Source organism: Trachypithecus francoisi, unplaced genomic scaffold (genome assembly GCF_009764315.1).
Source record: "Trachypithecus francoisi isolate TF-2019V2 unplaced genomic scaffold, Tfra_2.0 Lachesis_group2, whole genome shotgun sequence".
Lineage (NCBI taxonomy): Eukaryota > Metazoa > Chordata > Mammalia > Primates > Cercopithecidae > Trachypithecus > Trachypithecus francoisi.
This window is the reverse complement of record NW_022681465.1, coordinates 70,774,584-70,918,762: the sequence shown is the minus strand read 5'-3', so window position 1 is coordinate 70,918,762 and position 144,179 is coordinate 70,774,584. Positions and strand designations below refer to the sequence as shown.

Genomic DNA, 144,179 nt, shown 5'->3' with positions numbered 1-144,179 from the left:
AGAGATTTGGTCTGCCTCCTTCAATGTGTGCCACATTACCAGGCTTGTGCTGCCTCCTAAGTCCTTAGATATTTTTTGAGCAAGACACAATAGTTAGTGAAATATCCTTTACCTGGGCCTGTATGGGCCTTGGCAAGATGTCCTTGGGGATTCTGAAACTGAACCTTTTCACCTTCCTTAGCTAGTTTTCTTTCAATCAATGGTTTAGAAACTAACAAGGGGCCGGGTGTGGTGGCTCACGTCTGTAGTCCCAGAATTTTGGTAGGCCAAGGCAGGCAGATCACCTGAGGTCAGGAACTCAAGACCAGCCTGGGCAACATGGTGAAACCCCATCTCTACTAAAAATACAAAAATTAGCCAGGCATGGTGGCACATGCCTGTAATCCCAGCTCCTGGGGAGGTTGAGGCAGGAGAACCACTTGAACCTCAGGAGGTGGAGGTTGCAGTGAGCCAAGATTGCACCATTGCACTCCAGCCTGGGCGACAGAGCAAGACTCTGTCTGAAAAAAAAAAAAAAAAAAAAAAGAAAGAAAGAAACTAACAAGGGATACTTGGTTTGAGGAGAAGAAAATGGCTATTTAGTGTCTCATGTTATTCCCAAGTCACAACTGGTTTCTTGTTGACTAGAAATGATTTGGCATAGTCCTGACTGGAGGCAGGGGGAGGAACAGGATTACCTTTGATCTCCGAAATTCTGAGCAGGCAGGTGGGCTGTGCAAGGTGTAGATTCTCTCCAATACTTGGCACACTGTGTGAATTGGATACTTAAATAATCCAAATAGATTTTGGTGCTCAGAGCAGACTTTGAAGGAGGGGGCCATAGTTCTCTGGGTCAGTTGTTCCTCTGGGAAATACTCACAAAGATGTTCTCTGTCTTAGGCAGAATGATTACTCCAGAGACCTTAGGAGTTTTAAGACAGCTGAATGCAAGATAAGAAAGGATATCTTGGAGAAGATAGACTGTTCATCCCCACTGGGACTCTTGGGTATAGCACATTATTGACTTCAAGGCAAGAGGCCATGAAAGTGCCTTTCCTTAAGACAGTAAACTCTCTGTTTTCTGAAGTGAATGGAAAAAAGGGATGTATTTGTTCCCTATATCAGTTTCCAGAAATGAGTATATTGCACAGTGTGCTTCAAACTGTGATGCTACCAAATATAATTTACTGTTACTTAGATGATTCAGAAGCCCCTCTGGGATCCTGTCAACAGTCAGAAAAAAAGGCTTTCTTGTGATAACATATTCTAAACCAATCATGAAATCAATTGGAAGTTACAATTTACATATAACTGTCAAGGGGTTGTACCAGTTACATGGGGAATATAAAGAGATATAAGCTGTGGACACATTGATTGTAAACAGAGTTACATCTACGTGGGTTCTTTGTTGGAGCTTAAGACCAGAACTCAGTATTTGGCACTTGTCATGGGTTTAGTAGATCTGCCCCACTTCACCTGCCTTCTAATATGCCTTCCTGTACTGCCAAGGCTGGAGAACCAAACACCACATTTCCTGCACACCCCTGCCCTCAAGATTCTGGATGTGATTGAAATCCAGCCATTATGGTGCACTGGTGCAAGACGAGGAAGGCAGAAATCAGGCAGAGGCCATGCTTTTGCTGTGCCTGCTTTTTCTTTTGGAATTGCTTGTGAAGGCATTTGCATTTTCTATGGGAGTGTTAGCAGAAGTTTGTGGGTGTCAAGAGGTGAGTCACAGAGATCTCCTTCTGCAAGCGAGGATTAAAGCATCTCTGCTATGACGTGGAGACAGCTTCTGTCCATGAAAGCTTCCACACTGTGGTGGATTCCTGACTTTGGCAGTCTATGGTTTAGGACGTGGTAGTTTCCTAATCTTGGGTGACCCAAGAGCTTCCTTGGTGACCCAATTCTATGACGTGACATTGGGAGCCACTTCTGAAATTTCACACTTAGTCTGTTTTCTTGGATCTCCCAATAATTCAGTGAGCTTTTTAATGCTCTATAATCCCTTCATGCTTAAACTTGCTAGAATGGCTTAAGTTCTCTGCAATAGGACCCTGACTATGACTGTTACTGGTGCCAGGAGGGTTACAGACAAGAGGGTTACAGACAACATACTCTAAAGAAACTGGAAACCTGGATTTGTGTTTTCTGACCTGATTAGATTTGAAAGGAACTATGATTAGGTTAGCATTAGAATATGGGATGCTTGCAGTGCTTGACATGCAGTGGCAAAATAGTTACTTAAAATATCACCCACTGGTCACTTGGAATGAAATGCCCAGTGAAGAAAAGGCTTTAGTGGACTGAGTGCCTGCTAATCATTATGGAGAAAATGAGGAAAACAAAGACTAGATTTGGATGGCTGTCTCTGCCTACACTGGAGAGCTTTAAGAAAGAAAACTATATGCTAAGGATTTTAAAGTTTTTAGTATGAGGTATGATCTGAGGACTGAGGAACTTCTATGACTTTCTAGAATAATCAATTATTTCATGTAGCCACAGGACTGATGCATTCTATCATCACATGCAGTTTGATCCTGTGGGTTGAAAGATGGTCTGAACTCACAGCATCACTAGGTCACTTACATGAAAGTTTGGGTATTGATTGGGAAGAGGTGAGACCCTGAGAAGTGAAATGGAGCCATTTGGGTGAGTTCAACTGAACCTGAGTATGCGAGTCCTCCAAACTCCATCGAACTTCCGTTGTCAGTAGACACGTCTTCTCCTCCTCTGTGTGATGAGGCTGGTCTATCCTTCCTTAGAGACTCTGGAATGGTCTTGCTGAAGTGGTTTCCATGTAAGGGGCTGCCAGATTTCTTCCTGTTCTCATCAATGGTGATTCATTGCTCTAGACCTATAATTAGAGTCAAACCCCAGCACACCCCAAAAGGACAATGCCTATCTTAAGAAGCAAGAGTTTACACACTCAAAGAACTGCAAGATTTTGCCCATTTTATATCGGCAAAAACCTGGGGAATAGGTGTGGGAGTGGATTAGAAGAATTTAGGCCACAGAGGAAGATGCAAACCTTTAAATCTGGCTTGATTTACTGGTATAAGTTCATTGTTCTCGTTGATACAGATGGGAATGGTTGTAACTTAGTCTGCCTGATTGACTGGAAACAGGACCCTATGGTGGCAAGTGGAAATTGAGCTGTCAAAAATTCATGGTATAGGATACAGGGAGGGATCCAAACATTTAGGAGGAAGAACTATTGGAATGGATGTTTCATGTATGACCCAGTTACACGCCAAGGATGCTTATTTCACCAAGGCATTGAGAATACAATTGTGAGAAACACATTCTTGAAAAGTATTGCAGTGAAGTCCTCTGCAGGCCAGGAGTGAAGGTAGAAAATGCTGCTATTGAAATGGGCATTTTGATATTAATGGGTGTGTTGAGATGCTGGAGTGGCAGAAGCCAAGTAACAGTTCTTGAATGCCAGAAGCATGGTGGAAACAGCTACTGGCAGCAGGATTGGAGTGGCAAGTTGATCTTTGTTTTAAGTTAATTGGTCATTGAGTTTCTAGGAATGAGTAGATGGCCAGTCTATCAGGATCAATTTAATTAAAAAAATGCTGTAGATCTGGAAAACATAGGCCCAACTTCACTCAATTTCTAGACTAAGCGGTTTATAAATCTATGGCCATTGAATGAAGAGGAAGCCAGGATCATGAGATCTTACTAAGAGAATGTGCTGTAAATCTTCCTCCTAACCTTCCTCAAATAAACTTGTAGCAATTTAACAACTTAACTCTGCATAGGGAAAAGGGAAAAACCAAGACTTTTGAGGGCTTATTGAATTCTAATTTTTATTAACATTAATCCCCTGAGACCAAACATGTCATTGTGGTTCTCTAGAGGTTCCAAGTAGAATTCCTGTCCGATTTTTATCTCTCAGTGATGTTATCCTAGAGGGTTTGTGAAGCCATCTTGTGATTATTTTCTGAACTTCTGAATGCATAGTTGGAGCACACATTTCAGCACCTGGAGAATGGTTTTGAGGAGTAAAGGTTATTAACTGTCAAGGGTCCAGTGGAAGCTGCAACTACCTCACCTGTCAAAATAGTGACACCATCCCCTCCAAGAAAAAATACTACAACCTCAAGGAAATAACAGAGAAAGGCAGGGATGATGATTCTCCTCATATATATATTAAACTCACATATTTGATCTTTACAGAAAAACTATGGGTCTTGGAGATTGGCAGTAGATTACTGTAAACTTTCTCAGGTGGTAACTCCAATTTTGCTGCTTCACATGTGAAATTAATGTATAGTTTTTGAACCTGGTATAGAGCCGTAAATTTGGCAAATACTGTTTTTCCTGTTCTAGTTAGTACAGATACCAGAATCAGTTGTCTTTTACTTTACAGAAATGTAGTACATTATCCCTATCTTATCTCTGAGCTGTGTCAGCTGTCAGGTTCTCAGTCACATTTTAGTTTGCAGGGACATTGATCATCACACCATGCTGTAGAACATCATGCGGGTTCACTACATTAATGACATCATTCTGTTGGGCCTGGTGAAAGAAGCAGCATATGCTCTTGGTAAGATGTGTACATGACGGAGGATATTTAAAAAATCATAGGAACATAGGAACCATCACCTGTAAAGTTGATAGAAGGCTAGTGGCCTGGAGCATTTTGGGATACCCCATCCAAAGTGAAAGACTAGGGTGAAACCCCATCTCTACTAAAAATACACAAATTAGCTGGGCATGGTAGTGCGCACCTGTAGTCCCAGCTACTCAGGAGGCTGAGGCAGGAGAATTACTTGAACCCAGGAGGCGGAGGTTGCAGTAAGCTGAGATTGCGCCACTGCACTCCAGCTTGGTGACAGAGAGAGACTCCCCCACTCCCCCTGCCACAAAAAAAAAAAAAAAAAAAAAAAAAAAGAAAAAGAAAAAGAAAAAAAAAAAGACTAGTTGCTGCACCTTCCACTGTACAAGCCTGGCAGATCTCTTTTGGCTTTTGGAGACAGTATATATGCCACATTTAGATGTGCTACTTGGACCCATTTACTGAGCTACCTGTATGGCTACCAACTTTGAGTAGGGCCCAGAGTATTAAAAGGCTTTTCAGATGGTCCAGACTGCAGAGCAAGCAGTGCTACCACTTGGCCCTAATAACCCATCTGATCTAATAGTGGCTGAAGTGTCTGTATCAGATATGGATGGTGCATGGAACCTGTAGCAAACCCCTCTAGGAGAATTACAGTGTAGTTCCTTGGGGTTATGGAGCAAAGCCATGCCTTATTTGTCAGTTGACTGTTCTCCCTTTGAGAAACAGTCCTGGTTTGCTTTTCATGAGCTGGGTGTTAATTGGTTAACTGTGCTATAAGAATGGGTCTTCTCGATCCTTGAGGAATCGCCATACTGTTTTCCATAATGGTTGAACTAGTTTACAATCCCACCAACAGTGTAAAAGTGTTCCTATTTCTCCACATCCTCTCCAACACCTGTTGTTTCCTGACTTCTTAATGATTGCCATTCTAACTGGTGTGAGATGGTATCTCATTGTGGTTTTGATTTGCATTTCTCTGATGGCGAGTGATGATGAGCATTTTTTCATGTGTCTGTTGGCTGTATGGATGTCTTCTTTTGAGAAATGTCTGTTCATATCCTTTGCCCACTTTTTGATGGGGTTGTTTGTTTTTTTCTTGTATATTTGTTTGAGTTCTTTGTAGATTCTGGATATTAGCCCTTTGTCAGATGAGTAGGTTGCAAAAATTTTCTCCCATTCTGTAGGTTGCCTGTTCACTCTGATGGTAGTTTCTTTTGCTGTGCAAAAGCTCTTTAGTTTAATTAGATCCCATGTGTCAATTTTTGCTTTTGCTGCCGTTGCTTTTGGTGTTTTAGACATGAAGTCCTTGCCCATGCCTATGTCCTGAATGGTACTACCTAGATTTTCTTCTAGGGTTTTTATGGTATTAGGTCTAACATTTAAGTCTCTGATCCATCTTGAATTAATTTTCGTATAAGGGGTAAGGAAAGGATCCAGTTTCAGCTTTCTACTTATGGCTAGCCAATTTTCCCAGCACCATTTATTAAATAGGGAATCCTTTCCCCATTTCTTGTTTTTGTCAGGTTTGTCAAAGATCAGATGGCTGTAGATGTGTGGTATTATTTCTGAGGACTCTGTTCTGTTCCATTGGTCTATATCTCTGTTGTGGTACCAGTACCATGCTGTTTTGGTTACTGTAGCCTTGTAGTATAGATTGAAGTCAGGTAGCGTGACGCCTCCAGCTTTGTCCTTTTGACTTAGGATTGTCTAGAACTAGATGTACCATATGACCCAGCCATCCCACTACTGGGTATATACCCAAAGGATTATAAATTACTCTACTACAAAGACACATGCACACGTATGTTTATTGCGGCACTATTCACAATAGCAAAGACTTGGAATCAACCCAAATGTCCATCTGTGACAGACTGGATTAAGAAAATGTGGCACATATACACCATGGAATACTATGCAGCCATAAAAAAGGATGAGTTTGCGTCCTTTGTAGGGACATGGATGCAGCTGGAATCCATCATTCTTAGCAAACTATCACAAGAAGAGAAAACCAAACACCGCATGTTCTCACTCATAGGTGGGAACTGAACAATGAGATCACTTGGACTCGGGAAGGGGAACATCACACACTGGGGCCTATCATGGGGAGGGGGGAGGAGGGAGGGATTGCATTGGGGAGTTATACATGATATAAACGTCATGCACATGTACCCTAGAACTTAAAGTATAATAAAAAAAATAAATAAATAAAAAAAAAAAAAAAAAAAGAATGGGTCTTCTCATTCTTCATTTTTCACTGTTACATGGTCTTGAAGACACAGTGCATTGTATGAGCCGGGAGGGGAGGCTCACGGTGTTAGGGCATCACCTGCTGCATCACCCTCTCCCTCAATCAACACCTATAGATTCCTTGGAGGGCCCAATGAACACGTTTTCTGAAAAAGAAAAAAAAATCAAGCCTGGTTTGTGGATGCACCTGCGTGATATTCTTGTGTCAGTTGGAAGTCAACTGATGTAGCATTATAGCACCACTCAGCGGTGATCTTGAAGTGGGGGAAAAAGAACCTCTCAATGGGCAGAACTTGTCAATGTTGCCTAAACATAAAGATGTTCAGAGGTCCAGGTCAACACAGATTCATTGGTAATGGCTAATGGGCACTGCATTAGCTGGTAATCAGAAATATGGAAGGCAAAAGATTGGAATATTGGTGTCAAGAAAGAGTGCAGAAGACATATGTGACTAGAACTTACAGGATGGGCACAGAATATGTGTGACTTATATGTTTGTTCACAATAACCATGTATTGATGAGAAATTGCTGAAAAATAAATTGGATACATTGACCTGTTTTGTGAATGTCTGTAAACCTCTTTCCCCAGTCTGACGGGTTGTTTCCTCACAATTAGATTCAGGGGATGCACTTTTGGCAGGAATATCACCCAACCAATGTTGTGTCTTTCTCAATGGAAAACATCAGGATGCCCATGATGCCACCTTGTCTCATTGGATTGGAATTTGAGATTGCCATTGAACATTTTGGACAAATTGTGTTGATGAACCAACAGGCAAAAGAGGGGTCACTACTCTGTCAGCAGGGTGATTAATCTCAATTATCAAGGGGAAATAGGATTGCTGTTATATAACAGTACTAAGAAAGAGTATTTTTGGAACCCAAGGGATCTTGTGGGGCACCTCAAAGTAACATCATGCCCACTGGTAAAAGTTACCTTATATTAGTATTGTATATTTAATTTACATATGTAATATCAACTTTTAATGGCAGACTACTGAGATCTAGTATAATCAGGATTACCAGGGCTCAGAGCCACTAGGAATGAAGATTTGGGTGACTCCACCAGATAAGTAGCCCGGCCCAGCTATGCTGCTGACTGAGGCAAAAGTAACTTATAATGGGTTGTGGAGGAAAAAAATTATAAGTGCCAACAACTACAGCCTTGTGACAATAACTAGAACTATCATAAACATCAATATTTTCTTCCTTTCTCTGTTGTGTGTATTTTGGATATATTAACCATTTTCCTCTTCTCGTTTCCCTCATCCTCACAATTTTATAAATGGCCTACTGATGTTGGTTGACTTTATGAGGTAATTTATATCTTATAGAATATCATATAAATGGATTTATGGTGGGGTTGTGACTGAGCTAAAGAAGAAATGAATATCACCCAAAGATAGATGCAGAGAGTTAGAGGTCTTTGGGTTTCTCCTTTTGAAGGGAAGTGAGTGCTTTTTTTTTTTTTTGGGTACAAGGGACAGTTAGGAACTTTGAACACAGGCAGAAAGTAAGCATGTATGTTGAAAAGCTAGAGGAACACTCTATGCAATTTATGGTAGATTGGTGCTCAATATCCACTCAAGCTTTCTTCTAGAGAATTTTCTTCAACTACGGAAGTTAGAAAGTAAAAAAATTGCTTTTCCCAGACTCTCTTGCAGCTAAGGTTTTGAATGCCATTTAAATTGAGCCAGTTAAACATATTTTTGCAAGATCTGGATAGCAGAAGTGAGGTGGAGGCTGTACTTTTGCTGCTCTGGCTTTTTTTTTTTTTTTTTTTTTCTGGAAAGCACAGTCATGGAGGGATTTTTTTTTTTTTTTCCCAGCATTAACATAGATACCAGTGTCTGATAACTGAGTTGATGAGCACTAAGAGGCTGGCCATGGGCATTCCTTCTGCTGATGTGTGTCATGGCAGGCAGGTGCGACTTCCTGATATGGCAGCTTTTGCATTGTTGCAGCTTCCCCATCGTAGTGGGGGTAGTATGATTCCAGAGCTGGCTGCTTCCTGGTCACACCACACAAGAGGTAGAAGCTCCAAGGTAACCATTTGTACCTTGTGGCTTTTGTTTCTGAAAGCATGGCTTGGAGGCTATTTCTTTAACTTTCTCAATGATTCAGTAAGCCATTTAATATCCTATAGTAAATATTTTTCCTGTTTAAACTAGCTACAGTGGATTCAGTTCTTTGCAAGTAAACTCTGATCAATGTAGAGCTTTAGGGACCCAATGGCCTATGCCAATATTTTACATGAGAAGCAAACAAGGTTCAAGTATGGCTTCTCCGCTGTTGATCATGGTTATACTCTCATTATTATGGAGAGAAATCTGTCAACAATTATATGTCAGTTTATGTCTTTTATTGTTCTTTCATCAGCCTTTGATAGGAAACAGTTATGGCATGAAGAGCATGACACTGAAAACCGTCGAGACACTGAGGAGTTAATGACAGTGCTTCTCAAACTCACCTGCATGTTAGAATTGTCAGGGGAGCTTTAAAAATTCCTAATTTGGGGGCAATCTCCAGAATAATTAAGCCAGACTTTCTGGGTCTGGGCCCCAGGATTCAGTGTTTTGAAAGATTCCCAAGGAATTTCGATGTACAGCTGAGGTTGGAGAACCACTGCCATCTGGGAAGAGAGAGAGGTGAACTCTCCGGTTATGTATGAGTTGCAGTTGGGGAGAAATAACATACTAGTAAGGTGTAATTTACTATTTTACAGTGAGAAATTAGAAATTGGGTTAAAATCAGCACTGTGTTGGCAGAGCTGAGTTCCTTTCTGGAGACTCTACGGGAGAATCTGTTTTCTTGCCTTTTCTGATTTCTAGAGGCTTCCTGCCATCGTCAAAGCCAGCAAAGGCTAGTTGAGTCTTTCTGGCAATGCCATCTCTCTGATTCTGACTTTCCTGCCTCCCTCTTCCACTTTTAAGGACCCTGTGATTACTCTGGGCCCACTGGGAAAACCCCAGATAATGTCCCATTTCAAAATCAGTTGATTAACCACTTAATTTCACTTTCACCTTGAATCCCCTCTGGCCATGTAACCTAACATATGTATAGGTTCCAGGGGTTAGGATGTGATATGTTTGGGGGGCCATTATTCTACTTATCCTGAGATAATAAAGGACAAGGACACTGGGGAAGAGGTACCCCGGTGGATTCCTCCCACACAGTTTTTTAATCAGAAATGGCAATTGGAAGGTTCATAGCACTCAAAAATCATTATGCTATTAATTCAGATGTGATAGGAAGCCTGGTACATAGTATATTCATACTTCTGTAAGAAGTAGGGTTAGCCAAGCAAGAAGAGATTGCTAAGAAATTGGATAAATTTGTGATTTGTGCCTTGCCACTGTCACCTATTTGCAAAGACATATTTTAATGATTGGAAACTTCTTTGCAGTCACCCGGATGCCTGGTTACAGATGACGGGAGAATGCAAACATGCACACCCTCCAGTTTGCTGATCTGTAGCCTCATGGTAGGGACCAGGAGGGGTCTACTGCACATAGGTGGTCCTACTAGCTAATTGTTTTTCTTTTTTAAAGAGTGATTCAATATTAACCATTCTAAATTGAAAATTATTCTTTTGGCAAATGTCCTCCAAAATGGATTTCCTCATATCTAGTACCCGCCTGCTGCAGGCTTCTTCATCTAGTTCCTCTGGGGGCACATTGTGCAGTTAATTCATCCAGGCAGATTCACTGGGAAGCTGTTGCTCATGAGGGTATTTCTGAGACTTTTTTTTGTGACCTTGCTGAATGACTGGTAAGACCCGATTTAAGTATTTTCCATGCCAGGAGTATCAGAGCCATGACCCATGGTATAGAATGCTGCAAGCTTAGCCTTCATTTGTTGCCATGCTAGAGCAGACTCTGTTTCTCCAGGAAATTCCTGGTTTTGCTCACGGGGGACCCTGCAGATACTCCCTTTGCCACTTGCTGATCTGACCTCAAAAGCATCTGGATCTCCCTTTAACCAGCATCTCAGGCTCCCTACACAATGAGTTCTTGACTGGAAACTAGTAGTCTATATTTCCCTGGGGCCACACTAAAGGGGGATGAGGGGCGGAGTTGAGTTGCAATAACAAGACCAAAGTTGGATATCTCTGGCTCACTGGCTGTCTCTGTCCAGACTCTCAGGCTTTTCAACCTTCCCTCTCTGTGCTCCGCCCTGCAGTCCTCCTGATGATTCCAGAGGCTCCTGCTGTTTCCTTCTGTCCAGTCCTCAGGTTGGCCTCCTGGGCCCTGGCTCCCAGGTTGCTGCTCAGGCTGCTTGGATACTTCTCTCTCCAGCTAAATTTCAGTCACAATGGGCTTTTCTCAGTCTCGACTTTCTATTTTGACCCTGTTGCTGCTGATTCTTTATTCTAACTTAGTATTGTATGTGTTCTTGTTGAAAAGCTCTTCAAATTCTCCATGGACCAATATAGGACACAAATAAGCAAACAAGAATATTAATGTCCCTCTCTCCAGCAAAAGATTGGTGATGAATGTCATCAATTTATTTTAATCCAGCACGTTGAAAGGGCAAGCGTGTTGGTGCAGATTTCACTCATTTCACTGTGGGAATCAAGGGAGGTCTTTGTTGCTGACCAGGAAAGGAAAGTTTTACCCAATCAGGCACACTTTCCAGATATTCCAGATAGGTAAATGGCCCATGAAACCATAAAACCAGAAATGAATCTCAGGGATGAAGAGTGGAAAAAAAAATCATCACCTGAGTCTTTAATTTTTGTAAAAAAAAGAAAATAAATAGAGCTAACTGCATTTCCACAGTTGGAAAATGTTTTGTGACATAAATAAAAAGTGCAACAATTTTAGCTCAATCAGAGGTGTTAACAATCAGATAAAATGGTCATTTTGGATCATGCATCCAGGGTAGAAGTGATCCTGCTGGAAACTTGTAAGACTTGTCTGCCTGATTGTTGGTCTCTCTTTTTCTTCTTCTCTTTCTCTCCCTCCTCACCTCTTACAGTGCATTATTTCTCATATCTTTTCCTCCCTTGGCCTACTACTGGGTGGAGTTTCCATGTGGGCCCCACTGTTGTGCTAAGAATAGCGCTAGCTGCTATTTATCAAGCCTTTACCACTTGCCAGGCACTGTGCAGAGTACCCTAGATACATTACCTCACTTATTCCACCCAACAGCCCTCCAGGAGGATGGGCATATTTGTGTAATGAACCCGGTCTGACATGGTGTTTAATTGCTTTATTATGTTCTTTGTCAGCACTCCAAATAATAAAGTTTATTGGTAGTCTTAACTTTTTCGTGCTTGACTTAAAATATATTGTAAATATCATGTTGGCCACTTGAAAATAACTAGCAGGCAGATTATGGGAAATTGGAGTTATGCTTTATTATTGTTATTATTATTTATCCTTTCCCTGAGCAGTAGTTACTGGTGGTAAATGAAAGTTCTGGGACCTGTTGTTTCATATTGAAATTTAACTCCCTCCTTCCCCAAAGTAAAATAGATACTGGTGAGATGGAGCCAGGATGAGTAAGGGCATAAGATGTAGGAAGGTGTTAAGTTTTGAACTCAACTTCTCCTTATCGGCTCAATATTAAGCATCATTTTCAATGCATAATTACATGAGAAAACGAAAGTGCCAAGTCTCTACACTGTACATTCCCCAGGCAAGAACTTCCAGGTTGTCTCTGGAAGATCCAACCTTTTCAGTGGGAACTCAGGAGAGGAAGGTTGGTCAGTGGAGGCTGAGGTTTCTGTTTTGGTTTTTCTTCCTTCTGGAGTGTACATTACCTCCACTTTGCTCACGGTCCTAGTGAACTCACCTGTGTACAGAGTCCTCCAGAGTTCTTCTGCTTCCCAGGTAAAGCCCTGAAGATTGCTTTCGAAGTCAGAATCTTTAGGGCTCCTGGGACTGGCATATGGTCCACCGCCAGGCAGCCCAGTTTCCACATGGGGGCACGGAGCCAACTTATTCAGGCACTGAGGGAGCACAGCCTTGCATCAGATGCTAATGATCTTTCATCACGTGCTCTGACAATGAGGCTGGAACAACCATAGTTGAAACTGATGCAACAGGATGGAAGAGGCTGGGAGCACTGGGAGTTAAGTTACCCTTGTGAAAGGGAAGACAGAAAGGAAGGTTAAAAACATTATCTTGAGGCACTGAATTTAAATTACCACCTGCATATTTACCTGAGAACATCCCACTCTTTTCAGATGACCTTAAAGGGAGTATAATTAAGTAGAGGAAAGTGGTGAGGGATGTTAGAGATTCATCAGAATATTAGCTTTTCCTAGTTGTAGTAACATGAACATGGTCTCGACAGCAGTTTTGTTATTACTATTGTCATTAATTTTTGAAGGAAGACTTTACTGTTTTTTCAAAAAATGAAACAATTACTGGAGAGGGCTGAATAATGGCCCCTGAAGATACCAGATTCGAATCCCTTGGAACCTGTAAATGTTTTGACATGTTGAAAAAGTGTCTTTGCAGGTGTAATGAAGAATCTCCAGGTGGAGAGATGATCCTGAATTATCCAGTGGGCCCTACCTGTCACCAAAGTATGATCCTTCTAAGTAGGAAGCAGAAGATCTGACACATGCAGGAGAGGGGAAGGCAATGTGACCGTGGAGGCAGAGAGGGGAGTGATGTGGCCAAAAGCCAAGGATTGTCAGCAGCCACCAGTGGCTGAAGAGGCAGTGAACACATTCTCCTTTGGAGCCTCTGGAGGGAGAATGGCCCTGCTAATGCCTTGATTTTGGCCCAGTGATACTGATTTTGGACTTCTGGCCTCTAGAACTATGAGGGAATACATTTCTGTTGCTTTAAGCCATTGAATTTATGATGATTTGTTACAGCAGCCACAGGAAATGAATGCATGGATCTAACTTGAACCTAGTGAGTTAGATTACTTCAGGGAAACACAATAAATAGTTAACAGGGCTTGTCAGGGGAGTGGGAGTGAGATGAAAGTGTGAAGGCAACTTCTATGGTTTACTTTTATATTTCCCTATTTTTCAAATCTTTTACAAGAAAATGAATTCATATACTATTTTAAAAAACATATAAAATATGAGCAAAAGGATTTATTGTATCTCTTTAAAATAATTTAGAACAAGTAATGACTGCAGAACCTTAAAGGGTTTTTCTAGCATGTTTCCAAGACACAGTCTTGATTATTTGAATTGACATGAAGATGGCCCAGACTGTGCCACAACACAGCACTTGACACCAAATGTTAGACTGTAATGGACCGTGTGAGTCTTACCCAGTATGGCCATTTTATTATCAAATATCTATTTATTTCAGATTTGAAGCACGAATACAAGCTTCTCCTTTCTTTCCTTCCTTTCTCTTTTTCTCCTTTCCACAGCAAGTTCAGGACTGTGCTAGGTATGACCTGGGATAGAAAGAGCATATACTCAGCTTCTGCCTTCAAGAAAATTGGATACTGGCTTGGGAGATAAGATAAAGGAAAAGGAAGCAGATGATCTGTTATAGAGGAGATAACACCATAAGCCCAACATGTATGTGATTAAGTTCTAAAAGTGTAAACCAATAGGGAGTGCCATGAGGTGTCACTATGGGTGCAGATTGCAATAGATCTGACCATACAAGTGTAAATAAAACCCTATTGAATGCCTCCTCTCCCTCACCAATTGTTCTGAGTGGTTGCTTCAAGATTTTTTCCCATCATTCTCAAATTGTTACTGTGAGATTAACTGGCAAACATTTATCCTTAGCATAAGAAGTGTGAATGGAATCCTACCAAGTGATTTTGGCAATAGTTTCCATTCCTGCTGCAAACAGTGGTGTGCTCAGGCTTAAGCTTTAACATGTCCACACTCACCTGTCACTTGGGAATGCCTCTGTTGGAATGCAACATGCCCACTTATCACACAGCCAGCATGAGAGGCGGAGTGGAGTTTAACCAAGCAGTCTGCCCCCAAAGTCTGCAGACATAGCCACTGCCTTCAGGAAAGGGAAGGGAAACTAACCCTGTTGAGTATCTACTATGTGCTAGGCACTCTGTTAAGCACTTTTACACACGTCATTTAATCCTCGTGACCGTATTTAGAAATAGCTATCATTTCCCAGTTCTGTAGATGAGGAAGAAAAGGTAGGCTCAGAGAGGGTAAGTAAGTTGTCTAAGGTCACATAGCTGGTACATAGTAGTAGAGCTAGGGTGAAAACCCAAGACTTTCTGAGTCCAAAGCATATATCTATTCCATCATTTCGGTAATAAGAATAAGTGTCTTTCAAACGTAGTGGTGAGAGATGAATAAAAAGCGGTCCTTGGTAATCCTGTGGCATCTACACCCTCTGCCTGCCTGGCTCCACATCAAGCCTGTGTTTGCCAGCACTTACATCCCCGCATTTCCCTCCAATCCCTGTCATCTCCCTTGTGGAGTCCTCTCCTCCTCTCCTACCCCTTGGTCTCCTTTTTCACCCATCCTTCAGCCATTTAATGATCTCATCTTTAATTCCTGTTTATAACTCCATGAGCTCCTCGATCACTCTCTACTGAGATGTCCTTTTTGGCACTGGAACTTGTATTAAAGTGGTTTTGTAATGAGTATTTCTGTTTCTTTTGTCCTACTCTGAATTTCCTGAGGGCAGGGACTACATCTCTTATTCTTCTCTGTTTCCCTCAGGTTCTGTGGTTATGCGTTGGCAATTAGCAATTCTTTCTTTCCTTTTTTTTTTTAATACAAGATCTCGCTGTATTGCCCAGGCTGGAGTGCCTTGGCATGATCTTGGCTCACTGAAGCCTCCACCTCTTGGGTTCAAGTGATCCTCCCCACTCAGTCTCTTGTGTAGCTGCTGGGACTACAGGCACGTGCTACCACACCTGGCTAATTTTTTGTATTTTTTGGTAGAGACAGGGTTTCATCATGTTGGCCAGGCTGGTCTCAAACTCTCGGGATCCAGTGATTGGCCTGCCTCGGCTCCCAAAGAGCTGGGATTACAGGCATGAACCACCATGTCTAGGCTAGCAATTATTTCTTGACTCAAATTGCCTTCTGATTGCTCACAGAAGTCCGCTGCAACCTCTTCTCCCCAGCTTATTCCTTTTATGCCACTTCACTCCTAATTCCTACCCTTCACTGTCCATGACTGTGTCCTGAGCTCAGAGATGACTCAGCGAATAAAACCTTCCACCATGATGGCAATGTTCTGTATCCACGCTGTCCAACGTGGTAGCCACTAGCCACATGTGGGTTTTGAGCACTTGAAACATGGCTAGTGTGACTGAAGAACTGACTTTTTAGCTGCATGTTAAATATCATCAACCTATTAATTTAGGTAATTGATTTAAATAACATAGTTATATTAATTTACATTTTAATAGCTCCTGCCATATTGGATCACACTGCTGTCCAAACATGGAAAAAACAAGCTCCTCAATCTGAAGGCCAAACTTGAGCACAGGCTTTTGCAAAATTCTGCAGAAGTATATTCTTAAGTTTACAGAAATGAAGTCTGATGAAAAGCTGTACAATTCATTTCCAAGCAGGTCGTGGCTCCCGTTTGTTCTCAAGTTCTCTTGAGCAAGTCATCGTGCAGTCAGTCTGTGGACTCACATGTAGGTACCACCTGTTGTCTATAGGGTGGCAGCTCCATTAAAATAACATTCACATCTATAGGGGAACATGGGGGAGATGGAGATGCCTAAGTGGTCTGTTATTGAATTGCCCTAAAATCCCTCCAAAGACATTGAGATGCTAACTGGAAAACATTCCTTCTTTTTTCCCCCTCTTCATTTCTGTCAAATTTAATTTTCTTGTTTTCTTTTCCTGAAACTCTAGTAGCTGTCAAGAATGTACTGCTGGAAGCCAAATCTGTCATTTTGTCTTCGGCAGTTGAAGAACTTTCATTTTTCATTCTAGGAGTAATGCATTTCTACTTAGAGGACAGCTAAGTGAAAATGTACTCCTGAAAGAAGATTTATTCTGCGGGCTTCCTTGAATTTGTCAAAAAGACAAAAATCTCACCAGCTTCACTTTGTAATAATGCCCGAAAATTACTTGGAATCATCTTCCACCTACTTTTCTTGTCTCTATTATTTAATATGTGTAGTAGAGAAGAAGAAAATGAACACATTTACAATTTAAAGTTCTGCTTATACATGTATTGTCAAAGCTAATTGTTTTAAACAAGGTGTTTTATCTTTGATTAAAGTGATCAGTGCCTGTAAGTACAAAAGAAATGATGGTAGAGTTTCATGGTCTTTTTCATAACAGAGTCCCATACTTAACACTTTGATGTCCTGACACTGATCATGAAGATACAAGGCCTGACTTAGTCTTCAAAATAGAAAGGTGAATGGTACATTTATTTCTGAAATTCCTGAGGTTTCTCCTTGCTCTATCCAGTTAGAAATAGAAGAATTAAAAAAAAAAAAAAATCCCCATTGCAGAGAAGAAAACTGAGACCACCAGTCAATCAAAGGAAAGATTTTTACTTTCCCAAAACAACTGGGTATCAGCAATGTCAAATATTCAACATAACTTGTAAGCCCTCCCAGCACTACCTTCAAAGCACATAAGGCATCTCTTCAGGTCAGCCATTTGCTCCTGACACAGACCTGATGTCTACTGCTTGTGTAATGGATGTTAACAATGGATACTGAGAATTTCCCCAAAAGAATTTTACTGTTTTCATTAAGTTGGTCAAGTAGAAAAGGTGAATACTGTTGTCATCTGTGCCCTGACAATGTGATTAACATTTTCATCTTTCTGGGTTCCTCTCCCCTCCTTACTCTTTATTCTTATCATGGGCAGACTCATATCATGATAATGTCATTGCTACACAGCTCAAGTTCACTGTCACCCAAGAGGGTCTCCTGGAACTTACACATGACAGGCAATGGCATTAGAGGTGAAATATACAGAAGCAATGGCATTAGAAATATACAGAATGTATAAAGAAATATACAGAAGCAATGGCATTAGAGATGAAATGTAAACTTTCCATAAACATTGTGAATGCCCGATTCAAGGAAAGTATGTTCCGTCCGAATCAGAAACACCTTTTAGCTACAGTGGTTCTAAGGAAGGTACTTCTCCAAGGACGTTAAAAAATATGTAAAGGTGTATTTTTTACACCTTGTTGTCACAGCAACAAGGATGCAAAGGTGGAAAATGGGAAAGCGTGATGGGGATGGTAGAGGGGTTGGGACCTACCAGCATCTGGTATCTAGGACTCAGGGATGTCAAATGCCTGCAATTCTCAGGGCAATCCCACCTTATGAATTGTCTCACCAAAAATGCCAATAACACCTGTACTGGGAGAGAATGGAAGGGGAAGTGCGCAGAACTCAAATAGATGCTAACAACAGTCATTTGAAATTCACCATTTTACATGTATGTGTGTGTGTGTGTGTGTGTGTGTGTGTGTGTATATATATATTTAAATTTATATATATATACTTAAATGTATTTTTTTACTCTGTGCCAGGCACTGGGGTACAATGGTTTTTTAAAAAACCCACTTTTTGCCCTAAAGAAGCATATAGTTGGTGGGAGACAGACCACATTCTGCCATGATATCAGTAACCCGGGAGGCCAAGGGGAACAAAGAGGGGTCTGGAAAGGCTTCCTGAAGCACCTGCTGTCTCCACTGAAGTAGGAGTTGGAGTCAGCAAGGAGGTGGACTGAGTGGTTTGGGGTGCAAGGGGACAGTTGGGGTAGGGAGATGACACTTCCAGGTGAGGACCAGCATGTGTAACTAAGGCCTGGAGTTACGATAGCACAGTGCCATGGGGGGCAAGTTTGTCCTGTGGCTATTTCCTTCCAACAGAGGCGAGGACTGCAAATGAGGATGGAGAGGGAAGCAGGGGTTCAGTAATCAGAGGCCCTGACACTCTGTGAAGGAATTTATACTTTATCCTGGAGCCATGAGAAGCCACTGGAGAGTTTAAATTAAGGGAATGACAAGAATCCATGTCAGGGATGGCACATTGAATTGAGAGCTCTCTTAGTGTCAGTATTATTGTCCCTTGCCTTCAGACACTGGACAGGAAATCCGCTGAGAGTCACCTGAGAGTTATTGAGCCTTTTCTATTGATTCTCCTTGAAACTGTAGTACTGTGCAGCCACAAAGGGCAGGACTAGCCTCATCAGTGTAGCCAGATCATTATCACTGTCATCAACCATCTGGCAAGGAAGTGCCTTCTACCAGCAGAGACTGCTCTGCCTTCAAGATCACAGGCTCACTGGGAGGCTGGAACTACATGACTCCAGCATTCCCTCCAGGAGAAGGATGGTTAAGGCCAAAGACTACAGAATCCAACTATCCAAGTTGGAATTTCAGTTTCACCATTTGTTGACTTTGTGACCTCAGGTGGATCATTTAACCTCAGCTGTTTTCATCTGTAGAATGAAGATAATGATAATAACTATCTCATAGGTTTTTGTAAAGATTAGATGAGATAACATATATAAGAACTCGGCACTTAATAATCACTCAATAAGCATTAGCTATTATTACAACAGAATGCAAAGAGTCAAATTGAGCTCAAAGGTTAAGAGTATGCCTTCTGGAGCTACAGTGTTGTGTTTAAAAATTTAGTCCCAAGACTTGTGGCCTTCGGCAACCTGCTTACACTCACTCCACCTCATTTTCTTCATCAATAAAACAGAGGGAAGATGATAATCTTGACTTCAGAAGGCTGACATAGCTCGATTTTAACAATGTACATCTCTTAGAACACACCTGGCTCACAGTAACCACTCCATAAATATTAGCTATTATTTCAATGGAGTAAGCCAGACCAAAAAAAAAGATAGAAAGGAAGTGGGACTCTAGACTTTGAAGGAATAGAGCGTACCTTAAATAAAATGACAGAAGGAAGAAGGGAATCAACATTTGGGTGCTTAATAGGTATCTGGAACTTAACATCAAAGAAGTTGTTTGAGAGTTAAATAAGATACCCCAATGCCCACTGTAGATTGTTTTCTTATCCCAATTTTGCAGCTGAGTCTTACAGAGTTTAGGTTGTTTACCCAGGGTCACATGTTAGGCTGTGGACCCTGGCTGCATCCGACTCTAAACCTTGCTCTTTCCCTCCACCTGGCTGAGTCCAGCTGCATGGAGAAGGTAGATGGTCCAGGAGAGGAGGGGGATGAGGAATCAATTCTGCTGGAGTTGATTCCTCGTCCTGGTTCCCAGGTGGAGACTTTTTTTAAGTTCAAGATGCTGGGGTGCTGGCGTCTCAGTGACCACCAGATGTCAGTGCTAACAAGAGATTCCTCCACTTGGTTGTTTACAGCGCTAGGTGCCAGGGTACACTTGTTCATTTGGCAAGCAGCACCAGCAGGCATGGTTGTCTAAGAGAAGCTTAACTTGGTCGTGGTGCCCATCTTCACATTCATCAGTGTGGGGTAATTTTGGAGAGCTAGGTCAGAAGAACGTATATTACAGAACCCAGAACTGAATTTGGAAATGTGTGGTGGTAGAACACTTGGCTCTTTAAGATACAAGTCCACAGCATCACTTCCTAAGAAACAATTTGTATTTGGAAGATAAAAGCTCCTTGAAGGTGATCAGTTCTGGAAATAGCAAGGCACTCAAACTCTTGAATTCAAGGGGTGGAAAAATTATTGATTGGTGATTCGTTATTGATCACAAAAAGTTTGGAACTGTGGCTTTACACTTGTTATTCATGAAATGGAAGTTACTCAAGGTACAAGCCTATACATACATGTGCACAATTATAATAAAAATTTCCTGAAACAATACTTTAATACATGTGATATTTTCTGTTCTATTCTGCTCTATTCTTTCACTAAAAAATGCTAATTGGGACCCTCTAAACTGACAGCCTACAGTTTGAAAAACACTGACCTAGGCCGGGTGCAGTGGCTCACTGCACTTTGGGAGGCTGAGGCGGGCGTATCATGAGGTCAGGAGATCAAGACCATCCTGGCTAACACAGTGAAACCCTGTCTCTACTAAAAATACAAAAAAATTAGCCGGGTATGGTGGCAGGCACGTAGTCCCAGCTACTCAGAAAGCTGAGGCAGGAGAATGGCGTGAACTCAGGAGGCAAAGGTTGCAGTGAGCCGAGATCGCACCGCTGTACTGTAGCCTGGGCAACAGAGCGAGACTCCGTTTCAAAAAAAAAGAAAAAAAAAAAAAGAAAAACACTGGCCTAGGAGATTATACCACAGTATATTTCAGATGAAGTTCTTGGTTTGCAGTGCTTGACCAGACATAATTTCCATGGTTAAAACAGTCTAAGGGGGAAAACACCTGCTTTGGATTTGGAGAGAGACTCAAACTGCGATTTTACCTTGAGTAAGTTACTTATTTTCTGAACCTCAACATTTTCATGTGTAAAATGAAGAGAATTATGTCTATTCACAGGATCATTGTGAGGTACCTGCTACACAACAGCCTTCCTCCCTCCCTCCCCCCCTTCCTTTTTTCCTTCTTTCCTTCCTCTCTCTCACTCTCTTTTTAGAGACAAGGCCTCGCTTTGTGGCCCAGGTTGGAGTACAGTGTCACGATCATAGCTCACTGTGGCTTCAAACTCCTTGGCTCAGGCAGTCCTCCTGCCTTGGCCTCCTGAGTTGCTGGATTTACAGGTGTGAGCCATCGTGCCAGCCCAGGCTATAATTCCCTTCTGTGCTTGAAGGTTTTTACATTATATGTGGTAGGAGAACTTTATAATCACTAAAGGGGGGCATTTCTAATGTGGAAGGGGGATTAAGTTCTAAAACCAGCAACTGGGAATCTTTAAGAATAGAGTAATCCTGCTTGTGTAGTTCAGCTACATCGATGCTCAAAAGCAGCGTGCTGGATTAACTGCCTTGCAGAGGTGTGGGGAGAGGAAGATACATCAGTTTACGGCGTTGCTTTCACTGGGATGCCTCTGTCTGACCCTCTGACCCTCTAAGCATGACTTATTTCTTGTGGGGCCCTCTTCCTGACTTGCAGACAGCTGCCTTCTCACTGTGTCCTCACATGGCCTTTGCTTGGTGTGTGCTTGTGGAAAGAGAGATCTCTCTCTCTTTCCTTGTACTTGGAAAGCCACCAATCCTATTGGATTTGGACCTCATCTTTGTGACCTCATTTAACCCTATAAGCCCCCTCTCTAAATATAGTCACATTGGGGGTTAGGGCTTTGACATATGAATGTTGGTGAAGGGTGGGAGGATACAATTCAGTCCATAGCACCCTATATTACACAGATATTAAAATGTACCTCCCTGGAGGGAGGGGCTCTATCGACATTGCTCATTACAGTAGGCATCACATAAATACCTGCTAAATAAATGAAAGGAGAAATTGCGTTTTCTCTGGACATTCTAGTGTTAATGCAGGCACATTTATGACCCCATTATAATAACACCCGAAGCAAGCACCTTTTATCAAGTGACTTCACCTTTCTTTCTGATCTAATCCTCAACAATCCTGGAAATCAGGAATAATTTTCATCATGACAGGAATCAGAGGAGGCACGGAGAGGTTAAGAAACTTGCCCAAAGTCACACAGCTCATAGGTATAGCCAGGATTAGGGTCCTGCTCTGTCAACTCTGACGTCTGTTTCTTTTTAGAGTCTAGACCAGTGGTTCTAAAACTTGGGTGTGCATCAGAATCCCCTGGTCGGCTTGTTAAGACAGACGCTGGGCTGGGTGAGGTGGCATGCACCTGTAGTCCCATCTACTTGGGAGGCTTTGGCAGGAGGATCACTTGAGCCCCAGGACTTCCAGGCGGTAGTGCGCTATGATTGTGCCCGAGAATAACTACTGCACTCCAGCCAGGGCAGCACAGCAAGATCCATCTCTAAAAAACTCCTCCAAACCAAAAAATAGATTGCTGGGGTCTACCCTCTGAGTTTATGATTCAGTATGTCTAGCGTGGTCTCTGAGAATTTGCATTTCTAAGTTCCCAGGGAATGCTGATACTGGTTGTGGGACCACACTTTGAGAGTCAGTGCTGTGACCACAGATCATGAGTTCCTTTTTCCTTCAGACTTCCGAACTGTTTCCTGGCTCTCCAGCCTTTCTTGAGCCCCTCAGGGAGGAATTTGCTCTAAGCGTTCCTGTTTGCACGTGGTCTGGTCTGGGCTGCTCTGGGCCATCAGGGCCTAGAGAAAGGTCTTGGCCGCAGGGTGGCAGCAGCGGCCCAGGCACAGAGAGTTTGTCCCCGCGCTCAGGACAGTTCATAAGCGCACCATCAACTGGGTTCCCACCCGGCCAGGGCCGATTGACTCTCCGTCCCCGCTTGGCAGGGCAGGGAGGAGGCCAGTGGGAGGGGGCCTGGCAGAAGGGGAGGTCGCTGGCACACGGAGAGGCGGTTTTGTTCTCTGGGAGACTCTGGGAGAGGAAGCTGGGTGGTCTCCTCAGAACTTCGGATTGTGCCCTTCACAAAACCGTCACGCAGCGCGGGGCCGCTGGGAGAGCCCGCGGGACAAAAGGCCTGTGCGGAGGCGAGCAGGCGCTGCCGGGCCGCCCCGGGCGCAGAGGCCCGGGCCCATCCGTGAAGAGGCCTGGCAGTGTCTCATGATGCCGGTTTCCAGGGGTGACGACCTCCGCAAAGCGTCCCCCTCGGGCAATGTAGGTCTGTGGCCTCCTCGGGGAGTTCCTTCCAGCTCACAGCAGGCCCAGATGGCGCCGGGAGCCACTTTCCCTTCCTCCAGCGTCACCCCGTGCTTCTTCCTCCCTACTGAGCTGGGGTTGTTCTGAACATCTTAAGAATCTCCCCGAGTGCCAGGAACTGTGCTGAGAATTTTGTATGTAGTTATTATCTATTTAATTCTCATTACACCATAATAAAGAAGGTATTATGATACCCATTTACGATGGGGAAGTTGAAGTTTCACCTATCATATGCGAAGGGCAGTTGACCATTTAACTAAGGGGCATTTTAACTCTAGCATCCCCTCCAATACACAGACACTTGATATGAAAGTTGGTTTGGAGATGGTAGGTTTCATACAATCCCCACATCTACAGATGAGGATGCGGAGGTGCAGGGAGTGGACCAGCCAGGGGCTCTGAACTGCTTAAGAATTCAGGTGTAACAGGTGTGGATTCAACCCACCCCTGTGTAGAAGTTTGAGTTCAACCACCACTCCAAAGCAGAAGACCTTTAAGTTTTAAGAAGCATAAAGCTATTTTTAGTCTAGCCATGTGAGTTTTCTAACCTGCCTGCTGACTTTCTCATGTTTGCTTTCCACTTCTTTAGCTAACAGCTCCTCATGGGCTTAAATGAAAGAAGGCCTCACTGAGGCACTGGAGTGCCAAGGGCAGGGGAATTTGGTTATAGCTTTCAGAGGCTTCTGTTGCAGACAAAAATCTTTGCGTGCTGAATTCTCCCCAGGGGAGGCCAGTCATCAGTTCATTGTGCAGGGTTGAGCTGACTTCCAAATGGTCTTTATTTTCCCCTGTGACAGCTATGTCTGGAAGCTCCTGGCTGGCTGCTTCCAGGACGTATGATCCTCTGAAGTTAAAGAGTTGGAAAAGAAGTAAAAAAGTTGTCATCTGACACCATCTTCCAGGACACTCACTACCGTCTTTACATGATTTTGCATATGCCATTATTGGAAAGAGTTTATGATTTGATTTTGTTCCCCTTCTGCGGTGTCAGTTGGGTCCTGCTTTTTCATATCCTTCAGACTTGGCTTAAAAAGGGGGTTTTTGTGGGAATGATTCCCATTCATGGAGGCTAGAGTTCCCTGAAGAGACTGAAAAATGCCTCATTCTCAACTTTCGGAGACTGGAAAATGATCAAGTTTGAATAGCACAATATGAAAAAAATGTGGGTGCTTTTCTAATAGGTGCCCCCCAAATGAAAAAAAAAAAGTGTCCGTCTTTGGAGAACAATACATGAATGCCAAATTTTTCAGCTCTGTAATGGATTACAGAAAATATTTAACGTTGGGGTAGTGGGGAGGGTAGAAGTAAGGAGTGAGAGAAGGAAAGAAGAAAATAGGAGAGTGAAGAAAACAAAAGCAGATGTCAGTCTTAAATATCTCAACTATGGATAACTGAGGTATTGCTTAATTTATTCAAGACAGTTTTGTGAAATCCTAAAGGTGATTCATCAAGCTTTTTTTTTTTTTTTTTTTGAGACGGAGTCTTGCTCTGTCACCCAGGCTGGAGTGCAGTGGCCGGATCTCAGCTCACTGCAAGCTCCGCCTCCCGGGTTCACGCCATTCTCCTGCCTCAGCCTCCGGAGTAGCTGGGACTACAGGCGCCCGCCACCTCGCCCGGCTAGTTTTTTGTATTTTTAGTAGAGACGGGGCTTCACCGTCATCAAGCTTTTTAACTGTGGCCACAAGATTTACAAACACATAAGTGATAATGTCACCAGAGCAATTAATAGTAGGAAATGTTAGATCTAAATTGCTTTTTAAAGCATGTTTTTGCTTTCAGAGAGAAATTCAAAATGGGGGTGATGATTTTATAATGAAGATGCCCCCACTCCAAGCAACCTCTTTCACCTATAATATCAGCTTCATTGAAGCAAATATAAATTGTTCTGAGTTCCACATTTCACGTGTCTAGTGGGTTGCCACATTAACACATAAAATTACAGCATGCCCCATGCAGTATTTTGCACACTGATACCACCACATTATTTAATACTTATACTAAAACATTGTTATTTACCTGAAATTCAGATTTAACTGGGTGTCTTGTATTTTATCTGACAACCCTACTTATATGTGGAATTCAGCATGCTGTGAATGTTTCAAAATTGAAGGTTGAGGCAGCAGTTTTGTGGGCACTATGAGGCCTGACCTGCAGGGAAATGTTACCATGCCACCTTCTGAGTACCTGTCTGTAGCTGCAAAACATGTAAGTGACAGAATGGGGAGATGAGAATCCAGAAGAGGAGATGGGAGAGAAGAGAGGTGAGGCACAAGGGAGACAAAACAGGATACCCAGAAAGGAAGGGGGTCCTCTGGGGAGGCTATTGAAGAAGCAGGGTGAACAGAGGGAAAAATGACATGGGGGCACTGAGGAATTTTAAACCTGGCTTGATGGCTTTCACAGATTGCTCCCTCTTCGCACTGCAGACTTGGAATTCGATGTTACCCAAGTGAGATCTCTAAGAGGAAGTGCCCCAGCACCCTTTGGGGCTCCCCGCGAAAGCGGCCAAGGTGAGCTCCGGACTCCCCCTGGTGGCCACTATGAGGCTCGCTCCCCGGACGCCGCCTCGCGGATCCCATAGATTTCTCATCTCCCGCTTTCCCTCATAGACGCTGCCCATCACCTCCCTCGCTCTCTCTTCCTTCTTACTTTGTCAGCATATTCATTCGGAGCCCGCCCTTGGCGTGACACGTCCAGACTACTCTGGCCCCAGGACGCGGCCACACAGAGCTAGCCATTGTTGCCCCAGTTCTGGGACCACCCGATTGGGAGAAGGGGAAGCGCGGCTGCTGCGGAGGCCGCTTGACTGATGGCAGCCTGGTGTCTTCGGGGCCTTCGGGCCCGCGGCCACCCGGAAGGAGCGCGTGCTCCCGGCCCTGCCCGGCCGGCAGGCAGCCGCAGCCCCGCAGCCCCGAAGCCCCTGCGGCGGGGATCCAGCCTTCCCGCCACCCTTCCTCCAGGCCCCTTCAGCTAACAGAACTAACACTTCTGTTTTCAACACGGTGTAGATGATGAGTCAAGGATTTTACTTTTTTTTTTCTATGCCTTTACTTATAGGTGTAGTGAGGTAAAATGAGATTTTTTTTTTCTCTTGAAAAGGAGAATCTTGCTTGGGTGGGACAGTGGTGGTGCCAGGATGAATGTGGATACAGGAGGACATAGACCCCTAACTTCTGAGGGTAGGATTTAAACGTTTTGTTAAATGTGATTACCTATAAGAAACATTAAAAAAAACGTCAGCCTGAGGCTGGGTGCAGTGGCTCACTCCTGTAATCCCAGCACTTTGGGAGGCTGAGGCAGGAGGATCGCTTGAGGCTAGGAGTTTGAGACCAGCCTGAGCAACATAGCGAGATCCTGTCTCTACAAAAAACAAAAATAAAAATTAGCCTGGGCGTGGTGGTGTGAGCCTATGGTCCTAGATACTTGGGAGGCTGAGGATGGCTTGAGCCCAGGAATTCGAGGCTGCCTTGAGCCATAATCACAGAGTGAGACCCTGTATGGTAAAAAAAAAAAAAGTGAACCTGAATATTTTTCATAGTTCCATTTGTGAGCACATCTGTGACTACCACTTGTAGGGATCTAAGGCCTGCTTCTCCGCCCTCTTTGTCATACTCTGGATGAGGGGCACTTCCCTTAACCATAAGGGCCTCTCCACAGACCTCCCACAGCCTGATGACCTGTTTCTCAGGTCTGCACTGTGGAGGTGGCCGAAACCTAGCGTGGGCTGCAGAAGGGAAGAAAATGGTCCTGGCAGAAGGGCGCACTTCCTAGCAATGGATTGATTTTATGTGGCACTTCCCAGAACATCTGGCAGGGGGAAAATATTGATCCGCTCAGGGTGTCCAGGCTTGGTTCCCTCAGTCTGTGCAGCCTTTCTTTTCCCAAACTGGTCATGTAAATACCATATATGCCTTCACAAAAGTTAGGATGTATGATTCAAACATGGCAATTTGTAATTTTTTTTTTTTAGTCATAAGATCTGTTACAGAAACCGATGGAAATTAAGAATTTTACCCCCAGAAAAAGGCAAATGCACAAAACTTTCCCCACAACGTCAAGGGCGATGAACCTATTGAACTCTTCATGTGGATGACCTAGGGGTCCATGGATCCAATTTAAGAGCCTTTCCTCTAGGTGGCTGCCACCTGCAGGTAGAGAGGGTCAGATTATAGTCTCCAGATACTACTTCAATCTGGGGATTTCATGATATTGCCTGCCAATTTTTTACTAAAAACCATGATGAAAAGTAGCCATCCGTAAGTTGTTCTTAATGAATAGAGCAGTTCACTAGCACAATCACTGTTTCTGGGAATCCCTTGAGATCTTAGTTAGCTCTTTTCACAAATGGTGGTAATAATCACAGAGATAAATCTACCTAATTTGAACGTCAGATAGAAAGTTACTTTTTTGGAAGGGCCCGTGGTGGCATCACACTTTTCTAATCCCAACATGGAAATGATTCAATTCATCTGAGAAATCTGAATCTGACATGGACAAGGAAGTACGGTCTGCTTCAGCAAAGTGCTCCGCTCACCTCCTCCTGTTTCCAGCTCCAGTTCTTGGAGTTGAGCAGGAGAGCATGTCCTTACTTATTTTCTTGTGGCTGGCTCCCCCAGCTGGCTCTGCCAAGATTTTACTTTGCTACACGGGATCCTTCCAGAGACTGCCCTGAGCTTACTGTAATATTTCCATGAATGGAAAATGTATTTTCCTTTGAGGAGAAGAATAACAACAACATGCAAAGATGTTCATGTAAAACTATTTTTTTCTTTATTCAAAATACATCTACAAAGTAATGCTTCCCAGTCCACACTGAGTGCATGTGTATGCAGAGCTTGTGATGGCTTGGTGAGAGGATGGGCTCCCTACAGGACCTTTCCATAAGAAATGGTTAGTATGTAAAAAAACACACATTGTGTAACAGAATTAAGTTGATATGATTAAGTCTTTGCTCTACTAGTATCTTAAGATGACAGCCACATACATTAACATTTGTAGTGTATTTCCCAAATAGAGCCTCGACATTAAATGGTTACTCCATCACAGCCTAATGTTAACTTTTATACACAGAATGCTTGGGGTCTATATGAAAATATCTCTAATTGTATATCAGAGGATGTATGTCTAGGTTTTCAGTCTGTTAGCATAATTAAGTCCATTCTTCACCATTTTCAGCCAGAAACTCAAACACAGCTGCTACTGCCTGACAGCTCCCACTCAGCTTCCTTGACTGGATATTCCTTAGGGGGTAAAAATTAATCTCTAAACCTGGGAGCTGCCTTGCCTGAAACTAATGCCCCTGCTGTTTTTTCTCATAATCTCATTGACAGTGTCTTCATACTGATTCATCTTCTACCATTTTTCTTATGGACACAAACAAAACAAAGGCAAACCCCACTCCAGCTGAAAGTTTTGAATGATTTGATAAGTGGGATTCCAAAACAGAAATATTTTGTTTCTCTCATTCTAAGGACTTTTGATTAAAGAAAAACACTTTCAAATAAAAAATACCCACTCAACTCATGGACTTCTATTAGACAGCTCATTCATTTGACTTCTTTCAAATATATAAGTGGTCTTTATGTTTTGGTAGGCAGATTTCATGGGGGAATGATTTTGGACTCAAGAGAAAAAGTGTTCAGGTGAAAAAAAAAAAGCCAAAAAAATGAACCTCTTTTTTATTCTTCCTTAAAGAAGACCTGTACTCTTGGTGTTTTCAAATCCTTTGTTTATAGTATTGCCTGTGCTCCACTCTTTGCTGGCTCTTTAGTGTTCCATAGTGTGCCCACAAGCACCCTTGCTAGCTGCTAGCCTTCTCTTCTGTTTGAGGAGTGGCGGGAGACATTCTTCCCAGAGTAAGAAAGAAGGGAATACTTCCCCCATTGGGATGAACTGGGCAAAGGGTTTTATGAATAATCCCAGTCCTGGAATGGCCTCCTGCCTGGCGACTTGCATAACCTGCACTTTGCACACAGGACCTGGTGACCACCACACATAGCCATCCTGTCCTTAGAAATTTTCACTCCCATTAAAGTGTCCTTTCTGAAAGCCTTGTGCTCCATGGATGGTACAGGGTGTTCTGAGGGGAAATAGAGGGCAGGCGCTTTCATGACATGACAGGATGTCTGGGCTGGAAGAGACCACAAAGACATCTAGGGAAGTCCCTCATTTTATAGATGAGGACACTGAGGCCTAGAGGTGAGATGAGATTTACTCAAGGCCACATGGAAACTGCCTCTGTCTCTCCTCACAGCTGTGCTAGATGTATATGTGCACCTAGCTACTAATGAAATAAGTATACCAGTCAGAAGACAAAGGGACAAAATCTTACTGTTCAGCTGATAACTGGTTGTAATTCAAGTTGTTAACATTTTGAAACTAAAACTCAATTGTATTCTGAAAGATTTTTAAATTTCAAAAGTTGATTTTAAAATGTTTTTAGCCTACTATTTGTTTAACTTATATAAAAAAAATCACATTTATAGGATTGTGTGCCACATAAACTTGTAAGATCTGATCAAGAATATTTTTGATCTTGGTACCTTATTAGGTAAGACTAACATGAAATGATGTAAAAATTTCAATTGTGGGATGAAAATTATACACTTTGGCCACCCAAAATCCTCCCTTGTTTTTTGGAGGACTACTTTCCAATCTTATCAGAAGGGAGGAAAGGGGATTAAGGGACTTGCTGTAGAGAATGAGCTGTAATGAGATGGAAAGATTTTATAATGGTTTTTAACACCTGGTGCTCAAGAAAGTGTTTCTTTATGTTAGTCTACATCTTGGTTTCACTGTCAATGGGTTTCTCAGTTTCATTGTCCTGTGCAATCAATTGATATGGTTTCTTCATTTCATTCTCTTCAATCACTGAGTTACCCATTTCAACATCTCTGTTCTTCAGTTCATGTCGAGACAAATGCTCCACGATCCCGGCTCCCAGGGAGTCTCCCAGTACGTTGGTGGTGGTCCGGAGGCGATCCCTGCGGGCAGGGTGGGGAGGAGGGAAAAATGAGGCTCCTGTGACCGTCACAAGATTTCAACTTACATTAGGAACTGGCCAGCAAACTACCTCTTAAAATTCAGTTTGCTGTGTCTACCAACTGCAAGATTACATAACAGACACATAATGTTCCTAATAGTAGCTATTAAAAGTTATAAGGCCATATAGATGATGAATATTCAGTTATTAGTCTGACTGGAGTGAGAGTCCCAACAGTGGGGAATAAGCCTTCTATTTCAGCTATTCTCAAAATAATACTAAGATATCATTTGTCCCTCTCAGTCTCATTTTCTCATGAATGTATAGTGGAGTTTTGCAAAGACTACATGACATGTGATGTCACAACTCACTGAAGCAGTTGTGAAACTGCAGAAACAGTTAGGAAACTCCAACTGTCTTGTATTAAGCCAGACATTAAGGAAACTTGCAAAATATAAAATAGTACCATTCTTTTCACTAAATGTTGGGGTCGAGGCCGGGCGCGGTGGCTCAAGCAGGTAATCCCAGAATTTTGGGAGGCGGAGGCAAGTGGATCACCTGAGGTCAGGAGTTCAAGACCAGCCTGGCCAACATGGTGAAACCCGTCTCTACTAAAAATACAAAAATTAGCCAGGTGTGGTGGTGTGCACCTGTAATCCCAGCTACTCAGGGGGCTGAGGCAGGAGAATCACTTGAACCCAGGAGGCGGAGGTTGCAGTGAGCCAAGACTGTGCCATTACACTCTAGCCTGGGCAACAAGAATGGAACTTCATCTCAAAACAAGTAAATAAACAAATAAAATAAATTTTGGGCTCAAAAATGGTTATGTTTTACAAAAAAAATGCTATTTATGTTAGCATATGTAACCTTTTTAAGGATGATAAATTCATTTTATTTATTCATTTTATGAATTTATTATTGTCACCTTTAAATAAAACATGTTCTAAATTAACAAATGGAAATTTATGTTTGTCCAATATGATAAATATGAATAGATACAACCCATATAGATGAAATATTGTTTCAGTTCTCAATAATTTTGAAGTGTAAAGATCAAAGACTGTGGAGAACAGTAGCTTTATACGAGAGTGCTCATGTTAACCGATGCTGACTGTGGGCCAGACAGTAGGCTGCATACTTTCTGGGCATCATTGCACTGAAGCCTACAGTACCCCTTGGAGGTAGTGGACACGGGCACCCTCATTTTACAGAGGTAGAACCTAGGGTGGTTGGGTAATCTGCCCGGTCTCACACAAGGTCAGGACACAAACACAGGTCCCCGTAAGTGAATCCTCTCTGCCTGGTCTGGGGCTTCACACACACTGTCAAGCTCTTTTCATGGTCTCAGTTCCAGTGAACACACGTTGTGCTAACTCCAGCACCTACTGTGTTCTAGGCATTTGCTTTGGGCATCCTGGGGAAAGATTTTCAAAAGTGGAAGTAAACTTTCAAGAGAAAAGGCACAGAGAATGCCAGCTGGAAGAGCAAGGAAAGGGGGCACAGGGATGGGCCTGTAGAGGTTAGAGTTTGAGAGTGTGGAGGGTACATTTCTTGGAACTTTCCCCAGATCCAAAACTCAATTCCACTTAATGACACTAGCTCTCTTCCCAGTGTCGGCATGGCTCAGCCTCACGCTATTGGGCTAGGATGGGAAAATCATTCCCACCGGAATGGGAGGCACACAGAGGCAGGGCCTGAGCTGGCATGTGGGGCCTGCAGCTTTGTTCCAGCTGCTGTGGCGTTGTGTTGTGCAACTCAGAAACAGCCTTGCTGATTTATGTTGCCTTTGCAGACAGCGGGTTTCCCAATTCCTGAATGACTTTATGGAGTGAGATCTATGGCAGCCAGATGTGCCCCTCAGGCTGATAGGGGAGTGAGTGCACATGTCGGCTGCGGCTGAGTCTCCAGATAAGGACCAGGGGTCAAACAATGAGGACAATTTAACTATGGGCCGTGTGGTCCCTCTCCTCAGAGTTCTTTCTGTAGCTGTGCCAGGCTGCCTGGCGCCCTAGAGTGACAGAGGTGGGCCCTGTGACAGTGAGCCAGAATGCAGGCCAAGCATACTCACAGGAACCAGTCCACTGCGATGATGAGCGTGATGTCGTCAGTGGGCAGGCCAACAGATGTCAGCACAATGACCATGGTGACCAGGCCTGCCTGAGGAATTCCAGCTGCCCCAATACTGGCAGCCGTGGCTGTGATGCTGTTAACAGAAGTACCAGAACAGAAAACACTTTTACAAAGCTCCCCACGTAGAGCATATACGCTGCAAAATGTGCACGGTGCCAATGCCTGACTTGCCATGTAACACAAGAGGATGCGCTTCAGGAAAAAAGTAAATGAGATTTTTTTTTTTTTTTTTGAAACAGAGTTTCACTCTGTTGCCCAGGCTGGAGTGCAGTGGTGCCACCTAGGCTCACTGAAACCTCTTCCTCCTGGATTCAAGCGATTCTTGTGCCTTAGCCTCTGAGTAGCTGGGAATATAGGTGCATGCCCCCACACCTGACCAATTTTCTGGTTTTTAGTAGAGCGGCATTTCACCATGTTAGCCTGGTTAGTCTCAAACTCCCAACCTCAAGTGATCCACCCACCTTGGCCTCCCAAAGTACTGGGATTACAGGCATGAACCGTCATGCCCAGCCTGTAAACGAGATTAAAAAATAAATTGAACTAATCATCATGCTAACTAATATTTATCATGTGCTTACTATGTGTCTTCTGATATACTAATCATGGCTTATCTCATTTGGTCCTCATACAATGACCCTTGTGAAGTTGGACCTATTATTCTAGTTGTTTTAAAACAAACTGGCAGCTATACACTTTTTAACATCCCTGAAAGTATTTTGTAAGGCAAAGTCTAAAATGCTGTAGAGTTACAATAATAATTTGTTTCTAATAATTCCCCTATCCAAGTGGAGGGTTGTAAAGTTACTGAACATTCATGATTAATATTGTCAAAAGAATCAAATTTGGTTTCTTAGTTTGGTTTGCTTAGTTAATTCAAAAGCAAAATGATTTATGCACAGAGTTTTATAATATTAGGAATACCTTTTATGAAGGCAGTGTAGACATGGCTTGCAAAGCAAATGTTTTATAAATAGTAAAGTATTATCTAGTTATAAGTGGTATTAATAAAGTATTAAGTCTGGCACAGAAAGTATTCATGGTCCCCATACTGGTCCCTTTCTAAGGTACTGGAACTTTTAGCTGGTATATTGCTCCCCAGAATGAAGACTACACTTCCCAACCTCCCTTGAAGCTTAGATTAAGCTCTGGCCAGTCAGACATACATGGAAGTGACTGAGCAACTTGCAGGGTATACCATTTCCCCACTTCCCACTGGCTAAAATCTGGGAGTGGTGCGTCATCCCGGACTCCCTGGATAATGATAAAACTCAAGGGACTTAGTCCCTTATACTACAGAACATCTATCAATCAGCCTTAAAGGCTTTGTGGAGCAGAGCTGTGCTGCATGAAAGAGAAATATATTTCTATCTTGTTTGTCACTCTTACTGTTATTTTTAACTCTGTCACATGCAACTGAACCTTTTTTTATAACTCAGAGCCTTTCAATCAATATGCCAAAGTATAGGTTACGGGTGAGCTGAGATAATGATCTCCTAAGTCCTATTGCAACTACTTTGGGCCTGAGGTTCCCAGAATCCCCGGGTCAGTCAGTGACCTCTGGCCCTGATCAGCCTTGTCCTTTTTACTCCAATGCACCCTACTACAACTATTATCATTTTCTACTAACACAAAACATACAGAGTCTAACAACTTATTTCTAAATAAACATAACAACAAATGTATGGTGACTGATTAGATGAAAAGAAACTAAGATATCAAATGTAGGCCATAAATGAGGATTTGAATTTGGTCTGGAAGTAAAAGCTGTAAAAGACATGTTTTGGGGGACAACTGGGGAAATTTGAATATAGATTGGATATTCTGGAAGTATTTTTAAGATTCTTACTATTGTGGTTATGTAGAAAAATATCCTTGTTCTTAGGAGATGCATGCTGAATTATGTACAGGTGAAATGTCATAATGGCAGAGAAAGACAGAAAGAAGAAGCAAAAATGGCAAAACGTTTGCAATTTTTCTATCTGGTAGAGGATGGTTGTTATAACATTGTTTCAACTTCCCTATACGTAGGGCAAATTTCACAACAAAATGTTGAGTGATAAAAATCCCCCCAAATCTGACTTATTTTGCTCTCCAAAATGTACTTTTAATAACATTTTTTTGAAAACCCCACAACAGTGAAGAGCAGAGGCTGATCTGGATTGTGAGTCTAAAAGCGTCCCGTTGCCATTAGACTCAAGCGGACCTTGTGCAAAATAACTTTTAATAAGTAAAAAGGAGGGATTATATATGCATATGCACAAGGGTATGCCTGGTGTATCTCTGGAAAGACAACAGAAGAAACTTGCAGGTAACACTGTTTGCCTCTGCAGAAGGAAACTAAGAGACTGGGGGAAGGTATGGAAAGGAAAATAACTTTTCACTGAACACCTCAAATATAATAGTTTTAAAAATTCTCCATAAAAGTCAGATTCTTGAACTACTTGTCAGTGTGGTCTGTCATCTATCTTACACTGGCTAAAAATTCACCCAGGCCCGGCGCGTTGGCTCACGCCTATAATCCCAGCACTTTGGGAGGCCGAGGTGGGCGGATCACGAGGTCAGGAGATCGAGACCATCCTGGCTAACACGGTGAAACCCCGTCTCTGCTAACAATAGAAAAAAATTAGCTGGGAGTGGTGGCGGGCCCTTGTAGTCCAGACTCAGGGCCCTTGTAGTCTCCTGTCTCAGGAGGCTGAGGCAGGAGAATAGCATGAACCCGGGAGGCGGAGGTTGCAGTGAGCCGAGACTGCACCACTGTATTCCAGCCTGGGTGACAGAGTGAGACTCCATCTCAAAAAAACAAAAAACTCACTCAGGAGAAAAAGTTCATCTAACTTTTTATTTTATGGCAGTATATATACAACCTAACCTATTTTAATGCTTTTAAATATTGAAGTATAATCTAACACTTTTAAAAAGGAGAAATATCCATACTATGTATTTTACAGACATTAGAAAGAATGATGAGGTAGACATATTTATTGGTCTATTGACAAGCAAACCAGTCAAAGGCAAACATGTATGTATAATATAATTTCACTAACTACAAAAAAAGAAGTGTGTGCATGTCTATGCATAGGAAGAGTCTTTCCAAACCAAACATGAACAATGGTCACTTACAGAAAGATGTGGGGTGATATGATGGCAGGCAAGTTTCCCTTTTTACTTTATACATATCTATATTTTTTGAACCTTGTTATTAATGAGTGTATACATCTATACTCTAAAAAAAAAAAACAATTAAAATATCTAAATATAAAATGATTACCCCAAATCCCCACCTCTTGATTATGTGGGATCCCCTTCCCAACCCTGGTTATCCTCTTGTCTTTTAAAGGCATTCTTTTTGTTTTGTTTTTTTTTTGAGATGCAGTCTTGCTCTGTCCCCCCGGCTGGAAGGCAGTGGCACGACCTAAGCTCCCTGCAATCTCTGCCTCTGGGTTCAAGCAATTCTCCTGCTTCAGCCTGCCAAGTAGCTGGGACCACAGGCCCGTGCCACCACACCTGGCTAATTTTTGTATTTTTAGTGGAGACAGGGTTTCACTATGTTGCCAGGCTAGTCTTAAACTCCTGGCCTCAGGTGATCCACCCGCCCTGGCCTCCCAAAGTGTTGGGATTATGGGTGTGAGCCACTGCTCCCAGCTTTAAAGGCATTCTTAAGAAAGGGTTGTATAGAACTCTTTCCTTGTACCTGATTGTAATAATCTGTCCGAAGTTCAGTTCAAAGTTGTTAACTTGAGCAATGAAAATGGCAGCCAAAGCCTCATAGAGGGCAGTCCCATCCATGTTAATGGTGGCTCCTACGGGGAGCACGAATCTGGTGACACGCTTGTCCACGCCATTGTTCTCTTCCAGGCACTTGAAGGTGATGGGTAGGGTGGCAGAACTGAGAACAGTGAAACAGGGCACATCAGCTGAGCATCCTGGTCATTCTGACTGTCTGTGTGTTTGGTCTTTGGGACAGACAGTTCCTTCCTCTCCCATGTTGTAACTTAATGGGAACTGAGTCAGCACTTATATAAATAGGGGAGCGGGTTAAGAACAGCGTGGTCTCCTCACGGGGTCATTTGGCAGCTCTCCTGCTTCTGGGTTCCTCTGTGAGGCATCACTTGTGATCATGCCCCCATCACGACAGCCTGTGCCAAGTCACTCTGCCTCTTCTCCCTCAGGCAGATGTCAACTAAAGAGAGATGAAGTGGGCGGGAAAGGATCGTTGTTTTCCAGTTCATCCCCACAAAAGATATGTAGCCAGGCATTCCCCAATCCCAAATAGGTGTGATTGGCATGAGAAGTGAGAAAGCTGACTCATCATTCCTGGAAGTTTAAAACCCAGAATAAAATGGCTCCTCCTACACCCTACTTGAGGGACCCTGGCTCAAGGTAACATTTCAGATTCATTTTCCACACATATATACATACCTTGAAGAGGTCCCCAGAGCGGTGATGAGTGCTTGCAACAACCCTCCAATAAAAACCCAAGGGTTTTTCCGTGTTACCAAGAAGTAGAGGAGTGGCAGGACGATGACTGCATGAATGAATAAGCCAACAATGACAGTCACAGTGTACATGGCAAGCTGCCCCCCAATCACGCCCATGTCTTCCATCTCCACAATCTTCCCGGCAATCAGGAAGAGGATACCCACTGGGGCGTACCTGGGGAGAAGCAACACCAGCACGGTTGGAGTCTGGTTTCCACCAAGCTAGTCCACAGAAATTTCCAAGTGATAAGAAAAAGTGAAAGAGAGTAGACTGCCAAACTTTCCTGCCCAGGATACCATTAGGACTTACAGAAACTGTGGACTTTTTTTTTTTTTGTAAATATGAATTTCCCCTGATTCTTGCAGAATCGGGCTTTCCCCTCCCTCAGAATTGCTCTAGGACACAATGTTTTTCTCTTAAACCTGGGAAAAAAGGCAGATACAGAGCTTTTGATACCCACCTCTGTCTTCCTAGACAGCCCTCCTTTCACTACACGGGGGTCGCTTTTCTGGTCTTCAGATGCCACTCACTCCCTCTGCCTCCTGCTCCCCTGCTAAGTGTCCTGAACTGCTGGAATCCACTGCACCAATATCCAGACTTTTGCAAGCATTTTCCACATCAGAGCCTAATTCCCAAGTTAAAGCAAGAGACACATGATGCTACGCCAGTGTCTCAGGTTTGCAGTCAGTTCTCTTTTTCAAGGGCTACTTTTATTATTGCCTTTCCATAGCTACATACCACTTACAAGATCACTTAGTATTATTCTTCAAATCACCTTTTTTACTTGAGTAAATTTACTTTAAGAGAAAATTTTATGTTATAGTGCAAATGAAAATCTAGTACTGCTTGCCATAAATAGAAGATGTCCATAAAGTAAATTCATGATTAAACTTAATAATGTGCATGTATGTACTACCGCAATCAGGTTATAGGTGTTCTAATGAAATCATTGTTCCCCACAGGCTGCTACTGCCATTTGTGAGCTTTCCTCCTGCAGACAACGCAAGAAAAAGCAACTGAGACTCAAAATGACTTCTCAAAATGAAATAACCCAGAGGTTGCTTAAAGACCTCGCTGCCTGGATTTCCCTTCTCTTTGTTTCATATGTGCAGCAAACTACAACCAAACTCACATTACCAAACACAGAGAAGCCAATCACACTTAAGGAGAAGGGTCTCCTGGGAACTGTGGAGGACTTGTTTCAAAGCGGAAAATACAATGCTTCTTTCAAAAGTCCTTTGAGAACCCAGGCCAGGAAATCATAGGAATACCTGTTTTCAGAAATATAGGAACTGAGCGTTGAATGTGCAGGCGAATGTACTGCTAGACAAGCTGCATGTGAGATTCATTCAGGGGCCTTGAATGGGCTTCTTTCATAAAAGAGGTGAAAGGTGGAGGCATTTAATAATATGAAGATAAATGTCCACTTTCGTTCCTGCCAGGACTTCAAAGGAGCCTTCCAAGTGGGGGCTCCCGTGGAGACCACATTCTGATCTGTCTTTGTGCCCAAGTTCATATCCATCTTGTACAAATTCCTGAAAAATGGATTTCTCTGGGCTTTGGTGGCATTAAAGACAAGCGCATTTTTAATCATGTTGGTGAGTGACTGCTTTTCTTAGCAATGGATTCTTTCCTGCTTCAGGTGCCACAGAGGAGACTGGATTAAAAATAAAGAATGAAAGAGAGGCAACCTCCACACAAAGCCTAAGTCAATCAAAGGTTTTCTCCCTGTTGGGTAAAGTTTACTTTCCAAGGTCAATGCTCCTCTTGGGTTTATAGTCTCTTCCTTTGTGTCCTGCTGTCAACTTTATTAAAGCAAATTTTGTCATAAATTGTGGCTTGGCATTTTATAATACTTCCTATGAATCCTTTAGACATTGCAGCAGAACTGCCATTTACAATTCTTTCTTAGGGCTGAAACAGATGAGGAGCCCGCAGTCTTCCTGATGGCCTAAGGGGCCTCTCTGCTTTTCCCTTTACCGAAAACATCCTTCTTCTGGCACTTTGGTATGTCTTCTTCCTCTGTTCATTCAGGTCTTAACAAAGTATGTCACCTCCTCAGAGGCCTTTCTGTACCATCCAAGGCAAATTTTGTGCCTTCTCCTAGTTACCTGCTATTTTATTTTATTTTTCCACAGCACCTGTGACTAAAGCATATGGTTGATTGATTTGTTTATTGTCTGTCTCCCTTAAAAGAGTGTAAGATCTGGAATATCCTTGTATATTTTCTTTATTGCTATATCCACAGTGCCTGGCACTATATGCTTAGCATATAGTAGACACTCAATAATCAGGTCTTGAGGGAAAAACTAGATAAAAAATGGAGAAATGAGGAATGAGATTCCATCAGCACTGGGGTAAAAGGAGGTGACAGCTTTTGAAAACAAGGAAGCAAACTTATTAAGAGAGGCTTGCAGATAGGTTCAAGGCCTCTAGAGGCCCAGAGATTCATTGATTTTCCTGTGCTTACCAGAGTGAGATCACTGCAATTGGCCATCCTGACTCGTGACACCTTCCTCAGTACAGAACACATGTTGATGGCAATAACCATCTTGTATATAGCATATACAGAAAATGGAAATACATACCACATTATTACTGCTACCAGTCTCATGATGGCTTCGTTGAGAGAATCAAAGAACTCTCTCAGGGCCTGCCCCTGTTCCTTCATGTTTCCAATCACAAAACCGAAGCACATGGAGAAGACAACTAGACCCAGGGCATTGACTCCATTCACAGATCCTGGAACTGGGACCAGCTCCTCTGTGATTCGGGTAAGAGTCTCCATGGCCTCAGACACGTTGTTTATCACAGCACCCACAAGCGTTTCGTTGGCCTGGATGGGCACTTTAAAGCTTCTCTTCTCATAGTTGGTTTTAAACTTAAAAATAAAAAGCACAATGAGGATTAAAGGTGATTTTTTATTTTTTTCTTTATATTTTCCTGTTGTCAAATTTTCTAAAATGATATTTATTGCTCCGTATTCAGAGACTAGTGTTATAGAAAGTCTCTTTCTCTCTCTTTCTCTCTCTCTTTAATCTGTGGCAAACCCTTACTGCTTTCTCAACATAGACAGAAACACATACTGAAATACATACAAATCATGACACACACACACACAGACACACACACGCACACACTCACTCAAATATACAACAAATGATAACAGAAAAGAGATATCCAGCTAAAGATGCTGGACTGAACACATGCATATGCTTTTGCTTTCTTCTGAAACCCTAATAAAACGACTATAATGGGATTTTTGTTTTAAACCATAAACCCAAATATTCACAATAGTCCTCTTCCTTTCTGTGGGGATCTTGCTATGGTATAATAGATAAATCACCTGGTATCCTTTCTCTCATATTCCACAGCTGTGAAACAAGAACAACTGTGCTGGTTCTACCTCACAGTGTTGTTGTGATAATCAAATTAAACAGAATGTATGAGAATATCTTGCAAGTTTTAAAGTATTGTACTAATTTCTGCTAACGGTGCTCAATGACAAAGCCCTTCAGGGATTAGACCTGTTTAGAGATTTCAGTGGGTATTAAAAATTAAAAATCCCTAAATAACCAGTCTCCAAGCCATTCTTGATGTTGTCAATTCTTAAGAATAGGTGCCTGATTAATAGTTGGTGAGGACAACTCACCTTCTCCAAGTCTGTGGTGGGATTTCACTTCTAACTCAAGAGATGGTCTTTTTTCCCATCATCTATTCAGTTTCTGCATAGATGCCCCAGTCAGGAGATGCTGGCCATGTGAAACAAGTAAGCTCATCCCTTTGTGATTTTAATGAGAGTAGAATTCCTGATCGTGATAGCGATTGTAGGGAAAGCACCAGTGAGAGTAATAATATATGGATGGTGAGTGAATCTAGAATCCAGGGGAAGAAAGTGCTGCTGTATATGAAGTGCTTGGTCATTTCTTTACTAAGGCTTAATGGAAAACTTTCTTATCCACTGGGAAACAACTGTTCCCAAACAAAGGCATGGCCAGCTGTCAATACTATGGACACATTCCTGAATAGTTAGTAGCACTGGTAATTTCAAGCAACAAAAAAATTGGCCCCATTCATCTATTCCAATCAACTCTCAAATTTCTTTATTCCATTGGATTCTTATGCATTTTGTGGATTGTCCAGGGTAGATTTTCAATCCTGATCAGTCTTTCTTATGCCTCTAACGCATTCCCCTTAGACTCTCTTTGCAGCATGCGCAGAAACTGCAACTTTGTTTGCGTTCTGGTCTAAGCCAACTAGACCTGGAGAGAAACATTTTCTTTCCCTTCAAAATCCTGTAAATGCAAACCCAAATCAAACACAATCAATCTGCACAAGTCAGCACTTTTTCTATCTGAAAGATCTGGAAATCAACATTTTTGATATCACCCAGGGCCAGTTGACTTACTGGAATGTCAGCCCCATGGTGCTGGAGTTAGCTGGTTGGATTGAAAGGCGCTTATTATTTACAGTTATAGTTGTTTTTCAACAAAGAAAGTTAGATTTTGGCCTCAGGCTTATTTATTTTAAAAGAAAGAACTTGGTTTGAATGTTTCAATGTGTGCATGTATTATATATTAAAAATAGTCTTAAAAATTATTACAAGGGAAAAAAAAACAAAGGGAGACTTACATGTGTAAAACCCAGTCTTCTACTAGGTTGGGGTTTTGTTTGGTTTGTTTTACAGATCCTAAGCAGAAGCGTTAGGGAATTACAACAGGAGTGAATTGACACCATATGGAGAAATGTTTGGGAAGTATTATTTAACCCAGAGTGTCTGCTTCTCTTTTAATATTTTAGGCAACAAAGCTCTTATATTCAAGTGAGGTTAAAGTGAACTTTATTGATTTTATCTTCTAATAGTAAAAGGTATTTGTATCCATAACACAGAGCCAAGAGTTGCTTGTATATGAGCTAAAAGGAGCTGGACCTCACTATAGCCTCCAGGTTGGGGTCTCATCACCCTGAATATTCCTTTCTTGGAAGCAGAATGGAGTAGCAGAAAGCAGACAGAATTTGGAGTCAACACAGTGAATCTGAATTCGGAGTCTGCCACTTACTACTTGTGAGAATTTGTGCATGATACATAATTGTCTTGAGTTCATATAGATGAACTGCCCCATCAGTGAAATGAAGACAATGATATTTATTGTATTTATGTGAGGACTAAAAATAATGTTAGTGCTTGGCATATTGCAGGATTTCCATAAGTGATGATGCCATTCCTTTCTGCTTTGGCTCTCCTTTAGAGTCCATTAGGTCCTTGGTAGACTTGAAAAAAAAAAAACCCAGTCCATTGATATTTAAATCAAACCCAGAAATCTGAATAGTCTCTCTAATCTTCTTTAAGGCAAGTTATAAATATATTTTATATTGGTGTTTGCTTGGTTGATGGGCTTTTGCCAGCAGGGAGTTGGGGGATAGGAAGGGGCGGGGGGGCTTGTGATTAGCCTTCTTAACAATAGCAGACTCAATGAGCTATTTGTATGCAAGACACACAGTGTCTGGCAATTACTAAGCCTTCAATACAAGGTAAGAACCATCCCTTCCCAAAAAAATTCCTAGAAATCACTAGTGTTTTTAATCTGGTTGACAAGAGAAGTGTTTCTTATAGCAGAGAAATGAGGGGGGAAAAGAGGGTCCCACTTGGTTTGGTATAAAAAAGAGGAATTTCAAAGGTGAGTTAATGTCTGTAGAGTGTTTACCTGTTTAAAGCAGGCTTCTACCAGATTTGGAGGGAACATGTTCCTGCAAAGAAAATAATAGTCACTTGCAAAATTTTCCAAGTAATAAGTTTGCTCCTTAAATTCTGTTTCATTGTGTGTAGGGTAAAGATTGCATTGAACCAAGCAACAAATGGAAAAAGAAAAATGTTAGTGGATTTTACGACTTGAAAAGGAATATATGGTCCTCCCTAAGTGTGGCCCATGTTGTTTATATTTTCAGGGGAGTCCAAACTCGACTCATTTATCCTCTTGTCAGCCAATGGGGTTCTTCATTCAGCCATTATCTTATTAAAAACTCTGCTGCTAGGAATAATCAAAGTAAGAATGGAAATGACTTTTATCGTTAGCTTTCTGGCTAGGGTATTGTTCAGCAGTGGTCATTTTGGTTACCGTGCCATGTGTCTAGGAACCAAATGTTTTGAATCAAAAGCCACGGTCAGCCTATGGAATTTTGTTCTCCAGAAAAGTCTCCCAAAGGCATTCTGGGGAATGGGGGTTTGGCACTGAATTGCTAAATCTTCTGCAGCTCTTTGGTAGCCAATGGAAAGATGACCTGCAAAATCTGAACCTGAAGCCCATGTGGCAGGATCTGTTACTTCTTCAGAGACTGTGTCAAAGCAGTGTTTGTGTTTGTAGTGGGTAGAGTGAGGGACAACACTCTGGCTGAGAAGTCTGTCATCAACTGTGTGACACTGGCCGAGTCATGGCACCCATTTATGTCTCAGTTGACTTATCTCTTAAAGAGGAGATTGGATTAAACTATTATTAAGACTCCAAGATGAAAGACTGTGGGAGAAGGAGACATGACCCGGCAGTTATCTCAAGCTCAAGATTCCAGCAGTTGCATGTTACCAAAGTTATATTTTAATATTATACCCGCTTGTCCCTTTCTTCCTACTAGACCATCCTGTTTTCTTTTCCTTCCTATCTATGGGGTTGTTGCTATCAACCTTGATAGAAATGTGCATTCAGAAGATTCCAGGATAAATGCTCAAACCAAGTGATTGGTTGTGAGCAGGATACATTTGTCACTGGAGCAAGGCAGGGCAGAAACACAGTCTTCTGATGGATCAACCAGACTGGGGATGACGAGATTCCAATTCTTCAAACAAGGAGTAAAAATTATAGGGAAAGAAAATGTAATATAATAAAATACTTCTAATCTAAACGATGTGAGGGTAAAGTTCATGAAGGAATGGTGAAAAGCCTTAATTAATTGTATGAACTAAATAAAAACATAGCTATTGAATGTCAGCTTGGCATGGAGTAATGTTACAGGGTGGCTTGATACATGCAGATCATTGTGATTAACTCCCTGAAAAAAGACTTTGAACAAGAGGCCCCTTGGGCAGTGTTTACATACATAGAGATGGTGTGAAGTCACCCGTGGTGGGAATTGAGAGGTGCTGCTGAAGGTACCCTCTGCTCCCCAAATCTCTCTTGACTTTACCTGCCACAGCCCCATTCCTTGAGATGCAATGGAGGAATTTCCTTCAGATGATCAATGGGGAATGGGCCCTTTACACAGGTATCTAGAATTGGCAACCCAGTCATTCTGCAGGTAAGTTAGCTGAAAAGCTGGGAGGAAAGAGCTAGTCTTTGGGAAGACAGGCTGGGAGGCACTGAACAGTGGGGGAATGCTAAGCAGATGGGGGATCTAGAGCCTATGCTGAGATATCTTTCCTTTATCCTTCTAGATTCACTCTCCATTCTGTCTGTGCCCTGGGAGCCTGGCCTCTATGGACCACAACACATGGGTTCTCTCGCCCTCTGGCTTCCTACTCCTATTGGGTTTGTCTAGTGACATGCACTGACAGATCACAGGGCAGAGGGAGTCTATATTCTTCTAGAGCTCTCTTTGACAGATTTGGTGGCAGCTCCCTTCCTCCATTTAGGGTTCCTGAGGCCCTTCTCTCCCGAGGCTATAGCTCTTTCACCTCCTTTCTTTTGCTCCTTCATAGCTAAGGGTGGTAACAAAATAGTTTCTTACTGTTAGTGCTTTGGGGCCTCACCATCCTTGGTAGGTTCCTTTAAGGTTGCCTGCACCTTGGCAAACCTTCTTCAAGGTTCCTTTTGAGCATGTGGTATGCTTCCTGCCAGGACCTGACTGAGCAAGGGCAGGTGTGTAGGGGAGAGGAAGCAGGAAGGTGCCAGGATAGAATTTTGACTTACTTCACAGTTCTACATAAGGCCGACTCTATTACCAAGTCTGCTTCAAGTAGCAGATAAGACTCATTTGTAATCAATGTATGGTTTGTACGTAAAACAACGCTAAAGAAACCATCCTTTATTCTTTTATTACAGGCCTGCCAAATTCTTTCTCCATAAACATTATGAAAGGAAAACCTTGGGACAGGTTTGGCAAGATGATCTCTAAAGTCCCTCTGGAACCAAACTGTGTATAATGCGTTGTGCATGGTGGGCAATGATACTGATCACAAGTTCTAAATCAGAAGGGTCCAAAGAATAGCACATACTTGAATAAAAACTAGCCTTAAAGAACAGCACTTAAGAAAAATAGTTTAAGAATTATTAAAATTCCAAGGTGAGCTGCATAGTTGAGAGAGCTCAGTGACCAGATTCTGAATCCTAAAAGCAAGGTTCTTAAAATCCATATCCTCTCCTTGCTCTTTTCTCCTCTCTCATACAAGATCAGAAAATGGATCCTTTCTTCAATTTCTATAAGAAAGAAGTAAAGATATATGACCTTCATTTCAAGCCTAGCAAGGCTGGTTCAGTCAGACACCCCTTCCAGGGTTTGATTAGCTTCCCAGTAAGAGGATCTGGATGGTGAAAATACACCCCAAAGAACGGGCTTGCAAGGACATACCTGATCAAGTCCAGGAAGGCATCTGCAGCTGTCACTCGTACAATTTTGCCTTCTCTGTGCATGTTTTCCTTTGTGCCCTTCCCAGGATGGATGATGATGACAATGATTATGCCAATCACCACAGCAATGATGGTGGTAGTCATATAATAGACTACAGCTCGCATTCCCATCTTCCCTGATGCCTTACTATCTAGGGCCGCCATTCCTGGTGGAGGCAAACAGAAGATTTTCAGGAAGTCAGTCGAGGGAATTCTGCAGTGGAAGACAACGGGAACATCATTTCCTTTATACTCCCCTACCCTCATCCCACCCAGCAATGGGATTTCGTACATATTGTGAGAACCTGGCCCCAAATTTTACAAGGTGAAGGGAAAAGGCCGAGGCTAGAATGGTGAGGCATCAGCGGTGTCAGTGAACATGCAGTCACTCATTTTCTGCCCCAGGAGTTGATTTCACATGGCCAAATCAATACTGTTCTCTAACGGTCCGAAAGCGCATCAGATTCTTTCCTAGGTTACTACTAGTTGGGGAAGCTACGAGTGTGAGCATTGTGTGTGTGAGTGTGCCTGTGTGCATGTGTGTGTAAAGAAACACTTAAAACATTTTTCCGGCAGGATAATCTAAGTTTACTTCAAGTTCAAGCACTGTGGTGATTCACACACAGATTAACTGCCATTAAATTCTTTCAAAGGAATTATTTTATATATGTATTTGGGAGTCTTTTTTTTGATGTTTTAATGTACAATTTAAGCTATTATTCTGATCACCCGCTGATCTATCTTCAATTTGCATTTAAAGTAGACATTGGGTTATAAGGTTCTCAAATAGTTTCTCTGTTATTTCATCTCATCCAATCAAAAAATTTTTAAAAATTATCGTGGCACAGTTCTCATTCTTGTACCCTGTCTTCCTCTCCTTTGCCCACAGGTCTGAGATGCCTCATCTCATGCTAAACATCCCTCTTTCCCTCATTTTCAGGACATCTTCAAAGTCTGCCTCAGGCAAGGTGTCATCCTAGAGAAAAAAGGAGGCGTGACTTTTAAGGTTTTTCTAATGGCTGTAGCTAATGGAACACAGTTTGACGCATTTTCGGCTGAAAAGCTATTGGAAAGGACACAAAACTCTCAAAAGATTAAATTATCTATATTAATATGAGCTCTTCTGTTTTATTAGCTGTATCTTCACTTTTCTTCATTCTTTATCCTCCCCAATCCCACTGAAATCCAATTATAGTGTAATCCAATTACAGTTAATTGAGTTTTTTTAAAACAATTTAAAATGATGTTTCCACAACTGTATTAAAATGTTATACTGTATTTCGGCCGGGCGCGGTGGCTCAAGCCTGTAATCCCAGCACTTTGGGAGGCCGAGACGGGCGGATCATGAGGTCAGGAGATCGAGACCCTCCTGGCTAATACAGTGAAACCCCGTCTCTACTAAAAAATACAAAAAAAAAACTAGCCGGGCGAGGTGGCGGGCGCCTGTAGTCCCAGCTACTCGGGAGGCTGAGGCAGGAGAATGGCGTAAACCCGGGAGGCGGAGCTTGCAGTGAGCTGAGATCCGGCCACTGCACTCAGCCTGGGCGACAGAGCGAGACTCCGCCTCAAAAAAAAAAAAAAAAAAAAAAAAAAAAAAAAAAAAAAAAAAATGTTATACTGTATTTCATAATGAGTATCAGATTCTAATGGTGGTTTAATATTTAGTTAGTGGCCCTGTTCACACAAACATATGTACAGGTTGTGCAAACTCTAAATATTTGCATATTTAGAAGGTAAAGTACTGATAAAAAATGGTGTCTACGATTGCCAGATAACTGGCTGGGTTTGCTCAAAAATCTTAATATAAAGGTAATTATCTTAAGTGGAAATTGAAGCCATGACTTTCATTTTATAATTTCATTTGTATTTGAAACATATCACTTATAATTTTCATCATAAGCCCTTAGTATTTCATATGTTCTTATTTTGAACAACCTAAAATACAGATTAAAAAGCAATTAAGTAACAGTCTAAAGGATTTAACACCAAGTGGAATGGAATGGGAACTTGAACTCAGGTCTTATGTAACTAGGTTCAGTGCACTTTCTGCCTCTGAGAAAACCAACTGTAGCTCCCACAGATAAGGAGGCCAGCTTTGGCTTTGATGCCATGCACTTAGCCTCTTTTATCCTGGGCCACTTTCTCGAAACCAGGGGCTAAGTATTCATTTGTTAGGATGGCACCACTTCAACACTTCAACTATGTTAAAAATGGGCTAATCTGTTCCCAACCGAAGTATCCCATCCCCCTGCAGTTTCATTCTCAGGTCTGAATCACATCTGAAAATATCTTGGCTTGGCTGTGCTCAAAATGATTTCTCTCAGAAGGGGCCCACTCTCTTTCCCATGAGTGCCTGAACTTGTCACCACCAAAGCCTGCAATTCTTTCGGCTCTCTCCCTGTGGAACCGGCGAGTGGTGTAAGCACAATACGCCGGATATCTCTGGGTACCAGGGAGTACCAGGCGGCAGTATTTTCTTCCTCCGAGATGCTTTTTTCCCTCTCGCGTTCTATTTTGTGGTGCTGTTCCGTTCTCACGCCAACTCTTCTCTGACGCTCCTGCCCACTATTCTCGACCTATAGCTATTCGGAGAGAGTGCTAAGTGGTCAAGGCAGAGCACTGGAAACCAAAGTGGCAAAGAAAGGATGAGGCTTATACGTCCTTTCTCACACCATGGGGAGAGGGATAGGCAAAGTTATCCCAGTACCCACAGCTACAGGGCTGTTGACTCTAGAAAATAAAGTTTATAGGTTTTTAAAACATGTTTAAAGTAAAAACCAATATGAAAGCATTTTCTTCATACTTTCTAATTCTAAATAGCAGAAGACAACCATCAAGGCATTTTTTCCCCAAAAGGCACAGAAGGAGAATCAATCATCAAATGAGAGGCCTCCCTCACCTCTGCATATTGGCCCTTATCCTCTGAAAGATAATAAAACAACAGCTGCTATTGTTTTGGCCAAGAAAGGTAAGGAAGTATATTCATTAATCACGTCTCCATGTAGGTCCTTCCCTTAAAGGAGGATCGAAGTCCCACACAGAGTTACTTGACCACCTCTACCACCTCTGTTCCAGGTACCCTGGCTTGTAAAACGAATGAGACCACCAGGAACAAGGTGGTACACTGTCATCAGGGAACAGCAGGACTGATGTGTACAATCTGTTCACACACAATGGCCTTAATACTGGTGGCATCAGGAAAATGGAGGAAGAACTCTGGAAGATACAACCCCAAGTGAGCAGGGCATCACTTTCCCCACCCTCACCTAAACTCTGTGATCATTTCCTTTCCCTAACCTCAAGAAAGATGAGAGACTAACCTTTACACCAGAGACTAACCAGAGATGTCAGAGTGTCTGGAGTGAGGTTAAAGTACTAAATCACTTTGTAGAACGGGGCAGGAACTGCCCTAAATATTTGGGAAGGAGGAAGTTTACATTGAGCCTTATCACTTTAAAATATATGGGAAAAAAGAGCACTGGGGTGATGGGGAGACAGAAAGTCACTTTGGTATGTAGGTAATTGTGGGAGTGTGTTACGACAGTCATGCATTCATCTAAATACATATTTGAGAAACACATTCCAGAGCAAGTGGTAAAGATAATGATCTTGACTAGCTTCTTTTTCTTCATTTGATCTGGGCTTAGCTAAACTAGCGCAATTCAAGACATCATGACATCTTTAATAAGAAAACAACCTGCCTACAGAACCAAGACCCCCCTGAAATCCAAAGAAATACTATATTGTACTATTGTTAAAGTACCATCATGGCTCTTTCACTTACAATGACACATTTGTGTTTGTGCTTTGTACATTTTGACTTAACTTTTATCTGGTCCAAAGACTCACTCACTAAGTCCTATCTTTGATTGATGGTAATAGTCATTTAATTCCATGACAATTGTATGATGCAAATATTGTTGATATTATATTATAGGTGAAGAAACAAGAGACCAGAGAAGTTAAATAACTTGCCCAGCGTTGCACAGCTAATAAATGGCAGTGGCAGGATTTGAACCCACATTTCCAAGACAGTATTCTTACTGCTGTACCTCTCTTTTTATGGACAAGCCAGGAGTCACCCATGTTTTATTTGCTTGTTATCCATGCTGACTTTCTCTAACTTTCTTGCATTTTAGTTAATTGCTCAGATGGGCCACTTGGCTTGAGGATAATTCTATGGAGGAATATAATTGTGAAAAATCTCTGTCCAATTACCCAACATTCCCTAAACCTACTTTAAGATCAAGGTGATTAACACTGGCCACAAGAAGGACTAGCTAGAGAGCTGATAATATCAGTGCAAATTCTTCACCATTCCTAGAAAAACAGCCCAGAGCATGTTTAATGGAGGGTGGAGAGCCGTGCATATTTGCTGGCTTCTGTGAGCACTTGAGTCTTTTTTTCTTTTCTGCAAATCTAGCCATAAATAACCACTTATCAAGCAAGCAATCATTTCTCCAAACCTACTTCTGTTCAACAATGAGTTAAGCATCAGAAGGAGATGGAAAAAGACGCTTTCTAGAAAGCAAAAGATTAAAACTTTGCTTCAAACACCTGAGTATTTTAGGCAGTAGTCACATGGAAGAGAGAGGAAAGGAAGAGAGTTTCTTGAGCAAATGGGTAATTATAAAGATAGCCTTTTGGCAATTGGTTTGTCACAACAAATATGCACCAAATTCATGGGATTTTAGGGGCAGAGAGGGAATGTTTCATAAATGTTTATGTGGTACTCTGTAAGACTGCATTGTAAATTAGATCTGTTTTGGTATAATAATTAATATGACTTCTTGGATAAATAAAATACATATTCAATCAAGTATTAAAAGACAACATAAAATGTGCCAAGTTCCCAAGTTTCCATCATCGGCATGGATTTTATTCTCCCGTCTGCTGAAAATCTATGACTTGGACATTAACATGGACCAGTGTACTCCCCCCAACAATTCCCATCTCTGGTTTTGAAACACGAAATCTAGAGAAGCAGTCTTCCGGTTTGAATTGTCTTCCCACTGATCCCCATGATGTTTCATTGTTCTTCCAGGGCCACTGGACCAGGTCCAGGAGGAACAGAAAAGAGTGACGGCAACTGCTGATTCAAGAAAATTGTTCTGTTTCAGTTTTTATTTTATTTTGGATGTACTCCTTCTCCACAATGAGTTTCTCAAACATGCGTCTAATGAAAGCCGCCTGTTCTCAACCCTCCTAGAATTTCAAGATGCGCAAACTTACAAGGAAAGCAAGGGTGAGCGCTAATATGTACTGTATTCATGTGAATACAAGTTTTTTTAAATAAGAAAATCAAACTCTGAAAATACAATATACTTCATAATTACAGATTGAAAAATGGGCTCCTGTGTCCTAGGCAGCTGCCCAGTGCTGGGGCCAGGGTACACTGCCATCCTAGGAAGAGAGTGAGGAGGAGGGTGAAAAAACTCACCCAGGAAAGGCAGTGAGGGGTGGTGAGGGAGCACAAAGAAAGTCACTTCAAATCTCTCTCTAGCTAGAACTATATTGTTTTTCTGCACAAAAATATTTTCTTGTGGCCCATTTATAGACTAGCTTGTAAAAACACTGCAAAGTGCTACGATTCGAATGGTTCTGGAACTGAAGACAAATCTTTAAAAGTTAGACACCAAATTGTTAGTGAAGACTGATTATGTCACAATTTTGCATCGCAGTTAGTAAGCCGGTGATAACCTTGGAATGTAATCTAAAAGACACAGTGGCACAGTGGTTAAGAGTTCAGACTCTGACGTTAGAATACCTGGATTCTACTTTTGGCTCTGGTACCATGTGGCTTCTCCAAGCCTCAGTTTCCTCCTCTGTAGAATGTGAAAAATAGAAGCTCCCTCATAGGGTTTTCACTGGCATTAAAGGGGCTTCCATATAGAAAGCACTTAAAGTAGTGTTCAGCACATGGTAAGCATTCAACAAATGTTAGGTGTTATTATTACTCATTAAACAGGTATATAATAAACAAGTTGCTCACAAAGCATTATTTCACCTCTAAGACTTATTTCTGATGTAGAAAATAAACTACAATACCTACATTGCAAGATTAGAGAAAACATACTTACAGGGTACAAAGTATGTCCTTGATAAAGGACAGTTTTGTTTATTCTATGTCTCCTGCTGCCAGAATTTTAGTGCCAAGAGAGCAGGACCATCTGTCTTATTCATTGCAGTGGCCTCAGTGCCTAGCATAGTGTTTGCACATAGAGGGGCTCAATGATCATTTTTTTGAATAACCAGCCATTCTTACTAGTGTTTTTGTTGCTATGCTGGATAAAGGCCACAGCTTTTTTTTTTTTTTTTTTCTAACACTTAGATTGGGTTACTATATGAATTACAAATTCTAAAGTTGCTTTTGTTGAAAACACTCTTTAATTCTGACTCACTAATTTTGGTTGATCTTACCCCAATTAATCCAAAATAATGAGGTTCATTCTGTCTGGAACAATAAGAGACAAACCTTGTGGGGAAAGAGTGTCAATGCAAACCCAGCGTTACCCGGAGTTTCATTTCCAGAGCTGGGAATGAGTTCCCGGCAAGGTGGCCCTAAGCTGCTCAGGAAGCCCAGGGGGCTGGAAAACTTCCACTTATTACTCACCACCATGGAATGGGCACCCTATTGCTTTCCCTTCCTTTGCCTTCTCTCTGGTACTCCTATATTATTTTCCCTCTTTTGCTAACATATTTCCTTCTTGCAGATGGGCCTATAGAAGTAACTGCTATAGCTCTATCTGTCCGTATGTTAACAGGTGAATGAGTGAATAAATGAAAACAAAAATACAGAGAAGGGAATGAAAGAGAGGCCTGTGGTCTAAATGTGTGCCTTTATGAAGTCAATTTAGTAGGCCATAACTAGTATTTTCATCAATTATCAAAGAGAATAGTAAATATCACAGTAGGTCACATGTGGTAAAGGTAAGTATTGTTTTGTGAGAATGTTTTTCAGCTCCTTGTGTGTATGTGTGTGAGTGCCAGATTGCAATACAAAATATATTTATTATTGTAGTTTCTGGTTAAAAAAAACAAAAAAGTTTGCAAACACTGGCATAAGCCCCCATTGGTTAATAGTAGAGGCTTTAAAAAGGAACCATGGGCTGGGCATGGTGGCTCACACTTGTAATCCCAGCACTTTGGGAGACTGAGGAGTGTGGATCACCTGAGGTCAGGAGTTTGAGACCAGCTTGGCCAACATAGTGAAACCCTGTCTCTAGTAAAAACACAAAATTAGTTAGGTGTGGTGGTGCACGCCTGTAATCCTGGCTACTCGGGAGGCTGAGGCAGGAGAATCCCTTGAACCTGGGAGGCAGAGGTTGCAGTGAGCTGAGATCATGCCATTGCACTCCAGCCTGGGCAAAAAAGAGTGAAACTCCATCTGAAAACAACAACAACAACAACAACAAAAGGGAACCATGAACTATGTATTGTCTTCCCTTCCTACCATCTTTGCTTCCTATGATCTTGGACTGCCCACCATACCCAAGAACTTGCTTCATCTCACTAGTGGAGACCACAGAATGAGGATACTGATCTCTGGTATTGGGTCATTTCACTTGAACAGAAGTTTTATGGACATCATAACAAGGGAATACATTTTAGAAAGGTTCACTTTATGGAATTTTGAGCAAAGAAGGCAATTTACTTTTATCAGTGATTCTTGGTGAAGAGAATGAAACCACCTCCATGAAGAGTGGAGAACTATTTTGCAGAATTCACAGTTACAGGCATTTTCACATGGGTTTTCACCCTGGTCAAAGGTTCCTTCTCATTATGGCTGTTTATAATATCACAAATGACATTTTACTAGCCTATAACACGGGTTAGCCTTATAAGGTTACATTGCATGAAAACACCAAGTGTTCCTTACAGATTTGCCACGTGTGATGGTACATAATTTATCAGGGAAACTGATTTTTAAATTTGATCGTTAAAACTTGTCAACACGTCTTTTTCTTCGAGCTCTAGTGTTCCTTAAGAAAACGAAGTGCAGGGCCGGGCGCTGTGACTCACCCCTGTAATCCCAGCACTTTGGGAGGCTGAGGCAGGTGGATCACCTGAGGTCGGGGGTTCGGGACCAGCCTGGCCAACATGGGGAAACCTGTCTCTACTTAAAAAAAAAAAAAAGCCGGTCGTGGTAGCGTATGCCTGTAATCCCAGCTACCCAAGAGGCTGAGGCAGGAGAATTGCTCGAACCTGGGAGACGGAGGTTGCAGGGAGCAGAGATCGTGCCACTGCACTCCAACCTGGGGGAGAGAGCGAGATTCCATCTCAAAAAACAAAACCAAAAGCAACAAAACAAGAAACAACAACAACAGCAAAAAAAAAAAAAAAAAAAAAAGAAAAAAGAAAAAAAAGAAAAGAAAACGAAGTGCAGAAAAGCAAAAGAGAAACATTCTCTTTTGAAAGATTAAGTGGAAAAAAATTAGTGGCGAAGACAATGTTATTAGTGACAGAAAAAGTCAAATAAATCACGTATCCTGGGTCTGATAGGACTAAGCAGACAATAACTTTTCTCTGGCTACAGTCGTCCTTTGAGGATGAACTTTAATTCGGAAGCAATGAGAGGAAACTGAGGCGCAACTTTCACCACTGCTACTTCTAACATCAAAGAACTTTCAGCGCCCTTTGGCTTAACCTTTGGGGTGAAGACTGCCTCTCCCGGGTAAGCAGCCCGTGGTGGCCTCTGAGTGGTCAAGCTTTATTTCTTTCTACGCTGGTCTTGACCATTCAGTTGACTCTCATGACAGCTTAACACAGCCCTGTGATCTTTCCAGTTATGTGGTTTGCCAGAGAGCCCACCGCAGGGACTTCCTCTCCCTCTCAGCAAGGTCACCGGAAAGTCTCAGAGGGCGCAGCTCTGAAATTCACTTCTCAGAGGCCACAGCTGCCGGCTCAAGCCCCGCTGCGAGGCGATTTGGATACCCATTTACCCTTCACATGAGCCCATCCTTCGCTCACAGTATTGGAATGTGCCGCACAATATGCTTTTTTGAAGAGGAACTAGAGAGTAATTCATCTTCTTTATGTGTGCTAAGCAGAGCAAGAGGGAGAGGCGAGCGAGACCCACCATGGGCCGGGGAGTCGTGATTAGTAACAGCTGACAGCCTCAGACCAAGACCCTTTCTTTGGCTACCTCATTGTAACAGCCGAGCACAAAGGAATGACTGTCCTCTTGCCAAGATTTAGAAACCCAGGACCACAGAAAATAGCAGCAAAAAGCAAAGTGTGTGTTGGACAGTGGGGGCAACAGGCTGACGAAAGCCACCCTTGGATCTACCTGTAAAGCCTGGGTTTGGAAAGAAACCTCTATCACGTGGAAAGCCCTGTCTCCCCGTGATGCCCATTCACCAGCAGCACCAGGAGCGCTGATGGTGGCGGGAAAAGTAGGTGAATTCACGCACAGAAAGAGCCTGGGGAGAGAAGCAAATTGCTTTGGTTTAATGAGAGGAAGTTCTTTGAGGGCCAGAGCCTCAGCCTGTCTCCCTTTTTATCCCAAAAGAATCATGATTTACAACTGACCACTGGATGAGTAGTTTGCAGTTTCCACAAAAGCCGTCTTTACTTTGGATTGTGTTTCTTGTTAGGGAAAAGACCTTCCCGCATGACTGTCTTGGGAAGATGATCGAGATAGCACGTTTCCTAGCTGGCAGAATGCTAAATGGGACTGAATTCCACAACCAGGCTTGACCTGTCCAAAATTAACCAAAGGACTTCTCAAGTTGACTGCAGAGCATGTCAGACTCAAGGGGTGCCCTTTCTTCCCATGGAAGGCCTGTCCCTCACAGAAGAAAAGAAATTGAAATGAAAGCCTCATAGAAGTTGAAAGCAATATATGAATGTTAAAGACCAATGCAATCTGGCCCTGCTTTGCCAAAGAACAGCCGAAGCAGGAGGGTGACTCCAGGCCCAATCATGAGTCTGGGAAGCCTCAGATTCTTGTGGCCAAAAGGGCCACACGCACCTGTGCTCACCCACACTCTGCAAAGATTCTGGAACCAGAATCCAACCTTAGCACTCTGAAATGGACTGAGGTTAAGTTTGTTGCTTGAAACTGAAATTAAGATTTTTCAAATAGATGTATTTCTTTAAAGAAAAAAAGCAACTAGGGAATAAAACATGTTCGCCTTGTCTATTTTCTATTTTCTTTTTCTTTGAGATGGAGTGTCTCTCTGTTGCCCAGGCTGGAATGGTGTGATCTCAGCCGACTACAACCTCTGCCTCCCAGGTTCAAGTGATTCTCCTGCCTCAGACTCCCAAGTAGCTGGGATTACAGTTGCCCACTACCATGCTTGGCTAATTTTTGTGTTTTTAGTAGAGACGGGGTTTCGCCACGTTGGCTAGTCTGGTTTCGCACTCCTGATCTCAGGTGATCTGCCCTCCTGGACCTCCCAAAGTGCTGAGATTACAGGCGTGAGTCACCACTTTGTCTATTTTTAAAATTAAATCCAGCGATGTGAATCTTATCTACTATATAAGAAAATACATTTTAAAAATTCAGGTCCACACTTTGGCCATAAAGAGAGTGGGCAAAATGAAATCTTTGGTGATAGAGCTGGGGCTGAGGAGAGGAGAAAGGGAAGATTGCGGAGACAGAGTTGAGAGAATGACAACAGGAGAAAGAGAAAAGAGAAAACATAGAGAAAGGAAGGGAGACAAGAAAGCAAAGGAAGATGGGATGGAGAAAAGTTAAGAAGGGGCTTTTATCTCAGTCAGCATATTTCTTGGGCTGTGGCCAACTGCACCCCCTTTCAGCTCTGATTAGTTTTCTCAGCATTTAAGAGCTCATCGGTTGCTCTTATCTAAAGGAATAGTTCCTACAAAAGAACAGTTTCACCTAGGGAGTGGGAGATTATTCTCTCAGCTACCAGAGTTAAACAATAAAGCAGTGTCACTACATAGAGTGAAAACACTGTCATAGTAAACTCTAGAATTGGTCGTCTTCCCTCGTTTCTGGTTACCATTGTAAGAGTACATTCTTCCCTTGAAACAGGAAAAGCTACATTTTTGCCCCCAGGCCCAAGGGCAGCAATGGAATTGAATAATTGGTGATATATTCCACAAGTAGTGGCACAACACTTTTATAGCTTTCTTCCTTCTCTAGGAGGGAGTTGTTTCTGCACATTCTACTTTAGTTTTGTAATACCTATGCGCATTGTTTCTTCTCAGCTTCATTTTCCGATGTTTTTTTTTTAATCAAGGGATATTTAGGAATCCCAAAAATTATGCAAGAAAATTGTGGACAGTCCCTTATAGCAAACTTCACTTATCCTGAATAGATTTCAGGGGTCTAGGAAGGCGTATAGAGAAAGGATGTGGAAGTAACATTTGGTTGACCTGAGTTGCATGAGACGGGTTGGTAAAATAATTGTTTAATCTGGAATTTAGGAATAGAGTGAGTGATGAAGATACAGTCACCAGGGTTTGGAACAAACACAATTGGTGGATGGATACATTTGAGTAAAATATAGTCACATGAAATGATTTAAAAAGACAGCGAGTGATAGAACTGGGGACATTGTTGTTAAAAAGAAGTATGGAATAGAATACCTATACATAAGGTAAAGAGAAGTCAGATACAAAACCATTATTTTTAAATGAAGGATTCAAAGGACTATGGCTCATCACAAATAATGGAATGAGTTGGTAAGGTAGTTAAGTGACATTCAGGATAATGTGTTTCTTTTAAAAGTGACTATTAGTTACTCCTACAATTAAAACTTTTTTACTTATTCCTGCACTCTTTCAACATTTATTAAGGACCTTCTTGATACTCTGGCAAAGGACATAAACATTAAGCCTTTGATACATTTTCTACAGTCAATAGAACTTAAAAAAATTGTGAAACTGGCCTAAACAAATAAAACACATCAAATTATCCAGCAGAGTGATTTGGAATGGAATCGGAGGAAAACGGAAATGTGTTGGTAGGAATTGGAAGGAAATGGTTGTCATCAGCGTGAACCCCAGGGCTGCTTGGCTTGAATCCTGGCTTTCCCACTTATTAGCTTGTGACTGGTCAAGGTATGTAACCCCTCACTCTCTTGGCAAATGGATGTTTTTGAGAATTCAGTAAGTTAACATATGTGATGCCTTAAGACTATGTGGCATGTGATGACAGTGATGTTTTTATTTTTGTTTTTAAAAAAGTATTTTTAGCTCTGAAAACCATACAAACACCACTGTAAACCAGAAGAACTCAGTCAAATTAGAGCCTACTGCCAGGCACTGTTCTGAGTGCTTCACCTCCTTTACCCTCCTAACAACCCTTCAAGGTGGGGGCTAACAATGGTCACTCTGCATTTATGGATTAGGAAACAGGGACGTTAAGTCCCTCACTCAGGATCACACAGCTAATAAGTGGCATTGCTGGCATCTGAAGTCTCTCCAACTACAGAGCCCACTGTTTGATCACTATGCTTGCTGTCTTGGAGATTTTCTGTAAAACAAATTCTTCTTCACACTAGACTGGTGTCAATCATTGATTTGCATTTGATCTATCCAATGTGGAATTGTGACAGTAATCTCCTTATCATGTTTGAAAGGAAGCCATATATCACAGTAAAAAAAAAAAAAATGGGTAAGTTATAAAGTGCCACAGTCATGGTGAGTGGCTACTGTCACAGCCCTGGGACCTGCACTGGAGTTAGTTTGACATCTCTCATTGAACTGGAGAGTCATAACATGGTGGCTTTATTCAGAAAATGACATACTAATGGATGTCTGAAGTCAAAGAAGAAAGAAAAAAACCTCAACCATGAATAATTACACATTGCAAAGGCCATGGGTAATCCCTAGAATGCCCAGGCCACTTGGTGAACATGCAGCATTCCTCCCCCAACTCTATTTAGAGTGTCAGTTACCAAACTTTCTCTGAGTCCCACCGCAGTGGTCCTCACAATCTTCTACGGTAAGTCTTCACCATTGGGCAGCTTTGATTAAACAAACAAACAAACAACAACAACAACAAAAAAACTGCTTAGAAATCTAAAATCTCATTCCTTTTAACCCTTTCCCTTTGAGATACACTTTTGTTTCTGGAGGAACCCAAAGCAAGTCTGATATATGTTTACCAGGGGACTTTGGTCTTCTTTTCTATAGACTCAATAAGCATCATTTCTCCAACTGATCCTCATGTGTCATTATTTCCAGATGCTCACCAACCTGTAATGCCTCCCACTGCCTACCGGTTAACGTCCTCACACTCTGGCCCAAATCTTTTTTAAGCTTCATTTCCTACGCAGGTCTACCCTATTCTGCCAGGCAACCCAGACTTCTCAGTATTCCCTAGACATGCCTTGGGTTTTCCTGTCTCTGTCTCTTTGCTCTTAAGGCTTCCTCTGCTCTCGTCCTCATTTCCTGTGGAAATCCGACCACTAGCCCAGCCCCTGAATTCCCACAACACTTTCTTTGTGCTTCTTGGTTTCATGGGGGGTGCTTTGTTTTACAGTCATGCGTGTACCTGTACCTGTCTGGCTCTCTATTTAAATTTTCAGCTCCTTGGGCCTAGAGACTGGCAATGTCTCTTTGTATCTTTATTGCCTGCCCTGGTTAGCACATTGCCTGCCCCAAACAGGAGTCTAATAAATGTATCTTGGATTGGATTCAACACCCTCTTAGTAGCTACTCTGCTTTGTTAAAGCCTCTCCTGAAGGTGCTCAGAATGAAACAAATTATTCCCAATTCAGTGTGGTCAGTGCAGAGTACAGTGACTATTAATATTTCTACTGAGGAAGCACACAGCTATATTCATTCTTTCTTAGCCACCACTTCCTACTGTTGGTTCACATTAAGCCTTTAGTCACATGAACTGCTGCCAAGCTCAGTTGCTCCCCATCCTGTAATTGCGCAATTGCCTTTTGAATCTAAAAGCAGAAATGTACACTTATTCCTTGCTCAACTTCATCTTGTTGGTTTCCATCCAGCATTTCAGCCTATTGAAGTCATTCTGAATCATGATTGCAGGCATATGTAGTGGAAGCCATCCTTTTTGGGCTTATGTCATATGAAAACACTATGTAGATGCCTTCTACGTTGTTTGGTCATTGATTAAAGTATGGAACAGGACAGGGTTTTTTTGAGAAGTACACAAACGTGCTTCACCAGGTGTCTTTGCAGGTTGACATGGAGCCTTAAAAACTCATTAAGTCTAGATATTCAGTCAGATTCAAAGACACTTCATGATTTTTATCAGGTCCTATTTTATTACTAAAGGTATTAGGGAAGATTCAGAATTTTTCAGAATAACCAAAACAAAATGTTTCAGGAATTCCACAGCCAAAAAGTGATTATAGAAAGGGAGCACTTTTTAAACAAAAAAGATTCCCTATAGCACGTGAAGCTATTACAAGATGTTTTGTGAGAACACTGTTAGCCTGAGTTTTAACTTTAGGAATTACTCTCTTTTCCTGAAAGAATCAGTAGTATCAATCTAGAGAAGAATAAGCTAATAAATATCCTTCCTTACTAGATAGGAATGTCATATCATTTGGGCAGAGATGTAAATGCATCAAGGATTAATACAAACAGAAGTTATTAATATGCAAAAGAAATGATAGCATAATTATTTTAGGCTTCAGAAAAGTTAATTGGATAATTCATTAGCAAAAATTTCTGATTGTGCTACAATGATTATTAAAAAGTCCATTATTTTAAAGTATATGCCTTTAGTTCATCTTCACTTTTATTCCTTCTGGAATAACATATCAGTGATTTTCCAGGTCACAGCCCTTCAAGTATAATAATACATGATGGTTTACATTGATTACTATATGCCCAGTGACTAACACTGCAGGAACTCAGTATAGCTTTGTTGAATGAATGAGGAATGACAAATTCTGCAAATTCAGCAGGTGAAAATAATAAAGCAACTATACTCAACATACAAATCAATGACATATTTTTGTAACGTACTATAGCAAGAGTTCATCACCGCAACTAGGGCTGGAATGCAAATGTACAAATAGTAGCTCCTCTTCTCAAGGAGTTCTTTTGTTGTGTAGACAAGTCAGATTCTCACCAAACAATTAGACAAGTCATAGTCTCACCAAGTAATACATCAACCACACATGATATAAAGGGCTAAGTACATGAGTACAGAAAAATTATGAAAAATATTTAGCTTATGTGGAGAAAAGACTTAAGGCAACAAATGTACTTTAACATTATAAACTGATCCAGTACTAATCTACAGGCCACATACCACATCAGGGGATACATGGCTCTAGAGAGAGGGGGCTTTAGTGGCACGTAGATTTGAGTTTGAATTCAAGCTTAGCCACTAGCAGGGAGACCCTGAGACATTATGCAACCTCTCTCAGACGTAGTTTCTTGATCTACAAAATGGGAATAATAACAATGACCTTGCAGAAGGAATAACAAGTACATTTGTTCAATAACCAGCATATTTTTTGTACCCAGTAGTTGCTAGCAGTTATTATGGCAGGTAAAATTAAAAAGTCACTGACCAATTAGAGAATGAACCTATAATCATGATTAGGATTTTAGTACTTTAAGGTAGAACAAGTATAATCTTTATTGCAACACCAATGTTCTCAGTCATTTACAGCTTCTGATGTAAATAGCATCTTATTTAGCTAATTACTGAGGAGCAACCATGCGTCCAGCTCTGTTTCAGGCTAAGTAAACCCTGTGATGTGTTGCCTCTAACTTGCACTCATCTTAATGCAATAGAAACTTGATTGTAGAGAACACAATCCCATAGGGAATCTCAAACACCCTTGGAAACCAATTCTGTCATCAAAAAGTCAAAATTAAATGCCAAAAACTGGCCGGGGCCCTCCAGGTCTGGTGAGTGAGGTCAAGGAATCCAAAAGCCTCGACGATGTACAAAACGATGCCACTAGTTAGTGGTGAGGCTAAGACAGAATGAAAGTTTCATGGCTTTTTGATAAGGCAAAGTGGTCCAAAGCTTTGCTTTAGTACATGCATTGGAAACTGGTTAAGTTTATGACAAGTGGAGTTTTCCCAATCTTTACAAGGTCACAAGCTTTCTTGGCAAGGTCAATTTTTTAATTCTAACAGAAAGTACAGTGACTTTTAATTGTTTACTCAGGGTCACCCATAAGCATTTTTCAGAAACATCTACAAACTGCAGGAAGCTGGACCCAGGAGGCAGCCAGTCAGCAGAAAGGGGGTGAAGTAACGTGCAACACGATCTCTGAAACTGCCTAACAATTAGTGACAAAGCCAGGGCACGGCCAGTGAGAATGCCATCATTTGACCCAAGCCAAGGCTGAGGAAATGATCCTTTCTGGGCAGACCTTAGATGCAAGCTCTAGGAGGGACCTTATACCTGATACTCTCCAGCAAAGAAGCCAAAAGGGCTTTTGAAGTTGGTGTTTGTAATATTAAAGCAGAATCTCAGAGTGTAGTAGTCACTGACATTAGCCAATGCCTATAGATTCACATAGATCACACTCACAGCCATGATTCCCCATGAGCTCCCCTCCAGGTTCACCAGGAGGCACATATGACAAACATTTTTATTACTGTCACTACTATTATTTCCACCCCATAAACAAGCCCTGAATGCCAAAGTGACTTCTCCCACAGCTAGTCAATGTTGCAACTGGTAGCTCCAGAAGTTTGTGATCTTAAAAACCAAACAGGAATTACCACAAATAAGTGCAGCCAGAGTGAATGTCCCTTGCACCACTCACCTGGCCCCTGTTCACCTTTTCAGATGCAAACATCTCCTCGCCCTGCAGAGGAAGGAGATGCAGGACCTGGAGTCTATGGTTAACAGCACTGTGACTTCCTTCTTAGGCACCTAGCACAGCTAACTGGAGGGCCTCAATACTGAATGAATTAACAGCCTCAGCTAGACAATAGCAGCCATGCATAACTCAGATCACACATGCAATGAGGACAAGGAAGGGAATGAAGCATGAAGATATATGGCAGATGCTCTGTCAGGACTGTTTCCTGTGTATACAGTGAGGGGACAAGGCTTGCTAGGGGAAAGAAAGGAAATGGTGCCTCTTGAGAAGTGTATCGGCATCTACAGTCTTACGGAGTCTGTGCCTCTTTAGAAGTGTGTCAGCATCCAGTCTTATGGAGGCTGCAGCATTTGTAAAATGCTTCATGAATGTGTGTGGAGTAAATTTTAAATGGGGAGAAAGGTAAAACATTTCAAGTGGGAGATAAACCACGTTAAGAAGTCAAGTGAATGGGATAGCCACGAGCAGGGAATCAGTCATTAAGATACCCAAACCACCCTTCATCTACCGCCGAGTGTTTTGCAGCACGAGAACATTTCCATTGGCTCATCCCACTCACAGAGCATTTTCTGTACGCCCAAATCATTTTTTTTTTTTGAGACGGCGTCTTGCTCTGCCGCCCAGGCTGGAGTGCAATGGCCGGATCTCAGCTCACTGCAAGCTCCGCCTCCCGGGTTCATGCCATTCTCCTGTCTCAGCCTCCCGAGTAGCTGGGACTACAGGCGCCCGCCTCGTCGCCCGGCTAGTTTTTTTTTTGTATTTTTTAGTAGAGACGGGGTTTCACCGTATTAGCCAGGATGGTCTCGATCTCCTGACCTCGTGATCCGCCCGTCTCGGCCTCCCAAAGTGCTGGGATTACAGGCTTGAGCCACCGCGCCCGGCCACGCCCAAATCATTTTCACTGTGTTTCCTAACAGCCCCTGGAGGGGAGTAAGAACCCCTCAGATGTGGATTTTGAGTCTCCTGACATTAAAGCTGATTAAGAAGAAAACATTAGGCCGGGTGTGGTGGCTCACACCTGTAATCCCAGCACTTTGGGAGGCCGAGGCATGTGGATCACGAGGTCAGGAGTTTGAGACCAGCCTGACCAACATGGCAAAATCCTGTCTCGACTAAAAATACAAAAATTAGCTGGATGTGGTGGCACGTGTTTGTAATCCTAACTACTCAGGAGGCTGAGGCAGGAGAATCACTTGAACTCAGGAGGTAGAGGTTGCAGGGAGCCAAGATCGCACCATTGCACTCCAGTCTGGGCGACAGAGTGAGGCTCTCTCTCAAAAAAAAAAATGATAATAAGAAAACATTAATATTTTCCTTATTTTTAGCTAATTATCCTCAGCTCATTTGGGATGCATTTATTTAGCACTTATTGTATGCCACTCTCAGGAGCTCTAGACAGAAATGCAACCTAGTGTTTGCTCTCAGAGCTCACCGGTCTGGGGGAGTACAGCATTCCATGAGACAGAACAGTGCATCAGGTTGAGAAAGAAGAGATCTGTGTGTGTCAGAAGCGTGGGGCCCGAGAGAGAGGCACTTGGGAAACTCTACTAACCTATACATTGGAGTTCTGGCAACACTTGACTACTGTCAGGAACAACTGTAAAAGCTCATCTAGAAAGAAGGAGCAATTTTAGTGCCAAGTCAGATCTGCCCATGCGTGTTTACCAGATTTGACTTTGAGTGCCAAGCATTTAGTAGTGGTGGTGTCAGAACCAATAAATAGGTTAGGGGAACTTGGGAGGGGTAAGTGTGGAGTCAGAGGTTAAGTATTTATGTGAACACCGCAACATACTAAAGGCGTAAAAGCTGTTGAAATTGTAATTATCTGACATGAAATAACCTAAATTTTGAAAACCAGTATCCCTCACAATGCTGTCAAGCACCTAGCATCTGTTCAATTCTGTTAGGAACCATTTCCTCGTGGGAGGGAATGTGAAAGAATTGTAAGCAGCTGCTGAGAAGTGTGTTGGCAGGGGATGCAGCTTCCACATTGCAAATTTACGTGCTAACTTATTCGTTAAGTAGTATCATTAATGATCACAGATGTGCGGCAAGATGGGCAAAGCATTCAATCACAAGGCAAATATGAGGTCAGTGCTTCTAAGAGGTCATAAAACAAGAAGAAACATCTTAGAAAATGCATAAAAAGCAAACTAGCAAATCAATTTGACTTCTCACATTGGGTTTATGAAGCTAGACTTTCATTCTCCAGTAGAAGCATTTGAATGTTCAGTATTGTACCCTCACCCAAAGCATTTCCAAGCTTGCTATTTACAGCAGTCACACCAATTTCTGTACTTCAATTTTTAGAGGTATTAACTTTATTTTGTTTTGGGAAAAGTGTGCGTATGTAAGGTTGCTAAGAATTGTTCTTGGTAAAATTTTATTCCACTTTGCATTACATCTGAGGATCACTATGGGAGGAGAAGAATAAAGCCATGTGAGACAGCAGTGTCAATAATACATAGATATATTGGGTTACTTTCTTTTTACTAAACATTTTAGGCCCAGTTCTTGCTCTGTGGGTAACTCTGGGAATTCTCTGGAGGCTTCAGAAGACGTGAATCTAGCTCTTTGTACAGTCTGTAACTGTACACCTGTTATTGATGCAGAGGATGAAAAGAACACACCAAACACACATTGTTCTATTTTTAAGCTGTTGTACTCAGTTGCAGGGGAGGGAGAGATGCCCTTTCTCCCCTTGAAAGTTACCAAGAGCCAGCTATTCTGCGGTAGCGTAAACTCAATTTACCAACTTTGAAGGCAGAGGATGATAATCCTAAGCACTGAAGGAGAGTGAATGTTGTGTGTGTGGTGTGTGTATGTGTGTGTGTGCTCACTTCACTTGGAGCTGGGAGTGCCCAAATAAATCTTTCCTCACATCTGAAAGTGCCTGTCGGGGAAGTGAACTAGCTGGCAATCAGAAAACTCCCATGTAACGCTCACTGCTTTCAATGGCAGGCACACACGACTCTCGTCCTACGGCAGAATTGCATGCCACGGCTTTAGAAGCCATTCCACCAAATGTTAACTGAAGGATTGAATCAGTGAATCTTTCCAGGAAAAGCATGGCAAAGCTCTCTTTGCCTGCCTGTTTAAAAAGATAAAAAGCCAACTACATAAATTGGCAGTAGGGTGCAATATTTCCCTAAGTCAAGAATCTAGTGTTGGTTTTTCTGGTCTGACACTGCTCAAGGAAGCAGTGTAATACTTGGAACTTTGACCCTCGGCCCTCCCATAATAACCCTTTCTGAAAAATGTTATGCGGTGTGTAGTACTTTTTAACATGAAAGTGGAGACTTTCACAACACTTTATAAAATAACTTAAGACTCTCTGGAATCTCAGGAAATGATTGTTGTCTGTCCCCAGGGATGGAGTGCTGAACAAAATGGTCCCTGTTTTCATGACACAGTTGGCTGGAGGAGGTGGAGACTGGCAATGGGGCTGCCTAACTGCACTGTGTGTGTAGGAGATGTTTCCTGGAGAAAATGACATGCAAGGTAAGACCTGAGGGTAAGGAGGGGTTTCAGGTGACGAGGCTGGGGAAAAAAGTCCAGGTAGACACTAGGCTGGGAGTGGGGTGGGGCTTGGGGTGGGAGGGTGGGGAGGAGGAATGAGAAATAAGACAGAAAGGCACAAGCTGGAGCCTTGTGAGAAGTTTGGTCTTTATTCCAAAAACAATGTGGGGAATGAGCCCAGAGTTGAATTTTAGGAAGAACATGCTACCTTTGTGCAAAAAAAGTAGGTAAGAAAAGAGCAAGACCCTGGAGCACGGGGTAGGGGCATGGCAGGGAGACTAGAAAGGAAGTTATTGTAGATTAGGATCAATATGATGTTGCCCAGACTAGGGTGCAGATGGTGGCCATGGCAGAGGTCAATGGAGTTAGGGAGGTAGAATCAACAAGCCTGGTGTGGGGAAGGAACCCAAGGAGGGGCCAAGTGTCTAGTTTAGCCCCTAGTTTCTACATTTCCTTTTTAAAAAAAAAAAAACAAACAGCCGGGCGCGGTGGCTCAAGCCTGTAATCCCAGCACTTTGGGAGGCCGAGACGGGTGGATCACGAGGTCAGGAGATCGAGACCATCCTGGCTAACACGGTGAAACCCCGTCTCTACTAAAAAAGACAAAAAATTAGCCGGGCGAGATGGCGGGCGCCTGTAGTCCCAGCTACTCGGGAGGCTGAGGCAGGAGAATGGCGTAAACCCGGGAGGCGGAGCTTACAGTGAGCCGAGATCGCGCCACTGCACTCCAGCCTGGGTGACAGAGCGAGACTCCGTCTCAAAAAAAAAAAAAAACAAACAAAAAAACACACAAAAAAAACCTTCAATAGTTTCCCTACTCTTGTATATCACATCTAAAATAGCTGCATTCCCCATCATGTTAATGTTCTTTTACCAGGAATTCATTTGTTCTGCATGCACTCACCATCTTCATAATAAATGAAGTAACTCCACAAATCTTGGTAACTTGAAAGGAGCCTGGGAGACAGGCTTAGAATCATGAGGCCTTTACCATGCGTATAAGCTTATTTTGCAGACAATTCTAGCTATGCGTATGCCTTATGACTTATCCTGTAGCTTTTTCCCATTTTCAAAGAAAACAATTTTTATGGGTCTGAGGAAGCAGCAATTGCATTGCCAAAGACTGGCCCTGCCTAACTCAATATCCTTTGGCCAATTGACTTGTACCAGCTTTTAAAAGCTGTGGTTACTAAGGATCTTCAAGGCCATTTCAGCTATATAGTTTTAATGCTTGTATCTATCTCTTATGACTGAAAAACAACGGTTTGGGGGAAAGAGAAAGATGTTAAACAATACCATGGTGATATAATCATCAAAATCCAGATTGTGGAAGACTAATTTTACCTGACAACCCGATCTCTTTAACGAACAAATTACAAATAAAAAGGGTGGGAAAGGAAGACAGAGATAAAGCTGGCAATAGAGAATGTGAGAGCTAGCCTGCAAACTTATCAGATTCAGAGACTCTGTCAAATAAATTCAATGCATGAATGTGGCTTGATTCAAACAAACTGTGAAAAGAGAAAGAAAAGAAATGGGGATTTTTGAAAACTGACTGGATGGCATTATTAAAGGATTATTATTTATTTTTTAACAAGTGATAATGAGTATTATGGTTACATTAAAGGGGAGAAAAATCCTTTTTTACAGATAGATAAATGACCCCAGTAGAAAGCAGCCTTTCCCTCAGACTACAGACAATCTCTATCCTGTATTCAGGAGAGAGGACTTCCACCCTCATCTGACAGAGGTCAAGGTGGAAACGGTAAACAAGTTCACCGAACATTTAATCTAGTTTCCCCACCCGCCTCTACACTAAGATTTGGATGTCCCCAAAACAGTAAACTGATATTCCCATAGGAAAATTTCACATCTGCCCACGAATGTATTTCTGAAAGTATAATAAATGCTTGTAAAATTTTGAGTCAAATTTTAAGTTCACTAAAGTAATCCTTGATGGAACATATTATAACTAATTGTTTTTGGAAAACTTACACATTGATTCTCAATTGGGAAGGCCCATCTCAGTCAAGGGTTGAGGACTGGGGCAAAACGAGTATCCGGATATCAGAATAATCTTTAGAGTTTTTAAAAGCCATACAAATTAACATAGCTCCTTCTGCTCTCTCCACACCAACATAAACACAAAACCAAAGGGTTATATTAACTCCTATTAATTACTGAGAAGAATGGCTTTTTATCTCATAAGTACATTGAGACTGGAAAAATTTTGAGAATCAATGATCAGGACTTTTCTTTAGGGTATTTTCTCAAAGTGAACTATACCTCATTATTTCAACACAGTCAGGAATTGTTTAAGAATAAATCTGTTGGAGTGAAGTTCCTAAAAGAAATACAAATATCTTCCTTTTTAGGAGACAAATAATAAACTATAGAAAGACTGTAGCCCTACTCTTTATGTCACTTTTCAATCTTAGTCTTGTCAACCAACAGAACATAGGATTGTGTTTTCCTTTGGGAAGCCTAAAAATAGGAATTTATGCCAATTGTCTCTTTTTGGGTGTGGAGATAGAGATATGGAATAGAGATAGAGAATCTTTTTTTTTTTTGAGATGGAGTTTTGCTTTTCTTGCCCAGGCTGGAGTGCAATGGCACAATCTTAGTTCACTGCAACCTCCACCTCCCAGGTTCAAGCGATTCTCCTGCCTCAGCCTCTGGAGTAACTGGGATTACAAGCATGGGCCACCCAACCTGGCTAATTTTGTATTTTTTTTTTAGTAGATATGGGGTTTCTCCATGTTGGTCCAGCTGGTCTCGAATTCCCAATCTCAAGTGATTCACCTACCTCGGCCTCCCAGAGTGCTGGGATTACAGGCGTGAGCCACCAGGCCCAGCTGAGATAAAGAATCTTTTACCAATGAGTCAATCAGATACATTCATTCAAGTAGGGTAGATATGTGACTTTTACAATTAAACATACGTAAGGACTATAATAACAGCACTGTACAGTCAGGAATGTTCATTATGTGCAGTATAAAAGTATATACTTGTGGTAATTTTTTGGGAATTTTTTTTGCTTTTATTTTTTTTCTTCTATTGCAATCTTAGTAACCTTTGAACTACAGGCCATTAATGCAGTTAGGATCACAAGAGATCAAAATCTTACACCTTCCCCCATTAAGTCTTTACAATGTATGTAGTTGAAGGGAAAAATAGTGAGATGTGCTATCTTTAATGACCTGTTGATGACTAAAAAAGCCCTGTTCAAGTCTGTCTTGATGATGCTGCACTTTTTGAATGTGGATTTGGATTATCTGGACACGTGAGAAGTTATCAGTAGCTCAGTGTCACAGCAAGGCCAGGGGGGTTATCCTATAAGAACACTGTGATTATGAACAAAGCCCATCCAAGCCATAAATACCTTCCAAGGACAACCAAAGGTTATAAAAGCTAAACTCCCAAACTATTCTGAGGAATGGACAGCATGAGATGTGGGACAGAATGCATTTCTAAGTAGTACAAGGTCTGACTTATTATGGCGGCAAAAATGGTAGATTTTGCACATTCACATTAACTTAAGAACCGTGTTCCAAATTACATTAATCGTTAGTAAAAAGGTTTCTTGACACAAATCTCAAATTTCCTTGAAAAGTTCCTAAGTTAAATTTCTGAAACTTAAGTTTGTTGCTCAGAGTGGTACAGTCTTGCCTATAGGTAAAAAAATTGAAATGCAAATCTTTAAAAATTTTTCTTTCAACATTGAGACAGTATAATCATAAAAAAACCTCTTAATCATGGAAAGGTATTTACAATAATAAAACACTGTTCCTTGCACATCTATGTGCTTGGTCCACAGAAAAAGAGATAAGCAGACACCAAATAGTAAGTTTCATGCTAATTAATGCCTTAATTAAATAAAAATCTAAGTGATGAGAGAAATGCAGAATGGCTTACACATTAACCCTGACTCCAGAATGTTCACCATACACTCACAGCTGATTTTAGTCTCCTCCAAATAAATATTGGAATAAATTAAAAATAAGAAACAAACAAACAAAAAGCCATGAAGTTAGTGCGGCAAATTGTGATAAAAGAAACTGCTCTCTTTTAAAGCCTGATAATTTTGACTTTTGCCTTTTCTCAGAAACTGATTTCAGTGGCAAAAATAAAACAAAATGGATCCCTGGAGAGTCTGGATGTTTGCTAAGGAAATGGCCCTTCAGTCAAAATTTGACCCAAATCTCCCTTTTTCCAATGCCGACAAAAAGCTCCTTCCACGAAAGATGAAAATTCGATCTTAATGTTTATAAGTGCTCTTCGGTATGAGAAGACTGATAGGTAGAATGGCAAAACAAAACGTGCCAAAGTAAAATTGGTTAAATATGCTTTAATACATGTGGTCTCTCTCCCCACTTCTCTCCTTCAAGCAATGTTTGGGATCATTTTGAATGCCAAAGGAAATATTCTTCTTAACAAAAAATACAGTTGAATTTGAGTGTTTCCTGATTGAACTTCAAAAATGAAAACATTTACTTGGATGGACTGAGGATGCTTTACTCCAGAGAAATTCATGGCAGATAATTTTGCCTCTCATACACTGAAAATAATTAAATTATTTCATTCAAATCCTCTAAGTAGGTTTCATTATGACCAACCAGTATGTGGCTAGAAATAGAAATTGGTCAATGGTGAGTGTTTGTTGAGTACTCACAGGACTTGAAGAGTATTTTAAGACCAAATTAGACTCCTAATTGAAACTACAAAAGAATCACACATTTCCAATAGACTAGATAAAGAAAAACAAATGAAAATGTGTGTTTTGTAACGGTTGTCATATGAGACCAATATTTTATTAGAATAGATACATCTTGGCTAGTGACACCAGGGCTTTGGAATAGAGGTGGTTTCAATGAGAAACATCCCACAGGACCAGTTCTATCCCTGACCTTTATACCCCAGAAGAACAGTTAACGTGGGACAAATATAGTATACTTTTAAAATTCCTGCCAGCAGGTCTGCTTCCCTCATGTCACTCTTTGTACTCCACTGAGGCAGGAATGACTTACACCTGCAAAAATGTGAGGAATCCTTTCTTCAAAAATAGCTCTTTGAACATTATTTGTGGGTACTATTGCAAAAGAGAATTTTCCAAGGCTTAGGAACCACTTATGGAATTGTCTCTTTAGAGAGACCACAAATGTGACACCACAAACTATTTTCCTTGGGAAAATCCTGTCTTTCCACTAGGGAGGTCAATTATTGTTATAGACATGAACATACCCTTGTAGAGCTCTATGCCTCTCTAACACACACTGAGGAGCTTGACTGCAAAGCTTCATCAAAATGGAGACGCGCTGTCTGCCTTAATGCAGCTTGCCCTTGGAAAGGTGGCCCTGAGCCACCAAAAGCAAATCACAGGGCTGAGGGACAAAGCTGACACATAGACCTGAATGTGGTTTTGTCCAGCTACAGTGGGCAGACATTACTGAATAATACTTAACATTTAAATTTCCAAAAAGTTTGGATATTGTGTTTATATTTTTTGAGGGTTATTTTATGTCCCTTGTGTGGATTTCAACACAGAAAAGATAAATCTGAAAAAGAAAAACACACAGAGGAAACCAAGTGTTAGTGAAAAATGCCAGCCCTTGTTATCTAAACTTGTCCATGCAATATTCTGTCAGCTTTCTTTACAATTCCAGATTGTCCTTGGTCAGACCTGTCTGTCCTGTCTCCGGCAGTTGCACCAACCAAGCAATGCTGCCTTCCTTGACATCAACTTCAAAAAGCTTATGTGTCTTTAGCTTTCCCTTAATGACATAGGTTTGCTTCTTTAAAGAGTATTCAGTGGCTTATACATAGCTTATTCCAAAGAGTCTTCTGCGAGTTTTCTTTAATGAACAAAAGGAATGTCTTGTAATCACTACATACATTACTTATATATGTGAAAGAGGACATCAATATCAATGCAAGAAGTTGCTTGACTTGTAGCTCTACTCAAGAATGAAAATGAGCAATAATCTGCATCATGATAAACTGGTGTATGAAGTAGAAATAAATTTTGTATAGCCTCTGCTGGGAATTCAAGACTTGAGATAGAAGAAAACATTAACCCCAACTCTCCAATTAAATAGGAAATAATGGATAATTCAAATAACAGGACTCCATAATGCTCACCACAAATGTGCAACTGATTTTAGCCTCCTCCAAATAAGGACGAATGAAACAACCCCAAAATTACTGAGAATGGTTGGCTTAGAAAGCCTTTCCAGGAAGCTTCACTTTGGCCTTTTTTATTGATGGTTGAAAGGCAGTGGATGGCCGGGCACGGTGGCGCACGTCTGTAATCCCAGCACTTTGGGAGGCTGAGGGGGATAGATCACAAGGTCAGGAGTTCAAGACCAGCCTGGCCAGGATGGTGAAACCCATCTTTACTAAAAATATAAAAATTAGCTGGGCATGGTGGTGGGCACCTGTAATTCCAGCTACTTGGGCGGCTGGGGAAGAGAACTGCTTGAACCTGGGAGGTGGAGGTTACAGTGAGCCGAGAACACGCCATTGCACTCCAGCCTGGGTGACAGAGTGAGACTCTGTCAAAAAAAAAAAAAAAAAAAAAAAGGCAGTGGAAGTCAGTCCTCAAAGATAAAATCTGGTTTTGAGGTCCAATTAGTGCTTTCGAAAGGGGAGGATCCCCAAAAACAGAGCTTGAGGGGCTCTCCTTGCAGATACTCAAGTGCAGATACCTCCAGAAAGCAAATATTTACTTTCTTTCTGAATTAAAAATAACTAACTTGAAATTAGAACTCATAATAAAAAGCATTATAATGAATGTAAAATGCAATACTATTGTAAAAGATCTACACAGAACTTTCAGCAATAAGGCTACCCCATAATTTGAGATGTAGCCTGAGATCAAAGCACCTTGTAAAATCTACTTCATACCAGTGCGATTTGTTAACAGCACTTCACTTTTAGCATCTACATTCCTGAGAGGGAGCTTGGGTATGTAATCCAGAGATCCTCCTGTTGCAGCCAGCTCCCCTCAGGCCCACCATTACCCCAACCACCTCACAGGGCAACCACAGGGGCGGCTGAGGAATGTCTTGACTTGTAGATACCTGATCACTGACCCACAGACTAACATCCTGGTTAACTTAAGTATCTGTATTACTCATCTCAGAAAGTAAAATTTAGGATGGGAGGAGCTATCTAACTCAAGGCAGTGTACTCAAAGCAGCGTAAGAGTGATTAACTGTGCTTCAGTTAGACTGATAAGCAAATAATCATTTAGAATATTCCATTCAAAACAATTGACAATAAAATATTGATATCTGATTTATTTTTAAAAATTTTAATTATGGTATAAAACACATAATACAATGTGCCATCTTAACTATTTTTAGAGGTACAGTTCAATAGTATTAAGTATATTCAAATAGTTGTGTTACCTGGTTTACTTTTGCAATTAACTTTATTTTTATTCACTACAACTAAAGAAATAAACTCATATTATATTGTAATGCAACAAAAAGTTATAACTGATGAGTTTACCATCTACATTTTCAGGGATTTCAACAATTATTTTAGTGTAGCCAAAGACTGAACATTTGAATTTTACGGTTTTTGAAATGTGAAATGCACAATTACAATACCTAGACTACATATCTTATGACTTCAAAGTTTTAGCTAAAACATGTATCATGCAGATAAGAGCAAGAGTCCTCTCACACCTAAGACAACCAAAATGTATTACTAATGATGTCCCACTGTATTTCCTTTTTGGTTTTGGCTATTATATCTCCTTGCTATAGGTGGGGAGATGTTTCATTTCAAAAGTACATAATAGTATAAAACTACTGATTTTCACCAATGTTTTATTATTCACATTGCACTTTATTCATTTATTTATTGAAACAGAGTCTTGCCCTGTTGCCCAGGCTGGAGTGCAATGGCCCAATCTTAGCTCACTTCAACCTACACCTCCTGGGTTCAAGCGATTCTCCTGCCTCAGCCTCTCGAGTAGCTGGGATTACAGGCGCATGCCAGCACGCTCGGCTATTTTTTGGTATCTTTAGTAGAGACGGGGTTTTACCATGTTGGCCAGGCTGGTCTCGAACTCTTGACCACCTGCCTCGGGCTCCCAAAGTGGTGGGATTACAGGCATGAGCCACCGTACCTGGCCCACGTTACACTTTGTAACAAGCACTTAAGAGTGCTTATTTAGAACAGGTGTTAACTACAGTAAGGAATTCTCAGGGAGGACCATAGCTATGATTTATGACAAGTGGTATAGTAATCCCTGTATAGTCTAGTGCCCAGCATTTTTGCAAAGTGTAAGTTTAATATATAAAGAACAATTACAGTTCAATAATAAAAAGCCACCCCAACTGAAAAATGGGCAAAGGATCTGAATAGACATTTCTCTAAAGAAGATGTATAAATGACTAATAGGCACATAAAAATATACTTGACATTATTAACTTCGGAGAAGTGCAAATCAAACCACAGTAAGACAGTATTTGATACCCACCCTGATAAAAAGATGAATAATAATAAAAAGACAGATAATAAGAAGTGTTGGTAAGAAAGTGGAGAAATTAGAACCCTCACACACTGCTGCTGGGGATGTAAAATAGTGCAGCCACTTTGGAAAATGGCATGGTAATTCTTCAAAAGGCTAAGAAGAGTTATCATATGACCCAGCAATTCTATCCTAAGTAAATACACAAGAGAAATGAAAATGTATGTCCATGAATGTTCAAAGCAGCCTTATTTATAATAGCAAAAACCAAACCAAACCAACATATAGAAACAACCCAAATATCTAACTAATGAATGGATAATATTCCATTATATAGACATGTCATATATGGAATATGGACATGTGATATGTTCATTATATGAATGGGTAATATTCCATTATATGGACATACCACATGTCCATGTATATGCAATATGCATATATCATATTATTCAGCCATAAAAAGGAATGCAGTACTGATATATGCAACACCATGGATGAATCTTGAAAACATTGTGCTGAGTGAAAAAAGCCAGTCACAAAGGACCATATATTGAATAACATGTTCATAATAAATAGATCTACAGAGAAAGAAAGTAGACTAGAGTTTGCCTGGGGCTGAGGGCTTGGGGGAATTAGGGGATGATGGCTAACGAATGCAGGCTTTATTTCTGGGGTGATAAAAATCTCCTAAAATTGATTGTGATGATGGATGCACAACTCTATAAATATACTAGGAGTCATTAAATCGTACACTTTAAATGGGCAAATTGCATGTATGTGAGTTATATCTCAGTAAACCTCTTAAAAAATAAGGAAAACTTGAAATAAGATAAACCTAGGTCTATCAATACCAAGAAATAATTTTAGGACATCATACAAATAAAATAATATCTTTTTCTATTGTAAAGTAAGTTTCTACCTTCTAAGGATCAAATGGAGGTTAGCGGTGGGTGGCAAAGTTTGGCAGCAAGTATGTTTTGAAAGTCTGATACGCATTGCTAGAAATGCATCTTTCACATAAGGAAAACATGTTTACGGGGTGTACACAGCACTTTCAGACACTTGACCTCACTTGGTAGCTGTCAAGTTACAGTTCAGATGTTTATTTAGTGGGACGTTATATGGTGACTTCAAGTCACGTTCCCACAGGACATCTGCCTTCCATAAGCTAAACCCAAATGTTTGCTGCTAAAATCAAATAATGATGCCATTGTACCCAATTCGGAGAAAAAAAGTTTATAGATTAAAGTTAATAGATTGAATTATCTCAATTTTAAGATTTTTCACTATAAATTTTTCTTCATCCTTTCTTGTCCTCTATTTTTCTGAAAGGTAACAGAAAAAGGGCTTGAAAACTTTGAAGCATTATGCCTAAATGATATTGGAACATTTGAAATTGCCAATCATGCTTAGATTCAATAGCTTTTACTGTTTATGGAAATATGCTTATAATTTTGCCTTTATATTGCATAGGAGCTATATTTCTCATAGTAAGTGTGCTCCTACTTTATATTATAGAATTCAATATGTAAACATTTTTTATTATACCCATAAGAATGTTATGAATTGTCAGTATCCTTGAGAACTACTATATTGATGTCTGGCTCTAAAACTATCTTCCAAATCCATGCCAAAAGAATGCTTTCAGGTATGTCGTGAAGCATAGAGTCCCAAGATAAGACAATCAAATTCTATTCTAAATTGAAAAAGAAATGGCAAGATTCCAGTATAAAAACTACTAACGTTTCCACTTTTTTTTCTTAAATATTTAGTGTGTAGTTTAGGTATGCTGACAATAGGGATTTTTTCTTTTTTTTGGTATGAATCACTATATTACAATTGTAGAACATTTGTAATATACTTTCAGGGAGTTAGCTTTAAAATAATGAAACTTCCACGCTTAGCACAAACACTCTGGAGAACTACACATTGAAATTACAGCTCAACTAGAAATAATCTAGTTAAGAAACCTTAAAGTGCAGAAAGAAACTCTGGAAAAGTTATAAACTTAGAAAGAATTACTAACATTAGAGGCACTGTCAGACTACAATGTATTTTAGAATTGGAAGGACTTCTGAAAACAGAATAAACAGACAAAGCTGTGTGTGCCCATACATGCACATTATGCCATGATGAAAAATTTTGTTCCCAAATTTCATAGCATAAATATTTTATTGTGTCATTCTGTACTAGAGATGTATCATGTTCTGGCTGCAGGAGGGTTTTGGTAATTAATATAAAGCACTGGTACAGAAGCTTATACCAGAAATGGGAAGCAAGTCAATTGGTTAACAATTTGTTCAAGTGATCAGCCCTTGGTGTGTGTGTGTGTGTATGTGTGTATGTGTGTTGGGGCATTAAAGAAACATGAACTATGTTAATATAATCTTAAAATAGTACACTTGTCTTATGTTTCCTTTGCTTTCAAAAATGTAATAAAATATCGGCTATAAAATAATCAAGTGGTGGGTGTAGGTGGGGTGGCAATGTAGATGAAGGAGGGGGACCAGGGGTATCACAGGTGAAACACGACTGTGTTTTTATATATAGGGGTTCCCCTCTGTTCTCCCTTCACAGTACTGACAAGTCTTGGTAATACGGATGTCATTTTAACAGCTTGGATCTAGGAAGCTTACAATCATCTTACTCTTCTTATAGAATCCTTCTAAAGGATTAGCCAATAGCTCTTCTTGACTTATTACTTATCCTCAGAATCACAAAACTCAGCTACTGGCCACTCTTAATCCAATGCCTTGTGAGAGGAAACTCTTTTGGTAATTTAGGGGAAATTTCTTCCCTTTGAAGGAAACCTGGATGAAAACTCAAATAATTTTTTTTTTTTTTTTTTTTGAGACGGAGTCTGGCTCTGTCGCCCAGGCTGGAGTGCAGTGGCGCGATCTCCACTCACTGCAAGCTCCGCTTCCCGGGTTCACACCATTCTCCTGCCTCAGCCTCCCGTGTAGCTGGGACTACAGGTGCCTGCCACCGTGCCCGGCTCATTTTTTAAAATGTATTTTTAGTAGAGACGGGGTTTCACCGTGTTAGCCAGGATGGTCTCGATCTCCTGACCTCGTGATCCGCCCGTCTCGGCCTCCCAAAGTGCTGGGATTATAGGCGTGAGCCACCGCGCCCGGCAAACAATTGTTTTAAAAAAAACACAAAGAAGGCAAGCCTATATCCCCATATGAGGCAGTCCAGTTGAGAAGCGTGTTACACTGATAGTACAGAAGTTGATGGGTTAGTGAAAGAAGGACATCATGGGGTAATGCACTGGCTTCCAGCCTGAGGATCTGAGATTATTGCAAGGATCTTCACTATGAAGAAACAAAAAGAAGTCTATCTTGCCTGGTAAAATGAATTTGCAGAAACTTAAGACTTAGGACCCTAGATTCTGCCCAGACTCAAAACTGGAATATCATTCAGGTAAATCAATCCTTCAGCAGAGAATAGCACTATTCCAAAGTTTTCTTTCTGTGTATCATGAAATGACCACCAAATGCCAAACAGAGGGAAAAAACAGAACTGTCCTCTGGAGGGATACAATTCATGACATGGCCACAGAAATCCTTGTCTGGATATAGACCCTTCCCCGCTGCCCCCCGCCCCACCTCTTCTCTCTCTCTCTCTGTCTATTTCTGCTGGGAGAAACTCCAGCATCTTTTTACTTGTCTTTATGGGCACAGAGTCTTTTTATAATGGAATGCAGGTTCCCAGTCATTTCCAGGGTAGTCAGTTCAGAAGTTGATTCAAATTAAAGTCAATATACTGGGGGTCTTTGTGTTTGTGAGTATGTGTGTGTGCGCGTGTGTGCGTGTGCAGTGTACTTTCATGTTTTCCCTTATATATAGCATGTTCTATTTTACTTACACAAATATAAGCATTCATGCACCACCTGAGTAATAAAAACGACTTTAAATAAAACTGCATGGAATTTATAGTGGATAATATCTTCTGAAGGAGTAGGAGAAAACAGCACATTTTGGGAGAATAATTTTGGGAGGTAATTTAGCAGTATCTCTCTGGATTTTACATGCACTTGCTTGGTGCTCTAACAACTCTGCTTTTAGTCATCAATCATTCAGAAATAGACTACAAAGATACATACATGCTGAAGTTTACTGCAGAATTATTTGAAAGAGCAGAATATTACAAATACGCTAATCATTCAGTGATAAGGCATATCTGCATGTACTAATATAGGAGAATACTATCCAAATAAAGCATATTATAGAACAATGCAAGATTCCGTTTTCATAAAAACAGTGGTATATTTGTGTGTAAGCTTTTAACAAAGAGCGTGAAAGATTAATAGTGCTGATGTTTTAGCAGCAATTATGTGTCAGGCAGTATGCTTAATGAGTATTAACTTGCATATTCACAACAATCCAGTGAGGTAGATACTACTACTGTGTAGATAAAGAAACCGAGGCAGAGAGAGATAAAGTAGCCCTTCAAAGGTCACTGAGCTGGGAAGTGGCCATGCTGGGCTTCCAACTCAGTCCTTCTAGCCAGAACACTTATTCCCTACCACACGCTGCTTCTCCAGCAACAGGTCTAGCACTGTTATCGGTGGTTACCTCAGCAGAGTAGCATTTCACTTGTTACTTTGTGCTCATCAATATTTGTATGTGTCATTTCTAACAGAGAATGCATTGCTTTTGTGATTAAAAATAACTGGCTGGGCGTGGCGGCTCATGCCTATAATCCCAGCACTGTGGGAGGCCGAGGCAGGCGGATCACAAGGTCAGGAGTTCGAGACCAGCCTAGCCAATATGATGAATCCCTGTCTACTAAAAATACAAAAATTAGCTGGGCATGGTGGCAGGTGCCTGTAGTCCCAGCTACTCAGGAGACTAAGGCAGGAGAATCCCTTGAACACGGGAGGTGGAGGTTGCAGTGAGCTGAGATCGCGTCACTGCCCTCCAGCTTGGGTGACAGAGCGAGGCTTCATCTCAAGAAAGAAAAAAAAAACATTAAAAATTGTACACTTCTCAGGCAGGATGAACTTTGCTCCAGATGCCACAAAAATACATAAAACACGATCTTAGTGGAACGCTCCAGTTTAGTTTGGAGCATGACAGCATGTGCTGGTAATGTATGAGTGACAGTGACAGGTACTCCAGGGAGGGATCCTTACTTTCAGCTGGAGCAAGTAGGGCTAACTTTATGGAAAGACTGAAAGCTAAGCTTTCAATTTACTTTGAAGGAGGTAAAAAATTCTGATGGAGCTGGGGAAGAGGGAAACATACTAAGGATGAAGTGCTGAGGGCATTAGGACATTGAGAGAGGGACAGGGTTTCTGCCAGGGAAGCAGCAGGCAATAAAGCTGGTAGAGGGGCTTGCGAAGGCTGCTAAGGGTCTTATTTGTTGTGCCAAGAATGCAGACTCTGTCCTCTAGGCAATGCAAAGAATGTGCCAGATAAAGACACAGTACCTTCAAGAAGCCTTTATGATGAAGACAGACATGTTAACAGCACATTCCATTGTGATGCAGTAACTGTGATAAGCTGGAAACATAGTACCTACACCTCTGCAAGCCTGTATTAGCAGGAGAAAGCCAGGGAAGGCTTCCTAAAAGAGAGGGTGTCTGAACTAATAAAGGTACCAACTAAAGTGGTAACACTGGGGAACTGTGGCACCAGAAAACAAAGAACAATTCTAGAAAAACTGTAAAGTGGTAGTTCTCAACCGTGGGCGCAAAATAGAATCATCTAGAGAACCACAAATAAACGTCAATTCCCAAGCTCCATTTCAGATCAATTAATTAAAGAACTCTGGGGTAGGGGGCAGGAATTGGGGGCTGGGCACTACCTCTATGTAGTGCAATTAATCTGATGGGACAGTGAATCCTCTCAGAATGTGAACTCTAGAAATTGGAAGAGCCTAAGATGGTGCCTCACTTCGGAAGCATTGCCCGCCTCCAACCCTCACCTGCTACCTCCAGTCCTTAGGCACAAACCTCCAAATCAGAATTAATCAGGTAACTCACTCTCTTGGAAACAAAGATCATATCAGCAGAAGAAACCTGCAGTTCCACAGCATTCTGAAGGAGACTTAAGTTGATAAGTTAAGGGTGGAAAATCTTATTTTTCCTAGAGATAATGGAAACTTTAAACTTTCCTTTCTTATTTACATTTTCTTTAAATTTTTCAAAAGTTTCTTCCAAACCAGAACTGATCAAAATCACTGGCTCACTTGAAGCTGCTGAAATTAGCAAATAAGAATTTCTAACTTGCACAGCCTCAAGCCTTCTGGAAAGCAGTGTCTCACAACAAAGCCGTGTGCCGGTTATTACTGATCTTTTAATTGAAGAACAATTCCATTTTTTCCACAAAAATCTTTCCACAGTCAGTTCTGCAAGATTTAGTTGACCACAAGCTTAACTCCTCTAAGCCAATGGTTTGTCATGGCTGGTAAAGCAGCAGACCCAACCTTGGCCTGCATTAACAGAGGATTGGATCTAGGCCACTGTCCCTACCCAGTCACATGACATCTGGATCACCAGGATCAGCTCTGGGAGCACAGTGGATGGCAGAGAGGCAGTCAGGATGGTGAAGGGCCTGGAGAACAGGCATAGAAGCAGCACTGGGACACTTCGCTTATGCTCAGGTGCGCAAGAGACTGCTAGGTTCTCCCTGAGACCATCTGAAAAACTGCCATCCTAATTGTGCCAAATAACGCAATTAGGACCAATAGGTGGACCTCACAGAAGACAGACTTCATAATTAAGACCACGTAAGAATGGAGCATTCGGGGGAGCTCCATGTCCACTTTCCAGGGGCTGGAGAGGGGATTCCTGCTCTGGGAGCAAGGTTGCATGAGCCCAGAGATCCTCAAGTCTCCTGGCTCCCTTCCTGCAAGCTCCCTCCGAAAGGGAAGGTTTCTGTGGTTGAAAGCCTGTCAAGCACCTTTTCATCTTTACTTCCCCAGGTTGACTTTTGTTGGGAATTTCACAGGGCCCCACCTCTGGTTCTTTCTGCATTTAATGGTGAAAGACTCAGGTGAGAGGAAAACAATTCAGAGAAAAAAAAAAAAAAAAAAAGAAGAAGGAAGAAAGGAAGAAAAGAAAGAAGAAAGAAAGAAGGAAAGAAGGAAAAGAAAGAAAGAAAAGAGCCCCTTCTTCTCTGCTAATAGAGTTATTTCCCAGCAAGGAAGCCCAAATACGGGAGAGGCAGGAGAAGAGACTGGTGCATCGTTCCTTCCCTAAGTTGTCCCTTCATTGAGATGATACTACCCGTGTCACTGATACCATGAATACTGCAATCATGAGTCCATCTCCCAACCAGACGTTGAACGCCTTGAGGGCAGAAATCTTGTCTTCTCCATTTTGGTATCCTCAGCTCCTAGAGAAGCACCTGGCACATAAAAATCCTCAACAAATGCTTACTGAATGAATCATCTGTAATGGAAAGGTAAATTCTTTTTGGTATAGCTTAAATGACTTTATACCTCACCAAAACCTAAATACACACACACACACACACACACACCACACACACACACACACACACACATTTAATTACCCAGATTTACGTTCTACATGATGCAAAAAAAGTTTATCCCACAGATAGATTCTTCCCACTACATTATACAACCTCCCTTTCTAGACAGGCATTCCTTAGCTTCCCTTCCCACATGTTTGTAATTAGCCCTAGAGAGACAATGAAGCAGGCCCAGTAAGTTGGTTTCAGATGAACTGGGCTGAAGCTTCGTAATGATTGCCTTGTTTCCAGGCTGCCATGAAGTGTGTTTGAGTGTTAAGATGGAGACTCAGTTCACCTCAAGTTTTGGTCAGTCTGAAAATCTCCATTCACAGCATGGGTGCAGTGTATGGAATGTGCTGCCCTGTGGAATCCAGGGTGCTACACACTGGGGCTGAGTTTCTCAGAAAAGACGGAGCAGTTGTATAACCAATGATAATATTTAGAATTATGCAGCTGTGATAAGGTAATCGAATTCCATGCCATAGGGCAGAAACCTATCCCTTCCAGTAATGAGGAAGGAATTCTCGCTGACTCCCATGTTGTTACTGGATTAATTTTATGGTTTCTTCCATTTACCTTAATAGGAAAGTGGTTGCTTCAGGGATCACAGACAAATGAGACGTGTGGAATCTGGAGCCTTAGTTCCGTGCCCCTGACTTGAAGCTCTGTCTTCTTGCTCTAGAATTTTCATTTATACAATGGGAACCACCAGAAGACAGCTCTTGCTGCTACTCTTACCACCAACAACTACCACTAATTGAGCACATACTATGTGCCAGGCATAAATCCTCACAACAACCTTGTGACACAGGTATCCTATCACTTACATTCTACAGAGAATGAAAGGGAAGCCTAAAGAAACTCCTCCCGGCCTGAGATAGATACTGCTTGTTTTTTTTTTTCAATACAATGTACGGGTAGGTGTTGAGGGGGCAGGTGGTGAAATCTACAGCTCCTTTTCTTGTCCATAAATGCTCAGAGTATTCAAACAGGCCTCAGCTATACACCAGAGCCATGGCAATGCATAGTTTAAGATATTAAATTTCTCTTAAGTGGTTTTGACTCATTTTGCAAGCCCTTGACAAACCCTTCAGATGCTCCAGATTTAAGAATTGTCTAGCCCTCTTGTGTTAAATGAAATGACAAAACTTCAGTTCAATCTTACTGCAACTGTCGTTTCTCTGAAGCCAAAGGACCATACTTGGAGGTACAACATTTATTATTTTTAAATAAGAAAGCCCTTTGCTGGTGATTCCAGCTTGTTGCCTTCAACAGTTGTTGAGTCCCACATTCGACTGAAGTGGTTGGTCTATAGATTTGAAAAGAAGTTGCCCAAATAATACGTGACACATCATAGAGCTTGGAGGACCAGACAGGCAGGTGTTGTGTTTTGTTTTTCTGGTTTTTAAATTTATTTGTTTTATTTTGGATACAAAAAAAGTATTGTTAGAGTTTTCTAAGGACAAATGGGTTCCAAAGATCTCTTGTCCTTGGAAATGTTCAGGAAGAAGCTGGACAGTCATTTGGAAGGGACACTGCAGGAATGATTGGACCAGATCAGTGCTTCCCAAAGTGGGATAGGTGTCCTGGTGGTGTGGAAACCCTACCTTAATTAATATTAAATCACAGTGAGGAAGTCATTCTTTTCAATTTTCTTTTGATTCTTTGGATTACAGGAAAGGCAAAGTCTTATTTTGGTGCTAATGTGTATTTAACACCTTGTTAACATTTACTAATCCCCTCTCTTTATTTATTTATTTATTTATTTATTTATTTATTTATATTTCTTTTTTTGAGATGGAGTCTCACTCTGTTACCCAAGCTGGAGTACAGTGGCGCGATCTTGGCTTGCTGCAACCTCAGCCTCCTGGGTTCAAGTGATTCTCCTGCCTCAGACTCCCGAGTAGCTAGGATTACAGGTGCATGCCACCACTCCCAGCTAATTTTTGTATTTTTGGTAGAGATGGGGTTTCACCATGTTGGCCAGGCTGGTCTCGAACACATGACCTCAAGTGATCCACCAGCCTTAGTCTCCCAAAGTGCTGGGATTACAGGCGTGAGCCACAGTGCCCGGCCATTTAAAAATACTATAAGAGTGGGCGAGTGGGGTCACAGGCTCCCAGAGCCTTTGTTAGGCAATTGTATCAGTTTACAATTTCATAACATTGTTACTTATCTCCTTCACATGACAAGTAATAGGAGGTTTCCATTTTGGGTAACGATTGTAGGCTGTGGAAGAAGAGTATGTTGGTTTAAAGAAAATATTAAGTAAATGAGACTGAGGTGGTACCTATGATGGAAAATTCTGGGCTAGTTGACTTTAGGATGGAGATGCTGTGACATGAAAATCAGATTTGAAATCATGTTCTTAAAAATCAACTTGTCTCTTTCTTGTTGGGAGTACAGAGAACAAGTCTTATCTCCTTTTAGCTGGAACTGGAATGGGAATTTGCTGACATACATTGTGTGAATTAAGGGATGCAGGGAAGCTCACTCCTCAGCACCCAACGTACATCTTCTTGGGAACTCTATCTTTGTATTCACATATCCCCAGTGTCTGACATAGTAGGAACACAATAAACAGCTGTTAAAGAGTGAATGAATGTTAAATGAGAAATTTCATCTATTTGATAATCCTGCCTCCAGTGTGCTCTACCATAGGTCCCAGACACTTTTGTGTTGACACTCCTCTCTCACCTCTTTTACTTACATCATGCCCAACTCCACAGAGATTGCCTGTCAAAAGTTGTGCTCCCCACTTCCAGAAAACTGGGGTGACACCAAAGATTTCTTCTGAAGTAAGTGATTGAGTGGGAATGCACGCTTAGAATGAGAAAAGAAGAAAGCACTAGTTTCTGAAAAGATTCCGAAGTGAGGAGGTAATACTTATGTCTACACAGCACAACCAGATGTGACATTTAATTATTATCCAGTGAATTTAGTCAGGCTAAGTCAGCCAAACCAACTCATATTTCTGGCATGAAATTTCTAGTTTGGCTGCCTATCCTGACCAAATCAATAGAAACTGGCACCAAACCCCTATTTTATTGTGTGGTGTGTTGGCATAGACATAGTCTTCTTATTCAAAAAATAGGTACTTGAGTAGAAATCTAGCCATTAGGCTTCCTCCCAGCTTCTTTCTGGTAGCCTCTGGAATGCTAATACACACCAGGGATGTTTGGAAAGATTGGAGTTTCAAATTCAGGGAAAAGGGAACATGGCTTGCAAGGGCTATAGAGCCACAACTCATAAACACGGATGTTTCAAGTAAAATATATAACTTAGATGTCTCAGAATTTAAATGTGGCTTTAGTACAATTAAACTTATAGCATGTTTTCTAGAATCTTCCACAATAAAATGCTTAGTCCAGGAAACACAATAATAATTTTATGCATTTCAGTTTCTGTCTACAGACCCTGGGACAACTGAACTTAGAAGCAACAAGTCTATAAAGTATTTTCCCACTGGGAAATATTTCCTATGGGAGTGTGACCTGAGTTCTTACTCTACTATTCCTTCTGGTGCAGAAAAGACCAGAATGGCTACTACACAATGCTGTTATACCCAGAAGATGGAGAGAAGAGGCTTTCCAATAGCAATTTGTTTAGTCAGCAGTAAACACGATGTTCAGTAGTGAATTCCACATTATCAGTTAAGCTTTGGCACAGGACTGCCAATGATTGGATAAGGCAACATATGAAATCCGGTGATAGCTTCATGGGCACACAAGTTTAGCAGTACATTTCTCATAATGAATAGCATTGGCATTCAAACCTGAGTTCCAATATTGGTAGTCTGAGGGTTGGAATGGGCCTGTAGATGGACTGTGTTTGCTTTGCAGTGTTTTGTTCTGTGAAGTGTATCAAAAAGTCTGCAGGTTCTTAAAAAATTTGAGATTTCTGGATACTCTTGAAAAATGGGAAGATCTGACCCTTGTCTCAATAGTCTCTTTGCCTTCCTTTTGCCACATTATTCTGTAGTTGGTTCCCTCTCCGCTTATCATCATACTTGCTCCTCTTACTTCTCTTGTTGAAGAGAAATATTTCTCTGTATCCGTGACTCTATCAAAATAGGAAAACAAAAAGTAGCCTGAAAGGGCAGCTTCATGGACATACATCACCCACGTGGCCACTGGAGGCATTTGAGGTTGCCTTTCCACTCTAAAATAATGGAACCTGACTTTGTTTCTTCCCTAGGCAACACATTCTCCAGTAACATTTCCCAGTATACACAGGGATCCTCAGGGTCTGTGTAATTTGTAAAAGTTCCTCCCTTCCCATTACAACTGGGTCATACCGTCATTTGGGTTAGAATTACTGTATTCAAAACCATAAAGGACATTCTTATTGAAACAATCATTCATTCCATTTGATCATAAATATCTAAATTACTGTGTAGTTTGGAAATTACTTCAAACTAACACCTTAAAAAGATCTTTGGCAAACTATATTATGCCCCTTAGGCTCTTTGCCTTAACACAGTTCTGGGTAAGAGCTAAAACTCTCTTAATGGTCCAATTTGGCAACACTCCCAACTTGCAATTAGGTTACATTTTTAAAAGTTCATTTTATATTAGTTGTTTGCAGCTTACAATTCCTTTCTCTTTAACAATATTATAAATGTTGACGATTTTTCCAAGTTTTGACCAAAAATTTCTCTTTAGCCATGCAAAGGGATTGCATCATAGTTTTTTTTTTTTCTCTGAAAAATTACACAACCAAAGCTCTTATTTCTTCAATAAAGTTGTTTGTTATTAGGTATTAAGAAAAATCAGGAAATTCCACTTCAAGGTGGTGGTCAACTGGGACTGCTACTAAGGGGAAGTAACACTTCTCTAATTGTATCAGACAAGGGCTTTTCTCTTTTAAGAGTAACACATTGGATTTTCAGCACAGTTAAGAGAAAGCAGAAACCTCTAAACATTGGTTCCACCCTTGAAGAGAAAGTATAGAAGATCCAGAACCTCTCAGTTTGTGTACAGGAAAACGGCAGGCACTCAATTCAGATGTCCTGCCAGCAGGGATGGTGAGGAGAGACTCTGCTGTACCACAGAAAATGTCAGATGTGGGTTCTGTCTTACAAGTGCTTTCTGTGAATAATTTGTTTCCCAGAAAAATATCAGCATATGGATAATAAAATAAGCATGTGCCCTCATGTCAGCATGAATATAGCTTTGGTGGTAAGAGTTGTAGCTGCTGTGATTACCTCTGGTCAGCAATGGACCATCCCAGCTTCATAAACAAGTACACCAAATCAACTCCAGGACTGTTTTATGGGCAATTCATTCTCCAGTGAAAGCAAGTGTACATGCAATCACTTGTTTAAGGCCCTGGACAAGTGGAAACCAGCGGAGATCTGCAAGGCATTGAGGGAAAATCTGACATAGTTCCTGTCTAGGTAATAGCCAGCCCTCCAAGGCATGTAATAGAATGTTCCTCCATGACTTTTGAGTTGTACTATGAAGTTCTCATCACACAGATATCTTGAACGGAAAGTATAAATATCCTTGAGAACTCCCTGGGACAGGAAGGATTCTCAGTGCCAGCTCACATAGAGGCACAGTGGTATATGCCCAACAGGGGAACAGTGAGCCAAGGGTGGAAAAAAGAATAGGGTCAGTAATACCTGAGTTCTGGGCTTTACCTACAAACCCAGAAATCATCCCGCTGGGGCAGTGTCTATGGAAATTCCTTCTCCAAGTCAGAGATGTGCTGTGGGGAAAGAGAAGAGTGGGCAGGGAGGAATGTACAGTAACATTTTTCTGCAACTTCTTGGCTCCGTTTGATTCACCAATCACATAGACAAATGACTCTTTCACCTTTTCCCATGCAGGAATAAATGGTTATCTCATTGTCATAGAAAATAGAATCCTATCCTGCAAAGCTTCCACTTGTTAAAAATCCAAGTGTCCACTGATAAAATATTCAGATGGGGAAATCTCCCGCCCCCTCCCCCTTCTCCCACCAGCATAAAAGGTAATGGGGGTGGGAGGCAACTGGAGAAGGAAATGAAATCATGCGGGTACACCAGGAAAAGATAAGTGTTGGTGGCAGCAGAGTTGGTGAGTGTTGTGGGCATTACCTCTTGATGAGGCTTCCAAGAAGGCTCCCGCTCAAGTCCTGGTGGTTCTGAGAACAAGCATTCTTGCATCAATAGCTAATAGGCTGTCCAACCAGATGTTATCTGGGTGGGATAAGAGGGTGAGAAAACAGACCTGTTGTACGCTGTTGTCAACTACATCACTGTGGTCAGAGAAGGCTGATGGTGTGGTGTTTAGCAGAGCACCTCGTTCATGGTGAGGCGAACCAGATTACGTGGCTGCTTAAATTCGTTTCCTCTTGTGATTGGTAAAATACGAGAGTTATAATCATTCATGCATTACTAAAGCCTCCTTTCCATCATTTTTTTTTTTTTTCTAGAACAGAGCATGCATCCAGCAGAAACCTAAAGCATTGACTTTTCTAAGCAGTCTTTTGCAATAAGCACACTTAAAAAAAACCAAACAAACCAACAACTGCTTATGATACCTGTGACAAGACTGGAGATGATAAGTGGTAAGACCAGCATCTGTAACATCCTCATCAGAAGTTCCCCAGGAAAGGAGAAGTACTTGACTTCCCGGTAGCTCATTCTGTATGGTCGGAGGGTAAATCCAAGGATTGTACCTGAAGGAGAAAAAAAGAAAAATTGAGTCTTTTTTGAAACAGAAGGAACAGCCCTAGCAAAATGAGTAAGTATTTGACTGGTGGTTGTATTTATTTAAGCAGCAAATATCTGTGCTGCTTTGGGAGCAAGAAATGTATCTATCTTTGCAGTCATTATCTGTGAGGGTCTGGCTAAATCCATGGTTCAATAGAACTTACTGAAAAAAAACTCTTTCTAGTTTCAACAAGTAAAAAAATCCCTTTGTCTAACTTGAATGCAGTGGAACTCATTCTGATCTGGCTCAGTACAGAGTTACAAAGATTGGGGCATAATTAGGAAACAAATAAGCATGCCGGGCGCGGTGGCTCAAGCCTGTAATCCCAGCACTTTGGGAGGCCGAGACGGGCGGATCACGAGGTCAGCCTGAGATCGAGACCATTCTAGCTAACACGGTGAAACCCCGTCTCTACTAAAAATACAAAAAACTAGCAGGGCGAGGTGGCGGGCGCCTGTAGTCCCAGCTACTCGGGAGGCTGAGGCAGGAGAATGGCGTGAACCCGGGAGGCGGAGCTTGCAGTGAGCTGAGATCCGGCCACTGCACTCCAGCCTGGGCGACAGAGCCAGACTCCGTCTCAAAAAAAAAAAAAAAAAAAAAAGGAAACAAATAAGCGTTCATGAACAGGTGATATAGAAAAAAAGGAATTGCTAACATAACCACTTTTAAAGGATAGAGTGATTTTATTTTATTTTCCAGTTAGAAAAACTCCTCATGTTTACATTGTTAGTCCATTTTCATCATCTCCCTGTCTTCACATCACATTTTCTCCCTCTGTCTACATGGTCTTGACATTGCCTTGGTAACTGTATTGTACAGACTTGTTAGTTGCTGGCAAGAGAAGACTCCAATATGAGCAGAGATTTTCTCCCCAAATTTTTCCCTGAAAACGTGGGAGAATATAGGGGAAAGAGAAAGCAATTTTCCTCTTAATTTTCCCTCTATAACTGAAACTTTAAAATCTTTTTAGAATGAGAAATTTACATTTAAATCAAATTATACATGATAACTACTGAAATGTTCAGACATTAATAAAGGTATTGGTGTCAAAAGTGTAAATTTACTCCCTCTCCCCTTTCCCTAATTTACTTTCCTTGCCAAAGAAAATTTACTTATACCAGTGTTGTAAAAGTTTGTAAGGTTTTTGCCTTGCTATTGTTACTGAAACATGTGATTCCATTCTTTAAAAAGGTCCATGTAAGTTATAGAGAAAGTAGCATGCCCAGCACTGGGTTAACTAGGAGCTAAAGGCTGGGGGTAGTGGGGTGGTGGGGGGAAGCAGGAATAATACTGGGTTGGCACAGCTTTTCCAGAGGAGGCAAGCAATCTTTTACGGAAACTGAAATGTCTTAACTTCTTATGAAATGGGACACAAAGTTCATTTGAATTGTCACTGCAACTCCAATTTCAATTCTTGGGTCTCAGCAACCATAAAGTATCCATTCTTTGTCTCTAAACTGTGGTATTCTAGTAAGAATCTTAATCTACGTGGCTAAAAAAAAATCCAGCTGACCCAGCTCTCAGGGCCTTCAGGTAAATACCTATTGCTTTTTTTCCAATATAACAGTAACATGGTCAAGAGAGAAAAGTCGAACTGGAAAACGCAGAAAGGTGGGACAAAAGCCTGTGCATATTGGTTGTATCACTGAAATAAATAGCAAATAACTAATGCTTACTGAGCTCTTGCTATATGCTGGGCGTTACCTAGGTTAGCAGCAAATTTAATCCTTTCAACAACCCCAGGAGGAGGGTACTATTTTACCACAAACTTACTGAGGGAGAAACCTAATCACAATGAACTGAAAACTTGCTCAAAGTCAAATATACTCAAGTGGCAGAGCTAGGATTTAAAAACAGTTTGGACTCAGATCCCAGGTTCTTTTTTTTTCTTTTCTTTTCTTTTTTTTTCTTTTTTAAGACGGAGTCTCACTCTGTCGCCCAGGCTGGAGTGCAGTGGCCGGATCTCAGCTCACTGCAAGCTCCGCCTCCCGGGTTCACGCCATTCTCCTGCCTCAGCCTCCCGAGTTGCTGGGACTACAGGCGCCCGCCACCTCGCCCTGCTAGTTTTTTGTATTTTTAGTAGAGACGGGGTTTCACCGTGTTAGCTAGAATGGTCTCGATCTCAGGCTGACCTCGTGATCCGCCCGTCTCGGCCTCCCAAAGTGCTGGGATTACAGGCTTGAGCCATCGCGCCCGGCCAGATCCCAGGTTCTTAACCCTTTTATGTGTTTCCTTTTCTTCTGTAGAGCAAAGGCAGCCACTTTGTGTGTTTCTTTACAGGATGTTCCAAAACATAGTTAAACACGTGGAAATCATACAGAATGTACTTTTCCATATACAGTCACCATAAACATCACTTTTAGGTCTCCTGATATCAGATTCATTCACTGTATCAGGCTTTACTTAATCCTTGCTCTATTGTTGAACATTTAGGTTGTTTGGCATTTTTCACTTTTATGAAGAATATCATGATGAATGTATGAAGGCTTTTTTACATCTGGGATTTTTTTAAAATTGTAGTTTTAGAGAAAAGATACAACTCAGAGGATAGGACTACCTTAATCCATGTTAGGAAATTGCTTTCTGCGTGGGCTGGCTGGGTAGCTTAATGCTCCCCTAGTGAATGAGACTTTATTTCCTCTACCCCCAGGAACAGAGTATTATCATAAAAAGATTGTTAAAACAAGCAAAATTTGCTAATGTGATGAGTAAATAGTATATATTTCGTTTTGTTGTGTATTTACTTAACATCTAATGATGTTGATTATTTTTCCTAATTGTATTTTCTCCAAGCATCTATTTGATCCTAATCGTTTAAGGGTCTAGGCATGTACGTGTGTGTGTGTGTGTGTGTACATGTTGAGTATTTTTACATAATAAAGATAATTACCCTTTGTCTATGTATAAAATATTTGCTATAAGTGTTTTTCTGGTTTGTTTGCCTTACATTATTGCATTAAACATGTACCGGTATTTTGCATTTTTTGTAACAATGTCTGCACACCTTTTTCATTAGGTGATTTCTTCATAAGTTTATATGTTTTAATTTCCCTCCCCCCTCACAAGTTTGATACATCTTAAATTCATTTTTCTTTCTTTGTTTACTTGTTTTGTTTTAAAATATTTAACTTTCAGTCTTCCTGGAACTCAATCTGGGGTTAGGCATTTAATTCTGATTTACAATGTGCATTATTTAACACAGCAGCATCCATAACTTATAGGAATTAATAAAAGACTTTGGTTATGTCTGTCTTTTTCCTGCTTGCTCACATAAAAGCCTAGTCACACAAAGATAAGTGCTTTATCACATATAAATAAATAAACAAACATTTTGCTTTATTTCCAATCAAATTAATTTTACTGTAATTGATTATGTGTTTTCTGATCTTCATTTGAATGGATTTAAACACTTGACATTGAATTGTAACAAAACATGTGCATGGTAAACACAAGGAGCTCATTTTGGTCATCTGGAATTTGAACGTATCAAGCTGTTAGGAGTTTTAGATATTCTGCAAACGACAGTTGAAGACCAGGCTTGTTTTTACAAATTCATATCCTAGTTGGCTGTTTGTTATTAGAAATACACTTACTTACATACAGTAATATTTCCAAGGGTAGGCAGGATCCTACCTAGCCCAAACAATTTATTTATAAGTAACTGATAGAATAGCTATTCTGCTAATGATATAGGTTCTAGGAGCAAAAGTCAAACAAGTGCTGATGAAGGAAGCGATTATCTAAACACCAGGTGCACTTGATCTCATCTCCCAGAGTCTTATCTGAGCCTACACTAACTCTACTCCCATTGATACAACAACACTGGCTGTGTGTACAGCCTCTTCCTCTCCTTGGGTGTTTTACTACCTTCTCTCCTCTTCACCGCTCAAGCCCTGCACTTAGTCAGTGCACCAATTTTTATTTAGGTGTTAGGAGGGAAAGTAAGCCAGCTCCATGAATGCATTCTGGGTAATGTGCGACAAAATCTCTCACCTGCCAAACAGATATCTAACAGAACAATGCAAGACAGTCAGGGGAGCAAAGTCTCAAGAGGTGGTGATATTTTGTGTGTGTCTCTCCTTATAGTTAACAAGCTGGTCTTGCTGGGAAGTGCAGTCCTGGAATTAGCTACTCTAGGATGTGTCTCTATTTATTTACATTCCTCAAGACAACACCTACATTGTCTAAAAGCTCTTCTCTATGGTAGGAGGACATCATTTCTCTGAAGTAGGACATCTCTTCTCTATAGAGAGGAGACATCATGTATTTATAAGGGGTAGTTTTATGTCTAAAGTTTTGAAGAGAAGTGTTGTTTAGAGTGATAGTAGATTCAGACACACTTTGAATCATTTTTGTCCCTGACTATGCTTTTGTTGGTTTACTATTTCTGGGTTTACCAGGCGAGCTATTTCTACTCTTGAAAAAGATGAGGTTACACTGGGAAAGGGAAATATTTATTGAGCCCTTACTATGTGTTAAGGTTGGTGTTTAACACTCATCACAACTTTATGAGGTAGATATTATTGTATCTATTTTCTTTTCTATCTTTTTGAGGCAGAGTCTTACTCCGTCATCCAAGCTGGAGTGCAGTGGCACAATCTCGGCTCACTGCAACCTCCGCCTCCTGGTTCAAGCAATTCTCATGCCTCAGCCTCCTGAGTAGCTGTGATTCCAGGCATGAACCCACAGGCCCAGCTAATTTTTGTATTTTTAGTAGAGATGGGGTTCTGCCATGTTGGCCAGGCTGGTCTCAAGCTCCTGACCTCACGTGATCCACCCGCCTCGGCTTCCTGAAGTGCTGGGATTACAGGCGTGAGCCACTGCACCAGGCCTTGTGTCTATTTTAAAGATTAATAAACTGATGCTCAGAAGTCAGTTAACTTTCTCAAGCTTATAGATCTCATAAGTGGTTGAGTGGGGGGATTCTACACAAAGCCCAGTGCTCTTTCCATTACTTTTTTAATGCCTCTCAAACACAAACATGTCCTTGTAGCCTAGGCGTGAGTATAGTTCTCAAAAGAGCCTGGTTCCTGGATCTTTAGCATCTTGAACTCCTACATGGTGCACACTCTGGAGGAATAACCTTGGATCTCCTAGACATGTCCTGGCAGCACCCAGCACATCTTGGAACCCTTTACAGGTCCTCTTACTTGTTGAAGATCTCAAAAGTGGTATTGCCACTTTCAAAAATGGGTATACCAAATCCTTTTTTATGATTTAATAAATCTTATATAAAGTTTATTAATTAAAGTAGTCTGCCTTTCCCTTCACTGCACACATTTTCAGTCACTAGAAACCATTGGTAATAACGTAAAAAGGACATTTAATGAAGAACTTAATGAAGATGTGTGTCAACGTTTGTGTCCTTAACAGCAACAGCTCCTAGTCATTGACCACGTGGCAGATACCAAGTCCTCACAAGCACATTGCTTCACATATTGCATGGAGGCCAGGACTATTATTATTATCCACACCTCACAGATGAGGAATCAGAGTCATTGAGAGGGCAGGTAAATTGCCAAAACCACACAGCCGGCAGGCTGCCACCACAGTAGGCTTAAAGAGGGGTCATGTGCTCACTGAAGTCCATGGAGTAGCTGAGGTGGACCTGATACCCACACTGTCCAGCTTCAGGGTCCAGACTCACCCACTCTACTGTCCTCACAGCCTCTCAACAACTGTGGTACTGACTGAAGGAGTCTAAATGGGTACACAATATTTTGCCTATTTTTTCATCTATTTTGAATGACATTAACTAAATCTAGAGCTTAAGCTGAGGAAAAGTTGTGTTGATTTTACTTAACGAAGTCAACAGCTAGCTTTTCTCAACTCATTGCTGAATGAATCAACAAAAGTCGTTTTTCGTCAGCTTTCTGCTCCTACAAGTCACGTTAGAGCTGAAGCCAGAGGTAGGGTCCACCAGCTATCAGCATCAAATCAAGAGGAAACGCGGTGAATACGAAGCCTGCTTGTCTTGGTGGGCAGTTCTGGTTTCCGATTACATTCTAGCCCAGCAACAAAAAATGCCTTCCTGGAAACACAGCCTGATGCACAGACTTCTCAGATCCCTCTTTGCTCTGTCCTTCCAACGCCCCTTTCCCTCCCGCCCCCTCCTCTCCCCACCCTTCCCCTCCCTTCCCCTCCCCTCTCTTTCCCTCCCCTCCCCTCCCCTCCACTCCTATCCTCTCCCCTCCCCTCCCTTCCCTTCCCTTCCTTTCTCTTCCCTTTTTCTCTGTTGCCCAAGCTGGAGTGCAGTGGTGCAATCTTGGCTCACTGCAACCTCTGCCTCTGGGTTCCAGTGATTCTCCTGCCTCAGCCTCCCAAGTAGCTGGGATTACAGGCATGTGCCACCATGCCCAACTAATTTTTTTTTTTTTTGTATTTTTAGTAGAGACTGGGTTTCACCATGTTGGCCAGGGTAGTCTCGATCTTCTGACCTCATGATCCACCCACCTCAGCCTCTCAAAGTGCTAGGATTACAGGTGTGAACCACCTCGCCCGGCCACAACCAGTTTTTCTCTGTGGCAAAGCGGCACACCCTTTGCAAAACTGAGCTCCATTAGTGGTCACTTATTTGAAACACATTGATTGATAGTCCCACGGCTGACAAAAAGCTTTACGGACTCCAGATCCTCAGTGCAAAAGAACAAACCCTTTATTATAGATTGCTCTGCAAAAATAGCAATGAAAATCAAAATAACTTCCTAGCAGAATTTGTTAGAGCTAAAACAAATTTTGCAAAGTTTGCATCTAGGTGATGTTATACAATATATGGATGTCATGAGCAATATTCAGATCATGCACCTTTGGTTAGCAATATTAATTAAGATTTCTGGTTTACTCCAGTGTTAGTATTTTAACAAGATTTCTAGAATCTAGAAAATATATTGACTAGAATGTTTAAGGTGATCAAAATTAACTGTGCTGGATGAATGCTATAAACAAAATTGCATTTTTGCTTAAATAGTTTCTCTTTGCTAATATAGAAAGTTCAAGAAAGGAGTCCTCCAGGGGTTCCTTGTTTTCCTAACAACAAATGCTGCTGCTTCTTCTTCTTCTTCTTCTTCTTCTTCTTGTTCTTCTTCTTCTTCTTTTTTATTTTATTTTATTTTTTGAGACGGAGTCTCCCTCTGTAGCCCAGGCTGCAGTGCAGTGGCATGATCTTGGCTCACTGCAAGCTCCACGTCCTGGGTTCAGGCAATTCTGCCTCAGCCTCCCGAGTAGCTGAGACTACATGCACCTGCCACCACAACCGGCTAATTTTTTGTAATTTTTTTTAGTAGAGATGGGGTTTCACCACGTTAGACAGGATGGCTCGATCTCCTGATCTCGTGATCCACCTAGCTTGGCCTCCCAAAGTGTTAGGATTACAGGCATGAGCCACCACGCCCAGCCAACAACTAATACTTCTTTGGAAAATTAAATATCATCTCACTTTCTAAACTAAGACACAATGTGCACATTGGAGCCTCAGAAAGAAGATATCACAGGTTCACTCTTTAAGGCCAAACACACACAATAAGTTGAAAGCTAAAGACCAACTTTAAGAATTTGGTCCACATTTAATCTGATAAGACTATTGAAAATATTAAGATGCCAGAAAATATTTAAGAGTAAAAGAATGAGGCATAATTTGAAGTAAAATTTAGACCAAATCACACTAGTTAATTTTTGGTAAATGTTGGAGTTTGAAATAGTAAAATTTTACTAAATTATCTCCTGTATCTGCAAACCTTGTCATGAACAACTTGGCAGACCAAAGTCTTCTAAGAGTTATTACTCACTATTCAAAATCTTCCAGAAAGCAAGGTAGTGCCCCAAAGGAGCTCAAATGTCAAAAGGAAATCTCAAAGCAATAGAGGCAATGATCTTGATAGAAAGACCTCGCATTCTGAGGCCAACCACGAGAAAACTAAGTGCCTGACCAAGATGAACCAGCCAGCTCTTTGAGCATTAGTGCTACAGGAAGGCCAGGAGACATTCATACCCATTGCCCAGAAAAACCTCAGCCTGATATCTAGCCAGAAAGGAGACCATGATGTCCACTTTAGTGGCTCAAGGAAAATCATAGTGTTGATAGTACACCACTCACTGGTTTTACATGGCAAACATGCTGCTATTTCACAGTTAGGATCTTTCCATTTTGGTAGCAAAACCAAAACCAAACTAGCACCAATTTATCTCAAGGCTACATGAATTTGATGTATGATTGTAATATAATCACAAGAGTGTCATCCCATCACCTCTGCCATATTCTGTTGGTTAGAAGTCACAAGTCCCACCCACACTTGACAAGTGAGCTATACGTGGCAGTTAGAGGTCAATCTAACATGCAAAAGTCTCTGGGCCTCCTTACCAGGCTGCTTCTATCTTCATGGAGAAGATGCCCTACAAATGTTTAAGGAATGAATGATGTCGAGATTCTAGTCCTAGCCCTTAAATCCCTGTGTGACCCTGGATAACTCTATTGCCTTCTATGATTCAATTTTTTTTTTATAATTTGTCAATGAAGAAGCCTGCAAGTTTACAAAGGCACCCTCCTTTTTGGGTGGACTACTGCAGTAGTCTTCTAACTGGTTTCTCTGTCTCTGCTTCACCCCTCTCCAGCCTATTCCCAAAAGAACACTGAGACCTAGGTCAGCTTCTCACTCCCCTACTCCCTCCACTGACTCCTCCTCTTATGTAGTCTAAGCCCAAGGCCATGCAATCAGTGGCTGCCCCTGGCAAGCCCCCTAGATCCACCTTGCCTCAGAACCCATCTCCTACTCTGCTCGCTCTCACCTGTTTCCACACTTGCCTCCTAGTCATTTCTCCATCATCTTAGACATGATCCCCCTTTATGATCCTTGCACTGGCTCTTCCTTCTGCCTAAAACATAATTCCCACACATTCACAACATTTACCTCCTTTAAGATTTAGTTCGGCCAGGCGCGGTGGCTCACGCCTGTAACTTCAGCACTTTGGGAGGCCGAGGCGGGTGGATCACCTGAGGTCAGGAGTTGGAGACCAGCCTGGCCAAGATGGTGAAATCCTGTCTCTACTAAAAACACAAGTATTTGCCAGGTGTGGTGGTGCATGCCTGTTGTCCCAGCTACTCAGGAGGCTGAGGCAGGAGAATTGCTTCAATCTGGGAGGTGGAGGTTGCAGTGAGCCGAGATCACACCACTGCACTCCAGCCTAGGTGACAGACAGAGAGCCTGCCAAAAAAAAAAAAAGACCTAGCTTAAATGTCACTTTCTGAACGAGGTCTACCCTGAACTTTCTTATCCCTTAGCTGGCTTTATTTGTCTTAATAGTTCCTATCACCTTCCAAAATACAATATAATTTTCTGTTTATTATGCTTGTTTATTATTTTCTCTACCTGCTAAATATAAGCTCCAGAAAGTTAGAATTTTTTTTGTTTTTTTTGGACAGTTTTGTTCACTGACCTATATCAAGTCCCTCAAACAGTTCCTGGCACACAGTAGGTGCTTAATATATTGCTGAACAAATGAACAAACATGACTTATTTTCTTTCAGATAAACAGGATGCACCAGTGCCTGGTCCCCACCTCGTGTTGAGCACACTTTCTGAATGCAGGAATCTCTCTGTCCTGTGCTCCCCAGTAAATCCGATTCCCTACTGCACTCCCTGAGCATAGTAGCCTACCCTAAGGAATGTCCCCTTTGTACAAAACCATGTGATTTCGCTCTCATGGTCTGTGGGACTGGATCTTGACTGAATTATGATTTCTCATAGGCTTAGCTTTCTAAATTCACAAATGAGGAGTGATAGCTATGGATCCCGAATTTGCTCCTAAGGTAGGTTTTTTTTGAGTAGAAGGGAGAGCAAGTGTGATGCTGTAGAAAGACAGTTCTGGGCCTGATCCTGTCAGTAACTTAGGGTAGGAGATGCTTTATCTAAATGATTTAATCTTCACATCAGACCTGTAGGATTTAATATCAGTATCCCATTAATGAAAAGATTGAGGCCTAGAAAGAATAAGTCACTTGCCCAAGGTCACATTGCAGTAAGTGTTATGACAGGATGGGATTGCAAACTTAGGTCTGCCTGTTTCCATATCTTCAAATCACACAATCTCTTCAGGCCTCTTTTTTCTTTTTTAAAACAATCTGCAAAATGAGAGAGACCAATTGGAATGGGTGGTGTCTAAGATCCTCCTGAACTTTAAGTTCTGAGTTTAAAAGAACCATGCTCATCAAAAACATTATAAATCTTAGCTGCTTTATACTAATTCAACTTGTTTCTGTTAATGAATTCTAAACTCCTTGATAATACATATGCGAGCATTTAATGAGTCAAAAATGTTTTGGCAAATTAGCCATGACAACTATTATGGCAGGCATGCAATAATGATCTGAGAAATCAAATAAAAATTTCTGTTTCAGGAATTGGCCCGCTTTGGAGAAATCATAAGCCTGTCTCACGCCAGTTTGATGAAGCTGTTGGACATAAATTTCCACTTGCTTCTTTTCATTATTTTTAGAGATAGGGTCTTACTCTGTTGCCCAGGCTGGTCTCGAACTCCTGGTCTCAAGTGATCATCTCGCCTCAGCCTTCTGAGTAGCAAGGACTACAGGTGCGCACCACAGCACCTGGCTAATTTTAGAAATTTTTTTAGAGACAGGGTCTCACTATGTTGCCCAGGCTGGTCTCAAACTCCTGGTCTCAAGGGATCCTCCTGCCTTAACCCCCTGAGTTGCTGGTATTACAGGAGTGACCCAGTGCGCCAGGCTGCATTAGCTTGTTTTTACAAAGAAGGCAAAGCCATATGGTGAATCTACCTGGGTAAGAGTTCTGCTGGTCCCTGGTCTTTTGTTTCTGTCAAACTTCCAGGCGTTTCCTGGTGAGAAGCTACCGGGTGTTGGAGGCAACCTCTCAACCCTCCCCCACTCCTCTGTTCCCACATCCTTGGGAGATTTGGGCCTTGGCCTGGCTCATTCTTTTGTCCTTTGGTATTTCCTGTTGCTGAAGGTGGGAAATACCTGCCCCAGCCTTGTTCCACAAGAGGTGCCCAGATGAGCGAGCCCTGGGTGACTGATGACTAAGTAGAGTGGAGACACAGACTTATGTGCATGCGGTGTGTGACTCTTAGAGACAACTGCATCAGAAGAACCTTGGAGTTCTAAGAAAGGCCTGGTGCTTTCTTCCAAAAACTGCACTGAAAAAGGCTATGTGATGTGGTAATTTAATTTACAAATAATCCTACAGGTGTTCTAAATGTCCAATCTGTTGTTATTTTAAAAAATATTCTATTCCAGAAATAGCAATTAAAAGCAGGACTTGTTGCCTTCCTTTCTGGAAAAAAAGATATTATTATGAGTGAGTAGAAACTGGAAATGAAATATGTTTAAAATTTCCCACGTTCCCCTGGTGCCTTTTGTGTGTTATATGGTGGTGCACAGCAAAGGTGTTCCCATTTCCATCTATTCCCTCTTCTGTTCTTTCAGAGCCTCTGTTCTACTAACTGATACGTCTCTGTGCAGTATGAAGAGTAAAGTTTGCTCCTGTTTCCTGATTTTATGTTCTGCTCTAGAGCCCAGCCGAGACCCATTTGTGCTCAGACTGTCAGCACCAGTATTCTGGGGAATTATTAATGGACAGGTTGCATCCCCTAAGACTGTACCTAAAAGAGCCAGGGCTGGCCTGGGAGCGGGGTGATCCTAGCTTCTATAGTCTTATTTCTGGCAATCTCTTATTTCTAAGTGCGCTTGACACATTGCTCAATGTTTCACTTTCTAAACTTGTGTTAGATCGGTGGTAGGAGGTGACGGCTTAGAGGGAGCGATAAAAACTGAAACCCTGGTCCATCTTTTTCACAGTTTATTGTGAAGATTATAGATGGTAAGAGACGTGAAAGTGCTTCAAAAGTTGAACGTAACATACAAATTAAAGCTTTGGGTGTTGTATCTGGATTAAATTTGGGCTTTAGAAGAAGGGAGATACCTGCATCTACTCAATTCAATCCTGAAATTGCAGTTTTCCAATGCACTGATTTCCTTACTTTCCTCCATTTGTCTGTGTAGCCCACACAAACTGCAAAGTCCACTCATGCTTACCTTTGGCAGAGGCAGTACAGTACCGAGGCTAACTCTTTTTTAAATCCCACAATTTAGGAGAGCAAATGATCACAAATTCTATGGGGTACAAGTTAGCAATACTTATCAACATTACAAATGAGTATACCTTTAGACCCCAAAATTTCACTTCTAGGTATATCCACAGATACGTGGGTGAAAGATCATTCATTGCACCATTTTTAAATAAAAATGTCTAAAGACTGGAAACAACCGAAGTGTCCATCAATTGCTAATTGCTTAAATAAGTTATAGTATACCCATATGATGTAGCCCCAAGAATAAGAGGCCTTTCTACGTGCTAAGGAATAATATGCAAGGTATGCTGTAAAGTGAAAAAAGCAAGGTGAAAAGTGGGCTATGTATACCATGCTATTATTTGTATACAAAGAGTTAAAAAAGGAATAAATACATATTTATTTTTATAGTCATAACATCTCTCCAAGGGCATATGAGAAATGAATAACAAGATAAACGGGAACCCTGGGGGATAGGGGTCAATATGATACTTTCTTTTTACAAGCTTTTGTACTTTTTTATTTTGGACTATGTAAATTTATTTACTACGTAAATAAAATAAAATAGGCCAAAAAAAAAAAGGCCCACCACTGTTTCTCCCTCTTTCTTTTTTAATCTTACTGGATTCTTTTCTGCAATATTTCTGCTGGATGCCTGCATCTTTCTAAAATGTCGCTTTGAGTCTGGGTTGATTTCTCCTCAATCCTGCTTTAATTTGCTTTAATGAGGAATTTACTTAGTTTAGGCCATGCAGGGTAGATTTAGGAGCATTGTGCTCAGATTTATAGTGAGTAGATCACTTTCTGACCAAACTGCTTTCTTTTTTTTGGAGACAAGGAAGCGAATCTGAAAAAACTTTGAACTCAATCATTATAGGCTCATGTGCTGCTTCAACCAATTAGTAGCCCTTGAAGTTGCAAGAATGAGAAAACTGAAACCGCTCTGCAAAGATGACAAGCTTCTCGTCATCCATCATCTCGTGGAAAGCATTGCAATGTCAGAACTTACAAAGCCCTGAAAAGTCTGCTGAATCTCAGGTTTGCTTACGAACTACTTTATTAACCCTAAGAGAGCAAATCTAAGAAAACAAAAATAAATAAATAACTAAATAAAAGCATGACTACTTTTTTCACAAGAAGTTTCTTGGTAGACTAATAATTTCCTTCTTGATGTTTCTCTTCACATTCATCAAGTAGCTGAAGACACCAGCAAGCTTCTAGATAAGCACAAGAAACCCGGGCTTTTGTTTCATTTGCTTGAAAGATGAAATTTCAAGTAATGCAATGTGTATAAAAGAAGGCACCATCTTTGCAGGGTGTATTTTTCTCCCTACTCTCATTAGGGATAAATGAGCCTCGTACAAGGTTCTGAATAAGAAGTCTCTCACTAACAGCCCACTGTCTTCTCTCTGTGAAGCTGCAGCAGTTTGTAGCCTGGAATCATTGTTGGAGAACTGGAGAAGCCTGAGGACAAGAAGAATGGAGTTGCTCTCTCTGGAGACAGAAACCCCGTCTTGAAATTCAAAACTTGGTTATGCCTTTCAATTCGCTTCTCCTAAATCTACCCTCCAATCTTTGATAAGTTATACAAAGGGAAAAAGGGAGCGCCCTCCCTTAATTCATCCAGGGTATATCTTCCTTTATCTAAACCTTTTTGGGCCTTTTATCTTTCTCTTTTTGGTTTCAAACTCTCTTGAGTCCATCTCTTGATAGGGCATAGTGATGTGAATATTCTTGGCCTAGGGAATAAGCTCTAGGCAATCTTGATAGCACTGAAGCTTGACACAAAACTCATCTTTTTTTTTTAGATGCAGTCTCTATCTGAGGCTGGAGTGCAGTGGCGCGATCTTGGCTCACTGCAACCTCCACCTTCCGGGTTCAAGCTATTCTCTGCCTCAGCCTCCCGAGTAGCTGGGATTACAGGCATCTGCCACCATGCCTGGCTAATTTTTGCATTTTTAGTAGAGACCGGGTTTCACCATCTTGGCCAGGCTGGTCTTGATCTCCTGACCTCATGATCCACCCACCTCGGCCTCCCATAGTGCTGGGATTACAGGCGTGAGCCACTGCACGCAGTCAAAATTCATCATTTTTATACTCAGTGAGTACAGTTGCTAAACTTTGTGCACTGAAGCGTTCTGTGTGTTTTCTCAGCTCCCAGCAATGATGCAGCTCACCTAGCTGCCAGCAAATACTTGATGAATGATAGTATCCTAGTGTTCCATAAATATCAAGTACCTGGAACATACAGCTTGCAAAAGACAGTGCTTAAACTCTGGTTGCCTCCTCTAAACAAGTTAGGCTCTTCACAATCTTATTTATTCTATAGCAAAAACAAAAGCCTGTGGTTTTCTTCCCCTAATTTATGAGAGATGGGCAGAGACTGAAGGACAGAAGGGGCTCCTGCAAAGTGTGCCCTCACTGTGTTCTCAAACACTGGCTAGGAAACACTGATTATCAGACCCAGAGCCAGGGGCCCTCAAGAGGTCAAAGGGAGAGAAGGGGGCTATTTGTTAGACTGGAGAGACCAGCCAGAATGGGTTATCCAGGAAAAAGATTCTAGCAATGGTACAGTGTCATGCCCTGGAAACAAAACAAAAGAAAACAAAATAAAGCAAAACATCTCTGCTTATTATTCCATATATTCAGATACCTTAGAGGAAGATAAACTAGACTTAAAACGATAGAATTTTGGAATTGGAAGCAGACATTAGTCCAAACTTACTTTGCTGATGAGAAAATGAGATTTATGATGTCTTACATCATAAATCAAGTTAGTTGATGGTAGAGCCGGGCCTGTACCCAGGACCTTTAGACTCTCAATGCTTTCTTAGCTGCATCCCAGACATTTGCAGATACGAATCAGAAGGAGGGTGGCCTGGCCATAGCTTACATGCTACAGAGAGTGCAACAGAAAGTGCTTTGTAAACTGTAACACCACAAAAATGAAAGGTATTATTACTGCAGGTTAATTGTTCTGAACACACTTGCTTATTTGATGACCTACTTGAAAGAGAAATTTGAAATTATTTGCTCTGTTTCCTCAATATCTGAATTGACAAGAAGAAAAAGAGCAAAACAGAATCCAGAGATACACTTAGAACAACATTAAGTTTTCTACCCACTGCTTCAAAACCACCTTTCCCAACTCTCTTGGAAACCAGCCACATTTTTCTCAGGGTTCCAGCCAGCCCCCACTCTGATCAGAGTGGCAGTTAATGGGCAGTAGGCATCAAAGGGCTGGAGGAAAAAAGAAACCAGGGAGGTGGTGAACACTCAGATTGGCCCCGAGGCGTATGAACAAAAAATTCACTATTGAGTGTATTACAATACTTATTAAAACATTTCTCAGCATCTCTCCGTTTTCCCGAGAGAGGCGTCCACTCTCAGGCGCCCCCTCCACTGAGTAGTGTACTGTGATAATGGCTGCCTGGGGATTACTTTCTGGTTCTGCTCAGGAGGCCAGATTGGTAAGGGACAGATAATGATGGTATCACTTACTCTGAGGCTTTCATTTCTGCATCTAAAAGCCCTTTACAACTATTAAGGCTCTTCCTACAACTCTCTTGGCTCTCTTCTCTAGCTAAGGAAATAGAAGCCACTTCTAAACCCAAACCAGGTGAGTATCTTCTCCAATCTCTGCCCCACAGCCTCCCCAAATGCCAGGGTCTTACAGCTCTCTGGAAGATCAGCATCATCAAATCAGTGCATACGACAGCTCAAAGCCATATCAGAGATGTAAATAAAAGACATGGGGTTTACAATGTCTATGAACACTTTACCTGGCAAGCACTTAGGGAAATCATTTAAGGTGACATGGCTTATATAGAGCAGAACTGAGATATAAATCTTGGCGACAGTTTTTATAATTATTCTATTTTATACATGAAGAAACAGAGACTCAGTTCCAGAACTGGACATAAACCTAGGCTGTCTGACTCCAGAGCACATAGCTCCGATCTCCACTATACCTTACTGGGCTACACCCTCACAGTAGGAGGCAGCTCCTGGAGTGCTTTTGGAGAAGGTGGGAGAGGGCTAGGATGCATGTGCTGTGGGCAGCACATGTGTCATCACTAGCCCTGACAATTTTTCTGTATTTTTTCTTCCCAGGGGAGAAGACAAAGCACAGATAAATCAGACCCTAGTTCTTATACCCTATCCCAGTGTGGCTTCTCCAGAGCAAAACTCTGCAAATCCTCAGCTTCCTCCTCCTCGCCTCCCAGTCTCTGCTTAGTGAAAGCACAGCTGAGCTCTGGTAACACCAGGGGACTCAGGATCCCCCTCCCCCCAGCTTCCTGAAGCTCCTCTCTCCCTGCTCATTTCCAGAAAGTGTTGAAGAAACCGTAAGTCTGAACCCAGATATCTGTCCATCGTTCTTTGGATTGCTGTTGTTCAATCAGTGTGGAAATGCCCCGCTATCAGGGGTTCAGGAAGTTGAGAGGTGTGGGTGCCCAACTGTGCCTGCTTCACGAACTCAAGCAGTTGACTGGTGTGGTCCCACTACCGGTCAGTTCAGTTCAGCAGCTGATAGCAAACCATATTGATTAACCTGCTTGGCTGACCTAACGGACTTGGCCAGTTACGTCCAGAAATCACTATAGCATTTCTGAAAGATTAGTGCTTTTAAGCATGAAGGAGAGGGCCCTAGAGTTATGGAAACTGTTCTGAGAATAGACTCACTTACAGAGTAGACTCACTTTTGCAGTAGGATAGCCCAATTCACTGATCCTTATTCACTTGAAATCCAAAGACAGAACTGTCTTCGTTCAGTTTGGAGATTGTAGGAATACCTTCTAAATCTTGATTTGCAACAAGCTTCTCCCATTGTATATCCACCTCAGTGGCATCCCGCCCCGCAAACTCAACAGGTCCAAACTGAACTCATGCACCCCAAGGCCCCAATCTTTCTCCTGTATCCTACCTTCAACAGTGGCGTCATCAGCCACTCTGCCACCTAAGCCAGAAATCGTGCCATCGGTCTGCAGTCCACCTTCTCTCATTGAATCAATCGCCAAGTCTCACCAGTGGTCTTTCAGTTCAACCTCTCTTTTCCATCTCTTCCGTTGCTACCTCAGGCAGACCCTCAGCAAATTGCTGGAGTAAAGCCAGAATGGGTGTTCTAGCACCCAGAACAGTGTGGTGAATGAGCACCTGGAGCCGGAATGGAGATTTTGAATCCCACTCAGTATTCATCAGCTGTGTGATAAGGATTTGGGCTTCAGTTTTTTCATCTGTACAATGAGAGTAATAAAATTACCTCCCTCTCTGGGTTGTTGTGAGAATTAAATAAAGTTAATATACTTAAATACAACTGTGCTTTCCATACATTGTGAGTGTTAGCTATTATCATTATTACTATTATTTTCTTTTTTGGAGACAGGGTCTCTCTCTGTCATCCAGGCTGGAGTGCAATGGCATGAACATGGCTCACTGCAGCCTCACTGCAGCGATAAGGAGCTTAAGCAATCCTCCTCCCACTTTAGCCCCTGAGTAGCTGGGACTACAGACATGTGCACTTGGATAATTTTTTAAAAAATGTTTTTGTAGAGATGAGATCTTACTATGTTGCCCAGATTGATCTTGAACTCCTGGCTCAAGTGATCCTCCCTCCTTGGCCTACCAAAGTGATGGGATTATAGGTGTGAGCCACCTTGCCCAGCCCAAAATAGTGAACATCAACAAGGCTATTTCTTTTCTTTCTTTCTTCCTTTTTTTTTTTAAGATGGGGTCCCACTATGTTGCCCAGGCTGGTCTCAAACTACTGGGCTCAAGAGATCTTCCCACCTTGGCCTCCCAAAGTATTGGGATTACAGGTGTGAGTCACTGCACCCAGCCTCTATTATTGTTAGCAACACATATTATAACTATGGCAAAAATATATTATAGCTACAGGAAACTGAGGCTCAGAGATGCCTCCTTTTGGATCACACAGCTATTAAATAATACAGCTGGCACATGGATCCAGATCTACCTTCATCAAAAGCCATACTCTTTTTTTTTTTTTTTTTCAGATGGCACATCTAGGACTCCTAATGTGGCTATTAAAAGGAAAAGGAACCTCTAAAGTCCCAACATAGAAAAATGCCATATTATGTAGAACAGTATGCATAATATGATCTCATTAAAATTTTTTTTTACAGCTAATTAGAAACTTCTCTATTACCACCTCTGATCCTTGGATATTCCTTTCTCATCTTCTTTTTCATCCATGTCTCTTATGAAATTACCTGAGAACAGGGGATCCCCATAGCATAGCACAGGGCAAGATACATAACATCCAAGATACATAACAATTTAACATATTTGTTAAATTGAATAGCATTGAATTTTTTTAAGTAAATAATTTAACTTATTTACTTAGTAGATAATAGCTATCAGTAGATAATATAAAAATAAGGGGAAAAATCAAATAATACAAAAACTTACTCAAAGGAAAGTAGTATTCCTTCCACCCCATTCTCTAGACATCTAGCTCCTATCCCAACAGGCAGCCATGCTGACCAGTTTCTTGTATATCCATCTAGAGATATTACAGAATTGCACTGAATTTTAGTGCAATTTAAATTCATAGCCAGAGTATTAGAGAACAGAGGGAAATGCTTTATAAAAATTTAGCCAGGATGATTTCTTTCCTGAGAAGTCACCAATTTCTTTCAAATCCATATAAAGGAGAACTCAAATGTAAACTCTGTGAGAGTGTGTGTGTGTGTGTGTGTGTGTGTGTGTGTGAAGACCAATATCAGAGAAAGGAGAACTCAAATGTAAACTGTGCAAGGAGAACATCAGAAAAAGGATAACTCAAATGTAAACTTGGTGTGTGTGTGTGTGTGTGCGCCCGCACGCCAAGACCAACATCAGAGAAAGCTGCTAGTTTACTGTGTTTGTGAATGCCTTCAGGTAAAACCACCACTCAATTTTGTGCATTCGTATTTATAAACATCTCCCCACCTTGCAGCTGATCTTATGATCTTATGACCCATTTCTTTATATTGTTTGTCCTGAGATTTCACTTTTATTGTGTAATTCATTCCCTAGCCATGGAAAGAGTCAGTGTTCTGTGACTTGAACATGACAAAGGACTTTTCCTTTCTTTCAGCGAGATGTCTGAGGTCACTCTAACACAACTTACCATAGTCTGAAGGGAGAAACTGCTTTCTGGAGGAAGAAAGACAATAACCACTCTTCCCAGTGTGGTTTTTGTCAGACAGATGTCCACAACAGCCCTGGCAGACCATTACCTAATGCTTTCATGATGGGCCCTCTAAGGGATGTGGAACTTGGCACTGTGTTCTTTCAGATTGCTAACCACTCTTGTTACACGAGCTTTTGTCATAGCATGGCACATTCAGACTTTGATGTTGCTTAGAAATGACAGTAGAAATTACATAAAATTGTACAAATGGTTCTATGCTTATGCTTGTAGATGAATTGATATCAAAATACTTATAATTTTCTACTTTATTTTGAATATATGGATTCACATGTCTTTGTCATATTTTTCTAGTTTCCACTTCCACACATTAAATCACATACATTTTATTTCAAAAAGGCAGAAAAAACCAGACTGAACCAAAGATTCAACCCAGTACATAGATTTTCCCAATGATTTTTGTTTTTTACTAAAAGCAATAAAAACCTAGGAATTTGAAAACTAGGTAATAAATATAGCTCTTCTCATCTCATCTTTGGGGAAAATAATTATCTCCTTCCTTGCTAGCATATTTCTTGTTTTTTCTTATGCTACTGCAAATAAATTAAGAATTGGTGTACAGACACGTTCTTTTTCTATCTCTTAAGACTGGTAGACATGGAACCCAGTGACAAGCTAAATGGAGCCTTTATATCCACTGGGCCCTCAGTGGAAGACACACTGACAGATAACTGAAGCGTTCTTCCTTCTCTCCTAAATCTGTTTGCTCCTAAGTTGTCTATTTGCTATTCCAAGTCTTTGATGTAGACTCAGTGGTCTCTTGGACTGTCAATGAGCTCTTTTTATGTGTTTCTTTGTTAGCGCCTTCTTCTTGCTGCTTCTGCCTCCTCAGTTTCCATTAGTAAAGCCAACCATGAGGGCACCCGGCCAACTTATCTACCCTAGCTCAGCCAACTCTTATTGCAGTTCTCACAAATCTTAGGAAAGCCCTCATTGGGTGAGGAATGATCCCAGAACTCCTAGAGAAAAACAGACTTTTAAATACTGGCATTATCTTCCTTTTATTAGAGACGTTATTGCTTCGTACTAATCACTTAGGAACTTCCTTCTCCATCAATCTGTCTTCCATGTTCAAGTTTTATGACTTTCCATTCCTCTATTCTTGAATGAACATTTCTGTCTTAGAAATTCAACTCTTCTGGTGTTTACAACACCATTTTGAATGGTGTTTCTCCGTCTTTTTCAAATATACTCCAGTATTACTGAGCTCTATTTATTATATGTACAGGATCATGAATTATAAATGAATATTTGTTAAATGAATGAGAAGGATGTGGCTTAACGGTCTATAGGAGAACTGTAAGTTTTCTGTTGAGTTTAACTGGGTAAATCATACAGTTAAATGACAATGCTATGTGAATGCATCTAGCACTGCTAGCTAACTGGCCTTCATCAACTTATGAGGGTATTTCTTTTCCTGACATCTCTTAGAAGATGTCAACTAGCATTAGAGCAGAGGAAGAATAGAGTGGTTAAGAGAATGGCCTCTGACACTAGACTGAATTTGACTTCCAGCTCTAGAGTTTGCTAGTGTTGTGACTTTGGGCAAATTGCTTGATGTCTCCACAGTCAGTTTCATCTACAAAATGAGGAAGATCATAGTAATCATACCTTCCCACTCGCTTCATAGGCTGTTTGAGGATTAAGTGAGCCGATATAAACAAAACTCCTACAGAGTAGCTGGAATAGTACTATATAAATGTTTGCAATTATTACTATGCAGCTATTTCTTGGCTTGGCAATGACTTTGATTTAGAGTGAAAAATGAGGCAAGCAGACAGCATTCTGCATTGACTTCCAGGACAATGATGTGGGACTGAAATACTTCATCCAGGAATATATTCAAGCCTGGAAACCTACTGTGGAAAGCCATTACTTCTCTGGGTCAGTTAGGATATGTTCTCTTTGAATATCTCTAAAATTAATTGAACCATCATTTATCACCAGTGATTACTAATGGAAGAGAATCATGTTAAAATGGGATGTATCTGAAGTCTTGTGACAAACTTTCCTGCTATATTTCATTTGTCTACAATTTAAGAATTCAATTTCCTTGAAAAATGTTATAATTATATTTACACACTACAGAATTTTCTTAATCTTTATTAAATCATTACCTCTTTAAAGTTGATGGAAATCTTGGCAAACTCCAAAATAGAGATTAAAACTGTACTGAATGGCTCCTTTTTGGTGGCAAATTAGTAGGTTAAGTTAGAGCATTTTTACAACCTGCCTTTGGCTTATATGTTTGTCAACCCAAGGATTTCTGTATTGGTTTGGTCAAAAATTCCAAATAAGTAGGTTTTTTCAGCTATATTTTAAAGTGGGACCAATGCCACCCATAAGTAATAAACTATAACTTTTAAGATCAATAAACAAAACGGTAATATTTTATTAGTACAGATTGCTGTCAACCCTGCTAAATTAGTAAGAGATGGAAATGACTCAAAAAAAGGTATAGCTGGTTATGGCAGGCTCTGCAAAGCAATGAATGAAAGAGATCTGTGTTAACATTTTCCCCAATCTACCTTTCCCAGTTGCTGGGTGACAGAGTGCAAACATATAAAGGATTCGGCCTCTGTGTCTAAGTCTTGATACTTAGCTTCAAGTCAGCACCAGTTAGAATATAATTACTATTCGGAACCAACATCTTATTTTAGGTGTACTAATTGTATAAATTAGTTTTAAGTGGAACTGACATTGTATATAATTACATTTTGGCCAAATCTAGCATGCTTGCTTTGTCATGCCTAATGATGAAATTATCGCTTCTTTATCCTTACATGAAATGGGAAAATACTGTATTTATTTTTTTCCTCACACAATTGATTTGCATAATGCTTAATGATGCCTGATGATGTGTTTATGATATATTCTTCCAAACATGCCCGGACAGTCATTTTTGTGGAGAAAAATCATCAAGTTCAGAGGAAAGCCTAGGCTATCATTTTGATACCTACAACTAGTTCATCTGATAATATTCCCCGGGCAGCCAGATGCCCCAGAGAAACAAGATACAGGTTTGTTTGTTTTTAATCAAATGACTCACCCACAATGACAGCGGTGACAGTGAGTAGCACAAAAGCATTCCGAAACAGGTAACTTTTAACATCCTCCTTTGTAATGTTCTGCACTTTCTTCTTGGCCAAAAGTGTGCGTTTACGGACTCCCTGCTGGAATCTCTCCATCCTGCTCCCCGTCTTGGGCTCTTCTCCATTGCTTTTAGTCATATTTTACTTTTCTAGGAGTGTCTCTTCTTTGCACTTCAGTGTCTGGGAATCACCCACAGAAAGCCAAACCTCCTCTTTGGTATTAGAAAACACAGCTAGAATGGGAGAAAAAGAGACATGAGTTATAGCCTCCAGGGGTGAGAAATCAGTGCTGCTCTACACCAGGCAAGCTCTTGGCAAATTGCATAATCTCAGCAGGAATCAAGGACTGGAGAGCCACAATACCAGACTTCAAGGCTGCAGTGTGCATATTTTAGTGGACCACGTGTGGGAAATGTGCATAAATTCGGAATATATATGCAGAACTTATGTTCTATTTTCTTTTTAAAAATCCGTCCTTCCCCCTCCAATGAGGCTATGAAAGGGTTCTTCAGAGCTGGATCTGACTGAGAACCCCTATCCCCTATCCCCCGCAGAACCCAGTTGATGCCTTGCACAACGTACACGCTCAATAAATGTCCAATTCAACTGAATGCACAGAAGATACTCAATCATTACTTGACAAATTATGCTGTATACATGATTGAAGGGACAACCAGGTCAATAAAAATAATTAAGATATTGATAGGTAGAAGTTTCTCTATTATATGTAGTGAAGTAATCAGCTATTTTCTTCATTAAAAAATAATAATATCTACTAGTAAATATGGTCATAAAAAGAATACAAGTGCCCACAGTACATGGGAAATACATGTGACTATTTTACAGGGTAATTTTTTCATTTTTTTCCATGAAATAAGCAAAGTGCTCTGGGCACATCTATTAATCATCTGAAATCATAATTCAGCTTCGTTTTTATCACAAGTGGAAGTATGAAGTAGCGTTTTTCTTTGTGACACACATGCTGGAGTCTTCCAAGGAAACCATCGCTGACTTTTTAGCATTTTAAGATTTAGCATTTTAAGATTTAGGATTTCTAGAACAGATGAGGAGATGAAACCAATTTTCATTCCAAACATTACAGCGTGTGGTTTCTGGTTTCTTTAAACCACTCACGCTATTTAACTACATTTCAGTAAATCTCTTTCCTGGTGGAAATCAGCTGTTCTGAAAAATCAAGGGATTCCTCCTGGTGCTTTACAGGAGTTCTAATCCATAGCCCTTCCCATAATCAATCCGAGTGAAAACCAGCCGTACCCTGGTTGTGTGTCGCTGCCAACGCAAGCAGCCAGCGTGTGCGCCTGTGGGGGAGGTAACTGGAAACCAAAGGACTCCTCGCAAATGACTCCTTGCAAGCTTTTAGCAAATCCCAGTGCAGGAAGAAAAAAAAAAGACTTGTCTTAACAGTTTGCCTTTTAAATATAATTGCAAGTTGGGGTCAGTGATATTAAGACTTATAATATGTTTAAGACGTCACACCGGATTAAATACTTAGGGAGAAATGAAAACTGGGAAGTAGGAGAGATCAGATTTTTTTTTTTTTTTTTTTAACTAATAGCTCTGATTCCTCTTACCAGTCACTTTTAAGGAGATCCGCTCAACTTTGATCCTTTTCTAGATCTCGCGCCACAATCTGCTCCCAATCCACCCCGAATGACTCAACTCCAAATTAGCAGAGGACCCGGCATAGATAGACACCACACTCTCACGACGTGAGATGACTAACATGGACTTTATCTACCAAAATGGCTAGCCTTGATTCAGGCTACTCCTCTGCTTGGAAGGCGAAATAGATCGGCAGAGAAGTGAAAGGAGAAATTAAATCCAGCAGGAACACAGAATGTGACGCTTACCTTTTCTGATTTTGTAAGGGGTGAAAGATATCAAGCAGTGACGAGGTGAATTCCCCAGCAGGTACAACGGAGCAACAATCCGCAGCGCGCGTAAGCAGGCAGGCTAGCTCTGACAGTGTGCATGTGCTCTGAGACTGCAAGTTACTATCGGGGCAACTTAAGAAAAGGGGAGGAGTCTGTGCCCGGGAAAGGAGGAGCGGGGAATGGAAACCGCACAGGGGAGGAGGGGGAAACCCCGAGGTTTCTGGAATATTGATTAATCTTGGCGCACCAGAAGCAGACTTGCTGGCTTTGTTTTGCTCCTCAGACCGCTTTCACGCGTTGTCAGTTCACTGTCATTAGAAATGCAAAATCGGGACTAGAAAGAATTGAAAAATAAAGCGCACACAATCGGAAAGCTGAAAGTCTTGATTAGAACGTTTCAAAGACTTTTCTAAGGCTAAATTTAATTACCTCATATTACTGCAGGTTGCCTCCCCTTCAGGAAAGACAAGGGTGTGCTCTTTAGCCTGGTTGTACAACTGTTACGAAAAAGTCCCTCTTTTTCGAATAGGGGAATTAACTGACATTTCTTCGGAAGACCCTGAATGCAGACAAGCATGGAGAAAAAAAATAATGCTTACTACGATTCTCTAAACTTGTATAAAGTTAGGGACATGCCTCTATTTTAGCAGTTTAAACTTCAAAACTTCACTATAACAAACCTAATTTAGCTCAGACTGCCTGTGTTGCAAAGACGGAAAAGGTAGCAAATGTAAGGAGACTGGAATGTTTGCCAAACTAGAAAATGAAACGCATTTTAAGACCAAGAGTGCAAAGCACACTTGAGATCTGGTGATTTCAAAAGATAAGTTGCTGTTCAGATGTCTCAATTTTAAAGGATGTTAAATGCTCTCCCTGCCACACACACCATTTTTAGAGCTAAAAAATTCTCATTGCCTTGAGAATGTGACTTGCACTTTTAGTCCGCTTTTCTTAAAAGAAAAATAAATTGTGAAAATAGATATTAGAAGATAAAAAAAATTTTTTAAAGCTGACTTATTCCCAAAACTTTAAGCTTATTTAGCAGGAAGAAAATGGTTTTTTAGAAACAAAAATTTATACCAAAATCACAGCCTGAGGTTTGAATTCCTGTTCACTCAATTTAGTATTCCCCATGCAAAATATGCTCAATTATTGGTCTATTATTCAACAAGAAAGTATGTCTTTTTTCCCCTCAATACAAATCTCTGGAGATCATAAAGAAATATCTCCTTTCACCTTCAACTGTATGGCCTTTTGAACAGCTACTGGTTGGAAAGCAATGGCGAATCATGTCAACACTTTAAAATTACAAATTAGCAGCAATTATAACAGCTTTCTAACATGATATCATTTTAAGAACTTATTGAAAATACAGGCTTTTGACATTCCCAGCCCTCAGTGACCTTTCCCTTCTTCTAATCTCCTAGGTCACTGAGCATCTAAACTGCATTGTTTAACACTTAATTATACCATGTTTTGTACTGCATCCTTCTTTAAAAGCTCATGTTAGGTTTTGGCTTCTCAACTAAATTATAAGTTCTTTGAGGGCAAGAACCTGTCTTATGCCTGATACAGAGTCAATATTAAGTAATTCTTTTAAGTGGATGGAATAATATTAGGATGTGAAACAAAATGCTTTTCAATCTTTTGTGTTAAAATACAATTACTTGTTTTTACATTGGTGCCTCTGGCTTAGGTGCATGGAACCATTTCTCAATGCCATGACTACTTTTAAAAGCATTTATTTACTATACCAGGTCCTATTTGAGCCATAGGTTTAGGATTAATTTGCACCTCCCCCCCACTTTTATTTTTTTGGTAGAAATGACTTTGACTTGTATTGCAAGGGAACTTGAAAGAGAAATCTGATTTTAAATGGGGGTTCAAGCCCAGTGGCATTTCCGTTTTTTGTTTTTATTTTTTTTAATAGGCAAGAAAAAGGGCTGGAAAACCACACTTTGGTTAGCACAGAGATGGTAAGACCTTGGTGCCCTTTCTTTTTTACTTTTTTTTTCCTCTCTAATCCCTAAAGCTTGGTTAAAAACCATTTCATTATTTCAGTTTGTGTAGAATTATGGGAATCTGGTATTCTGTTGAGAAGGGAAGTAATTCGCCACAGAAAGTTTTGTTGGCTGTAGTAAAACCTAATGAGAAAATGAGATGCAAAGAGTCTCAGTTCAGAGTTCATCCGAATTTTAGTCTGGAGGGAAACATTGGGAATTATTTCTTTAAGCACCACTTTCTCTTTCTGGAAAGCTATAGCAAAAATAATGCCCTGGGGGTCCCCTGGGTTTCCTCAACACGTATTTCTACCTTTTCCCCTCTACTTTACAGTTAAGTCCCTTGAGCTTTAAAACATCTTTTTTTTTTTTCCTTCATAGAAACACTAAATAAATGAAAGACAAGAAATTATGAACAAGCCTCTGTATGCTGTATTTCATTCAAAACTACTCAGGGTGGGAGACACAGAGCTGGGGGATCATATTAACGTTAATATTATCAAATAAGAAAAACACAAACACCAGCAGCAAATGCTGTTCCTGCTGAAAAAATCTGCCAAGATCTTTCTTTGAACATTGTGTCATTAAATATGTTATAGGCAAATTCTTTCTTTTGAGGAAAAAAATGTCAGTATAACAAGAAATAACCAAATCCAACCTGTCCTTAAATGGAGCATTTATTGGTTTGAAGAACAAGAGATTACGGTAATAAGCATGCACTGATCTTAGCATGGTACAGGCCAGTCGAACTTCACCATTCAAAATTAGGAAATTCTGGTTAATTGGATTTTTTTTGAGCAACAAAATGGATTAGAAAACCTTTTAATCTTTTTTCAATATTTTCCACGTTGATTTTTAATTTAATGACAGTTTTAAAATCAATCCTTGTTTAAATAGCTTGCATTTCAGGATCATCAGAATATCAATTCCCCTTCTAGAATTTGGAAATTGTAGAATACTAAGACAATGAACAGGACCTGACTTAACCCCAGAGTGTAACAGTGGATGTGTTAGAGGCAGTAGGTGTAGAAGAAATTGTGGTAGTTGTAGTAGTAGTAGTCTTCCATTTTGCCTTGATTTTTTTTTTCTTCTTAAATATGAATGTAAAAAGCAGAACAATAAAAAAACGTGTGGTGAAGTCTAGTTAGTTGAATTTTTAAATAACTGAGTTTTATTTTAAAGTCATAGTCACACGAAGCTTAAAAACATCCAACTACAGAGAGGTGAACTAAAATTAACTTTATCACATTCATTTATTCGTTCAACAAACATTGAGCAACCACTGTGCTCCAAATACCAGGTTCTTTCCTCAAGGAGCCCATAAACACATCGTAATTATTAAGCAGTGGGCCGGGACAAGGCCCAACAGAAAGTTATGAGATTGCCGTGTGCTGAGGCCTATTTTCCAGTTAGTCTGTCAAAAAGACTGGTAGCAACTTGAGGGAAGCAGCCGCGCCTGGATCCACATTGTGTACACTGTTTCTAACAGGTGCCTGCCCATAGCAGGTGCCTGCCCATAGCAGGCATAGTGTGGCATGGCAGGGAGCCAGTAGCGGTTCCTGCTGGAGAACAGGCCAGTAGGGGCCAAATTTACAACTTGAACTCCACTCCTAGTCAACGGGGAGCCAGCCACAGGATTTAAGCAGGGGAGTAATTTTCATTTTAGGTAAAATGCAAAGCCTTGAAGTGACTAAGACTTGGGTTAGGAAGTCAAGGGGCAGGAGGAGCATTTACAAACTGGGTGAGTTCACTTTCACATTGAAAAATACTCACCATTTGAGAATACTGAGGCGCTTGAAGGGGTCGGCTGACACTGAGCCAAGGCTGCCTACTGTAGGTGGAGTGTGCACTCTCCAGCCCACTAGGCCTGCCCACTTCACTCAAGTTAGTTATCAGCATGTGGTTCTAGCAAGTTCTTCTGTTTTGACCTGTGATGGGGTTTCAGAAGAGGACTGAGCAAGGGCAGAAACCTAAGGAACCCCAACACAAAGGTGAAGACCAGCAAGAGGAACCCCCCGAGATAGATTCCCACATGGCGAGAAGTTACACCAACTGTTCTTTTTAGCACAAGCGAGCCAACAGGTGGACATAATGATGCCTTTAAAAACAACATGTTTTTTCCATTCTAAAGCTAAAGAGGGTCTGCTTTTTAATGAAGGCTTCACACATGTTATTGTTATCAATTATTATTTATATTGAAAAGTGACATTTTCCCCAGTTGCTCAACATGAGTCAAGCCTTTGTAGAACCAAGAATATCAGTTTAGCTGGGAAAGATTATGTAGGTTGATTGGAATTGAAGCCTTCAGCAGACATTTTTATAGGGCTTTATAGTTTTATAAGTACTTCTACACACATTATCTAATTTAATCTTCATGATAATACTTTGAGGTATATTCTACTCTATTATTACTGGTCTCATAGACCCAGATGTTGGAGATCAGTAGGGATTGAGTAACATGCTGAGGATTATAGTCAGTGCTAAGACAAGAGTTCTTCATGTTGATTTCTCATCTTTTCCCAAAAGAAGCCCCCAGGTGTTTTTTTAAAGACAGAAAAGAGGCCGGGCGCGGTGGCTCAAGTCTGTGATCCCAGCACTTTGGCAGGCCGAGACGGGCGGATCACGAGGTCAGGAGATCGAGACCATCCTGGCTAACACGGTGAAACCCCGTCTCTACTAAAAAATACATAAAAACTAGCTGGGCGAGGTGGCCCGCGCCTGTAGTCCCAGCTACTCGGGGGCAGGAGAATGGCGTAAACCCGGGAGGCGGAGCTTGCAGTGAGCTGAGATCCGGCCACTGCACTCCAGCCTGGGCGGCAGAGCGAGACTCCGTCTCAAAAAAAAAAAAAAAAAAAGACAGAAAAGAAAGGAAAGAACATTAAAAGGAAGGCCTACCATCTGTCATTTCTTCTGGGGAGTCAACTCTAATCTTCTCCCACTCCCCAAATCCAACAGACTTGGTTGCCCTTTCTATGTGCTCCCAAGGCCCCCGGGTTTAAATTTCCAGAGTCATTACCACTTTGTGCTGCAATTCTCCTTGTCTAGACTGCAGGGTCTTTGAGTGTAGGGCCTGTAGGGATTACTACTGGTTACTCAGGAACCAGAACGAAAGGTGCTCAGAAAAGAGTTGCTGCACCAATAAGCAGATGCAACACAGTCACAAACATGAGAGGGTTCATCTGTCTATTTCCAATCCTAAGACTTGGAGAATGGAAGTCAGTAAACTTCAAACTTAAAAGGAAAAAAAAGAAAAAAAAACCAATGAGTTCCTTCTTCAATCATTACAACGTAAAATAGATCCCAGTGTGACTGCTCTAATTGAATCGAGGGTGAGTGGGAGTCAGAGCCTACCTCAGTGTCCCCCTTTTCTTGCCCCCAAGTAGCTCCCTGGGTGAGGCACCTCCTTAATGTGTGGATTCTACACATCACAGCTGGGAAGCGAGAATGAATGCAGAAGTCAAGTCAGTTTGTGCCATAATTCCTTACTGCCAAGTTCAGGTTTCGAACCTCGATCTCTGGGCTCCTGGTCCCATTATGTGTGCAGTCACTAAGCCACATGCTGTCCCTTCCCAATTCTGAATGTCATCCATAAAACTAGGTTAGACCAGATTGTTTTTTCAAGTCGCTTTCCTGATTCTAAATCATGTCATGCCAATAATGGGCTTGCCATATCCACTTTGGTCTGTTTAGTTAAGGACACAAATTTTTATATACACTCAGTGATTAATGGCTTCTCATTAGGATTTCCCTGCCACAGATTAAACACAAGCATAATACAGTCACCAAAGGAAGCTTATTGAAGGGCATGAGTTTTATGAAGCACAGTGATGACATGAATGTTTTATAACTGTTTGCTGGTATAGAATCATAATTACAGCAATCAAGACAGATACACATCTTTTGTAAGGAAAAAAAGTAATTATAATTTAAAAGCACACAGCTCAAAGTTGCCATCACAAAAACGACTATTATAGCAACTATTTCGCATTTGGACATTTTTTTGGCAGGAGGTCTGGGCATTGTTTATTGTAAGTCAGAAACAGGCACTGAGAAAATATGCTAATTTTTAAAGCAACAGAAAATTCAGTTTTGGGTTGAGAAAACAGGGTGAACAGTGGAAACTGGGCCTTGAGCACAAATAAACCTTAGTGGCTGAAATAACTTTTGGACATTGAATGCAATTATAGTAATCTGGGGGTAAGGTTAGAATGAAGTTAGTTTATGCGTTAAAACATACATTCAAGACTTGGGCTGTGCTCCTAAGTAAAATTCCATCTTCTGTGAATGTCGTGCCTATGGATTGATTCTAAGCTGAAAGACCAGGGAAGAAAGACTTCAGAATGCTTAACAATCCCCTTTTCCTTGGCCAGGCAGGGAATTCCCATTGCCTTATGAGGCAGTTCATTTTTGAGTCATAGAAGAAGCAAATGCAAGCCTCTTTCCTCATTCCGCTGCCTCCCCAGGAAGGAAGGATCACACTTGCTTGAAATAGAATTAACGCAGGATGACTAGTTTATTCCTACCCCTGTCCTCAGTTGTTTGCTGAAGTCCAGTAGATTCTTCAAAATCGCTTAATAATCAACAGGTGAAATCAGGATAGGTCATGTGACGTTAGAGAAAAATGCATGGAGACTGGGGGTCAGGAGACCTGAGTGGTGCAAGGTTGGGCAAATACAGTATTGTAGGAGGTCCTCTCCTCCAAACTGAATAGTGAGATGAGGTCTGGGTTTCAATTTTTTTTAACCCTTTGTTCCAATCAAATCTCATGACAAAACAAGCAGCATGACACATCAGTTATAAACCTGAAGATTGGGGAGGCAGAGCCACTGATTCACCCTTCCTCTAGCTTCCCCTCCTCCTCTCTCTTCCCTAACCCCAACCACCAGCATCTGAACCCTGAGTGTGTTCCAAGTTGTTGGGGCAAGATTTGGAAATGACTGGATCGGGTAATTCAAAGTACTCAAATTCTAAGAATGAAATTCCCATAAACTGGAATAACCTCTGGGTGAAAAATGAAAAGCATGAGTTAAACTCCAAGAACTCCACAGTATTCATGATACCTCAATTAATAAATAGCGGCGCATGCCTGTAATCCCAGCTACTCGGGAGGTGAGGCAGGAGAATCACTTCGACCTGGGAGGCGGAGGTTGCTGTGAGCCTAGATCGCACCACTGCACTCCATCCATCCTGGGTGACAAGAGCGAAACTCCATCTCAAAATCAATCAATCAATCTTCTTATGGCTTGTTTTAAAAGTTCAACCCCAAAGGCACTTTGAGAGGCCTGGGCAGGTGGATCACAAGGCCAGGAGTACGAGACCAGCCTGACAAAGTTGGTGAAACCCCATCTCTACTAAAAATACAAAAATTAGTGGGCGTGGTGGTGCTGGCCTGTAGTCCCATCTACTCAAGAGGCTGAGGCAGTAGAATCGCTTGAACCCGGGAGGCAGAGCTTGCAGTGAGCTGAGATAGTACCATTGTTCTCCAGCCTGGGTGACAGAGCAAGACTCCATCTCAAAAAAAAAAAAGTTCAACCATAAGTAGGATGTCTAGGGGTTTCTGTCTCAGGTCTTAGGCCTATTCCTAGGGACGGTAGGTGGCAATGAGACAGACTGAGTTGAAGAGGCCAGTCCTATTTTTTGTGACTTGTGAGCTAGCTAAGCCCCAGGACAAAGGCAGGAAATAAAACTGCCGAATTTAGTGGTTTACCCAAAGTTATCCAAGTAAATGACAGAGTCCAGACCAGAACCTAGAGCTGGCACTCCCGGTCCTAACCATTTTCAGAGAAACACATTCTCTTGTAGTACCAACTACGTTCTGTGAAAGCCTGGAATGACAGGATTCATTTATGAGGGTGAGGTTTTCAAATTCTATGTTACAAATCTGTGCTGCCCAGTATGGTAACCACTAGCCACATGTAACCACTGAACACTTGAATAGAGTTAGTAGGATTTGAGATGTGCTGTTTTATGTGTTATGTATACATTAGATTTTGAAAACTTAGTACCCCCAAAATGTAAAATATCTCATTAATACTTATATTGACTTCATGTTGTAATGGTAATATTTTGGATCTATTGAATTAAATAATATATGTTGAAATTAATTTTGGTTGGGCACCATGGCTCACACTTGTAATCCCAGCACTTTGGAAGGTCAAGGTTGGCAGATTGCTTGAGTGCAGGAGTTTGAGATCAGCCAGGGCAACAAGGCAAAACCCAGTCCCAGTCTCTACAAAAAATACAAAAATTAGCTGGGCATGATGGTGGGCACCTATAGTCTCAGCTACTTGGGAGCCTGAAATGGGAGGATCACTTGAGCCCGAGAGGTCAAGGCTGCAGTGAGCTGTGTTCATGCCACTGCACTCCAGCCCGGGCGACAAAGAAAACAATTAATTTCACTTGCTTCTTTTTGTTTCTTTTAACGTAACTAGTAGAAATTTCTAATTTATATATATAACTCACATTATATTTCTATTGGTCAGCACTGTTAGAAAGTGATTGCTCTTTATAGAAGAGTCTTTGGAAAAAGATAGAATTGGTAGGGCTCATGAAATCCTCTCTCCAGAGCAATCACTCTTAATTTATTTAAATAGATTAACATGTAGTAAGAATATTTTGGTCTCTGCATAGAAGTTTATGGCTAATGGTAATAGTAATAATAATAAAAGGTCTACCACTTATTAAGTCTTTTTGAAAAGACTTATGTGTCAGGCACCATGCCAAGTGTTTTATATTTGCCTCATTTACTTGTCACAACAATCTTATTGTTACTAAGTTTTATTATTCCCACTTTCCCAATGAAGGAATTGAGATTCTCAGAGAATTAGCAACCGCCTAGGTCACAAGCTGGTTGAGTGGTTGGACCAAGATTCTACCGTAGTCCTCTTGCATTTAAAGCCTGGGAACTTAAGTGCTACACAATTCTGCTTTGCTGGGACTAACAGTCCTGATAAAAATACCACCCTCAGAATTCTACAGATTCCCACTATGTTTGAAGGCCCTGGAGGGAAGGTGGGATACACAAAGTGGGGCAAAATCGTGGCAGTCCTCAAGGATCTTACATTATGGTAGGGAAAACATGTGCAAAGAAATACGTGACAGAGAAAGACCTCATGAGAGAGATGAAAACATAAAATCCCTCATCGGACAGGACAGACACGAATTCATTACAGTTGTGGGGGGAAAGAGAAGGTTTCATGGAAGAGGCAGCATTTCAGAAAGAGCTCTAAAGATGAGGAAGGTTTTTCTGGAGTTAGGAGTAGCTAGGGAGAGGTGTGCCAGGTGGAAGAAATGGCAGTAACAAGACAAGTCCTGTGAGGGGAACAGCAAGGGGACCCAGATGGCTGTTTACCCATGGCAAGAGACCAGAGAAAAGACTGAGGAGAGAGTTCCAAGTCTGGACAAATTGAGGAGTGGAAACAAAGCTGAAATAAGATGCATACCTTGCTTTCTTGACAAGGCAGTCACAGCATTTCTTGGGTTGAAAAGAAGTTTTCAGTTTGTATTAATGCACTTTGGAGCATGCTAAAGTCTTTTTTCTAGTACCTGGCAGAACAAGCACTAACACCAACAACAACATTATTAGCCTCAAGAACTTCCAAGAATTACCCAATCTCCATGAGCCAAAAACAAAACAAAACAACCAACCAAACACACCAAAAAACCCAAACATCCAAATGTGACACAGATACAATGGGAGCAACCCCCAGGTGGCCAATGTTCTTCCGTATTCCAAGATATCTATCAGCAGAAACAGGTCCCCACGATGCTCTGATCAAAACCCTGGGTTTTCTTCTCTTCCATTAGAGGAAGACCTGTCTTAGAGGGCAATAGATCCACCAAATTGTCACAATTGCTAACATTCACAAGATAGAGAGACAACACTAGAAGAAGTACCTTTCACCAGATGTAGAAGAGAGTGAATAATTTTATTAGGGAACCTCTTTTTAGATGTTTGCTATGTTTTTCAAATGTAATATTTAAGATGGAACTCACCCCTCAAACCCTGCACAGGCTCCCCTTTCTGGAGAGCTACTTGGACTTGGACCTTTCCTCCACTAAATCCCAAAGGATTCAGAGTTGTTTTTTTTTCCCCCTAGTTCTGCTTTCAAAATCTTCCAGGAAGTTAGGACTGTCACGTGACACCTATTGCTATGAAGAAGTTTAGTGATTAAAATGTGGTCCCTGTCTAATCCCAGCCGGCGGGGGGGGTTTGCCTCTTGATTAAAATATGTAGGGGTGGAGTTAAGGAAAGGAGGCCTGCTGAGGGGTAAATTTACTTCAGGTTAACCCTGCTTTGCATCAGTCATTTATTGCAAACCCATTACCATAGCCAGGCACTAGCAAATCCCACGTTTCCAAAACTGGCCCTTATCAAGAGACACTTACTGGTAATCCTGGAGCTTCCTCTCTGGCATTTCCTTTACCCACCAGAAATATCTGATCTTCCCAATTCCTCATCTCAGACAGAAAAAAATCATCACAAATCCATGAGTTCTCAAAGTCTGGAGCTTCTAGCTAGGCAGAATTCACTCGTTGCTGATTGTCCATTTTGAAGTATTCTTTTGGGTCTTTTTGATGAGATTGCAATCTTTATTTGGATATATTGATCCTTTATGGAAGCAAACCTTTCCTTCAGGTATATCTTAACTCAAAAGGAGCTGTCTGAACATTTTAAAATGCCCATTGGCTATATGAGTTGAAATCAACATTGTGAGGGTAAGAAAATGGAAAAGAACAAATACGAGTGGACAAGGGCACAGATGTTCTTCAGGGATACAGTGTCCAGCCAGAGCTGGGATTTGAATCTCATTACAAAGTCAATACAGACTACAGCATGGCTTCTATCTGCTTTTCCTCTTATTTTTTAATTTTTTATTAATTTTTGTAGAGATGGGGTCTTGCTATGTTGCCCAGGCTAGTCTCGAACTCCTGGACTCAAGTGATTCTCTCACCTTGACCTCCCAAAGTGCTGGGATTACAGGCAAGAGCCACCACACTGAGCCCTGGTGTTCCTCTTTTTTTTTGGTTGTTTTTTGTTTTTTGAGACCGAGTTTTGCCCAGGCTGGAGTGCAATGGCGTGATCTCGGCTCACCGCAACCTCTATCTCCTGGGTACAAGTGATTCTCCTGTCTCAGTCTCCTGAGTAACTGGGATTACAGGCACACACCACCATGCCTGGCTAATTTTGTATTTTTAGTAGCGACAGGGTTTCACCATGTTGGTCAGGCTGGTCTTCAAATTTCCAACCTCAGGTGATCCGCCCACCTCAGCCTCCCAAAGTGCTGGGATTATAGGTGGGAGCCACTGCGCCCAGCCCCTTCCTCTTAAAGTTGATTCAACATTTCCAGATTCCTCAGCTCTACCCACAGTGGCCCCACAGATTTTGCTATCTTATTATACTGCCCTTTCAGTCATTATATAGAGCTTGGACTTGTTAATAAGTTTAAATAAATGTTCTTTTCCTTTTAGATTTTTGAAGACTGAAGTCTTCAAAACATCTTTTTGCAAAAGTGTACAAAATATAGACTAAAATGTTAGTGTTTCCCTCTTTCCTCCACTGCTTTATACCCCCAGCCTTCACTCCACATTCAGCAGTTTATTCTCTTTTTGTGCCACAAGTATTTCTTGAGCCCCACTCTGCCTGGCACTGTTTAAGGAGATGTGGATAAAGCGGTGAACAAAGGAGAGGACGTCTTGACCCTCATGGAACTTACATTCTGGTGGGGCGAGACAGACCCCAAACAAATAAATGCACATTGCTTTAGGAAACAACTTTGGAGCTCACTCGGGGTGAAATAGGAAGACATCGTAGGACATCATGAAGAATGAAATGACTTTTTTTTTTTTTTTTTTTAAGGCTAACTGGCTGCTTTGTGGAAAATGGTTAGCAGGGTGAGAGACTACCTAGGAGGCCATTGAAAAAGGCCTAGTGAAAGTTGTTGGTGGCTTTTATTAAGGTGACTAACCACGGATTAAGTCACCTTGGATTAAGGTGACTAACCATAAATGTGCGGAGAAGTGCTACAATTTAGGGATATGGTTTGGAAGAAGAATTGTCAGGATTTGATGAAAAATTGGACAAAATAAGAAAAGAGAGCTGTGAAAGATGTAGCTGAAGTTTTAGGCTTGAGCAACGAGGTAAATAGACTAACTAAAATGAGGTGGAGGGCTGAAGGTTCAAGTTAGGTGCAGGGGAATGAAGAGCTCTGAATGCTCATAGATCTCCAATGGAAATCTCTAGGTGGCAACAGCATTCTCGAGAGAGGTGAAGCTGGAGCTCTATATTTGGGACCTGTGACACACACGGATTTAAAGCTCTGTGTAATCATGCCAAGGGAGCATGACAATGAATGAAGATGGAGGAGAAGATTCAAAACCAAAATGGGGTAGAATAACTAAAAATTAAATGGTCAGGCCGGGCGCGGTGGCTCAAGCCTGTAATCCCAGCACTTTGGGAGGCCGAGGTGGGCGGATCACAAGGTCAGGAGATCGAGACCATCCTGACTAACACGGTGAAACCCCGTCTCTACTAAAAAGTACAAAAAACTAGCCGGGCAAGGTGGCGGGCGCCTGTAGTCCCAGCTACTCGGGAGGCTGAGGCAGGAGAATGGCGTGAACCCGGGAGGCGGAGCTTGCAGTGAGCTGAGATCCGGCCACTGCACTCCAGCTTGGGCGACAGAGCGAGACTCCGTCTCAAAAAAAAAAAAAAAAAAAAAAATAAATGGTCAAAGTTGTTTTATTTATTTATTTATTTATTTATTTTTATTTTTATTTTTTTTGAGACAGAGTCTCACTCTTGCTGCCAAGGCTGGAGTGCAATGGTGTGATGTCGGCTCACTACAACTTCCACCTCCCAGATTCAAGTGGTTCTCCTGCCTCAGCCTCCCAAGTAGCTGGGATTACGGGCGCATGCCACCACACCCTGCTAATTTTTGTATTTTTTAGTAGAGATGGGGTTTCACCATGTTGGTTAGTCTGGTCTCGAACTTCCGACCTCAAGTGTTCCTCCTGTCTCAGCCTCCCGAAGTGCTGGGACTACAGGCATGAGCCACCATGCCGGGAAAAGTTGTTTTATTTAACATTACACATGGTAGTACAACAAACACGATTGCAAAAGCTGGTATTATACCTAATCCGATTTCTATTATATTATTCTGCCTCATTTTGTTAGCCAAATTTTTATATAAGATTTAATGACTCTAAAACCAAGGTTTTTGGCCTGAGTAGCTGTAGGAACGTAGTTGTAATTTACTGATTTGGGGAGGACTGAGAACACACTTGTGGGGTGTGGTCAGGGAGGAAGTCATAATTTGAGATACTCGAGGGGAGATGTTGAATAGACTGTTAGATATGAGAGAATGAATTCATGGGAGAGGTCTGGTTTGAGACTAGATTTGGTTTTATCTGCTATAGATAGTGTTCCTATGGGGCGTGAGTGAGTGTAGCTAGCGAACAGATAAGGACTGGGACCTGGGCTCTCCAATATCTGGAAGTGGAGAAGATATCGAGGAATTGGAAGGAAGATAATGAGGTAAGGGAGGAAAAAGCAGAAATCCTATCTAACATGCCAAATTATCTTAAAATTACAAGAACTGAAAACATCAAATAGTCTCAGAGTCTCCCCTAATTTGGCATAAGCAAAGAATACTGTCTTTCATTTATTTCACCTCTGCATTTAATTCTAAATCTCCCCAGGATTATAGATACAGACCTGCTAAGAAAATAATTATGTCATCCAAACAATTTCCGGATGCTTTCCTAGGGGAATTTTTTGGAATTCTGTTTTCAGCTAGTCATGTGCCCATTGCCTAGAGATTTTGGCTGGGTGTGACATATGGAGCTGGGCACACATGGTGCTGCTTCTTACCTCCACGCTGCCATATGAAGGAAGGTGTTCTTTTCTGTCTCTCTGTTATGAATTTGAAGGCTTGAGGGCACCTAATTTAAGCAACCTCAGGGGGTCTATACCACTTGATTGGACTTTCACATTTCACCCTTTGCATTTCTTTGTCTTTTGAGGTTATGCCAAGATCTTTCGCTGGAACACTGCCTGTGGGGTTGGAGACACCCTACAAAGGTTCTGTGGATAGGCTCCAGGGGTCTGTGAACTTGAATGGGAAAAACAGTACCTCTTTATTTTCATTAACCTTTAGTTGAAATTCAGCAATTCCTTCAACTAATGGATGTAGGCAGAAAATTACATGAGTTTTAGCAGTACTCAGACTTTGTCACCCATAGAAATCACAGATATTTCCATATCACCTTACAATTGTTTCAGATATCTCCAGATGTCATCTGAGAAGGTGCTTCAGTAGACTGTGACAGGGGCCCGTGGTGCAGAATGGTGCAGGATCCTGCTATCTCTAAAGATATATTCAACTGGATATATATTCTACTGGAGACACACACACACACACACACACATATATATATATATATATATTTCTTTTTTGAGACAGGGTTTCAACATGTTGCCCAGTTCCTGGTCTCAAGCAATCCACCCACCTCAGTCTCCTGAAGGGCTGGGGTTACAGGCATGAGCCACCGTGCCCGACCTCTACTGGATATCTTGATGCCTTGTTCAATGACATTAACTTTATTTATGGCGTCTTTCTTGTCAGAGGCTTTACATTTTAGGTGGTGAAGTCTGCTATTATTACTTTTTCTCCATGGCTTCTAAGCTTTGTGTATTTCTTGGAAAGGCCTTCCCCACTCAAAAGTAATAAACGTACATTGTAACTTTCCAATATTTTCTTTCAACATTTTTATAGGGCTTTTGCTTGGTTTTGTTTTCCTTTTTATTTTATTTGTTTATTTTGTTTAGAAATGGAGTCTTGCTCTTTTGCTCAGGCTGGCCTGGAACTCCTGGGCTCAAATGATTCTCCCATCTCAGCCTCCTGAATAGCTGAGACTACAGGTGCCTGCCACTGTGTCCAGCTTGTTTTGTTTTTCATGTAGCACTTTAATCCAATTGGATTATGTTTTTATGTTTGCTGTAATGTAAGCATCTAACTTTTCTATTTCACTTTCTAAAATGGCAGCCAAATATCCCAATAGTATTTATTGGATAGTGAATAAATTTGTCATTTATCATATTTTTAGTAGCTTTACTGTGGCATGATATTATACATATTTAAAGTGGGCAATTTGATAAGTTTTGACATAGCTGTATACCTGTGAAACCATTACCACCATCAGGAGAGTGAATAATTCATATTTTTAAATAATTTCCTTTTTATTTATCTTTTGAATAGTTAATATATTCACATTGTTCAAAATTCAAAAATTTTGCAGACCCTGCACTTAATGGATCAGCTGGCACCGCCCAGATCAATAAACTGGCTCATCTCATCTAGTGGCCCCCACCCAGAAACTGACTCAGCCCAAGAAGACAGCTTCAACTCCCTGTGATTTCTTCCCTAACCAATCAGCACTCCTGGCTCACTGGCTCTCCCCCACCCACCAAGTTATCCTTAAAAACTTTGATCCTCGAATGCTCAGGGAGACTAATTTGAGTAATAATATAACCCCAGTCTCCTGTACAGCCGGCTCTGTGTGAATTACTCTTTCTCTTGCAATTCCCCTGTCTCGATAAATCAGCTCTGTGTAGGCAGCAGGCAAGGTGAAACCCTTGGGTGGTTACACTTGATGGCATCCATGGGATTGCTGCTGTGAACCGTGATTCTGATTTGCTGAACTGAAACTAGAATTAGCCAGGGCTGATCACCCACTCTCCACCCATTCTGCCCCTGTTCCATGACATTTGGCCTCATTAAAACTGACCAGCAGTGGGTCAAGCAAGTCTCTTCAATGTTTGTCTAGCTCCTCCTAATGTAAATGTCCTCTAGGTGGTAGGATCATCTTAGCCTTCTTATCCATATAACTTCTTCCTGGGACACATGGCTTCATGAAATGCTAGGGCATGGGCATTCTCACCAGACATATGTTCTAATACGAAATAATGCTTAGTTTTAAACTAATGTATTAATATCAGTATGGTAGGTACAAATAGGAGGAAGAATCATCTTAAATGTATATCCATATTGGAAGTGAAAGAGAAGAATGAATTTACTTTGAATGTACTGATGAAAAAGAATTCAATTTTACTGCATAACCTCCCAAAGGGTTAGTGCAAGCCATGATTACAATAAGCTTTTATGGCCTCTCTCTCTCTGTCTCTCTCTCTCTCTGTGTGTTTTGTTTTTGTTTTACATTTTTAGTTTCAAAAATCATTCTCTAAGTGCCACTGAGTTCAAGCGTACTTCACTGAAGAGCGTTAGTGTTCGTCACAGCATCTGTGTTGTATTTTGGGAGGTCCATGGGACTTAATTAGAAAGAAAATTGGCTGTAATTTCTTCTTTTTGTTCCCTTAATTGAAAAAAACAAATCCTAGCTGTTACTGTTTGAAGACCCTTTTAAGAAATCATTCTTTAGCTTCCCCTTGATTTGTGTTTCTTGCTAAGTTTTCCCAGAGGAGGGCTGAAGACAACCCTAGAACAGTTCAGGCGTTCTGTTCTATTCCCTTTCTATCGAAGTGCTCCAGATAAGAGCCCTGAAGGAGGGAACACATTCAGCCCTCACAGTAGGATGCCGGTACTTTATAATAACCTCTCCCACAGCCCCAAGCTCTCAGCACTATTCACTTTCTACCAGGACCCTTAACATAGCACAAAGAAAGACTTTGAAAGTCCCTGGACCTCACATCCCTGCTGAGAGCCCAGGATGCAGGATACCACACAGCAGTCTTCAAAAAGCCCCTAATTTTATTTCCGTCTCTGATTTCTGAACCACAGTCTTCTGCTTGAACAAGGGGAAAAACAGCTGTGTAAATAAATATAGATGACTGAAACAGGCTAAACGCTTTTCCCAATCAATTCACATAGACTCTCTGTTGATTGTAAGATGAATAATGATATGGACAAAAAGTGCTCCAATACATGGTATTCTCTGGGAAGAGATTTGTTGGTATTAACCACCCACAATAATGGTCTCTATAAAATAGGGATGCGGGCTGCTGGTGACCAGAAACAGTTAACCGTATCACATTATTATTATTATTATCATTATTCATATTATTTTGGGACGGAGTTTTGCTCTTGTTGCCCAGGCTGGAGTGCAATGGCACAATCTCGGCTCACCACAATCTCTGCCTCCCGGCTTCAAGTGATTCTCCTGCCTCAGCCTCCCGAGTAGCTGGGATTATAGGCATGTGCCACCATGTCTGGCTAATGTTTTATATTTTTAGTAGAGTTGGGGTTTCTCCATGTTGGTCAGGCTGGTCTCAAACTCCTGATCTCAGGTGATCCACCCGCCTCGGCCTCCCAAAGTGGTGGGATTACAGGCATGAGCCACCATGCCCAGCCATGTATCACATTATTTTAGTTAGAAATTTTCACAAAGTTTTCCTAAGATCAATCATTCACTCAACAAACATTTACTGAGCATCTATAAGCATTTTTTCCTAAGTGCTTCTGGGAACACTTGGCAAACCTGAATGAGATCTATCTATGCCTTTAAGGCTGTGGAACAGAGCAAAGGGATAAATAGTCATTAAGAGTATAGTTTCTGAAATCATCTGGCCTAGGTTTGAGTTCTAACTTGATTACCTGCTAGCTGTGCGGCCTTGGGCAAGTTGCAAAGCTTTTCTGAGCTTCAATTTCTTCATCTTCAATATTATCTTCTTCACAATGACATTTATGAAAATTAAATAACGTGATGAAGAGTACCTGCCATATAATAAAAATGTCAATATAAAGATCAACTATTATATTAGTTGGGGTATGGACTAAGCTACTACAGCAAAAAGACTCCAAATTCCAGTAGCAGAGCATAATAGAGGTTTATTCTTCTCTCTGTCCAGAGGTAGGAAGTCTGTAGCTATAAGGGAGCCTCCACATTTTCCACATGTGGCTTCCAGTTCTAAGACCAAGACGGTTGCTCTGGCCCTTTCCATATCCCAGCAAGCAAGAAAGGCAAAAAGCCAGGTGAAGATGTGCTTCATCTTTTTAAGGACATCACCCAGAAGTGGCTGATTTCATTTCTGGTTACATTCCATATTCCAGAACTTAGTCACCTGATTGTGCCAAGTTGCATTAGAAGTGGGAACTGTAGTCTCTAGCTGACCACATGCTCAGTTAAAACTCCTAACTTCCACTGTGCAAGGTGTTCGGCCATGAGCCATCTCAGTCACAGCTGTCATTATTAGCTGGCCTTAGGACTGATGAAAATTGCTGCTATAAGAGCCTTGAAAGTCATAGGAGGTAGACTCCTGGACACATGGGGAAGGAAGAAAACATCCAGACAGAGGGATAGAGAGCTCAGAGGCATCAACGAGAAGAGGCTTTCAGAGTGTATGGAGAAGTCCAGATTATCGGAGTGTAGCAGGCAGTAGCAGAACTGTGTGGAAAATAAAGCCGGATCAGAGGTGAACAGCAGACCAGCAAGGGTCTAAGACATTTGGCCTGCATTTGTTAGGTCATGAAGAGATAGTAAAGTTTTTTTTTTTTTTTCTTGAAACAGAAGGTCTCATTTATTACTCAACTCAACTAACCAGTGGGTTCATAACAGATTCAGAGAGGAAAAATATCTTCCCAATAAAGCATGTCCAGCTCTGCAGACAGTGGTGACATTTTCAGCTTGATATGGTAACATGATTTTGACCTTCAGACAGCATAAATATGTGTGCCATCTCACGTGCAATTCCCTATAGACCCAATTTGGTTCTTCTCCAATGTCTCCTTTTGGCGTTGTACATGATTTTATTACCAATTTTCATCCGAATCCACTGGGCAATGGGACGATTTTCCTTTTGTTTCTTGGCCAGGGATCACTTAATCCTGAAAGTCTTGTGAGAAGTGAAGTCAAGCACACACCATGATGGTGGAGAAAGGAAAAGAGGGGGAAATGCGAAGAGATAGTAAAGTTTTGTGAGCAGGGGAGGCAAAAATTGAGGAAGACCTGGTACAGGAACATATGTCTGACAGCAGAGAATAGAATGGATTGACAAGGAGGTAAATGGAGACTGTGAGACTGATGGGAGAGGGCATTCCAATAAGCCAGGGATGAGGTTCTCAGGGCCCAATCTGGGCCCATGTGGTGATAGGATTGGAAAGAAAGAGCCAGATGGGAGGTACTTCTGGAAATAGAGTCAACAGGATATGATAACCAATTAAGTATGGGTCTGAAAACAATAGTGCAGAATGACACAAATTCTGCAGTTTTAGTTTTTGTCAGGACAGAGATGCCTTTAACAAGGATAGGGAAGCTGGGAAGGCAGAGAGGAGAACTGGGATGCGGTTCTGGTTTGTGAGCCAGGAAAGGTAAGAGTCTCATGGTACTCTTATAATGTAATTTCTTTTTTTGGATAATTATTTAATGTCTGCTTTCCCCTGCTACACCATAAACTCATCTATTGATGCCTAAAAAAAATCTCAAACTTTGTGGTATAAAACAAACAAAACATTATTTTTTATTATTACCTCTCACAGTTTGAAAGATTGCCTTTGCTCAGGTTGGCAGGTTTCACTCAGGATCTCTAAATTACTTGCCAGATGAGGGCTGGATTTGGAATCATCTCAAAAACTTCTTCATTCACATGTCTGGTAGTTGATAGTGGCTGTCAACTGAGCCCTCAGTCGAGACCCTCAGCCAGAACACTTATATGAGGCTTCCCCCTATGGCCTCGGTTTCTTTGCAGCAAAGTGCCTGGGTTCCAAGAGCACTCTGGAGAAAGCTAAGGAGAAGCTTCATTGCTGTTTACTACCAAGTGACATGGTGTCACTTCTACTGTATTTCATTCATGAATAATAAGTCACCAAGGCCAGGCCATATTCCAGGGCTTGGGGGGAGGAATGCTAGAGAGTTTATAGACACATTCTGTGAGGACAGGTGGCTGGTCTGTCTTTTTTTAAACTCTGTATTGTCAGTGCTTGGGAAAAAGTCATATACTGTGTGGTCAATGAAAGTTTGTTGAACGAATGAACAAAGACAAACATAAGCAGGTTCCAGTGCCACAGAGAGATTATTCAGTGTGAAGACTGGGGAATGTTGGCTGTTACTAACTGCTCATTACTAGTATGGCCATCATTTCTATGTGGGGGACACAATCTTCAGCAACTTTCACTAGTTTGAAACTTGGGAAATGTTCAAGGGGAGAAAAAAGACATCGTGATTCCTTTATATTGGGTCATTGGCTCTTGAGTTTGGCACAAGTGGATCTGAGAGGCAAAATCTGAACCATATACCTGTATCTCACCGATGGTTGGTACTGCAAGACAAGCAGCTCCTGTCTTGCTACTCTGGGTCCTGAGTTGGGAGTGTTCTTACTGGTGAAGGGGAGGAGGCTTGGAGGAGGTGGAAGTAGGGTGCCAGCAGCCAGATGACTCAACTTCTCTCATTTTCCTATGGACTTCTTCTAAGGTATCCCCTCTTTTCCTCTTTTTAAAATTCTGATGATGTAGCTGCCATTTCCCGAGGAGAATACTTTTTAAAAAAGTTTTTGCTGTGTCTTTAAATAAACAAAACAAACAAATAAAATAAGAGAAATATTTATTCTTTATAGAACCCTTGAAAAATATTGCACATTATAGAAAACAAAAGCTGTACATATTTCTACTAGCCAGGAACAACTACATTGGTGATATTTTCTTTGAATAAAATAACTAGATAGTTGGAATACTATAATACAGAAAGTTGTACATCTGATTTTTAAAACCTAACTTTATAATAAAGACATTTTTCTAAAGTTTCTAACTCTGTCCTTACTTGTTGTTTTAGCTTGGGCAAATTACTTAACCTCTGTAAACCTCAGTATCCTCATCTGTAAAATGGAGGTAATAATAGTACCTTCTTCACAAGATTGCTGTCAGGACTAAATAAGATGATGTGTAAAATTCTTAGCTTGCACCTGGCATATGGTAAACATTAAATGTTAGCTAATATTAATATTTTATGTCGTGCATGAATTCATTGTATTATCAAAATATGATTTTTCATTGTATTATCAAAATATGATTTTTCAATTAGTGCATAATAGTCATTATATAGCTGTACCATGATTTATTTAACTGTTTTCCTGTTTTTGGACATTTAGATTGTGCAAAATGCTTACTATTGTAAATAACTTTGTGATAAAAGTCCTTCAATATAAAACTTTATCCACCTTACACATGAAGGTAAATTCTTGGAAGTGATAGCAATTTTTGAGGGAAGGGGAGAGAACATCAGGGGAGTTGTGGCTTTCCTTATCCACCTCAGCTCAAGTTCTTCATGATCTCCCACAGCTGCCTTGGATATAAGGCTCCTAAAAAGGGATAACAGTTTTGGGCTGGCTTCTAAAGGAACTTGGGTTGAAGGAGAAATGGGGACACTTTGGGAGATTTCTAAGTCTTCCCTCCTCTTTGTTACAAATTCTCAAAAGGACAGGAGTCACTAAACTGGGAACCAGAAGACCTGAGGTCTAGTTCCAGCTCAATGGCTAATTGTGTAACTTTGGGCAAGTTGCTAAACTTCTTTGGGCTTCCCCCTTGGTAAGATGAAGGAATTTGGCTTCACTTCTAAAGTGCCTTTGAACACTAGCATTCAACAGATCAAAGACTCTGACAACTTCATAGCCAATATCAACCTTCCCCACCTCCTATTTCAAGCAGAGAATCCGGTTCATTTAATCTTCATTCATCCATTCAAAAAGCATTTACCTACCACCTACTATTTATCTATCACAGAAATAAAATACAGGGTGATTATCCTTGATAAACTCCAAGCCTGGTAGAGAGATAGGATGAGAAAGAAGTTATATTGACATACTGTAACAATTACTATAAAGGTTATTACTAACTCCCATGGACAGACAGAAGAAGGAAATGTATGTTGTGTTTTTACTGGCTCTGGGTTGGAGGGTCAGATTAGGAGTAGATTCACTTACGAAAAAATGTCAGCGTCTCCAGTCACCTTTGTGTGTGAGCCTGATCCTAAGTATTGATAAAAGCTTTCTCTCTATGAGACCTTTGTCTGTCTTAAAATATCTCCATACAGCATATATTGTTGAGCATCTCCAGGGTGGGAGACAGAGAGTTGATGTCAAGAGAAACAAAATGGCAGCCTTACCCTCCAGGATGGCAAAGGTAGCTATGCAGGTAATGAGGCTGTGGGAGAAGGTGGGAGTGCTGTGGGAGCCTTTGGGTGGGAGCCATTTTATTCCTGAGAGATCTGGGGAAAAGTGTTTTTTCTCAAATTCTAGAAAGAATGCTGGATTTGGAGTTGGAGAAGTTAGGTTCAGCTCCAGTGTTGGGTGAGTTGCCTAATGACTGTGAGCATCAGTAACCAGCCCCAGGAACATTTACCTGGAGGTGGTGTGTGTAAAGCTGGAGTCTGTTACACACTGAAGAAATGGTCTTGTCTCCTTCCTTCCGTTACTCATCTTTCAGAGTCTCGGTTCACACACCCTGAAAGTGTGAATAGTGTCTCTCCCTGAATGTAGAAGTAACATGTAAGGGAGGCACCTGGTGAGGCCAGAGCATTATTGTGGTTCTGGAGGAGGGAGACTAAGAGCTGGGATCTTAAAGAACTGACTTCTCCATTAGGCTTTTTAAGGATGATTCTGGCATTCACCAGGGAGTTGTTCCTCTTTAGCAGAAGGGTACTAGTCAGCAGCAGTGGCTGAACCAGGGCCTGATGGTGGTGAAAGCGCTCAGAGGAAAGGGAAATGGAGCAAAGTGGAAGGTGGACAGGGCCAGCTGACTGCATTGCAGCCAGACCTAGCCCCAATGCCAGCAGGAAAGGGGCACTCCAGCAGGGTGGAGTCTGGGGATGGGGTGGCTGCCCAGGCAGTGCAGGCCACCTAGTACCATGGCGAATGGGACAAGGAGCGGCCATCACTCCTTCACCTCTGTCCTTTCTTGTTATGTTCCAAAGGGAAAAGCTGTGATGAAGGGGCTTTTAAAAAGTAGGGCAAGGGAAAGATCAACCACACCGGGTTGCCAGGACAATACTGAATGGGACAGCTGGGTTGGGTGCCTCAGCTGTGCAGTGGGGAGAAATGCCCTGAGTAGCTCTGTGCTTTGCTAAACATTCAAAGATTATGTACAAGATCCAGTGTAATCCTCCCCACCACCCCTCTTTCTTGACACTCCCAAAGTCCAAAAGAGAAAAGGAAGGAGAGAGAGAGAGAAAATTCATTTTGGTGTAGGAGGGGAGATAGTGGATTCAGAGAGAGAGAGAATGTAGGATAACCTAGGGGAAGTTCACGTGGGCACCAGGAGGGAAGAGGGAATCCACAAAGCAGTGCTGGGAATGCGATCTCCACATGTACGGAGTGCTTGCTGTGTGTGTGACTCTGAAACAGGTGACTTTTTTCTTCGAATGGAATAGGATTTGTGCAGCACTTGGGATGAGCTGCCTTGCAATGTGTTTCGTATGTGTGCTCTCCCAGGCAGCAGACTTCTGTCCCAGGGTGCTCCCCCTGGGTAGTGTAGCTGTCTGGTTAAGTCTGCCCAGGAACTTACTTTCTGAGGTGGATAAACTGACATGGATATATTCAAAGAGCTGAAGAATCAAACATGAATAAGGCACAAAACATAATGCAAAAAAAGAAAGATCTGAGTGTAAGAAGCCAATCAAATTTATGTTGACGATCTTTGTACAGTAATATCATTCTTGCTGCTAAAGTTTTAAAACTGATAGATGGATTTGTAGCTATTAAAAATGTCATATGCCTACCAGAAGGAAGTCTCTATTAGAATATCATTTTTTAAAATTATTTTTATCCTGGTGAATACTTTTTCATAACAATATTTTATTAATATTATATAAATAGTAATACTTGACATATTGCATTTAAAATTTAATATTATGTTATATGTAATAAATATCATTTACAAAATATTGTATTCATATAATATATCGAGAGGTATCAACTATTATGCCATTTAATCATCCCAAGAATCCTGTGATGGGAAATATTTATTATTATTGTCATTTGATAGATGAGAAAATGGATTGACATTGCCCAATTCTATAGAATTAATGAAGCGTGGAGCTGGTATTGAGGCCTAGAATTATTTGAATCTAACCCAATCCTATGGTTTTTTTTTTGTTTGTTTTGGAGGGTGCGGACGGAATCTCGCTCTTTTGCCCAGGCTGGAGTGCAGTGGCGCGATCTCGGCTCACTGCAACCTCTGCCTCCCAAGTTCACGCTATTCTCCTGCTTCAGCCTCCAGAGTAGCTGGGACTACAGGCGCCCGCCACCAGGCCCGGCTAATTTTTTTGTATTTTTAGTAGAGACAGGGTTTCACTGTGTTAGCCAGGACGGTCTCCATCTCCTGACCTCGTGATCCACCCGCCTCGGCCTGTAATCCCTGCTGGCATTACAGGCGTGAACCACCGAGCCCGGCCTGTTTGCTTTTTGAAATGGAGTTTCGATCTTGTTGCCCAGGCTAGAGTACAATGGCACAATCTCTGCTCACTGCAACCTCCACCTCCCGGCTTCAAGGGAGTCTCCCCTGTCAGCCTCCTGAGTAGCTGGGATTACAGGCGCCCACCACCACTCCCGACTGATTTTTTATTTATTTATTTATTTTTTTTATTTTTGGTAGAGATGGGGTTTCGCCATGTTGGCCAGGCTGGTCTCAGACTCCTGACCTCAGGTGAGCCACCCACCTTGGTATCCCAGAGTGATATTTTCTCTGACCACAATCCTCTTAAGATAACTTCCAACTTTGAAGTAGGTGCTGAGTGATATTTGTTTTTTTCTAGAAAGCAGTAATAATTATTATAATAATACCTAATTCTTTTATATTTCCTTAACCCAATCGTATTTGTATTATTAACTCTTTTATTCCTTACAAAAACCCCACAAGTAGACCCATTGCTATGCCCATTTTATAGATGAGGGGAATTTGTTATGTAGCACAGAAAGTGGATACAGTAGTCCACTATCTTGTACTTTTGGTTCCGCCATGGTTACATGTAAGATGCATGTACAGCAAACAGAGTTTTTACTCTAACATATGGTTAAATTGGAAAGAGGACTAAAGATAACTCATATCCTTTTCTCCACCTCTTTTCAAATGCAATGAAATTAACCTCTCCTTTCCAAGAACAGTATGCAGGCGGCTAGCTGGAAAGACCCACACTTGAGTGAATAGCGACAGCTCAACCCTTCTGCTCTTTGACTCTGCTGTCTCTACTGGCCACTTGGTCTACCAGTCAGTTGTGCCCTGTATGTACCCAGCCATGTCTGGGAAGATTCATAACCACAAGATTGTCTATCAGGAGGAAATACAGGAAATTACAGAATGGGTATATGAGACATATGTGCTGGATATAAAGCTCAATAGCAGTGATGTCATATTCAGAAAATAGTGTAAACTTTCTAGCTATAAAGGTTTGGTCATTACTATTTTGCAACTCTATTTAAAAATTTTGTAAAAAGTACTTTCAGCAGCAATGAGCTAAAAAACAAAAGGAAAATCAACAACAATGATGATGACAAACACAAAACAAAACCAAAAACCTGAAAGAGCATATTTAATGAAAAATTAAGTCTTAAATGTTCATTTCCCAAGATAACTGATGATGAATATGGAACTTGCACAAACATGTTGACATTTACCATCCATCAAAGGGTTTTAGTGATATCACCAAACATATAAAAAGCAGATGACACCCATCTGCCATAAAAGCAACAGCACCTACTTCAAAGTTGGAAGTTATCTTAAGAGGATTGTGGTCAGAGAAAACAATTTAATATGTGCAGCTGTGGAAAGGTTTATTTATACATCATTCTTTGAAGTGACTTTTCATTTAGATTAAATGTCTGTTCCTCTAAATTAATTTCAATCATTTTCAGTACCAACATTTCTTGGGCATGTGCAAATCCATGCTGAAGTGTTGGGTCCATTAACAATAGAAGAACTTTGCAAACACTTAAATAATTCCAATTGTATATCAAAGTCATCAGATGTTTCAAATAGAAAATTGATCAAGTTCATTCCAGTTAATGGCTTAATTTTCTTTTCACCCGACAATTCAGGAAATCAAGTTAAGCTTTTGGAAGTTTATTTGTTGAAGGCAAAATATCTGACAACATTGTGCATACTGCGATAAATTCAAGGAAAATTTCAACATTGAAAATGAAATTATTTGTGTCTGTGATGACGTGAATATAAATTTTGGCAGAGCATAACACCACTGTAAAAACTATGTTCTAATCATGGTATCTATAAAACAGAAGTGTACTTGGATTGACTGTGGTGCACACACAATTCCTAATTGCCTCCAAACAGATTTCAGTGTTTCACCAATTTAAATAGCAATTTATGTGTATATAGAGTAACTGATTTCTTTTTTATTATAAAGCTGATGTTAAAAAAAAAAACAAAAACTTCAGATGGAAGTATATACTTTCTCTTTGCCATGCATCACCAATCACATATTAAAAATGTTTGAACTTTTTCAATATCACTGATCACTAGGGAAATGCAAATCAAAACCACAATGATACACCACCTCACATCAGTCAGAACGGCAATTATTAAAAAGTCAAGAAACAACAGATGCTGGCAAGCGTGTGGAGAAATAGGAATGCTTTTACATTGTTGGTGGGAATGTAAATTAGTTCAACCACTGTGGAAGACAGTGTGGCGATTCCTCAAGGATCTAGAACCAGAGCATCATTTGACCTGGCAATCCCATTACTGGGTATATACCTAAAGGAATATAAATTATTCTATTATAAAGATACGTGCACACATATGTTTACCGCAGCACTATTCACAATAGTAAAGACTTGGAACCAACCCAAATGCCCATCAATTATAGACTGGATAAAGAAAATGTGGTACATATACACCATGGAATACTATGCAGCCATAAAAAGGAATGAGATCATGTCCTTTGCAGGGACATGGATGATGCTGGAAGCCATCATCCTCAGCAAACGAACACAGGAACAGAAAACCAAACACTGCATCTTCTCACTCATAAGTGGGAGTTGAACAAAGAGAACACATGGCGACAGGGAGGGGAACATCACAAACTGAGGCCTGTGGGATGGGGGCAGGGCAAGGGGAAAGAGAACATCAGGACAAACAGCCAATGCATGTGGGGCTTAAAACCAGGGTGACGGGTTGATAGGTGCAGCAAATTACCATGGCCTGTGTATATCTGCGTAACAAACCTGCACATTCTGCACATGTATCCCAGAACTTAAAGTAAAAAAAAAGAAAAAAAAAGTTTGAGCTTTTTTTTTTGTTTTGTTTTTTTGAGAATGAGTCTCGCTCTGTCGCCCAGGCTGGAGTGCGATGGCCGGATCTCAGCTCACTGCAAGCTCCGCCTCCCGGGTTTACGCCATTCTCCTGCCTCAGCCTCCCGAGTAGCTGGGACTACAGGCTCCCACCACCTTGCCCGGCAATTTTTTTGTATTTTTAGTAGAGACGAGGGTTCACCGTGTTAGCCAGGATGGTCTCGATCTCCTGACCTCGTGATCCGCCAGTCTCGGCCTCCCAAAGTGCTGGGATTACAGGCTTGAGCCACCGCGCCCAGCCAAGTTTGAGCTTTTTGAAGAATTACTTGACAAATCAACCTAAATGTCAACCATAATGATGAAGAAAGTTCTTTTCATTTTTGTTGCATCTTGTTCAAAATCAGTTGAAAATATGTAATGAAATTATTCAGTGACAGAAACAACTAAAAACTTTTATTTTTAAGTGTATAGCAAATTGTAATTATTAAAAACAAAGCTTTCAAATATATAGAAGCAAGGGAAGAAGCAAAAAAAAAAGTAATCTGTGATAGTTCAAGTGGTGAAATAGGTTAACATGTGGGAAAAATCTTTTGATGAAGATTTTAGTTTTAATTTTATAAGTTTATATTACATTCTAGAATGGATGGAAATTGAGAAGACCTATTATTTTGCAGAATCTAAATTTGATTACATATTTAGAAGAATCATAAAAAGGGACACTTCAAAATAAATTTCATCTGGTAAAAATATTTGTTGCAAAAAGTAATCTACATGGAAAAAAATAGTACCTGTAAAAATATTTGGGCTAAAATATTTACAGATCTCAATTTTAAAAGTCAAGATCTGGCTGTGCGCGGTGGCTCACACCTGTAATCCCAGCACTTTAGGAGGCTGAGGCAGGCGGATTACCTGAGGTCGGGAGTTTGAGACCAGCCTGACTAACGTGGAGAAACCTGTCTCTACTAAAGATACAAAATTAGCCGGTTGTGGTGGCACATGCCTGTAATCCCAGCTACTCGGGACGCTGAGGCAGGAGGATTGCTTGAACCTGGGAGGCAGAGGTTGCAGTGAGCTGAGATTGTGCCATTGCATTCCAGCCTGGGCAACAAGACGAAAATCTGTCTCAAAAAAAAAAAAAAAAAAAAGAAAGTCAAAATTTGAGAATAACCTCTATTTAGTAGACTTTGACCAGAGCTGCCTGTGCAGTGGCCAACACCTGTGAAGACAAGTAGTTTTTCACATAAAAATATTATGGCCAAAAGAGAGGAGTCAATTGAAGCTGCCATGAATTTCAAATTTATTAATAAACTATTCACTTATAAAGAATACTGCAGGCTATTTTATGAGAAAATTAAAAATAATAATTTCATGTTAAAAAATTTATTCACAAAACACTGGTGATATAGTATTATAGACGGAAACAGAATTACAAAACTGATTGAGTACATCAATATATGCCAAGAATAATTATTTTACTTTTATTCTTTTTAATGTTTAGCTATTAATATAATTAAAAACATATGCTAATGAACACAGATGCATTAACTTTTAAAGAAAATTTCAGTTTAAAAAATTATTTTTAATAAGAATAATTCACAAATTCTCCAAGAAAATAACACTGATTTGTTGATCACTGAATGAATATTTTTATAAATACTACATAATTTTAATTATGTGTTTTAAGTTTTTAATTTGATGCAATTTCAAATTCATAGAAAAGTTGCAAGAGACCAAGTGTGGTGGCTCATGCCTGTAATCCCAGTACTTTGGGAGGCCAAGGCAGGTGGATCATGAGGTCAGGAGGTTGAGACCAGCCTGACCAACATGGTGAAACCTCATTTCCACTAGAAATACAAAATTTAGCCGGACTTGATGGCGAGTACCTGTAATCCCAGCTACTCAGGAGGCTGAGGCAGGAGAATCGCTTGAACTCAAGAGGAGGAGGTTGCAGTGAGCCGGGATCACACCACTGCACTCCAGCCTGGGCAACAGAGTGAGACTCTGTCTCAAAAGAGAAAAAAAAAGAAGAAGAAAAGTTGTAAGAGTTTTACAAGGAGCTCCAGTACGCCCTTACCAGCTCCCATTTTGCTTCCATGTGCTTTAGTATTCTCTTCTCTGTCTCTCTCTCCACTCATCCCCCTTCCCTGTCTCTCTGCCCCTCTGTCTCATCCTGTCTCATATCCATGTGTGTAATTATTTAAAATATTGTTTTTCTGAACCATCTGAATGTAGGTTCAAGACATCATTCCACTTTTCTACTAAATCATTTGGTGTGGATTTTCTGAAAATAAGGATATTAAATTCAGGAAACTTAACATTGTTAAGTTCCTATAACACAATTATCTAATAGTCCCTATGTAAATTTCATTTCTTGTCCCAATAATGTCCCTTAGAGCTTTTTTTTTTTTTTTTTTTTTTCCCCTGGTTCATGATCCAATCCAGTATCACATGTAGCAACACTTGTCAGGCCTCTTGGGCTTCCTTTAATCTGAAATGGTTCCTTAACTTTTCCTTGTCTTATTTAACCTTGACATTTTTTTAAAGAGAACAAGACTGTTTGTTTTGTAGAATATCCCTCAATTTGGGTATGATTAGTTTTGGGCCATGCATTTTTGGCAGGAATAAAGTGATATATCCCTCTCAGTATGTCGTATCTGGAGGCATACCATGTTGATTTGTCTCAGTATTAGCAATATTGACCTAGATCATATGGATAAGATGATGTCCACCAGAACTCTCCCTTATAAGGTGGAGATATTTTAGTGAAAATTACTCAAAGATCATGTGAATCAAATTTTTATCCTCTGTAGTTAACATTAGTTGATTTTATCAGTTGTCCTAGATTTGGCCAGAGGGAGCTCCTTCAAGTTGTCTTTTTGGCCTTTTGATATGATTTCTTATTCTTTAAGCACTTTCTTATTTTTCAGCATGAGATACCACAGGATCATCTTGTATTCCTTCTCTCCATGGAGGCCTGGCTTTTGGCAAACGATGGTGTTTATAAACCGCTATCGGACACTAGATATGCTTATTGTTACATGTGTGTCATTGCTTAAGGCTTTCTCAGTGCTATATGTGTTTGGACATGTATGGATGTCTCTACAAAAAATTAAAAAAAAAAATCAGCTGGGCATGGTGGTGCATGCCTGCAGCCCCAGCTGCTTAAGAGGTTGAAGAAGGAGGATCACTTGACCCCAGGAGTACGAGGCTGCAGTGAGCTATGCATTCACTCCTTGACATTGTCTTACAGGTTCCTAAAGGTTTGTCCATCTTCTTTCAATGTTTTCCTCTTTCTTTTTCTATTGGATAATTTCAATGGGTCCATTATTAAATTTATTGACATTTTCTTCAAACTCCATGTCTGGTTCCTCAAACTGGCACTTTCTGCTCGAGTTTTAATTATCTTAGACCTGTGTCAACTGGGGCAAACCCTCAGACAAAAAGCTATGTAAACGTGATTTTTTTTTTTTTTTTTTGAGACAGAATCTTGCTCTGTTGCCCAGGCTGGAGTGCAGTAGTGTGATCTCAGCTTGCTGCAACCTCTGCCTCTCAGGTTCAAGCAATTCTCCTGCCTCAGCCTCCTGAGTAGCTGGGATTACAGGCATGCGCCACCACATCTGGCTAAATTTTATATTTTTAGTAGAGATGGGGTTTTGCCATGTTGGCCAGGCTGGTCTCCAACTCTTGACCTTGTGGTCTACCCGCCTCAGCCTCCCAAAGTGCTGAGATTACAGGCATGAGTCACCGTGCCTGACCTACAAATGTTATCCAGTGCAGTTCCCTGATATGAAACACTGACTGTCCTCCAGTTTCTCCTGCTTTTATTGCTCTCCAGAACCTTCAGATGATGATCTAAAAGAAGTTTTTTTTAGCATAATCTACAGAAAGGTTAGTCAATACAAGCTACTCTGCCAGTACCAGACATGGAAATGTTAATACAAATATTAGTCCTTAATTTTTCTAATAGAGAAAAATGTGTAATTTATATCTAAATAAACATAGGCTTGGTTAATAACTGAAGTGATAGAATAGTAAGTTGTAAAAATAAATTCTCACAATTTAAAAGATTTTTATAAATATTTGAGTTATAGTTGACAAACTTGCCTTAAAATATCTCATGTGTTATCATGAG

At 41.1% G+C, this 144,179-nt stretch overlaps 1 protein-coding gene across 1 annotated transcript; it reads right to left on the bottom strand.

Moving 5' to 3' along the window:
* Nucleotides 1–28,130: 28,130 nt before the first annotated feature.
* SLC1A3 (solute carrier family 1 member 3) lies at nucleotides 28,131–112,929 on the bottom strand. Its single transcript, XM_033179373.1, has 10 exons — nucleotides 112,781–112,929; nucleotides 110,867–111,142; nucleotides 88,336–88,473; nucleotides 45,531–45,735; nucleotides 42,680–42,722; nucleotides 39,563–39,855; nucleotides 36,915–37,148; nucleotides 36,187–36,381; nucleotides 32,434–32,568; nucleotides 28,131–30,366 (listed from the first exon to the last, which is right to left on the bottom strand). The coding sequence occupies exons 2-10, from the start codon at nucleotides 111,045–111,047 to the stop codon at nucleotides 30,162–30,164; spliced, it is 1,629 nt and encodes a 542-aa protein (XP_033035264.1). The 5' UTR covers nucleotides 111,048–111,142; nucleotides 112,781–112,929; the 3' UTR covers nucleotides 28,131–30,161.
* Between the last annotated feature and the right edge of the window lie 31,250 nt (nucleotides 112,930–144,179).

Bases quoted from the DNA above. Each gene is read 5' to 3' on its own strand.
- SLC1A3 (XM_033179373.1), bottom strand. From the start codon at position 111,047: ATGACTAAAAGCAATGGAGAAGAGCCCAAGACGGGGAGCAGGATGGAG. The intron at 88,474-110,866 runs GTGAGTCATTTG...TTTCTCCTTCAG, and splicing joins TGTCACCGCTGTCATTGTGG to GTACAATCCTTGGATTTACC. The intron at 36,382-36,914 runs GTATGTATATAT...CACTGTTCTCAG, and splicing joins GCTCTGGGGACCTCTTCAAG to TTCTGCCACCCTACCCATCA.